The following is a 144,179-nucleotide window of genomic DNA, read 5'->3' on the forward strand; positions in this document are numbered from 1 at the left end:
TGGTGATCCACAAATGCTGAAACTCAATTCACAAATACAATTTCCAGTTTTACAAATGTAATTTTTTTTTTGTTGTACAAATTAAGTTTTATATTTGCAAATACAACATTATTTGCAAAGACCAATTTACAAGTTACAAATATGAAATTTGCATTTGTGGATATCTGAACACATTTGCAAATCAATGACTATTTGTATATCACCCTGTGTGCATTTACAAATATTGAGACAATTTTAACCCCATAGAATGAGGGCTGTATTTTACATCCTCAACGTTCTGTAGGCTGTAACCTGAGCAACATGAAACATGGAAAAAAGAGCTTGCTGGTAGAACAAAGTCAGTGTAATAAAACATAAGTTGGAAGTTTATTCTAGTGTCTTTATTTGAATGCATGTTTTTTGTTTTCATCATTAAGTTTTAATGCAAAAATAGTCCTATACATTAGACCTATATTCTTAGTTTGGGCATGATCCAAATACGTACTTGATCAGTATCAGCCTTGATCGGTATCGGCAGATCAAAATTTCAGTGATCGGCCTAAAATATCCTGATTGGTGTACCTCTAATCAAAACATTGGCTGTTCACTGAAATAGCTAAATAAATAAAATAAGGTCACTGCTGAGTCCCACAATACTGGTTGTAGGATTATTCGGTCCTTCAAGTGGGCTGAGTCAACTGCACTTGTTTAGTTGCTTGAAGTCATTTCACATCTCATCCAAAAAAGCCACTTCAGTTGTACTTGGAGTAGTAAATTGTCCTTGAAGAGTTATTGGTCACTGTAGGTCACTTGGGTTCAGACATGCGTTTCTATTTGGGTGGTGGCTAAGTATGTTTGTTTTCAGTGTGCAAGGTTCCTGGTTCAAAAACCACTGTTGTCCATTCTCCATGTAATATGGAAGTGCATCAGGAAGGGCATATGGTGCCAAATCAACATGCAGCTCTACCTCTGATCTGCTGTGGTGACAGATTGAAAAGAAGGGAGGAGCCAAAGAGACTTACTACTATTGTTCTTGAGTTGTCTACACCTGGAGAAGGTGGTTTGAAAGAGGTGACAAGAAAACATGTAACCTTCTCTAAATAAGGGGAGCGGGATTTGAGTTACTGAGTGTTATGATTGTCAGTCACTGACTGGTTATCCTCCATTTCGTTAAATCCAGTACCCGTCTTAGTGTATATAATTATATATTGTCACTAAACTGTCCATTTGTCTGAGTCACGTTTCCAGTGCCGTTCAAGAGACGATTTAAGATGGTTCAAAGATGGAGCTGTCACAATTTCGGTGGGCAGGGCATTCCATGGATCCACTACTCTGGCTAAAACTGTTGCCTGTAAGTTTAGTCTGGCAATGTTGCTTGAAAATCTTGAACCCATTAGAGCGTGTTCTGCCTGACGTCTGTAGTGAGAAGAACTGGGACACTTCAAGGTCATCAATCCCAGTGTAAGGCAGAGTTTTCAGGTCCTTAACTAGCTTCGTTGCACGTCTCTGTACTTTTACAATCCTGTACTCATCTCGCCTGTACACAGGGTGGGTAATAACTGTGCAGTACTCAACTATAAGCCTCACTAGAGATTTGTATATTTGCTTAAAGGTCGTAGATTGCATGTCGTGGAACCTCCAGTGACCAACGGATGAGTTTCATTACGTCACGGTGACATCAGAGGATAAATATTTGAGTCTCTCACTACTGTAACTTTAAAACTGTTGAAGCTTTTTCTGGATGAAGGCTGCTGCCTCCTGATCGGTTACCTCTCTGCGTTCCTCCCGTCGAAGTAGACGAAGTCTCCGGCCTGGACGCAGCGGGCGCAGGTCAGCCTGCGGCGGGAGGTGCTGCACAGCGGGCACCGCTCCACCGCCACGTACAGACCCTCCGCGTCGTCCACAGACTCCACCAGGGCGCAGCCCGCGGCGGGCAGCGACCCGTGCGGGTGATGACTGCGGTGAGGCGGCCTGCCTCCGGAATGAGAGCCGGAGGACGAGGCAGCACGATCCGGCCCGAGCGGTGGAAGTCCCGCTGGAGCCGCCATGGAGAGCGAAGCTAAGCTACTCCGCTAGGCTAACTTAACCTTATTTACGAAATCAGAGCTAGTACCAACTAGCTGCAGGTATCACCGCTTTCTATCATTACATGTTGACAGTGCCGCCGCTACTTTCTCCGTGAGGTCGCCGTCATATTTCAACAACAAAGTAAAATCGGTAACGGGTACATTGTTTTCATGAGCAGACGATGACTCCGTCACTTCCTGTTTCCCCCGCAAACGTGATGGGTTTGTTTATGTAAGACGTCATTTCGTGGGCGGAGTCTATTGCTCGACCGCCGCAGTTTCCTTATGCTGCATGAAATAATACTTTAAAAAAAATAAATAAATTGAATTTTCCCCTTTTAACTGATTATCTCCACGAATTGACTATTTTAATTAATTTATTAGTGTGTTAAAAAGTGTTCAATAATACACAAAAAGCCTACATCATACATATATAGAACTATAAATCAAATATAAAAATCATCATAAATATAAAAATGGTCAAAAGTCAAGCGCTGGACAGCTGGATGAGTGATTATCTCCACTAACTGACTATTTTAATTAATTATTCCTTTATTAGTGTGATTTAAAAAGTCATACATAAATAGAAATATAAAATTTGTTCAGAAATAAAAAGTCAAATATAAAATTATCAAATATAAAAATGGTCAAAATTCAAGCACTGGACAGCTGGAACTATTTAGTTATTTTTTTCTGAGACATTCCAGTTTGCGTAAGAATTAATAAAAATTTTTGTGGCAGTCCAGACCAACCTTAAACATTATTTATTCAGAATTAAATATTTTCCCTTTGTCTGCTTTTCACTCTCCCACCCTCTTTTCTGATATCACAAAGGGATATAGATACTGTATCCTGCTAATAAACATACCTGTAACTCTGACTGTCCTCTTTGTGGCTGTATCAAGTAACTGATTAACGACAACTAAATTAATCAACCATCTTCATAAGAAATTGTTTTAAGTAAGTTTTTAAGAAAAAAAGTGCCATTTTTATTAAAATTTTTCAGGTGTGAATATTTTTGTGTTTCCTTTCCTCCTCTGATTAATATCCTGAATATCTTTGGGTTGTAGCCAAAAAAAGACATCCGAGGACACCATCTTTGGCTTTGGAAAACACTGGTCAACATTTTTTACCATTTTCTGATATTTTATCAATCCAGCACCTAATCAATTAGTCGAGAAAGTAATCAACAGATTAAAGAAAATAATCATGAGTTGCAGGTAATGACATTGCACATTATGACTCAGCACCGAGTGCTGGTGTCAAGTTAACTTCATGTAGCCCCTCTTACTAAACACATAAATGGTTGGATAAGAGATTTTGATGTTTATTTCCTTGAACTTTTGATCAAAGTGTAACAATTTCAAAATCACAAGAAATATCTTACTATAAGGCAGAATTATTGAAATCAGACTCAGATTATACGGAACATGACGCATTTTTATATACAAGTTTTTGCCATAGTGGCAATATAGAAATATAGATTCCCAATATAGAAAAAATAATAATAATGGCAAAATTTTAAGCAGAATTCAAAAAACAAACAAATGCATTACATACCATCCACAATGCTATATTTCTAGACAAAACAAGACATTTACACCATCTATTTCCAAAACACCTTTTTTTTGTCAGCATCACTGCTTCCTGAAGCCCCGGAGGATCGGATAGATATTCTCAAATGCTTCATAGATCTCAGCTCGCTCTTTGGCTCCTGGAATTTAAGAAATTATGAATTATCAACTCAAAAAACTACATGAGGCTACAAAGTTTGTTTATTTTTTACACAATGAAATAAACCAGAGATAACAGGGGGAGCCATCCACACTGACTCACTTCATCATTAATTCAGATATGGACAAAGTCCTCAAGCACTGCTACACAACAACCAAAGCCTCAATGCCACAGTTGTAGGAGCATTTTAAGAATGATTATCATTTCAAAATGTATAGCCTATGTAGTGTATTAAGTATCATGTGCAGAATAGTTTTGCAGTGCTGCAGAATAAAAACCACAACACAGAGCACTAGGCGCTGGATTTTTGCACCAAGATGGTGAGATAGTGTGGACATTCATTTCTGCATTATGAAAGAAGGAACAGAGAAGCTTAAATTAAAAACATGCACAGAAGGAGTGAGTCTTCATTCTCTGCACAGGACATTATAGTGCAGCAGATAAGTGAAACAATCATGCAAATGGTGATAAAAACATCAAATTTGGCAGAAATACTCCTTAGACACATCTCTTTTGAAAAAACGACTGGCCACTTGACTTTTCAATCGGTGGTCAGGTAGGGGTCAATTGAAGAATTACACAGAGGTCAAAATTAAAAGATGCTCCAATCATATTGAAAAATATTCCACATTATTTGCCTGATCATAAAGATTCCAAAAAGGTATAGTTTGGACTATCTGTGACTGAATTCTATGGAGTTACGGGATTAAAAACATCAAGAATGGTGACGAAGGTCAGTTTCAGCAAAAATCTATTTAAGCATAAAAATTCAAAAAGAAAAAAATAATATAGCACCTTCAACTGCACCACAGACTAAAACAGTTAAATGTGTTCTACAACCCCTGGCAAAAATTATGGAATCACCGGCCTTGGAGGATGTTCATTCAGTTGTTTAATTTTGTAGAAAAAAAGCAGATCACAGACATGACACAAAACTAAAGTCATTTCAAATGGCAACTTTCTGGCTTTAAGAAACACTATAAGAAATCAAGAAAAAAAGATTGTGGCAGTCAGTAAAGGTTACTTTTTTAGACCAAGCAGAGGAAAAAAATATGGACTCACTCAATTCTGAGGAATAAATTATGGAATCACCCTGTAAATTTTCATCCCCAAAACTAACACCTGCATGAAATCACATCTGCTCGTTAGTCTGCATCTAAAAAGGAGTGATCACACCTTGGAGAGCTGTTGCACCAAGTGGACTGACATGAATCATGGCTCCAACGCGAGAGATGTCAATTGAAACAAAGGACAGGATTATCAAACTCTTAAAAGAGGGTAAATCATCACACAATGTTGCAAAAGATGTTGGTTGTTCACAGTCAGCTGTGTCTAAACTCTGGACCAAATACAAACAACATGGGAAGGTTGTTAAAGGCAAACATACTGGTAGATCAAGGAAGACATCAAAGCGTCAAGACAGAAAACTTAAAGCAATATGTGTCAAAATATGAAAATGCACAACAAAACAAATGAGGAACGAATGAGAGGAAACTGAAATCAACGTCTGTGACCGAACTGTACGAAACCGCCTAAAGGAAACGGGATTTACATACAGAAAAGCTAAACAAAGCCATCATTAACACTTAAACAGAAAAAAAACAAGGTTACAATGGCTAAGGAAAAGCAATCGTGGACTGTGAATGACTGGATGAAAGTCATATTCAGTGATGAATCTCGGATCTGCATTGGGCAAGGTGATGATGCTGGAACTTTTGTTGGTGCCGTTCCAATGAGATTTATAAAGATGACTGCCTGAAGAGAACATGTAAATTTCCACAGTCATTGATGATATGGGGCTGCATGTCAGGTAAAGGCACTGGGGAGATGGCTGTCATTACATCATCAATAAATGCACAAGTTTACGATGATATTTTGGACACTTTTCTGATGTTTGGGGATGATGAAATCATTTTTCAAGATGATAATGCATCTTGCCATAAAGCAAAAACTGTGAAAACATTCCTTGCAAAAAGACACATAGGGTCAATGTCATGACATAGGGTCAATGTCAACCAGCAGATTTGATTTCATGCAGGTGTTAGTTTTGGGGATGAAAATTTACAGGGTGATTCCATATTTATTCCTCAGAATTGAGTGAGTCCATATTTTTTTCCTCTGCTTGGTCTAAAAAAGTAACCTTTACTGACTGCCACAATCTTTTTTCTTGATTTCTTATAGTGTTTCTTAAAGCCAGAAAGTTGCCATTTGGAAATGACTTTAGTTTTGTGTCATGTCTGTGATCTGCTTTTTTTCTACAAAATTAAACAACTGAATGAACATCCTCCGAGGCCGGTGATTCCATAATTTTTGCCAGGGGTTGTATTAAACATTAGGTCTCTCTCTTCTAAGTCCCTGTTAGTAAATGATATCATAATTGATCAACATATTGATTTATTCTGCCTTACAGAAACCTGGTTACAGCAGGATGAATATGTTAGTTTAAATGAGTCAACACCCCCGAGTCACACTAACTGCCAGAACGCTCGTAGCACGGGCCGAGGCGGAGGTATTAGCAGCAATCTTCCACTCCAGCTTATTAATTAATCAAAAACCCCAGACAGAGCTTTAATTCATTTGAAAGCTTGACTCTTAGTCTTGTCCATCCAAATTGGAAGTCCCAAAAACCAGTTTTATTTGTTGTTATCTATCGTCCACCTGGTCGTTACTGTGAGTTTCTCTGTGAATTTTCGGACCTTTTGTCTGACTTAGTGTTTAGCTAGGATAAGATAATTATAGTGGGCGATTTAACATCCACACAGATGCTGAGAATGACAGCCTCAACACTGCATTTAATCTATTGTTAGACTCGATTGGCTTTGCTCAAAATGTAAATGAGTCCACCCACCACTTTAATCATACCTTAGATCTTGTTCTGACTTATGGTATGGAAATTGAAGACTTAACAGTATTCCCTGAAAACCCCCTTCTGTCTGATCATTTCTTAATAACATTTACTCTGATGGACTACCCAGCAGTGGGGAATAAGTTTCATTACAGTAGAAGTCTTTCAGAAAGCGCTGTAACTAGGTTTATGGATATGATTCCTTCTTTATGTTCTCTAATGCCATATACCAACACAGGGCAGAGTAGCTACCTAAACTCTGTGAGTGAGATAGATTATCTCGTCAATAGTTTTATATCCTCATTGAGGACAACTTTGGATGCTGTAGCTCCTCTGAAAAAGAGAGCCTTAAATCAGAAGTGCCTGACTCCGTGGTATAACTCACAAACTCGCAGCTTAAAGCAGATAACCCGTAAGTTGGAGAGGAAATGGCATCTCACTAATTTAGAAGATCTTCACTTAGCCTGGAAAAAGAGTCTATTGCCCTATAAAAAAGCCCTCCATAAAGCTAGGACATCTTACTACTCATCACTAATTGAAGAAAATAAGAACAACCCCAGGTTTCTTTTCAGCTCTGTAGCCAGGCTGACAAAGAGTCAGAGCTCTATTGAGCCGAGTATTCCTTTAACTTTAACTAGTAATGACTTCATGACTTTCTTTGCTAATAAAATTTGAACTATTAGAGAAAAAAATTACTCATAACCATCCCAAAGACATATCGTTGTCTTTGGCTGCTTTCAGTGATGCCGGTATTTGGTTAGACTCTCTCTGATTGTTCTGTCTGAGTTATTTTCATTAGTTACTTCCTCCAAACCATCAACATGTCTATTAGACCCCATTCCTACCAGACTGCTCAAGGAAGCCCTACCATTAATTAATGCTTCGATCTTAAATATGAACAATCTATCTTTATTAGTTGGCTATGTACCACAGGCTTTTAAGGTGGCAGTAATTAAACCATTACTTAAAAAGCCATCACTTGACCCAGCTATCTTAGCTAATTATAGGCCAATCTCCAACCTTCCTTTTCTCTCAAAAATTCTTGAAAGGGTAGTTGTAAAACAGCTAACTGATCATCTGCAGAGGAATTATCTATTTGATGAGTTTCAGTCAGGTTTCAGAATTCATCATAGTACAGAAACAGCATTAGTGAAGGTTACAAATGATCTTATGGCCTCAGACAGTGGACTCATCTCTGTACTTGTTCTGTTAGACCTCAGTGCTGCTTTTGATACTGTTGACCATAAAATTTTATTACAGAGATTAGAGCATGCCATAGGCACTGCGAAGCGGTGGTTTGAATCATATTTATCTAATAGATTACAATTTGTTCATGTAAATGGGGAATCTTCTTCACAGACTAAGGTTAATTATGGAGTTCCACAAGGTTCTGTGCTAGGACCAATTTTATTCACTTTATACATGCTTCCCTGAGGCAGTATTATTAGACAGCATTGCTTAAATTTTCATTGTTACGCAGATGATACCCAGCTTTATCTATCCATGAAGCCAGAGGGCACACACCAATTAGCTAAACTGCAGGATTGTCTTATAGACATAAAGACATGGATGACCTCTAATTTCCTGCTTTTAAACTCAGATAAAACTGAAGTTATTGTACTTGGCCCCACAAATCTTAGAAACATGGTGTCTAACCAGATCCTTACTCTGGATGGCATTACCCTGACCTCCAGTAATACTGTGAGAAATCTTGGAGTCATTTTTGATCAGGATAGGATATGTCATTCAATGCGCATATTAAACAAATATGTAGGACTGCTTTTTTGCATTTGCGCAATATCTCTAAAATTAAAAACAAATTCATGCATTTATTTCCTCTAGGCTGGACTACTGTAATTCATTATTATCAGGTTGTCCTAAAAGTTCCCTGAAAAGCCTTCAGTTAATTCAAAATGCTGCAGCTAGAGTACTGACAGGGACTAGAAGGAGAGAGCATATCTCACCCATATTGGCCTCTCTTCATTGGCTTCCTGTTAATTCTAGAATAGAATTTAAAATTATTCTTCTTACTTATAAGGTTTTGAATAATCAGGTCCCATCTTATCTTAGGGACCTCATAGTACCATATCACCCCAATAGAGCGCTTCGCTCTCAGACTGCAGGCTTACTTGTAGTTCCTAGGGTTTGTAAGAGTAGAATAGGAGGCAGAGCCTTCAGCTTTCAGGCTCCTCTCCTCTGGAACCAGCTCCCAATTCGGATCAGGGAGACAGACACCCTCTCTACTTTTAAGATTAGGCTTAAAACTTTCCTTTTTGCTAAAGCTTATAGTTAGGGCTGGATCTTGTGACCCTGAACCATCCCTTAGTTTTGCTGCTATAGACTTAGACTCCTGGGGGGTTCCCATGATGCACTGAGTGTTTCTTTCTCTTTTTGCTCTGTATGCACCACTCTGCATTTAATCATTAGTGATTGATCTCTGCTCCCCTCCACAGCATGTCTTTTTCCTGGTTCTCTCCCTCAGCCCCAACCAGTCTCAGCAGAAGACTGCCCCTCCCTTAGCCTGGTTCTTGCTGGAGGGTTTCTTCGGCTTCCGTTAAAAGGGAGTTTTTCCTTCCCACTGTCGCCAAGTGCTTGCTCACAGGGGGTCGTTTTGACCGTTGGGGTTTTTTTTCCGTAATTATTGTATGGCTTTGCCTTACAATATAAAGCGCCTTGGGGCAAACTGTTTGTTGTGATTTGGCGCTATACTAAATAAAATTGATTTGATTTGATGTGACATATGTTACCCCATAACGTGATAAGTAAGGATGATACATGGTCCAAACTAAACCTTTTTAAAACCATGTTAACTCAACTAGTAATTTGCATCACTTTTTACCAAAACTGGAGCAACTTTAACTTTTGACCCCTGTACAAAATTAAACTGACCTTTTTGCAGAACCTACCCCATCTGCCCTTCCACATTCCTTTCCTTGATACCATATCTACCAGTTACTTCCTCATCACATCTGTTACATTCCCCTACATACAGATTCAAGTCTGCTTCAAGTCACCATTCATTAGTCCTTAGATACGCACTCTACCATCTCATCTTAGTCACTCCAGAAGTCTTCTTTCTCCTTCATCTGACAACCTTCCTTTGGGACATATGCACTGATGATATTCATTCCCCTTCTATTTCTAACTTCACATCCCTGTCAGAGACTCCCTTCACCTCCAACACATTTCTCCATATCCCAATGGAAAATCAAAAATAAAATCACCTTAAGAATCTACAGGTTGAGTTGTCTCAGGTACATCCCAATAAGAATATGCAATGTTAGTCTCATATTCCCTGGGCTATCACTACTTATTAGCCACAATTTGGCTGTTTTTAGCCACAGTGGCGAAGAACCTATTTCATGGTTATACATTTCCTCTGTGTATGTAGTACGTCCTACTACCATGAACAGATTTATTACCCGTCAGGACAACTTTCCCAGAAACAAAGATGAGAAGGACGATGCGAGGTTTCACCATGCGGTAGATGAGACCTGGAAACAGCTCTGGTTCATAACTGCAGAGAGAAAACAGTCTGAGTTAGCTGCATGTATACATAGTATGAATAACTCTTAGGGCTATGTTAAGAAAAAATATACTGCATAATGAGGCTTTTCAGAATAAAGTTGAAATGTCGAGAATAAAGTCAAAATACCATTTCCAAAATAAAGTGAGAATACTCTTGGAGAATATCATTTCCTCGGTCCAGCAGGTCAGTGCCCCTGCTTCTGAAGTGTGTACATCTTTGGAGTGTGAAGGCAACTTTTGGCACAATATCTATCATTCCCTGATATGTATTTATTGTCACATTGTGTTTTTGTGTGAAGAATTTCCTTGTTATTACAATAAAATTTAAGTAAAAATTCACCAATTCAATTATGCATTGATTTGCAGAGGTGACCATATCACAAGTGCCAACGCTGGTAGTTTGAATCTAAAAAGTTTGACTTTATTGATGAAATGCAAAATTATAAGTAAATAAATGGACCCTTATTCCTACCATTATTTTTTTCCTAAATGTGGCCCTGATGCTCCTCAAAATCATCTTTTAAAATAATATAACAACATTGGATATAGTACAAGAAGCAGATTTACACTAAAATTTTGGGGTCAACTTACATGCACAAGCAAGCTTACTGTAATTGGGCCCAATCACCTCAGAGGAGTAGCGGAACAAACAAAAACACATACATTTTTCAAATTGGAGTATGATTACGATATAGTCCGTATACATGGTCTCAGGAAGTTTTACATTTGTTTGCATACCATGAACAAATTTAGGTAAGAACATTTTGATAAAGCTCAGATTTGTGTCAAATGTGCATATGCACAGTTTATGAATGAGAACCGTTGTTTTGGAGTACACATGAAAAGGGCGGGATAGTTCAGAAATGTGCTTCCTTATCAAATGAGGAAGTTTATATTTAAAGGCTACAGTTAAGCAGGCTTTGCATGTGCACTTGCAGGTACGTTACCCATTTTCAAAGCAATACAAAAGATTCAACTTTCAAAACTGCCATCTCAACCAAACATACAGTCGACCGCCATGTAAAAGTCAGTGACCGTTTACATGGACGCCAATAATCCAATTACGTACTGACCTTATTACCTCCACCAAGGAAGTTGGGAGGAGGTTATGCTTTTGCCCCTGTTTGTCTGTCTGTGAACAGTCTGTAACCCACAATTTTTCATATGTCATGATGAAATTTTTACAGAAGACTCGTATCCTAATAGGCAAAACCCAATTCAAGGTCCAAGTCAGTAAAAATCCCCTATCCTCTAACACTGAACAAATATTCAAAAATTCATAACTGTCAAAAAAGACTGAATTTCTTTCGTATATGAGAGCATTATGTAGGATGGTATCCTCTATGGACTGACAAAGCTTGATCTGGATTACCGTACAGATTTTGTGGCATTTAAATTTAACACTGAAAACCCCATTTAATGTATATTTTACATTATATCAATCAAATGTGCCACAATCACTCTCATATTTGAAAGTGAGGTGCAGACTGACACTATCACCTGACAAAGTTTGATCTGGATTGTGAATTTTGTGGATATTTGAATTTAACATCGAAAAGCCCATTTAATGTACATTTTGCATTATATCTCAATCAAAAGTGCCTCGATCACTCATTTCTGACAATGAGGTGCAAATTGGCACTCTCAGTGAATAGTCTGTTTGACCCACATCTGATCTGTATTGTGGATATTTGATTTCAACATTGAAAAGCCCTTTTGGTCTATATTTTAGCTTATGAAAAGCCACTTCTAACAGGACTTTGACCTTGAAAATTTTTTCCAAGGTGAAAATTTGTGGAATTGGTAACTGGTGTTGGCAGAGGTTTGTGCTCTACGAGTGCGGTGCTCTAGTTTGGAATAACACCACATTTGCATTATGGTGTTTATGTGAGTTATTTAAAGAATACACAGCGTAGAGCAGAGCATAGTTTAATTAATGCCTCACAGCCACATTATATTATGTCCTATGATCAGGACTGTCCCTGGTCAAATTGGAGCCCCAAGCAAAGTTTTTTTATGAGCTCCCCCCGGTATATAAACACCAACAACACGACTCCTCAAAAAAGCCTGTGTGTGACCAAATGCCATTTGACAGAATAATTACGTCCACCGAGGACATAATAAAATCATGAGCATTTATTTGTCTGTCTGAATGTCCGTCTGTCTGTTAGCAGGATTACGTCAAAACCACTGCACGCATTTTGACGAAATATTCACCACAGATAGATATCAGGGCATGGAAGGCGCCACTGAATTTGGAGGTGATCTGGATTCTGCATCAAGATTCCACTTTATATAGCTCTGGAAGGATTACTTCAAAACTACCTCATGGATTCTCACCAAGTTTGCACCACAGATATATGGAAGACTCCACTGAATTTTGGAGGTGATCTGATCCGGATTATGACTTCATTTGAGTTAAAGTAATCAGAAAATACTATTTACATGGTGATGTCTCATTCAGAATATGCTCTTAATGAGATTACTGTCCATGTAAACGAAACTACCGTTGATCCATGTAACCCTTCTACCTGCTGAACTGCTGGTGGGTTAGAACCAATCCCTCTAGTCTGATGGGGAAGAAGACATCACAGCTTGCCACCATGTTCTGGATCTTGAAGTCCAGGAAGCGAGCAGGAAAACCAAGCTTTTGCACCACACGGGCATATTTCCGTGCTGCCAGCCTCGACTGCTCCTCACTGAATGCATGCGCACAAACGTGTGTGGGGAAGACAATCATTTTGAAAAATGCAATGCTACAGAGCCACCACCAATTACGATAGCTAGTGAGACAGACCTCTTTGCTCCAGTGCAGACCATCTTTCCTGAGCTGAAGATCAGTGCTGTGGTTCGTGGCTCTCTGATCCTCATGATAACGGCAGCAAAACGCTGAAACGGAAGGAGCACAAGTTCAACACCGTCACTGTGAATAGGACAATCTGCATCATCTCTGCTGTACTATGTGGGCTTTTGCCCCAGTCCACTGCCCGTAGAAGAGTACACCAGACCCTTTACTCTCTCCTTGCAGGTGGTGAGCCCACATGGAGGTGACACCATGTTATTTATTTGGCCTGAGCCCATCCGAGCCCCATGGCTGTGACTATGGCCAGCAGGTGCTCGCCCTCCCATGTCTGGCTCCAGGAGGAGGCTCCAGGTTCTCTGTCCTTACTTGTGTCCATTATGAAGGGTGTTTCTGAATCGCCCTTTGTTTGTCTCCTCCCCTAGGACCAATTTGCCGAGAGCACCCCTAACAGGAGCTAATGCTTCAGAAAACACAGCTCTCAACATCACTGGAGCACACAAACCCTTCACCACAGTAAAGTGTCAATTCACACGACCAAAGTAGGAGCTGGGTCCACATTCTCGACATTGCATTCATCAGGCCTGTTTCTGGTAGGTGTTTGACTCCACCAGGGCTGCCCCTTGTCACAGTCCTATTTGAGATGTTCATGGACAGCATTTCAAGGTGCAGTCAGGACTGGAAGATGTCCAGTTTGGTGACCTCAGAACCACAGCTCTCCGTTTTGTGGTTTATCAGTCAGTGACCTCCAATGTGTGCTGGGTAGGTTTGAGGCAGAGTGTGAAGCAACAGAGGTGAGGATCAGCACCACCCAACCATGTTCCTTTGATGGAAAAGGGTGGATTGTCCCCTCTGCATCAGGAGAAAGTTATTGTCCAAAGTGGAGGAATTTAGCGTCAGGTTTGTCATGAGTGGGGGTAACTTGGAGAATGAGATCAATAGAAGGACTAGGGATGCATCTGATGTCCTGTGGATGCTGTAGCAGATCATCGTGGTGAAGAAAGCGCTGAGCCAGAAGGTGATCCTATGCCAGCAGTTACTGTGCAAAAGGCAGAGTAGAGCCTGGATGCCCGATTGCAAGGACAACATATTGACAGACACCCCAACTTACACCTACGGTCAACTTCTTTGGGGAGAACCTACAAACTCCACATAGAGAGGACCAGAGGGTGGGCACAACCATTCAGTATCTTACGTGTAATCTACCCTTGCACGGTTTACAGTATCAACTATAGTTGTCCTAGTCAAAATTTCAGCAGCAGTGTTGTGGATTGCCTGATGACTTTTAATGTTTCCATGTGCCAAGCCAGAAAAGAAAACATCCCAATAATCAGTTCCTGCAGACAACAAAGCCTAAATTAGTATCATATCACCACCCAGAGACAGAACTGATCTAATCATTTTAAAATTACCTAAGTGAGAAAGGGCAGTCCTAGTCACATCTAACATGTAACTCAAAGTCTGATCAAAAAATGACAACAACATTCTTAAGGGCCCCTTCACACACAGAGCAAATTTTGTCGAATTGCGCATTAAGTGCGTATGAAGCAGGAATCGTATGCAAACCGTGTAATTTCATAGCTGCTTCCAACAGCTCATACACCTGTTGCTACAACTATTTGTGCAAACCAACGGCTGAAAGAGAGTGTGCGCTGTGCGAGCCCGTCGAACCCTCTTGCGGCAGGTGTCGGCCCAAATTCCGTTTGACCACATGAACATCTAACATCGCTCGCATGTGCAATTAGGAAAATGTGTGGCCATTCATGCTCTTGGCACGACAACAGTCTGCAAACATCACTGTTGTACTAGCAGTGAAATTTGTCTAAGTGCTCCGCGACTGTGGCTTTGGTGTGTGCGCGAAAAAACTGGACAGGAGGTGTGGTTGCCCACTGAAGCAGCTGTAGAGACCTGTCATTCTGGACATCCCATGCTGGGAAACAAGTACTGTGTTTGGATAGACATGGACTAACAACTGACCACTGGTGCGTGCATGTGTCCATTGCTGTCATCAAGTGGACATGAAATAAAAACATATCACTGTGGCGATGAGCTGCAGCGCACACTGCGTGCACATGGACAGGATGCCCCCAGGTTGAATGACCATTGGATCATAACCGCAGCAGGCGATCTGACCGTCACGTCACCCACGTAAGCTCTGTTCCACATGACGCAGTGTCCTGCGGCGCACCGTCCACAAGCAAACCCTGTTGACAGGACTCGTCCAACAGATGTTGACATGAATGAGTTGAGCGAACTGCTTCTCATTCATGTCATTTCATGACTGTGCGTCAGTGACCATGGGTCATCTACAGACGAACCATATTTGTATTGTCCACTTTGATGAGAGGGATTCAATACAACGTGATGTTTTATATGGTGCGTCGTTTTATTTATTTAAAATATGTCCATGGTCCTCCTGATATGAGCAGGGTTTCCCGCACCGGTCACAGGACAGAAATGGTAGCTCACTGGTAAAGTTTCCAACGGGCAATTAGAGCTTTTGGACAGGAGCGGGTTCGAATCCCATGGTGAATTTTTATTTTTATTTTTTCACCCCATCGAGCAGCTGCTGGGAAAAGATGCTGTGTTCCCGTGTGCACTGAACTGTTGCAGCAGTATTTGTTCTTATTTTTATTACTGTTTTCTTCACAGCAGCTGCACAATGTGTAATCACATCGTGGCAGCTGGTGCACTGTGTTCCTGAAGGCATGAACCGTCACACAACTCGTGCATGCCTTGCCATCGGCACAATGTTTCCTGGTGCGCATAATTCAAACTGATTTGCACTGTTCACTGTATTCAACCAAATTGCAAAGCTTTCAGGTAACAAGTTGATTACCCCACAAATGATTTAGAGTGAATGATGTGACCCGTATGCCTTATGAATAAAATACATGGCCTTGTTGCTAAGATAACAAGCTCATTTAAAGCTGTGTGTAATGAATGCCACACCTGCTCCTAATTGCCATCATGCGTGGATAAAATTATTCCCTGTAACAAACACAGACACAATCCAGCGAACTGCTTCTCATTCAGTAATGCAACCACACATGCTCCTAACTTCCATCACCAATCCAGCATCCACAACCACCCAGCAGGTGGCAGTGTTCAGCAGGTGGCAGACAGATCTAAGAGTTGCTGTTTGTGTTGATTTGGTGCATGAAAGTTCATTTGAATTTCTGCACCTTGGGGTTGTACTCGGCATTCCTGGCTTGGAGTGCAATGAACTTTAGGTCCAGAGGACATCCCAGTTTACTGTGGAGACGATATTCCTGCATACAAATACACAAACAACTCAAAATCAGAAAAATAACTTGGCTCAACTCATTTTCACAATTTGCAATCTTTTGTACTCAGAGTTTGTGCCTGGCTTTGCATCTTGAGTCACTTTCTAAAAAAAATTATGAATGCACCATCATACACAGAAACATGATGACTAAGCAGGAGTGGTCACTTAAGATCAAATATTTAAATTGAAAAGATGGAAAAGATTTACCTTCTTTTCTTGTAGTACACATTCATATTGCCTGACCATCTATGGCTGGCCAATTGAGTCTTTCTTGAACATACAGGCATCAGGTTACTTTTACCAAAACATTATTTCACCCAATAACATGCACAAAAACACCCTGGCTGCTGGAAATGGTGTCATTACATTGTGTGTCCAAAAGAGGGCGCATGGGTGGGACCCCTCACATCACTCCTTGGTCACATTACAAGAGACTGACACAAAGTGACTAGCTGCCATTCATTTTCAATCAGAATTGGTGTTTTACAGCAACAAGAGACAACTGGTCATTATGCTGCCAACTATATGGGGCCAAAACAGATGAGAAATCTATTTTATGCAAATTATGAACAATGTGACATGACGAATGCCAATCCAAATGACGATAGCATAATGGCGGTGTGACATACGTTGGTTGATATTTATTGTTACTCACAAATTCATGTTTAAACTGTAAAGATCAAAGAATTACATTTATTTGTCATGAGGGTTTGATAAAACATTAGGAATCAGTCATTTTTTAGAATGTATACAGCAGGTAGAATAATTGGAACACGTCACCATTTTTCTCAATAAGTATATTTCTAAAGGTGCTATTGACATGAAATTTTCACCAGATGTTGGTAACAACCCAAGTAATCCATAGATGCAAAGAAATCAAAACAAATAACTACAAAAATTAAGTTATGTGTCATAAAATGTAATGACAGGGAAAGTATTGAACACGCTTAGTGAAATTTATTTAATACTTAGTACAAAAGCCTTCGATGGTAATGAAGCGTCAAGCTGTCTCCTGTATGGAGACACATGCATTGCTCAGGTGTGATTTTGGCCCATTCTTCCACAAAGTCTTCAAATCTTGAAGGTTCTGTGGACCTCTTCTATGAATTCTGATGTTAGTTCTTTCCATAGATGTTGTGTTGTATTCAAGTCAGGTGATTGGCAGGGCCATTCTAGCAAATTATTTTCATTCTCTGAAACCAACAGTTTCCCTTGGTTGTCTGTTTGGGATCACTGTCTTGCTGAAATGTCCACCCTCTTTCATCTTCATCATCCTGGTAGATGGCAGTAGATTTAATGTCTCGGTACACGTTTTCATTCATCCTTTCTTCAGTTATCAGAATTGATTTTTTTGCCAAGTAAGTTCTCACATACAAGGAATTTGATCTGATGTCATTGGTGAATAAACAACAATAAAAAGAAAATACTTCTGTAAGAAGTAATAGGTGCAAACACAACAATAAAAAGAAAAGTAAAAAATAAATACTTCTGTAAGAAGTAAAGGAGTCCAAATAGACAAAATGGGCAAAACTAGTTTACTGTCAAATAGATATAGTGGACTGGGCCTATGCAGGCATGCAGATGAACAGTACAGGGATGATCATTCTGTACTTTGTGGAGTGGGGGAGCAGGGTAAATGGGCTTTTACCCCATCATGAGATGTTCTTGTGCGACACCTTGGTAAAGATTCATTGTTTTACACACCATCAGTTGGGACTGAACCAACTGATATTAATTTGCAAGGGGCAGGATTGCTTCTAATTCCTGATAGGTTTCAGCTGGTGTGTTGGTTTCCATGTCTTTTTGCACCTCTCTTTCTTCAGGTATTCAATTACTTTTTTCCTGTGTCATTCACATTATTACACATAACTTAAATTAGGACAACTATTTTGATTTCTTTGTGTGTAATTACTTGGGTTGTTACCGGCACCGGGTGAAATTTCATGTCAATAGCACATTTAGAAATATATTTACTGAGGAAAAATTGTGACGTGTTTGGTACTTGTTTTACCCGCTGCATTAATATATACAATTTTTTAACCCTCTAATATTTGTATCAGCTCTCAAAAATTCACATTTGTCATGCTCTACTCATTGGATCTGTAAGAACATGTTGGTAATATGGGGCAGTACCAGTTACAGGTTGCAATGAAGCATTCATGACCTACTGCAGTTGTGGGGTGATTCCTGATTTCTCTGTCATAGGGGTCATTGGGGTCATGGGTGTCATGGGACAAAAGGGTGTTGCGGTCCATCCCTAGTCCCATTGTGTTTGAACCCTCTGAGCGCTCAGTTGCCACTGTAGAACCCGGAGACCTGTCTGTTTACGTCCAATACACTATCCTGAGATCATTGAGATCTTCATTCTGGGTCTCTGCTCGTTCCGTGTTTTCACCTGAAACAAACCAAATTCCAGTGTTATGAAATGTTTTTAACCATATGTCTACTCATTAGCACAAATTTGTAACTAAAAGCTTTCTGTGGACTTGTTGTTTCTGCACCTGTTTTGTCCTGAATTGCCTCAGTTGTGCTGAGGTCATCAGGTAGGAAACTGAGGTCTAGCTCATCACTAATCTCTTTGCTCAGCCCTGCTCCCGTCTTCATGGACGAGAAGGAGGGGTCTTCGAGTGAGGAGGTGGAGCTCTGGGGCGGGTGGGCAGGGCTATGCAGGCCCAGCCCCTCCTCCAAAATGAAGCTGGAGTCCTGCAGAGCAAAATACAGGGATGTCCATGATTTGCAACATTTAGTTTGGTTCCGGTTTCCATGCCAAAGTGTTTCAGGTATTTACTCATTGGCTATCTACATGGTCCATCAGAAGAGTATCACAGCTGAACAAGAAGAATCGGAGAGTGCAAACCAAGCGGCAAGTTTCAATGATCTCAGATGAAGCCCTACTGGAAGAAGAAAAAGTTGCAGTTCCTTGACTGACCGCGTGAGGCTGGCTCTAAAATAGAGCACATTCCCATAGGAGTCCATGTTAAAATGTCAAACTTTAGAGCAGAAATAAGAGGTTATAGCCTGGTACAAAAAAACAAAAAAAAAAACAAATGAAAAAACCCACCAACAACAAAAAAAAAAAAAAAACATTTTGGTCTGTATAGTTTGCTCTTCTGTGACAAGTGTACAGGGGGTGATTTTTTAAAATATCTAACTTCTTAGTTTAAGACCTTTTAAGCAATAAATTTTTGTATAATTGTGGATGCGGTAACTCTGAGCGACAGTGACTGAGCCAAGTGTCTCCGCTTCTCATAGCCTCCAACCATAGCTCAGTGTCGGCTAGATGCAGCTCCTAACTGTTGTGCAGGCTGGATCCGTTTCATTTGGAGTATTTTATTACAAACACTTGCAATAACATACCTGCTAACATTTGAATTTTACCAATATGGGATGCGAGTGCCAAGGGCGTGACGTGTAACTGGCGGGGTCCGGGGGCACACCTGGATCCACACAAATGCAGGACTAATGGGCGTCCCACACACAGTCCTGCAGGATGCAGGACATGGGGGTAATGCCAACAGCCCCGCCTAATGCGGGGCTGTCTTGTTGTGAGGTGAAACATCCCAACAGACCATCTCAGACATCTCCCCTGCAATATTCACACAGAGTTAAATTCTCATCAGATTTAATGTTGTTTGCTAATGGCATTAGCACTTTTAATAGCTGTTGGCATCCTGATCCATTTAGCCATGTTATTAATGATTACTGAGAAAATAATGGCTCATAACTTTTTAATGTCGACAGCAAAGTAACCATTGTGAGAACCACTAAGCAATCCACAAAAATATGATTTAACCATATGGGGCCGACGGCGTTGTATACGACGTTAAGACCAAGCTTTACTAAATTATAAATATACTCAACAAAATATAAACGCAACACTTTTGGTTTTGCTCCCATTTTGTATGAGATGAACTCAAAGATCTAAAACTTTTTCCACATACACAATATCACCATTTCCCTCAAATATTATTCACAAACCAGTCTAAATCTGTGATAGTGAGCACTTCTCCTTGCTGAGATAATCCATCCCACCTCACAGGTGTGCCATATCAAAATGCTGTTTAGACACCATGATTAGTGCACAGGTGTGCCTTAGACTGTCCACAATAAAAGGCCACTCTGAAAGGTGCAGTTTTGTTTTATTGGGGGGGGGATACCAGTTCAGTATCTGGTGTGACCACCATTTGCCTCATGCAGTGCAACACATCTCCTTCGCATAGAGTTGATCAGGTTGTCAATTGTGGCCTGTGGAATGTTGGTCCACTCCTCTTCAATGGCTGTGTGAAGTGCTGGATATTGGCAGGAACTGGTACACCGCTGTCGTATACGCCGTCCAGAGCATTCCAAACATGCTCATGGGTGACATGTCCGGTGAGTATGCCGGCCATGCAAGAACTAGGACATTTTCAGCTTCCAAGAATTGTGTACAGATCCTTGCAACATGGGGCCGTGCATTATCCTGCTGCAACATGAGGTGATGTTCTTGGATGTAAGGCACAACAATGGGCCTCAGGATCTCGTCACAGTATCTCTGTGCATTCAAAATGCCATCAATAAAATGCACCTGTGTTCTTCGTCCATAACAGACGCCTGCCCATACCATAACCCCACCGTCACCATGGGCCACTCGATCCACAACATTGACATCAGAAAACCGCTCACCCACACGACGCCACACACACTGTCTGCCATCTGCCCTGGACAGTGTGAACCGGGATTCATCCGTGAAGAGAACACCTCTCCAACGTGCCAAACGCCAGCGAATGTGAGCATTTGCCCACTCAAGTCGGTTACGACGACGAACTGGAGTCAGGTCGAGACCCCAATGAGGACGACGAGCATGCAGATGAGCTTCCCTGAGACGGTTTCTGACAGTTTGTGCAGAAATTCTTTGGTTATGCAAACCGATTGTTTCAGCAGCTGTCCGAGTGGCTGGTCTCAGACAATCTTGGAGGTGAACATGCTGGTTGTGGAGGTCCTGGGCTGGTGTGGTTACACGTGGTCTGCATTTGTGAGGCTGGTTGGATGTACTGCCAAATTCTCTGAAACGCCTTTGGAGACGGCTTATGGTAGAGAAATGAACATTCAATACACGAGCAACAGCTCTGGTTGACATTCCTGCTGTCAGCATGCCAATTGCACGCTCCCTCAAATCTTGCGACATCTGTGGCATTGTGCTGTGTGATAAAACTGCACCTTTCAGAGTGGCCTTTTATTGTGGGCACTCTAAGGCACACCTGTGCACTAATCATGGTGTCTAATCAGCATCTTGATATGGCACACCTGTGAGGTGGGATGGATTATCTCAGCAAAGGAGAACTGCTCACTATCACAGATTTAGACTGGTTTGTGAACAATATTGAGGGAAATGGTGATATTGTGTAAGTGGAAAAAGTTTTAGAGCTTTGAGTTCATCTCATACAAAATGGGAGCAAAACCAAAAGTGTTGCGTTTATATTTTTGTTGAGTGTAAGTTTTTAATGATATGAGATAGAAACTTACCAGCCATCGGCCATCTTTGTACTCCTCATAGAAGCTGTGTGATAACGTACGCAATGTGAGTTTCCAATTGGAATTGGTTCACCGTCACATGGTTTTCCAAAATCCAATCGTAGGGCAGATTCACCTCACGTGAAAAGCCAAAGATCGTTTTCAGGAGTGATATGTTACTAGGTGGCCCGTTTGAATAGCCCCCTAGGTGCTCCAATGAGTACATATTATTGGGCTCCAAATGCGCCCTGCACCATTAAGCACAGCGATCACTGAAAGCAGACGGAGCGCCTCTGATGACAATCTCACGTGCTCAGACAAAGAGTGTGTAACTATCAGGATTGCTCCACTAGTTTGCATGTGAATGTTACTGGATAACTCTGTTGCTTTGACCATGAAGACAAAAAACACATAGACCATTTTGTATATATTGTTCAAAATGTGCATTTGTGTTTATTGTTTGAACCTTTTGTTGTACAGTCTTTCACACAAGACCTCAAATTACCTTTATAAAGTGTCAAAACAGTTGTTTATTATAGTTTGCTGTGTGTTTTGAATAAATGTGTGTGGAAAATTATTTTCCGCTTTACTTTTTCCTTCCTTATTTTTGACTGTAAACCTTTATTACACTTATAAAACACAACAAAAGCATATATATTCTGAAAGCACAGGTTGTCCTGAAAAAAAAAAGAGACATAAAACTTGATTGTGGGATGCAGGGAGAGCTGTTAACAGCAATAATAAAACATTTATGCCAGGTGAGTGAACTGTCCAAAAAATGCCCTCGGACCCCAGAGGGTTAATAAACACCCAAACTGAGGTAACCCTGTTAGCTTAGCTGGTTCAGACTTGAAGAGAGGGAGGCATGTTCAAGCTCCTTCTGTCAAACATGGCTCCACCCACGCTCCACCCCTTTATGCATTAATAAGATCGCTGTGCAGCTGCTGCCAACATGGCAATACAGAGATATGGGTTTCATATGGACTGTTCTGGGTCTAAAACATACTGGTGACATCACACAGGCTTTGTCCAGGATATATCCAGTCTGTGGTGCAAACCTTCGGAGGGAGCCTCTTACCAATTATGGGTTAAAGGTACAGGGTGTCAATAGGCAGGGCAGGCAATTGCTTGGGGCCTCCAGCCCTCCTGGAGGCCTGAGGGCAGACAAACTTTGAGCCAATTCAGAACCAAAACTCAGCCACATGGGGTGTGCAGCCAGCACATTCTGAGTGCCGGTCCCAAGCCCGGATAAATGAGGAGGGTTGCGTCAGGAAGGACATCCGCGTAAAACAAGCCAACCCAACTATGCAGACTCAGAATCAAATTCCCATACCGGATCGGAGGAAAGTAAGAGCAGGAGCATCGGCGGTGGGTACAAGTAGTTGTACCATGGTGAGGACAGGAAGAGAAATGGTGTTGGGGTCATTTTAAAGGAAGAGTATGTTAAAAGTGTGTTGGAGGTTAAGCGAGTATCTGACAGGGTGATGAGTGTAAAGTTGGAAATTGAAGGGGTGATGATGAATATCATCAGTGCATATGCCCCACAGGTAGGTTGTGAGATGAAGGAGAAAAAAAGATTTCTGGAGTGTGTTAGATGAGGTAGTGGAGAGTGTGCCCAAGCATGAAAGAGTGGTGATAGGAGCAGACTTCAATGGGCATGTTGGTGAAGGGAACAGAGGTGATGAGGAAGTAATGGGTAGATATGGTATCAAGGATAGGAATGGGGAAGGACAGATGGTAGTTGATTTTGCAAAAAGGATGGAAATGGCTGTGGTGAATACCTACTTTAAGAAAAGGGAGGAGCACAGGGTAACATATAAGAGTGGAGGAAGGTGCACACAGGTGGACTACATTCTTTATAGGAGATGCAAGCTAAAAGAAATCACAGACTGTAAGGTGGTAGCAGGAGAGTGTCACTAGACAGCATAGGATGGTTGTTTGTAGGATGACTTTAGAGGTAAAGAAGAAGAAGAGAGTGAGAGCTCAACAAAGGATCAGATGGTGGAAGCTGAAGGAGGAAGACTGTTGTGTGAAATTTAGTGAGCAGGTGAGAGAAGCACTGGTTGGAGGGGAAGCAATTTTGGACAACTGGAAAAGTACTGCAGATGTGGTCAGGGAGACAGCTAGGGCAGTACTGGGTATGACATCTGGACAGTGGAAGGAAGACAAGGAGACTTGCGGTGGAATGAAGAGGTCCAGGAAAGCATAAGGAGAAAGAGGATGGCGAAAAAGTTTTGGGATAGTCGGAGAGATGAAGAAAGTAGACAGGAGTACAAGGAGATGCGGCGTAAGGCGAAAAGAGAAGTGGCAAAAGCAAAGGAAAAGGCATATTGCGAGCTGTACAAGAAGTTGAATAGTAAGGAAGGAGAAAAGGACTTGTACCGATTGGCCAGACAAAGGGACAGAGCTGGAAAGGATGTGCAGCAGGTTAGGGTGGTAAAAGATGCACATGGTAATGTGCTGACAAGTGAGGAGTGCATGCTGAGAAGGTGGAGGGAATATTTTGAAGAGCTGATGAATAAAGAAAATGAGCGAGAGAAAAGGCTGGATGATGTGGTGAGAGTAAATCAGGAAGTACAAGAGATTAGTAAGGAAGAAGTGAGGGCTGCTATGAAGAGGATGAAGAGTGGAAAGGCAGTTGGTCCAGATGACATTCCAGTGGAGGCATGGAAATGTCTAGGAGAGATGGCAGTAGAGTTTCTAACCAGATTGTTTAATAAAATCTTGGAAAGTGAGAGGATGCCTGAGGAGTGGAGACGAAGTGTGCTGGTTCCTATTTTCAAGAACAAGGGTGATGTGCAGAGCTGCAGTAACTACAGAGGCATAAAGCTGATCAGCCACAGCATGAAGTTATGGGAAAGAGTAGTAGAAGCTAGGCTTAGAAAACAGGTGAAGATCTGTGAGCAGCAATATGGTTTCATGCCGAGAAAGAGCACTACAGATGCAATGTTTGCTTTGAGAATACTGTTGGAAAAGTACAGATTAGGACAGAAAGAGTTACATTGTGTGTTTGTGGACTTAGAAAAAGCTTATGATAGGGTGCCAAGAGAAGAGTTGTGGCATTGTATGAGGAAGTCTGGAGTGGCAGAGAAGTATGTTAGGGTAGTGCAGGACATGTACAAGAATAGTGTGACAGCAGTGAGATGCGCAGTCGGAATGACAGACTCATTCAAGGTGGAGGTGGGTTTACACCAAGGATCAGCTCTGAGTCCTTTCTTGTTTGCAGTGGTGATTGACAGGTTGATGGATGAGATCAGACAGGAGTCCCCATGGACTATAATGTTTGCAGATGACATTGTGATCTATAGTGAGAGCAGAGAGCAAGTTGAGTCTAGTCTGGAGAAGTGGAGATATGCTTTGGAGAGAAGGGGGAATGAAAGTCAGTAGAAGCAAGACTGAGTACATGTGTGAATGAGAGGGAGCCCAGTGGAATAGTGCAGTTACAAGGAGTAGAAGTGGTGAAAGTAGATGAGTTTAAATATTTGGGGTCAACTGTTCAAAGTAATGGAGAGTGTGGTAGAGAGGTGAAGAAGAGAGTGCAGGCAGGGTGGAGTGGGTGGAGAAAGGTGGCAGGATTGATTTGTGACCGAAGAATATCAGTAAGAGTGAAGGGGAAAGTTTACAAAACAGTAGTGAGACCAGCTATGTTGTATGGTTTAGAGATGGTGGCACTAACAAAAAGACAGGAGGCAGAGCTGGAGGTGGCAGAGCTGAAGATGTTGAGATTCTCTTTGGGAGTGACAAGAATGGACAAGATTAGGAATGAACATATCAGAGGGACAGCTCAGGTGGGACGGTTTGGAGACAAAGTCAGAGAGGCGAGATTGAGATGGTTTGGACATGTGCAGAGGAGGGACCTAGGGTATATAGGGAGAAGGATGCTGAGTATGGAGCCACCAGGCAGGAGGAGAAGAGGGAGACCAAAGAGGAGGTTCATGGATGTGCTGAGAGAGGACATGCAGGTGGTTGGTGTAACAGAGGAAGATACAGAGGACAGGGTGAGATGGAAACAATTGATCTGCTGTGGCGACCCCTAACAGGAACAGCCGAAAGACAAAGAAAGAAGAACATGATATCTCAATCTCAATTTATTTATAAAGCACTTTAAAATGCACCAACAACCAAAGCGCTGTACACAACAAAAACAGGCAAGTTAAAATAATTTAATAAATAAAAAGTTACAGTTAAAAACAAAAACACACACACACACACACACACACACACAAAAAAACAGTGTCAAGCTGTGTTAAAAGCCAAAGAGAAAAAATGTGCTTTAAGAGACGATTTAAAAGCAGAGAGAGAATCAGCCTGCCTAATGTGCAAAGGAAGATCATTCCACAGTCTCGGGGCAACGACTGAAAAAGCTCGGTCACCTCTATGCTTCCTCTTTGACCTTGGGATAACCAACAGTGACAAATCAGCTGACCTGAGTGAGTGTGAAGGGGCATATAAATGGAGCAGGTTAGACAGATATAGCGGGGCAAGGCCATGAAGACATTTAAAAACAAATAAAAGAATTTTAAAATCAATTCTAAAACGAATTGGGAGCCAATGAAGTGATGCCAAAACCGGTGTAATGTGCTTGCACCTTCTAACACTAGCCAAAAGTCGAGCAGCAGCATTCTGCACCATCTGTAGGCGAGTAAGCAGAGTCTGATTCAACCCAATATAAAGTGCATTACAATAGTCCAGGCGATTAGTGATAAAAGCATGGATTAAAATCTCAAAATGATGTCGTGAAAGAAATCGTTTCACCTTGGCCAGTTGTCTAAGTTGACAGAAACTAGACTTGACTACTGACCTAATCTGAGCATCAAATTTAAGATCACTGTCCAACTTTACACCCAGGTTTATTGCTGTCTGTGTCAGATACTGACTCATGGGACCCATATCCACATTGATTTTGGAAGTGTCACTAGGTCCAAACAACAACACCTCAGTCTTTTTAATGATATGCCATCTTTCATTTCAGTCACTATGTTTGCCTTTAGCTCAGTCAGCATCCACATCCTGCACTACTACCTCCATCCCTGGTACTTCAAGCACTACTACCCTACGTGCATCCACAATCAGTGGATCAACCAGTAGTGCAATAACAAACATGCCAACTGCCATCTTCCTTGATCAGCAGGGGAGGACATCATCACAAGCATCCTACTCAGGTGTGCATTCCAATATCTTAGGATACTTAATCTTAAATTGACAGCAAACACTGTAGCCTGTAAATGTATTTGTAAGAATGTGGTGCGCATTTCTTTTTAGCGTAATTTAGACTCAGGCCACATCCATGGACACAGGATCATCTCATCGAGAAGCTGGCACCACCAGATCCATGACTACAAGAGATCTGATATCAGATGACCCTGCACAATGACCAGACATACCAAGTGACAGTGAAAAGTGTTCACTTGTAACAAGACAACCAGTTCAAGTGACATATATGGTTTTATAGTTCTAGATCTTTTTATTAGTTCTTGTATGGCTGGTTTTGCTTGCTTTGTTTTTCACTCATAAGAATCACAATTTTAAATTGCATATGTTCAATGTTTAGATTTGGAAAAAATGTGGAATTAAAAAAAAAACAAACAACTACTATTATTTCACATTTTTGTCAGTGTTGTTTTTATTCTACTTGTATGATGAAACCTGGTTAGAGGGCTCCCTTGGAAATTTTTTGCTTGGGGCCCATTGAGACCCTTGCAGCACCACTGGTTAATAGTAAACATATTGTACAATGAATATAGTGCATTTAAACACGAGTTTATTAGTAGCCTACTACTACTACCTAATAATCACCTTTTTACCTGTTTCGTTTATGTAAAGTAAAAGTATAATCAAAATGGATGGAATTCTTATATATAATTAAAATACACAAGTCTTCAACATTGATCGTTTAATTATTTTTGAGTGTGGCCATGAGACTTTTAATTTTAGGTTGTTTGTGAAGTCATTTAGGGGCTGACTGCCTGGTTTGAACATGTTCTACTGAGTGAAAGATAACTAATTAATTGTATTTTTTTTTTTTTGCAAAACAATATCAACAGGCAAAAATTTATGTAACTGATGAACAAATGTGTGTGTAATACTGAATATGTTCGCATTCCTCTGATTTCATATTCTTTTTATTACTGTTTTTATTTACTGTTACAGATCCCTACACCGCATCCTTGGACTCCTTGGGATTTGCGGACTACATAGGTGAAGAGCCACCAAGAGCATCTTGGAAGCAGCTGAGAAGGCTTCACGGTGGCTCTGGTTGAGGAGGGGGGAGGCATGGCGTAGTGCGCTACCTGGACACAAGTCGGGGGACTGATCACCCCCGGCTGGGTCGCCCGAGTGAGGGTGTATGACTAAGACCCGAAACACCCAGTGATCTCGGGAGAGTCACTGAAGATGTGTCCAGGTTGCACCACTAGGTGTATTGCAGGTCTTTTAAAGACACACCTGTGCATCCAATACACTGAGTTTTTTTTTCTTTTTTTTTTAGAAGCTATGGTTTGAAGTGAGTCTATGGCTGCAGCTGGTTAATGCTCATTTACTTTCTTAATTTACTGGTCTCTCCTGGTAACATTGTGTTTGACATCACAATGCTATGAATTGTGGGTAATTCCCTTGGCCACTGACTGCAGCAATGCCCACTTACTAAAAGTGGGCAAAAGGACTTAACATGTCTGCCTGAGAGCCCTGAGTACTTGATTTGGCAGTGGGCAGCCCTCAACCCTCACATACTTTGCAGGAAATTTGCTTTATAGTCTACGAGTCCATAAAAGCAGACATTGGGAGAGGACCACTGACAGCAGCCAACTGAAATCTGTTGAAAATTATAGAGGTCAGTGTTCATCGTGGCACGGTGACCTTCAAAACTAGGCAAAGGCCATTCATCATCAAGTTGACCTAGTCCTTCAAGAGATGTATCTTTGCTCCCAAATTGGTAAACCTGTGTTATTTCTTTAAAAAGTTATTGAGAGTACATTGTTGCAGATATTTTTGGCCTCATGACCTTCAACATTAAGACAAGGTCAATCATCACAGAATTTGGCCAAGACATTGAAAGTCACTAATCATGGAACCTGACCCAAGCTCCATGATTAGTGACCTTCAGATGAAGGTTGTACTCCCAATACTGTTCCAATGATTTCAGTCAGGTTAATAAAATTTGCAGTAAACATGCATCCGTTCAAGGTCAATCATCTGTGATTTTGGCCTTGACTTTGAAGAGATCCATGTTTGCTGCAAATTTGATGAACCTGACTGAAATCATTGGAAAGCTATAGAGAGTAGTCTTCATCACACACAGACACTAGTTTTGGCTCAGCGGCCTTCAGCATTTGGTCAAGGTCACTAATCATTGAATCTTACGTACACCTTCTAGGGACGCATCCTTGTTCCAAATTTGGTAAACTTGTCCCAAATGTATGAAAAGTTAAAGGGAGTACAGTGTTTCAGACAGATGCAGAGACAGCATTCCCGTGTCTGCAAACAGAATCTGCCTTGTTGTGTGAGATATTTATAAATTTCATAATTAAATCTTATTCGTCAAATTAAAAAACAAACAGTAAATATCCAGCAAACATATGATGGTCAAATGATGTAAAATTTTTGTCAGGAATGATATCTAAACATCATAAAAATGTTACATATTGTTGTTAAATCATGACATCTTCGTGACATTATATGACATGACATCATCTGGGTGTCACTTCGTAGATCATGCTGTGACAACCATACATTGCAAGATTGGTCCATATTGGTCTTGTATTTTTTTCCAACAATGGAAGGACAGGGCATGGGGAATGGTCATTTAAAGTAAGTCTCTTCGACCGCTCCCCTATTTTTGGGTTGGATTCGCATGTTGATTTGACAAATTTTATGGTGGATGCCCTTCCTGATAAAACTCTATAATAAGTGGAGAATGGGCAGATGAATGGGATTTGAACCAGGAACTTTCCGCAGCGGAAACAAATGCACTTAACCACCACCCCCCTATGTGGAAATGTAGTCTACAGTGCATTATTCCTGTAGGACAAATTCAACATTGTAGCAATGTTGCTGTGAGTCTACAGAATTATGTTGTGGTGACATCACTTTCTAACATCATCATTACCAAAAAGCGATGATGTGAAGGGATAGAATTTTTTGTTTGGCCTTTTAAAAATCTTACAAACTGGTCATGGGAGTTCAGAGTAAATGCTACTTGGGGCACTTCAAAAAATTATCATTTTGAAGGTAAAAGGATTCAGGCAGAAACCGCAACCAAATCAAAAACCAAACATGGTAACTGACATGTTTGGGTTTCTTAAAAAAAGTTCTGAACTACAAAAAGACAAAACTGAAGTGTCAAAGAGGAGAATTCTCTTCAAGTCTGGCACTTAGGTAAAGTTAGAAAGATATTCACAGATTCGAAGTTCACGGCTCAATAGATCTGAAGAGAAACGTTGTAGAAAGACAAACACCACTAGTTTCTAACCTCAGGAAGGTAGACAACGAGCTACAACCTTATTTTTATCCATATGAGCCATCCTCTGAGCTGAAAAAAATAACTGATCTGAACGGGCAGCCGGCAGAGAAACGGAAGCTTAGGGACCATCTACAAAGTGCATACATGGAAAAAAAAAAAAAAACACACCAGAAAATTATTGAATAAATCATTGTAATAAGGAGTGATATCTCCTGCTGACTATACTACAGAGCTCAGTTTGGAAAAATGCCATTATGAAAAACTTTGCAGAATTTTTTATGTGGTGTCACCAAATTCACTGCAAACAACAGCCGTGTCCTGTTGATTACACCAGAGCACTCAGTTTGGGAAAAAGTAATTTTAAAACATTTTGGAGAGTTTTTCATTGATTATATTTTCAATAGCATCAAAGTCATAAGGTGTAGTGACACAAAATTTACTGCACACAACAGTGGTGTCCTGCTGATTATACTACAACACTCACTTTAAGAAAAAGTCATTTTCAAAAATTTTGGAGAATTTTTTATTGTTTATATTTTCAATAGCATCAAAGTCATAAGGTGTAGTGACACACAATTATACTGCACACAACAGTTGTGTTGTGCTGATTATACTACAACACTCACTTTGGGAAAAAGTCACTTTAAAAAATTTTGGAGAATTTTTTATTAAATTTTCAATAGCATCAAAGTCATAAGGTGTAGTGACACAAAATTTACTGCACACAACAGTGGTGTTGTGCTGATTATACTACAACACTCACTTTTGGAAAAAGTCATTTTCAAAAATTTTGGAGAATTTTTTATTATTTATATTTTCAATAGCATCAAAGTCATAAGGTGTAGTGACACAAAATTTACTGCACACAACAGTGGTGTCCTGCTGATTATACTACAACACTCACTTTTGAAATATAGTAATCATTTATGACAATTAATGAACTAAAAAAAAAGAGACCCCTGCTGTTCAAACTGAGCACTGCTACTAAAAGGTGATGACACAGAAATGATGTTTCCTTTTTGGTAGGAATAAAGACTTCCTCAGCATTGAGTGAAAGCCAAAATCTCCAAGCCAAGTCTTGTAGTGTAAACAGCATGATATGGAGTATATGTGCTGATGTTTACGTCACATAAATGTGCTGTAGTATAACTAGCAGGACACTGCTGATGTGGTGGACACCTCCCCCATCTCAACACAACCTCCTTCACAAATCACTGTGAACCAAGTCTGAGAACAGCCAAGGAAACTTCATCCCATGAAAGCGGCAGGCCCACGCAAGGTGTGTCCCAGACTACTGAAGACCTACGCAACTGAACTGGGAGAACCGCTATGACATATCTTCTCCCGTGCCTGCAGTGAGGGAGAGTGCCCACCCTCAGTTAGACTTCATGCATCCTTCCAGTTCTTTAGAAGAACCAGCCCAGCCAGCTGAATGACTTCCGACCAGTGGCACTCACTCCACACCTGATGAAGTTGGAGCGGTTCTTCCTCGACTCCCTCAAACCCCAGGTGCAACACACCCATGACTGTCTGCAGTTTGCATATAGTGCAGCTGTTGGTGTGGAGGATGCCATCCTCTACCTGCTACAAGTCCACTCACACCTGGATAATGGGAAATGGCACAGTGAGGATTCTCTTCCTGGACTTCTCGAGTTCCTTCAACACCATCCAGCCCGTTGTGCTCCAGGACAAACTGAATAGGATGTGAGTGGACCCCTGCCTGGTCACTTGGATCTCCAGCTACCTCACAGACAGACAGTATGTCAGGCTGAGGGACACCATATCTGACGTTGTAATTGACAGCACCAGCACACCCCAGGGCACAGTGCTGGCCCTTCTTCTCTTCACCCTGTAGACCTTAGACTTCTGCTACAACTCTGAGCTGTGTCACATTCAGAAGTTCATATATGACAAAACCATTGTTGGATGCATCAGGGATGACAGAGAGGAGGAGTACAGGAGCCTAGTGAAGGACTTTGCTGCCTGGTGCGACAGAAACCATCTACAGCTCAAAACCTAAAAGACAAAGGAGCTGGTCATTGACTTTTGGAAGTCCAGACCAAATCCACAACCAGTTCTGATCCAGGGAGCTGAGGTGGAGGCTGTGGATTCCTAGAAATACCTCAGGCTGTGGCTGGACATCAAACTGGACTGGACAAACCACACCAACCACCTGTACAGGAAGGGACAGAGCAAGCTGGACTTTCTGAAGAGGCTGCAGCCGTTTAACAGGAAACTCCTGTGGATGTTCTACCACTCCATAGTAGCCACCGTCTTCTTTTAAACTTTGGTGTGCTCGGGGAGCGCAGCATATCCAAGAAGGACACATTCAGGCTGGACAAACTGACCAGGTGGACTGACTCTGTGGTTGGCATGAAGCTAGGCTCTCTGGTGATGTTGGCAGAGAAGAGAACACTGGACAAACTGCTGGATATTATGGAAGATGTCAGTCACTTTCTGCACACCGTCATTAGTAACCAGAGGAGCCTCTTCAGCCACAGACTGCTCCTTCTTAAGTGCAGGACCAACAGACTGAAAAACTCCTTTGTCCCTCATGCAATCAGACTGGAGAACTCCTCACTGGGGGAGGAGGAGTAACAGGAAGACCGATGATGGGAAGGAGAGAAACAGTAGGAGCCAGTAAACCAGTATTGATCCATATGTCTGGTATTTATATTTACAAACTGTTTTTTGTTTTTTTTTTTACTTTCACTTTTGATACTTTGTGTGCTTCTTACCCTGTGTGATGCTATACAGTGATGCTGGAACCTCAGATCACAAAAAGTTCCATCTAATCTAAGCAGACCTGTGCAGGAAATTTTGTGTCATTACACCTTCTAACACTGACACAACTGTAAATTTAAACAACAAATCTCTCAAATTTTAAACAATGACTTTTTCCCCAAAGTGAGTGTTGTAGTATAATCAGCAGGACACCACTGCTGTGTGCAGTAAACTTTGTGTCACTACACCTTATGCCTTTGATGCTATTGAAAATATAAACAATAAAAAATTCTCCAAAATTTTTTTTAAAATGACTTTTTCCAAAAGTGAGTTGTAGTATAATCAGCAGGACATCACTGTTGTGTACAGTAAATTTTGTGTCACTACACCTTATGACTTTGATGCTATTGAAACTATAACAATGAAAAATTCTCCAAAATTTTTGAAAATGACTTTTTCCCAAAGTGAGTGTTGTAGTATAATCAGCAGGACACCACTGTTGTGTGCAGTAAATTTTGTGTCACTACACCTTATGACCTTGATGCTATTGAAAATATAACAATGAAAAATTCTCCATAATTTTTGAAAATGACTTTTTCCAAAAGTGAGTGTTGTAGTATAATCAGCAGGACACCACTGCTGTGTGCAGTCAACTTTGTGTCACTACACCTTATGCCTTTGATGCTATTGAAAATATAAACAATAAAAAATTCTCCAAAATGTTTTAAAATGACTTTTTCCAAAAGTGAGTGTTGTAGTATAATCAGCATGACACCACTGCTGTGTGCAGTAAACTTTGTGTCACTACACCTTATGCCTTTGATGCTATTGAAAATATAAACATACAAAATTCTCCAAAATTTTTTAAAATGACTTTTTCCAAAAGTGAGTGTTGTAGTATAATCAGCAGGACACCACTGTTGTGTACAGTAAATTTTGTGTCACTACACCTTATGACTTTGATGCTATTGAAAATATAAACGATGAAAAATTCTCCAAAATTTTTGAAAATGACTTTTTCCCAAAGTGAGTTGTAGTATAATCAGCAGGACACCACTGTTGTGTGCAGTAAATTTTGTGTCACTACACCTTATGACCTTGATGCTATTGAAAATATAACAATGAAAAATTCTCCATAATTTTTGAAAATGACTTTTTCCAAAAGTGAGTGTTGTAGTATAATCAGCAGGACACCACTGCTGTGTGCAGTCAACTTTGTGTCACTACACCTTATGCCTTTGATGCTATTGAAAATATAAACAATAAAAAATTCTCCAAAATGTTTTAAAATGACTTTTTCCAAAAGTGAGTGTTGTAGTATAATCAGCATGACACCACTGCTGTGTGCAGTAAACTTTGTGTCACTACACCTTATGCCTTTGATGCTATTGAAAATATAAACATACAAAATTCTCCAAAATTTTTTAAAATGACTTTTTCCAAAAGTGAGTGTTGTAGTATAATCAGCAGGACACCACTGTTGTGTACAGTAAATTTTGTGTCACTACACCTTATGACTTTGATGCTATTGAAACTATAACAATGAAAAATTCTCCAAAATTTTTGAAAATGACTTTTTCCAAAAGTGAGTGTTGTAATATAATCAGCATGACACCACTGTTGTGTGCAGTAAATTTTGTGTCACTACACCTTATGACTTTGATGCTATTGAAAATATAAACGATGAAAAATTCTCCAAAATTTTTGAAAATGACTTTTTCCCAAAGTGAGTGTTGTAGTATAATCAGCACGACACCACTGTTGTGTGCAGTAAATTTTGTGTCACTACACCTTATGACTTTGATGCTATTGAAAATATAAACAATGAAAAATTCTCCATAATTTTTGAAAATGACTTTTTCCAAAAGTGAGTGCTGTAGTATAATCAGCAGGACACCACTGTTGTGTGCAGTAAATTTTGTGTCACTACACCTTATGACTTTGATGCTATTGAAAATATAACAATGAAAAATTCTCCAAAATTTTTGAAAATGACTTTTTCCAAAAGTGAGTGTTGTAGTATAATCAGCAGGACACCACTGCTGTGTGCAGTCAACTTTGTGTCACTACACCTTATGCCTTTGATGCTATTGAAAATATAAACAATAAAAAATTCTCCAAAATTTTTTAAAATGACTTTTTCCAAAAGTGAGTGTTGTAGTATAATCAGCAGGACACCACTGCTGTGTGCAGTAAACTTTGTGTCACTACACCTTATGCCTTTGATGCTATTGAAAATATAAACATACAAAATTCTCCAAAATTTTTGAAAATGACTTTTTCCCAAAGTGAGTGTTGCAGTATAATCAGCAGGACACCACTGTTGTGTACAGTAAATTTTGTGTCACTACACCTTATGACTTTGATGCTATTGAAACTATAACAATAAAAAAATTCTCCAAAATTTTTGAAAATGACGTTTTCCAAAAGTGAGTGTTGTAATATAATCAGCAGGACACCACTGTTGTGTGCAGTAAATTTTGTGTCACTACACCTTATGACTTTGATGCTATTGAAAATATAAACAATGAAAAATTCTCCATAATTTTTGAAAATTACTTTTTCCAAAAGTGAGTGTTGTAGTATAATCAGCAGGACACCACTGTTGTGTGCAGTAAATTTTGTGTCACTACACCTTATGCCTTTGATGCTATTGAAAATATAAACATACAAAATTCTCCAAAATTTTTGAAAATGACTTTTTCCAAAAGTGAGTGTTGTAATATAATCAGCAGGACACCACTGTTGTGTGCAGTAAATTTTGTGTCACTACACCTTATGACTTTGATGCTATTGAAAATATAATCAATGAAAAATTCTCCAAAATTTTTTAAAATTACTTTTTCCCAAACTGAGTGCTCTGGTATCATCAACAGGACACGCTTGTTGTGTGCAGTGAATTTGGTGACACCACATCTTGTGACTTTAATGCTATTAAAAATTTTAAAAATAAAAAATTCTGCAAAGTTTTTCATAATGGCATTTTTCCAAACTGAGCTCTGTAGTATAATCAGCAGGACCCCACTGATGTGTGCAGTGAATTTGGTGATATCACTCCTTATTACAATGATTTATTCAATAATTTTCTGGTGTCTTTTTTTTCCATGTATGCACTTTGTAGATGGTCCCTAAGCTTCCGTTTCTCTGCCGGCTGCCCGTTCAGATCAGTGTTATTTTTTTCAGCTCAGAGGACGGCTCATATGGATAAAAATAAGGTTGTAGCTCGTTGTCTACCTTCCTAAGGTTAGAAACTAGTGGTGTTTGTCTTTCTGCAACGTTTCTCTTCAGATCTATTGAGCCGTGAACTTCGAATCTGTGAATATCTTTCTAACTTTACCTAAGTCAAGCTGGCAGCCTGTACTTACATTTGCAAAGGAATCATCAAAATAACGCTCCAACGCAGATTCATCCATGAGCGAGGAACCATGTGACTTGAACCAAGACTTTCTAGGACTCGGTCCAAACCCCAGACCCTGATCCAAGATGATATCAGTGCGGATTGAGTACAGCTGTGCACTTTAACGCGTCATCATGGAGTGGAGACTCATTTATCCGCCCTTCGTGCGCTCAGATTTCTGCATAAACTGTGCGTAAGAACTTTGATTCACACTGAAATTTATCACCTCACGCGTGGACGAAAAGTGTCTAAATACGCACACAGCTCTGACCGTGCGAAAGCGCAGCATCTAGTGGTAGAACAGGGGAATTGCAGGAGCATGCACCCTCGTCCACTAGCCTACATTTCCTCGAATTAATAAGTAAAAAATTAGTAACTATGCTAACCTAAAAAAAAAAAAAAAAAAATCCCCCCCAAAATTGAAAGGATATATATATATATATATATATATATATATATATATATATATATATATATATATATATATATATATATATATATAAAGGTGGGTGGGGGGTGCTCCCCCCAGAAGCTGAAAGGCAAAAACAAAAAAAGAGGGCTGTAAATTAATGTAACTTAATATTCAAACTTTTCAGCTAGTTGAAAGTAGGGCTGTACAATACGGTGACTATGATTTCACACAAAGTGCAGCAACAGTGAAAATTAAACATTCTTAAACAAAACAGTAATATTACCACACTCATTTTGCACTCATCATGAGGTTAGGATACTGTACCCTCCAAAAGTATTGGAACACTTGGTATTATATGTTCAATGTGGCTGCCATTAATGAGTGAAGCTCTTTACTATCTGTGTATATATCATCAAACAATAATTTAAAATTGAGTAATTGTTGCATTGTTGAATAACTGTTGTGGCATTTTACGACAATGTTGTCCGGTTTCTGGCTTTTTCCCCTATGGAAAGATTTTTTGTATCATTTCCGGTTTGTGCCTTCATCTACCATTGAGTGAGCTTCGCGCTAGAGGTGGGCGATACTGGGAATTTTGGTATTGATCCGATACCAAGTAAATACAGGCCCAGTATCGCCGATATTGATACCGATACTTTTTCATATTTAAGCTTCATAGAGCCAAAGGATCCAAAAAACCGAGGATAGAATTTCGCCAAACATTGTATGTGACAACAAAACACTTTATTATCACAACCAACATTTCTGTTTTAAAAAAAATCATTCAACACAACTTAAAAAAAAATCTCCTGAGGTAAAGGGCTGACTCGAGGAGAGCGCTGAGTGGGCGGGCCAGGCTGAGCCTACCTGCATGGCTGTTGGCTGGCGCCGCTGCCACGTGACGGCGCAACAACAAAAGACCAGAGAGGGGGAGGGTGTGCTGCTTCTTGTTGTCTGACACAGCGCAGCGCTGCTCTTACAGACAGAGAGTAGACTTTGATGAATCTGCGTGCGCAGCAGTCAGTCCGTGCGGGAGAGAAAAAACCTTGAGTATCGCTCTTTTTACACGAGGATCGTTCAATATCAATACCAGCGTTGGTATCGATATTATCGATATTAGGATCGATCCACCTACCTCTACTTTGCGCTGCTGTGCAGCACTGAGCTTATAAAATAAAATATTTTGAAGGAAAATTAAAGCACTGTGCTAAATATTGTACAGATATAATATGTACACGTATATGTCACGGACATAAACTGGCGAAGCTCTTCAGCATCTCACCATGTCATTTTGGTCCTTTCATCTATAGTACGAAAATATTGTCCAGTTTGTGGCTTCGCTTTTTTACAACAATGTTGTCCGGTTTGTGGCTTTGTCTACCATAGGCAGATTTTTTTGTGCCATTTCCCGATTTGTGCCTTTGTCTAACATAGAGCAAGCTTCGCTTTTATTAATTGGTTCTGATTTTTATTATTTATATTACAACTGGTGGCATTTGAAAGTGCTGCATTCTGGTGATGGCATTTCACAACACTTTTTTAGAATTCGACTGGTGTGGTGGTGGTATTTGGCATTATTATGCGGTATTGATCAGATGATGGTCTTTTTTAAATGACATTTTTTAGCTCCCAATTTCCTATAGGAATACAAACTTCCTACGGGCACTGCACTAGTATGGTTAATAAGGGCGTTTCTCAAGGCAAATGACTGTGAACATGCATGAACACATGCTTTGTTTCGAACGCAGGATTTATCAGCAGCTGTTGTGTGTACAGTCAGTGTCCATCAGTTTGATAAATACAATTTTTCCCACACTTGTCCAGGGGGAGTCATAGACTCTCATCCGCTTGATGCTACGGAACCTGGAGATAAGCACCAGCAGCAATGGTCCTCAGGGCCAATATAGGACTTATTTCTTCTTCTAAGTCATTCACTAGTGTATTGGTCATCGTTCTGGGTCTTCAGACACATTGTATTTCCATTTGAAATCTTTCCTCTGCCAGGCTTGTTCTGTACTCTGTGGCTCTTTTTGACTTTCTTGATGATGCTTCTCACTTCAGCTCTTGACACTTAGAAATGCTCTGATAACTCTTTCACCTGCTAAGTAGATAGGGAACTGGTCTGCCAATATGTAGACTTATTGGGTTTGAAACCTGCTCATGCTACCTGTTTGTGTGCAAGGACACAAACATGGTTAAGGTTATTCTCAGTCCACCCAATTGTAATTGGGTAATGGCCTCGGCCGGGGAAGTAGCCTGTGTTGGACCGGTTTGTCTCATCTGCTTGACGCTATGGAATCGAGAGATACGCACCGGCATCAACAGGCCTCAGGGTCAAGACAGGATTTACGTTTAAAGGACTATTGTAGAAGATACTTTAAATTAGTCTGTGAGAGAAGTTTTAGTAAAAACTACTCACACATTGTGATTTCAGTGTTTTTACAGCAGTGTGTGTTACGCATGTTCCAGCAGGAACACACTTATGTTCGATAGAAAGTCGATGAGTATCTGTGCTGCGGCCACAAACTGAATCTTTTACCATCTGCAGCTCAACCCTGTAGTCAAGAAAATACAAAAATCGTCACAATTTACAGAATCAAAGTCCTGAAATCGGTACACAGGTGGATTAAATGTGAGGCACAAATCAAACTGAACAAGATGGTCGACTAAAGATTTAAATATATGATTAGAGGCTGAAATAATTAATAAGCATTTGAGTTTCTCAGTGCATGTTCTATTGATGACACCATCCTCTTAAAACTGGCCACTCGCCGCTCCCGATGACATTTTTTCTCTGGCAAAAACATAACCATTAATATTACTTCTTAATGAGGTTCCTCTGGAGCTCACAAAAGAGCCCTCATTTATTCTAATTTACTGTGTTCTTACCGACAACAACTCAAAGCCTGTGGTAAATTAAAATATATAGGAATTATAATGTACTTAGTTTTTCATGTGTGTTGATGATATGTGAGTTTTTGTTTATTTTTTATCAGGTATTTTTTTTTAATCTCAAACATATTTGAATGATTGACTTCATTGAAACAAATATCTGTTGAGTTGTAGTAATGTTAGTAGTAGTAGCAGTAGTACTTGTAATGGTGGTAAGGACCACATTGGAAATAAGTCTTTTGACTTTTTGTGTTATCCTTGAAATTCCATGATAAATATATTAGGCGTATGTTTTAACACGTTATTTTGTTGTATGTTTATATGGAATTTCTAAATCAATCAATCAAACATATAACAGGTGGTATTTTGTTGGATCTTAACCTCCCTCCTGTAGGGGGCGACTTCATGACGTCAAAACGACATGAACTGAGATTTGCGCACGCGCACAGAATGTAAACAATGCAGCGGCGCTGTGTGAAGTGCGTATTTATGGAAGATTGTATGATGTTTTAACTGCGATTTGTTGAGCAAAGCTCTTCGGTCCGGCAGTTATATGTTGCTGTGTTTGTGGTGACGTCAAACGTCGAAATGAAAGACGTGAATAAAATTTTGAGCCATTTTTCTCAGGAGGCTCACGGTGAGTGAGAAGTGCAATGCTAATGCTAGCCACACAACCTGTTGCTTCGTAATAAATTTATGTTACTGATACAAACAAAGCTGGTTTATTGCTTAGGTAAGTTCCTTTGGCTTCTCCTCCCCCTTTTTTTTTTTTTTTTTTGCTCGGGGTCGCCACAGTAAACTTTGTTTCTGTTAGTATGTGCTATGCGAAAACTAAAGAGTGTCTTAACCCCATAATAATAAGGATGATGCTGTTTTCACCGTACGGTGATAATATCCTGGCAGGCTATTTTCACCGTATGTTATCTCAGTATTATTAATTCAGACTACTTTCACAGTACAGTGATTTACAAGCCCACAATTTCATTTGTACTTGGTTCGCCATTCCTCTACAGTCTATAATATTACTACAGTCTAGAATATTACTCTGATCAACAAAATCTCTCAACTAGGGCTGAAACGAGTCATCGAGTAATTCGAATAATTCGATTACAAAAAATGTTCGAGACAAATTCTTAGCCTCGAGGCTTAGTTTAAAGCAGTAGTACATACGCCAGGCCTGTATGTGGCGCTGTAACGCTCCTACAAAAAACAGAAGAAGACCACAGCGCTAATCAATGTAGCAGGCGATGCTACACGTTTGCAAAGCCACACGCTGAGTAAAATAAAGCCTTTTAAGAGAAAGGGTCCAAGCGGATCGTCTCAAGTATCACCGTACGGTGAAAATAGCTTACGAGACTATTTCCACCGTACGGTGAAAATAGTCACTCCGTAATAATAATGTACATGTACTAGCGCTTTCCATAAATCAAAGCAGTGAACAACATGAACATCAAAACTGAGTGTAAAAGACAGAAATATTGTGGTGTTATGTTTCAACTTTGTTGTGACTTTGTTTTTACTTATTTGTCATATTTTATTTTCTTGAACGTGTGTGTGCGCGCGTGCGTGGATTGGGGGGTGTAAATCTGTTGTGAAGAAAGTATTGCTATAGGAAAAATGTGTTATAATGTATTATAAAAATGAGGTAGGGTAGTATAAGTTTTTACTTCTGCCTACTCCTTTTCAAACATACCAATGTGAAAATGTAAATATAGTCAACATTGCTAATGACAGAACATGTTTGAAATGAATTAATAAATAAATTAAAACTACAACAGTGCACATAAAATAAACTGATTAAAAAAAATATCATTAAAAGCCAACAGATAAAAATCATAAAAAACAGAAAGGTAATAAAGACCAACCTCTCAACCACCCTGACAACTACACATCCTCAGTAACCATAAGCAGTAAAAAATAAATATGTCTTGAGTTTGGAATTAAAGGTATTCAAGGAACGAGACCAGTTTAATTTCAGCTGGTAGGCTGTTTCACAAAGGAGCATGATACTCAAATGCTCCACTACCTGCTCTCTTCTTGTTTACCCTGGAAACGCACAACAGACCACCCTCCGGGATTGCAGTCTATGTGCAGGTGTCACAGACCGAATGACCCCCCCCCCCCTAAAAATTGGTCTCCCCTGCCTTCACTGCACACGCATCATTTGGGCCCACAGTAGCATGTCTGAGACAGACTCTCTAGTTCACCCAAAGTGATCAAATGGAATAATGGGATTACTAACCATCAGATGACAAGGTATAACCTCTTAAATCATTCTAAAGTCAGTTTTAAGCAGAAATGAGGCCATTTTAAGCAGAAACGAGGCAATAATAAGTGAGTCACTATTGACGCTTTGAAATGACAGAGGCGCAGTGAACCCAGCACCAGCAGCTCATCTGGCTGTGGCGCTGTGTGTGTCGCTTCCTCCTTCTTTTATTATGAAATAATGCTGAATTTATGTGGAAGTGATTGTTGTACAAAAGCTTCAGATATCTCTCCCTGAGATAGATGATGACTGGAGTGCAGTTTTAAGCAGAAACGAGGTGATAATCAGTGAACTGCGGCTGATGCACAGAAATGATGCATGCGCAGTAAAGGCAGGGCAGACCGATTTTTAGGGGGGACTGTTCGGTCGGTGACACCTGTATATTTGGCTGCACCAGCTCAGCCAGGTAAGACAGCACACAACCATTTAGCATCCAACAAAGTTTTTGCAAAGTTTTAAGTGTTTTAGCCCCCTCATTAAATTGAACTAAATTTGATCTAACCGTCACCTTAAGCGCTGTCCACTTGAAGATGGGGCTAATACACTGGGGACGAAACTGCTGCATACCATTGATCCACATTGTAGAAAATGGACCTAATATATATCAAGAGCTGGCTTCTATCGAGAACAGCTTACCCAAAGATACTCCTACAATGACTACTACTAATGCGATAACTAGTGTTAAAAGTACTGCCTCCTGTATAGTACTACTTGTGCATGCATTAGTAGTGCATGCATTAGTAGTACAACCTATGCAGTTTTAATATTTCTTCTACTCCTAACAGTAAAACCATTGTTACTAAAACTTCTGAAGTACTAGAGGTACAGTTATTATGACTGTTACTACTGATCTTTCTTTCGTGTGTTACTGTGATGAATGATATTACTGCTATTATAATACCTGGACCTACTATTTATGCTGGTCATACTGTTTTGTGTTCTCGAAGATATCCTGCTCTTCCTACTTTCTGGTACAGTTTTTACTCTATGGCTGACAGCAGAATGAGCAGCGGGATTACATTGTTATTAATCTTTCAGAATTGTATTTGAACCTATCTTTACCCTACCTGGAGGAGTCTCCTCACCCACTGCAATTCTACCGTGACTGGATTGGTCCAAACAAGCCCTGCATCATCCGCAATGCCTTCAACCATTGGCCGGCTCTGTCCAGGTGGACGCCAGCATACCTGAGGTAGACAAACAATCAGAGTTGTTTGCCTTTTTACTATCTGTCATTGGCGTGTGGTAACACCCACGTTATCTGACATAATGGCAGTATTTCTTAATGCTGTGTGCAAATAATATGTAGAAACTTTATACAAGTGTAAATTAGAAAGGAACTCATTATAGTCTGTACATCATCAAAAGCCCAAGCATTTACTTTTGCGGTGGGGGTGTTTTGACTTTAATGGGATGTTTGACAGTATTAGCTCAAACCTTTTACAGAACTTTAAGATAATCTGTTATGTGAGTATATTCTATGTTGGTTTAAAAAAAATTCTGGCTCTGCCTTAGGCAGCACAGTGGATTAGCACTGTTGCCTGTCAGAACTTTGCATGTTCTCCCTGTGTTTGTGTGGTTTCCCTTCAGGTGCTCCAGTCTTTCTGTTGACATGATCACAGTCAAATGTTTCATGTTTGCTTCTTTCAGAGAAAAGATGGGGTCAAAGGTCATCAGTGTAGCAGTGACCCCCAATGGCTATGCTGATGCTGTGAATGGGGATCGGTTTGTGATGCCGGAGGAGCGTCAGATGAGCTTTTCTTCAGTGCTGGATGTGATTGAGGGGAAGGTACAATGCTCAAACATCAGAGGAGATATAATTTATGAAGCAAATCTTTATAATGAGGCAGGAAATAACATAAGTCATAAGCACCCTAGTATTTATTTCTCTGTAAGTACTCCAATGTACAGAAATGAAAACCACAAATTACTGCAAAAATGGCAAATGAAATTTTAACAACACAGGTTCTGCAGTCACGGCCACAAAAGCTGATAACTCCTACTTGCACAGTCACTCAGATTTTGAGGACTACAGTGCATCCAGAAAGTATTCACAGCACTTCACTTTTGCCACATTTTGTTATGTTATAGCCTTATTCCAAAATTGATGAAATTGATGTTTCCCTCAAAATTCTACACACACAATACCCCATAATGACAATGTGAAAAAGTTTTTTTTTGAAATTTTAGCAAATGTATTAAAAATAAAAAAAACTAAGGATTCACGTGTACACAAGTATTCACAACATTTGCCATGAAACTCATAATTGAGTTCAGGTACATCCTGTTCCCACTAATCATCCTTGAGATGTTTCTACAGCTTAGTTGGAGTCCACCTGGGATAAAATGCACAGTTCATGCTTCTGGAATGAAGTTGTCACAAGAGGTCAGTGAGACAGCTGGGCAAAACCTGCTCTGTGTGTGTATTGTCAGAAGATAACTGTCTCCCTCAGTACACTGGTCCATTGTTATCCATCACCTGACATGGACAAATGAAAAATCACTGTCTAACATGTAAATATGTCATAAGGTTCACCACACCCACTCACAATGTTTGCACACAAAGATGTCTATTATACTGCATCTTTGCGCTAATGCTGGTCATCAGTCACAGGATTCTGACGTGTTCTTTTCGTGTACTTAAAAAATGTTGCACTAAGAACAGATTTGAACTGTGATGCTCAGGTTGCACAGATTAACCCTCATCAGTACACGTTGTCGTAATTGGAGTCCACCTGGGGTAAATTCAGTTGATTGGACATGCTTTGGAAAGGCACACACCTGTCTACATATAAGGTCCCAAACTTGACAGTGCATGTCGGAGCACAAACCAAGCATGAAGGCAAAGGAATTGTCTGTAGGCCTCCGAGACAGGATTGTCTCGAGGCATAAATCTGGGGAAGAATACAGAAAAATTTCTGCTGTTTGTCCATCCCAATGAGCACAGTGGCCTCCATCATCTGTACATGGAAGAAGTTCAGATCCACCAGGACTCTTCCTAGAGCTGGCCGCCTGTCTAAACTGGGCGGTTGGGGGAGAAGGGCCTTAGTCAGGGATGTGACCAAGAAACCGATATTCACTTTGTTAGAGCACCAGCATTCCTCTGTGGAGAGAGGAGAACCTTCCAGAAGGACAACTATCTCTGCAGCAATCCACCAATCAGGCCTGTATGGTAGAGTATTGACAAAAGGGTGTGAATACTTACATACATGTGAATCCTTAGTTTTTTTTTTTTATTAAATTTGCAAAGATTTCAAAAAAGCTTTATTGATGTTGTCATTATGGGGTGTTGTGAGTAGAATATTGAGGGGAAAATTAATTTAGTCCATTTTGGAATAAGGCTGTAACATAAAATGTGGAAAAAGTGAAGTGCTGTGAATATTTTCTAGATGCACTGTACTCCAAACAGATTTACCACACAGTAAATGATGCAAATGAAGTGCAGGCTATATTCAGTGACTTGGAAATGTTCATGTAACTGTCCCTTGACTTCTCAAGAAATAAACCTTGGCTGTAAAAGTGATTTGTAGTAACAGCAACGGTTATTTTTGGCCTCTGAAAATGGAGGGCGTGTGTGTTTAAAATGTCTTGATTCCTTTATGGGTAAAGTGACTTTTTTGTTTGTTTGACCCCGTGAATTAAAGCTGAAAGGCGACACTACAAACACATCTTTAGTGCTTCATTTCAACTCCGCTGTCATGGAATTGAGACAAAATATCAAATAATTATGGACTTGACTTTAGGTAATTAGATGAAGGCTACATCATCATATCACTTTCTTAAAACGTTTACATTTATTAATTTTGATATTTTCAGAGTGCTTTTAATGTCAAATGTAATATTTTTATCTGAAGAAAACAATTTCTTATTGAAACAGTATGAAAGGTCTAACAAAACAAAATTTAAGTATTGAAATGTTTGCCCAGTTTAGTCTGAATGAGGTGTCTGGCTTCAGTATGATAGGGTTGCAGAGGACTGGAACTAAACATGATTTCCATCATGAAACAGTCCAGAAATGTCCTGAGCTGTGACTGTGGCAGGTGGAGAAGCGTGGAGTGTTTTACATTCAGAAGCAGTGCTCCAACCTGCTGGACAACCTGCCAGAGCTGATGGATGATGTGGAGCCACATGTGGCCTGGATGAGTGCTGCACTTGGTGAGTTCTTCTTTGAACGTGCTCACACTGGACTCAGGCAAAAACCAACCTGAGACACACACACACACACACATTTCTTTTGTTACCTGAACATGAAGTTATCTGCTGAGAAGTTTGACTCTCTGTTGTTCATAAAGGGATTTCTATCTGTAGCATAAGTCTGGGAATAAAGTGAAACCACTGGCTGCCATGAAGGACGGAAACCACTACTAAGAGGATTTGAGAAACAACCTGTGCAAACCTCAAAGTATTGATTTGATCTATAAACTTAAAACAACAAAACGATGCTCCTTCACCTGTGGAAGTCTGAAGTTACCTGGGTTATTTTCAATAGTGCAAAGGTAATGGATGCTCCCCCAGCGAAGCATCAGCCAAATCATCTTCATCCAAAGCTGTGCTGATACCAGGTTGTGCAAATGTCTTTTAGCTCAGCAACTCTCTGGCACCATATCCCGGGGGGGGGGGGGTTGTTGTGTGCTTGCATTGTTTTCCCCAATAGTGTCCAAGTCAACACAACAAGACCAGCCCTCTGCCTCTCCATCAGTCCTAATCAGTCCCAGACTTCAGAGCTGGTTAGTTACTCCTCTCATATCCTCAGCCTTTGAAAAACAGCCTGCATTTCACTCCCTTGTTTGTGTTCCACATCTGCTGAATCAAGCACACTGGACTCTGAACAACAGTTCCAGCTCTGAGGTAGTGCTTCTTCATTTCCAGACTTTGTAGTTTGCAGCCGAATCTTAAGAATGTATCCACTCAGGTCCTCACGTACGTGGACAGTGACACAATTGTTGTAATTTTGCCTCAAATAAAACAATCTTAAAAAGATTTAAAAAATTTTAGCTAGTTTGTCAGAAGTCACATTGGAGAAGCAAACACAGATTTGATTTTTCTTTTTGGAAAATGTTGTTCTGCTCCACTGTGAAGCTTTTATGCAATAGCCAAAAGTTGCACAATACTCAGTTTCTCCAGTCACAGAAACAAGCCTATGTAGCTCCTTCAGAGCTGTCGTGTGTCTTGGCAGCTTCCCTCACTTGTTTCAATCTGCCTTCTCCAGAGAGATTAATCAGAGTGTGTCACACTGTTTGTACTGATGCAAGTCAAGCCCAAGACACTTTCAGTAACTTGGAAATGTTCATACATCCATCAATTTGTTTCAAGAAAACTGGCTAGAAAAGTGATAAATTGGATTCACAATAATCTATTATATTTAGTTTGTACAGTTACTTATTGTCTCTGAAAATGGTTAATGTGATATTGTTCAACCCCTTGAATACAGACAAGTTGCCCATAAGATCAGGGACACGACTGTAAGTTGATTTTTGTCAGTTAGACCATCTTATTTTCACCATAAGTTAACTGCTCAAAATGAACAGTCAAGGCCTTGTTGCATATTTGAGTTGCTTTTGTCGCCATCTAGTGAGCCACATTTTCATTTCAGGGCTTCTGTTACATTTCTTGCTTGAAACAGAAAATTCAGTAAAAAACAGCAACAAAAAAAAGGCATTTATAAATGTCAGAAATGCATGTTTTTTTGTCAAGCAGATCTTTGACCCCCCCCCGTATTAATATATATGTTTTACAGTTCTCAAGTTTTAGGACACGGAAGGTTTAGCCATATGGACAGATGGCTGGATGGACAAGAATTTATCTTGACAAGCACAATTTACAGTTGTGAAAAAGCTAAATGTCTACACTACAAGCACACCTGGATTCTTTCATTTCAACGCCACGTTGTGGTGTACAGGGGCAATGTCCAAATACTTACAGAGCCAGCTAACTGCCCTGGTGTTTGTAGTCCTTCACGTCTCACCCTCTGACTGTAAGTGCCTTCATCATTGCACAAATATGCCAAAGGACCTTTATTCGGTGTACTAGCAGCTTGTGTACGTGACTGTCACTGTGTTTTATGTGGACATCAGAATAACAAAAGGTAACATTAACGAAAATATTATATTTTGTTTTTGTTTTCTTCTAGGTTTGATGCCAGATGCAGTAAATTTCTGGATGGGAGAGTCGAGTGCCGTCACCTCCAGTAAGAACTGTACAGAATACAACAGTTAGCGTTTGACAAGTGTTTAATACTGTGAGTGTATTATGTGTGCCTTTTGTGCTGCAGTGCACAAAGATCACTATGAGAATCTGTACTGCGTTATTTCTGGAGAGAAGACATTCATTCTGTTACCGCCCACAGACCGACCCTTCATCCCATACGGTAACCATAGCAACCCCTCATCAGCCTTCAGTCAACCTTAGAAGACATTAACATGTTAACATACATGCTCTGCGGGGAACCACAGCTGAGTTAGCACAGTGGGTTGTTCGGTTCAATCCCTGATCAGTAGTGTCCTCGAGAGAGACTCAAACCTGAAACTGCTCAACTTTGGAACACACTGACCTCCTTTGATCCTTGTGGGATTAAGTGTTTATTAGAAGTCATAACCTTCTGTCCATTAGTTTACCTGCAACAACAAATGGACGTGAAGGTATGTGATCTGCAACCTCACCACTAGATGGCACTAAAGCCTACTGTAGATTTAACCAAATCAGACATTTGGCCCTGGTTTGTGTTCTACACCTCTGCAGTGATGTAAATGAGAACTTTTGTTTCCTGTTAGGTCTCTATCAGCCGGCTGTCTACAAACAGCAGGACAACAGCGACTTTGAGATCATTGATCAGAGGGACTCTGAGAAGGTGTGTTCACGCTCAGCGTCCAGTTAAGCTAGAACTCTTCGTTCTAACACCTTCTGGCTCCCCAGGTACCATGGATCCCTTTGGACCCTCTCAAACCAGACTTTGAGCGGTATCCGTTGTACCGGAAAGCCCGGCCACTGCGATGCACTGTGAAAGCTGGAGAGATGCTGTACCTGCCGTCACTCTGGTTCCATCATGTCCAGCAGTCCCACGGTTGCATTGCAGGTACCTGTTTTTATTTTCTTTTAATTCTACTTCAGACGTCACACTTTAGTGTGAATTGTTCATTTTCATATAAATTTTTTAAAATGCATACTGCATAAAAAAAAAAATCTGCATGTGGCAGATGTGAAAATCTTCAAATGTAACCAATTAGTTTGAGACTAATAAGCCCACATGCAGTGAAACAAATAAGTTTTTTCTATTTTTTTTAAAAGCAACTATAGCTGTTGAGTAATCTGGGACAAATCCAAAACTTGCAGCATTTAGGGTGTTTGAAACCCACAGGTTTCCATGGCGTTATGTTCCAACAGCAGTTTCTTCTTCTGCAGTGAATTTCTGGTACGACATGGAGTATGACATCAAGTATAACTACTTCCAGCTGCTGGAGGCGCTGTCCGGATTTGCAGAAGCCACGTGACATCACAAGAACTGTTGCATCAACGCACCAGTGAATGTTTAATTACAAGGTTGCTTAAAGCCAGTCAGGCTCCAGTCTGACGTCACTCAAAATTCATGGAACAGATCTTGCATCAAAGTGACAGGAGGGTGAAGCTGATGCAGATATGCTCTTCTGAGATCTCTTCAGTGGGTTCAGATTTTTTTTTTGGGGGGGGGGGGGGGGGGGGGGGGAGAATAAATAAATGTGCCATTAACAGGCAGCACATGATGCATTTAGGGAACCCCATGTATTTCTACTCTGCTTAGTATCACCATTCACTAAATCAGCCAAGTGAATTCTCTGCAACCAAAGTACTTCTCATACCATGTTGACATATCGGTGGCAGATGGTAAAGTGGATGTTTCAGTTTTCAAAGAGGATGATGGAAACTTCCAACGGTGGCTGAGAGTATACTTTTCGAGTCCACTTGACCCTGTTCCTCCTCGACTGTTCAAAGAAGTCTGGACAACTATTGGCCCTAATGTCCTTGACATTATAAATAGCAGTCTGCTGTCGTTCCTCTGTTTTGTAAGGAGGCAGTTATTGAGCCCCTTCTGAAAAAACCTAGCCTTGATTCTGCAAATGTCTGCAATTTTAGGCCAATTTCTAAACTGCCTTTTTTCTCTAAAATTTTAGATAAATGTGTTCTTATGCAGCTGCAGTTTTTCTTAGAGGCACATGGCATTTTTGATATTTTTCAGTCAGGTTATAAAGCCCTTCATAGTACAGAGTCGGCACTTTTAAAGGTTTTTAATGATTTGTTTTTAGTGACTGATTCTGGTGATTCTGCCATTTTAGTCCTTTTAGACTTGTCAGCTGCGTTTGACACAGTTGACCATACAACTCTTAAATCGCTTAGAAAACTGTGTGGGGGTTAGGGGGACTGCCCTGGAGTGGTTCAGGTCTTATCTCAGTGGGAGGAGCTGCTCTGTCAAATTGGGGGATTTCACCTCTTCCTCTGCGTCTCTAAATTATGGAGTACCGCAGGGGTCAATTCTAGCGCCTGTTCTTTTTGCCCTCTACCTCCTCCCACTGAGTCAAATCTTTAAAAATCATGGCTTACAATATCATTTTTATGCAGATGACTGCCAGATTTACCTGCCACTCAAAACTTGCTTCTGCCCCTTTGGCATCTCTTTTGAATTGTTTGAGTGACGTCAAGGCTTGGTTGGCCAACAACTTAAGTCTAAATGAGGATAAAACAGAGGTCATTTTATTTGGAAAGATTGACCTCCTCTTGGACCTGGGCCCTCTTAAACAGTACGTGAAACAGTCTGTCACCAACCTTGGCGTCATTATTGACAAAGATTTTAAATTTGACAAGCAGGTAAACGCCGTTGTCAAATCTGGATTTTATCATTTGCGTCTTTTATCCAACGTTAAATCTTTTTTATCTTTCAATGCCTTTGAACAAGTCGTGCACGCTTTTGTGTCCTCTCGTTTAGACTACTGTAATGCACTTTTTATCGGCATCAGCCAAAATGCACTCTCGCTTAGAGTTGGTCCAGAATTCTGCTGCGCGTCTCTTAACTGGGAGCAGAAGGCGAGAGCACATTACTCCAGTGCTGGCGTCTTTGCACTGGCTTCCAGTTCGTTTTAGAGTTGATTTTAAGATTGTTTTTAAAGCTTTGAATGGACTGGCTCCAACGTACATTTCAGACCTCATCCGAATTTATAAGCCTCCCCGTGTTTTGCATTCTGAGGGCCAGTTCTAGCTTGTGGTGCCTGTGACGAGACTTAAAACCAGGGGAGACAGGGCTTTTTCTGTGGTGGGCCCTCAGCTGTGGAATGATTTGCCCCTTAATATCCGAACAGCCCCCACTGTAGAGTGTTTTAAGTCTCGTCTGAAGACCCATTTTTATGCTTTGGCTTTTAGCACTGCGTGAGTGTGTGGTCCTCTGTATATATATATATATTTTTTTTTTGTGTGTACAGCACTTTGGAAACTGTGTTTGTGAAATGTGCTATATAAATAAAGGGTATGGTATGGTATAAAAGAATGTGCCGTGCCATTAAAAGTAAAGGCAAAACTGCAGCAAAAAAGGACAAACCTGATTAGACTCCTGGGTGCTGCTGTGTCCAGGTTGGTGGCTCTCTGGGATGGGAGATAGACTACAGTTATGTAGACAGAGGTTCAGTTCCAGGTGTGAACTTCAGTGTACCTTTATAAGACACTCCATCTGCAGCAGCATCATCAACATCTCAGTCCACTCACGGAGAAACTGGGACCTGCCTTGGCTGAAGGAAGGAACTTGAGGGACTACTAGTATCCCATCTAGGAGTTAGAGATGAGCACCAGTCCAGTGAGGGATTCATCTTTCTTCCTCTTATCCAGAAGCATTTGTCCAAAGTTTTGGTAAAAACAACAACAAAAAAAAAAGCAAAAAGATTTCTACCTCCATTAGAGCAAAAATAATCCCATAAGAGGTCAGTTCTTCGTGATTGCACATTGATTTTGACAGTTGGAGAGACTGGTACATGGCAGTAAAAAAAACAAAAAAAAGAACTATTTTTTATGACAGAGGCCTGTCTGCTTGTATTTCAAACCTTTGTTAGGTAAAAGGTTAACTAAGTCAGTTTTATTGTGCAGATACTTGCACATACTGGCAGTGATATATGCTTAAAAAAACAATGTAATTAAATAAAATTTAATAAAGGGTCCCAACATATGATGCTTTTCTTGGAAATAAGTGATAAGATGAAGACAAATGGGGGGGGGAAGACAGATGACAGAACAACTAGAGTCTGTATTTATAACCATTTAATGGCTCAAACCATTGAAGCATTTCACACATTTTCCAGAGTTTGCAGATAGTATTTGGACTTTTAAGACATTGAACAGATAACATACGCCCTTAAAAAAACAACAAAAAAAAAATCCCAAGACCAGTGGGGACAGCTGTTAAAATGTACAGAAAAACAAACAAATACCCTTTAATGACTAAAGGGGGGAAACTAAGACTGGAGAAAGGCTGTTATTTTTGACTGAATATTTTTAATATCTACTTTGAGTTTATATACTGAATCATCTTCAAGAACAGACGAGGCAACGTTTGCCCTTTTAACCTTAGAGATTTAAAATAAAAAAGATCTAAAGTCCTGATGAAGATATTATCGTTCTCCGGCTGACTGACGCTAGCAGATGATGGAAAGTTCAAGACATTGCAAACTCAAATTCAAAATTCCTCACGACTTAAGCATAGAGAAAGGAGACAAAGAAGGAAAAAAAAAATCTCAGCCATCAGGATACACCAAACATTTTCCTCATATACTCTGCTTTTATGTACAAATGTAAACAAGGTGTAGAAAACACAAAGTACTGGATAACTAGAAGCCATTTCTGCCTCAGGTGAGGTGTTGCCCTCTAGCCCCGCCTCCTTGGTCATGCGCATGTTTAATATGGTGGCCACACAGCGCAGATAGACCATCAGCTGCCAGTGACCTTAACATGAACCCAAGTCAAAACAACCTCATCTTTGAACACGATCGTTCCCTGTAGCCTTGTTCAAATCCAAACTGCCCAGCTGCATTATGTGACTGTGCTCTGCCACTTCAGCTTTCTGATGACCTTTCAACACAGTGCTCTTTTTAAGGTTGTGGCAGGTTATGCTAATTAAAAGGTTTAGTTGCGGTTGTAGATCAGTTGTGACATGGAACAAGGAGCTCGCAACAAAGCCTCAGGTTATCCGGGCTGCTTTTCATCATTCATTGTCATACCCCCGGAAATAAAAAGGTTCTTATAACCCCTCACTGCACCGGGGAAACTAAGTGCATGCAAAACCACAACAGGAAGACGGACAGAAGAATCTTTACATCTCTCTGCTGCGTAACACTGGATAACATTGGGTGAGCGGTAGAAACTTCATGACAGCTCACCCTCTGTCTTTTCGACTTTGTTGGTGTGACACTGCATTGCGGTAATGCTGAGTGTTATTAACAGGAACACCAAAATAAAACTTGTGCTGAATAAAAGTGGACCTTCTGCAGCCACACTGAGCAGGAACAAAATTTAATTTGCATTTCCAACTGCTTCCAGTCAGAGCACGTTGGATGGTAGCTCAGAGTGCAACTGGCAGCAGATCTGACGTTTGATTTAGACTTTTTTTTTTTTAACTCATGATGTGGTTTAAGCATGAAGTTACTGAAACCAGACGGACGAGATGAATCCTGACTGGGATTCTTCTCGAGCAGCTGCTGACTTGTGACAAATGTTTGTGTTTAATAAGGCGCGAAGGACAGATGATAGACAGGAAGTGGCATTGTGGCGTCCTGCAGACCACAACTTCAGATGGAACAGTACCGCTTCAGTCAGCACTCAAACTTTCTGCAGCAGCTGTTAGTGAGATGTGAGCAGCAGGGGGCGACAGCCTCCAGTCTAGATGCTGAAATCAACAGTTTAGATTTTCAATCAAAATTCACTAACTGAGCTGAAGAGTTACTTTGCGCGAAGGCTTAAAAATGTTTTTCTCAGAGACGTCTGACGTTGTGGCTACACAGACAATGCCCACTTAGCAATTTGACAACCACATCCTCAGCGTACATCAACCACTGCAGCAAAAGTTTAATTTCGGTTCTCCAAATGAAAATCTAAACAGTCTGAGCAAGATTGTGATGGTGAGTGAACCAAACATCTGGAGCATTTTCCAAAAGGAAAATATTTTGTTTTGGGTTTCGGCCTCTGACATGTCAAAGATGGCGTTCTCACTCTTCCGCCTCACGGCTCCTTTTGTAGATTGGCACGTTGATACTGTGGAATGCTGGCACCCAGCGGTTGTCATGGAGACCCACATTACAGCCAGGTGTGTCCCTGTGGGCGCCATGGCAACACATCCAGTATCCAGGTCCATAAGGCAGAGCCTGGCAGTACGGCTTGTGGTGCCATCTGCACAGCGACACATCACCGTGGCCGAAGCGCTTCTTGCACTGCTTGCACGGGTCGTCGCGGTAACGGGGGTCAGACACCCAGAGGGAGTCGGCCGGCCTCACACCGTAGTTCTCGATGATGAACCTGAAGTAGTGGCAGGTGCACTTGAGGGCGGCGAGGCTCTGTGTGGGCAGCAGCAGGAAGATCTTCACCAGCAGGTGGTGTGGCAGCACGGCCAGATACGACTGCGGCTCCAGAAGCTGCTGCAGCCGCTGACGCATCTCTAAGAAGTCCTGCGAGGCAGACGGGGACCTTCTGAGAGGCACCACGTCCACCCCCAAACTCACAGCGCCGCCCTCCTTCTCTCGCTGCATTCTGCCAATTTTTCTCCTCTTCTTGTCTGGGTTGGTGTCACCGCCAGAGGACTGAGCAGGTGGAGAGAGAGGCCTCGGGAGAACGGTCTCCAGGTCAGAGGTCACATGTTGAGCGTTCGCGGTGTAGCTAAGGAGGCGTGGTTCAGTGTGCAGTGAGCAGAATGGGTGTGGCTCTGTGACAGGAGGAGGCAGAGATAAAAACAGCAGCCCCGGCAGAGGTTCCTCTGTGGTTGGTGGAGACTTATAAGAGGGCGTGGCATCAGTTTGAGTCTCTGCGGGAGCCTTAGCCGCACTGCAATGGTCAGGGTCTAAGGGTAAGGAAAGGGGTGTGGCAGGCGGACGTGCGAGAGGTGTGGGTTTTTCTGTGCAGCTGACCAGGTTCCTTTCTTCAAACCTGCTTGGACTCTGTCCTTCTGCTGGTGACAATAATAATGAAGATGGTGATGAAGGCTGGGAAGGGGCAGAGCCAGGCTCCCCGGTAGCTAACAGCACGCGACCTACTGTCCTCCTCAGACTGTTACTCCTCGAAAGATCTCCCTCTGTTCTCCTCCTCAGACACTCAGACTCTAGCTTGGCCACCATATCTGAAACTTTTACAATCTCTGGCTCCTCCCCCACAGCCAGCCCAACTTCAAGCCCCTCTCTGACCTCTGGGGGTGGAGCTCTGGACAGAGTGATAGTTGTGCAGCTCCTCTGCAGGGAGAGCTGAGGCTTGATCTTGGGCTGTTGCTCATATACCCTCTGCTCCAGGAACGCCACCATCTCCACCACCGACACTGCTTTGAGAGCCTCCTGCCGTTCCACGGATGATGCTGCTTCAGCTACAGACTGCACACTGCCAGCGGACCTCCTCACCATGTCTGAACAGTTCTTGGTCAGTTTGTGGGTGTGTTGTTGTGCATCCAGGAGCTGGGCTATCTGGTCCTGCTGACCAATCTGGTTTTGGTTGTTTCCAGACTTCCTGCGTCGTTTGGCTGAACTATTTTCCTCCCAGCTTCCCTTTGCCTTCATAGCCCGTGAGAATCCAGACATAACCGGATGGTTGGCATAAGAGACCTGTGACCTGTCCCTGCTGCTGCTGGATGAAGAACATCTGCTGCTGCTGCCTCCGTCAGCACCTGGATGTCCACTCTCTGACGCAAAGATGGCAATCTTCTCCCGAACATGCCCAGGCTTGATGACTGCCCAAATGTCCAATGGACTGTCACCGTCTCCTGCTGCTGTCTGGTACAGACTGAGCGTCTCATTCTCGCAGCCTGGTGGTGGGGGGAGGAAGTGCAGGGTGGTCCTTGACGATGCCTCCAGCCAAAGTGATGCAGCTGCACTGCTGCTCACATCAGAGGTGTTGCTGCAGCGGAGGGTGTTGGTGGAGAGAACACTGAATGGCAGCCGGTTACTGGTGATGTTGGTGTGACCACTGCTGCAGGTCCTTCGCAGTGCCCCCTGCTGCCCCACAAAAATGCTGCTCCGCTGGGATGAAGGCTGAACACCAGAAGAATCCAAACGCAACTCTGAGCGCACTAGCTTAGGATACGACTTCAGATGCATGACTGGCCTGAAAGAGGAGAGGGAGAGAGAGAGAGCGTGTCAGTCAGCCTGAGCCTCTCACAGACAGGAAAAACTCCGGGTTTACTCCTGACAGACGATGACACACCGTGTCACTCTCACTCTCAGCCCAGTGAATCACCAGCACTGCAGGAGAAGAACGCCTTATAAGCAGCTGACTCAGACACAGAGGGAGGATCAGGCACCGTGAACAAGCAATCCTACTGGAAGAATGACTATGCGCACACACACGTACGTTAAAAACATCCAACAGGCTTTAATTCCCTTTTTGTTTATTAATAACTGGTATTTCATCTTCTCCAGCAGGCTGAGGAAAAGTAATCCATCTTCTGCAGTTCTAACTGTTCATTTTAGTTTTTCAGTGGAATGTTATCCTTAGAGTACAGATCGAGTGTTTCTGAGGTTTTATAAAGTTATACTTTGGTATTATTGTACCACATTTTAGTGGTTAACTTTCAAATTCAGATTTTTTGTTGTTTCTCCCACTAAATACTGCCACCTGTTATCCCGATCGCTCACCATCTCAATTATGATCTTTGTTTCTGATTATTTATGGTGCAGCTGTGGAACTTTGAAAAGCCTGGTCAGAGAGATGATGTATTTTTTATGTTTCCCTCATTTTGCTGCTGTGTGACTTAAGGCGAGTATTTGTCATGCACTGTGCAGCACCTGTGACCTCAGTCATCTGCTTAAAACCGTGAGTGGTGCCTCCTATTATCTGACACACCACTGTGCTGGTCATGTGCACAAACACGAAATGTAAGAAAGGGGCACACAGACCTGGTCAGCATCATTCACACATGAAATTCGAAATTTAATATGGATGCACATTCACAAACTGTCCAGTGGGTGCCGGTGTTCAGTATGTCTTTTTGATATGGACTGAAATATGTTTTGAAAACAAATGATGCAAACATTCTGAAATCCTGCAAAAGTGTTTTGATTTGAAGTACTGATGAAAAATTTTGGTATTCACAACATTTCAAATAAGCTGAGACAGGGGCAACAAAAGACTGGGAAAGTTGATTAATGCTCAAAGAACACCTGTTTGGGAACATTCCCCAGGTGAACAGGTTAATTGGAAACAGGTGAGTGTCATGAAAAGGAGCATCCCCAAAAGGCTCAGCCATTCACAAACAAAGATGGGGTGAGGATCACCACTTTAACAACTAAGTGAAAAAAAGTCTAACACTTTAAGAACAATGTTTCTCAACGTTCAATTGCAAGGAATTTAGGGATTCCATCATCTACAGTCCATAATGTAATCAGAAGATTCAGAGAATCTGGAGAACTTTCAACACGTAAGCGGCAAGGCCGAAAACGAACATTAAATGCCCGTGACCTTCGATCCCTCAGGCGGCACTGCATTAAAACAGACATTGTGTAAAGGATCTTACGGCATGGGATCAGGAACACTTCAGAAAACCATTGTCAGTTAACACAGTTCGTCGCTACATCTACAAGTGCAAGTTAAAACTCTACCATGCAAAGCGAAAGACATACATCAACAACGTCCAGAAATGCTGCCGCCTTCTCTGGGCCCGAACTCATTTGAAATGGACAGACACAAAGTGGAAAAGTGTGCTGTGGTCTGATGAGTCCACATTTCAAATTGTTTTTGGAAATCATGGACATTGTGTTCTCCGGACAAAAGAGGAAATAGACCATCCAGATTGTTACCAGCACAAAGCTTAAAAGCCAGCATCTGTGATGGTATGGGGGTGTGTTAGTGCCCATGGCATGGGCAACTTACACATCTGTGATGGCACCATCAATGCTGAAAGGTACATCCAGGTTTTGGAGCAACACATGCTGCCATCCAAGCAACGTCTTTTTCAGGAAATTCCGGCTTATTTCAGCAAGACAATGTCAAGCCACATTCTGCACGTGTTACAACAGCGTGGCTTCATAGTAAAAGAGTGCGGATACTAGACTGGCCTGCCTGCAGTCCAGACCTGTCGCCCATTGAAAATGTGTGCCGCATTATGAAGCGCAAAAATTCGACAATGGAGACCCGGACTGTTGAACTGAAGTCGTACAAGCAAGAACGGAAAAGAATTCCACCTACAAAGCTTCAACAATTAGTGTCCTTAGTTCCAAAAGCTTGAGTGTTGTTAGAAGGAAAGTTGATGTAACACAGTGGGAAACATACCACTGTCCCAGCTTTGTGTTGCAGGCATCCATTTCAAAATGAGCAAATATTTGCACAAAAACAAAGTTTATCACTTTGAACATTAAATATCTCGTCTCTGCGGTGTATTCAATTGAATAAAGGTTGAAGAGGATTTGTAAATCACTGTATTCTGTTTATTTACATTTTACACAACGTCCCAACTTCATTGGAATTGGGGTTGTATTATAAATCAACATTTTTATTGTATTATATACAATTATAGACTTTTGATTTCGCTGTACCTGTGATTACCCTTGGCCAAGGCCTCAGTGAACCCCATCCTGAACAGGTCCGCATAATCACGGGTAGACCGAAATCAGAAGTCTATAACTGTTTTATTATATGGTAAACAAAAAAACTGAGTTTTTCCAAACATACTAAAACTGAAAAATCAATCTCAAGTTTCAACTCTATTATTACTGTCATACTGCACCAACAGGTCCAAAATACTTCATGAGCACAATCTCTAAGGCCCCTTTCACACCGGGGCTGCCTCGAGCTTCCTGTGGTGTCATGACGACGCATGACAACATTTCTTTGGAAGAGGACACACACACGCACACAAATATGAGCCAATTTTAATATAACTGTCTATAAACTGCAAAGCTTGCCAGGAAATTTGCTCTCTTTAGAAAGCTGAAATAACAGTTCAAGGGTGTTTGAGCTTCCTCTCAAATTGTTGTTTCCCCTAACCACGGACTCTGAACTTGAACACCTTACATAGGCCAGAATTAGACTTTTGTGTGGATATAATTATTTTGCCACAAGCAACTGCTGAATTTGGAACAAAAAATTGTGTAATTTCCAACGGTACTTGAATGCAGCATTAGCAGCAGCAGCAGCTCCTGTGTGCGCTGATTATTGTATAAATATAACAATATGAGTGTAGGAATGATAATCCAGCCCTTATGTGCATGTGGCAACGGGTAGATGAATCAAAATGATATAAAGAGCTGTTCTGGAAGGAAGAATTCACACTGTGGATCAGTGATCAGCTGGTGGAATAACCGCACATGTGAGTCGATGCGCGCGTTCACACTGATTAATTTACTGCTCTGATATATTCAGTCATCTTTACACTTATATTCCCCTTTTGACAGTTTTGTTATAAATCATATTATATATATATATATATATATATATATATATATATATATATATATATTAGAACATAATACAATGATACAGCAGTGACCACAGCACACTTTTTCTCTTTTTTTTTTTTTAATTGGAGCAAGACGGAGCGTGCAGCGTGTCGTCAGACAGTGTGGATTCTGATGATGGAGATGATCCCTCTTTTGTTCTGGATGAGGAACCAAAGCAGGTGGACCCACTGACATGCGCACAGGTCTCCACAGTTTCTGTTTGCAGTTTCTCCAGGACTCAGGTGCTATGAGCGCCGTTCCAGCGCCGAGTCCTGGAACTCAGAGATGCAGACACACACTGCTCCAGCTGTGGCTCCAGGCACGTTTCATTTAAAGCGTCGAGATTGTTAGCTTCGTTTTTTAAGTTCCTCTTTCGTCCCTTTTGCGCTCTTGCTTCGCAGGCTGTTCGCTGATAAAGCTCTTTCGTCCACCTTTTCTCAACAAATTGTGACTTTTTAAAACTTTTTTCCTTCGTTCAGGAATCATCGTGTGCTGTGTGACTGGGCCATAAGGAGAACAGAAAGAATAGCCCACCTCCCCCTTCATATACATGGAGAAGCAGTCGAGTGTGTGGAAAGAGACGTTATTTGGAGTCACCAAGTCCAACCACCTGTCATGGACCTTCAACACCTCAAGCCTGGTCAAAAAAGCCCAAAGATGGTTCTTTTTGAGGAAGCTGAAACAAGCACAGCTCCCCAGAAACTCCTACCCAATTTTTATATCACTGTTGAGAGTGTCCTCACCAACTGCATCATGGTGTGGTACAAAGGCTGCACAGGTGCTGAGGAGAAGGACCTACACCATGTCATGAAGACTGCACAGCGTGTGGTAGGGTTGGACCTCCCACACCTAGACTATATCTACACAAACAGTCTTGGGAAGAAGGCCAGCAGCATCTTTTTAGACACGCTTCACCCCGGTCGCCCTCTATTTGAACCTCTGCCATCAGTCAAATGCTATAAAATAATACAATCCTTCACAAGCAGAGTGAGAAACAGCCCCCCCCCCCCCGAAAGCTGTCACATCTATCACCCCCAAAACAATAACTCTTGCACCTTATATAATCACTCAGCAATAAGGCTTACACTATTTCCTTTTTTCTTGAGCCGCTTGGGTGGGTAGGGAGAGTTCCCATGGGATAAAAAAGCTTTTCAACCTATCATCCCTGGTCTTGAGTGGCTCGACTGTCCTCTTTTCTTTACTCTTCCTTTTAGATACAGCTTAGTATACTAGCATAGTTCCACCTTAGAATTGAAAATATAGAAGATATTTCTTACTGAATTTTCATGGGAAAGACGCCAACCTAAATATCGCTGTACTTGTATAATGACAAAGTCTATTCTATAGAAAGAAAGTAGCTTTTTCTATTGATGTGGTGCATCAAAGTTAGCCACAGTCTACTGACTTAATCTTTAAGTGCTCTTTTTTTGACTGGTTACAAGACAATGGTGCTTTATTTACACTCAACAAAAATATAAACGCAACACTTTTGGTTTGCACCCATTTGTATGAGATTAACTCAACAATCTAAAACTTTTTCCACATACACAATATCACCATTTCCCTCAAATACTGTGCACAAACCAGTCTAAATCTGTGATAGTGAGCACTTCTTTGCTGAGATAATCCATCCTACCTCACAGTTGTGCCATACCAAGATGCTGATTAGACACCATGATTAGTGCACAGGTGTGCCTTAGACTGCCCACAATAAAAGGCCACTCGAAAGGTGCAGTTTGTTTTATTGGGGGGGGATACCAGTCAGTATCTGCTGTGACCACCATTTGCCTTCATGCAGTGCAACACATCTCCTTTGCATCATCCGTGAAGAGAACACCTGCCAAACGGCAGTGAATGTGAGCATTTGCCCGCTCAAATCGGTTACGACGACGAACTGGAGTCAGGTCGAGACCCAGATGAGGACGACGAGCATGCAGATGAGCTTCCCTGAGACAGTTTCTGACAGTTTGTGCAGAAATTCTTTTGTTATGCAAACCGATTGTTTCAGCAGCTGTCCGAGTGGCTGGTCTCAGACGATCTTGGAGGTGAACATGCTGGATGTGGAGGTCCTGGGCTGGTGTGGTTACACGTGGTCTGTGGTTGTGAGGCTGGTTGGATGTACCGCCAAATTCTCTGAAACGCCTTTGGAGACGGCTTATGGTAGAGGAATGAACATTCAATACACAAGCAACAGCTCTGGTTGACATTCCTGCTGTCAGCATGCCAATTGCATGCTCCTTCAAATCTTGCGACATCTGTGGCATTGTGCTGTGTGATAAAACTGCACCTTTCAGAGTGGCCTTTTATTGTGGGCAGTCTAAGGCACACCTGTGCACTAATCATGGTGTTTAATCAGCATCTTGATATGGCACACCTGTGAGGTGGGATGGATTATCTTAGCAAAGGAGAAGTGCTCACTATCACAGATTTAAACTAGTTTGTGAACAATATTTGAGAGAAATGGTGATATTGTGTATGTGGAAAAAGTTTTAGATCTTTGAGTTCATCTCATACAAAATGGGAGCAAAACCAAAAGTGTTGCGTTTATATTTTTGTTGAGTGTATTTTGAGCTATTGTCTCATCTACATTTTTGCTACACAAGCCACATGCAGTTAACAGTGGATTGAAGAGAATTAGTATTTATCCATTTATCAAGGTTTCTGTAAGTGCACACAAGTTAAAAGACAAAAAAAAAACCTAATATCTCTTTCTCTGTTTTGCACCACATATATAAGCATGTGAAAACCCACTGCAGTATGACATCATAATGAATAACTGCAGACAGCCATGCGCGCACGCATACACAGCGCAGCAGCATTACCTCAGCCCTCTGTTGGCTCAAAGTTCAGTTTGGGATCTTTCCGACAAACACACCCTGTTTGAACCCGACGGACTTTTCTTCTCAAACAGATAGATAAAGTTTGAGAAGTTTAGATAAAGTTACGTTCCAATATGGAGAAGCCAAACGTTGCATTGCAGCAGCCAATGTGTCCTTTAGCAATGCTGCTACCTCACAGCTGTTAACATGACAGCTACTGTTTGAATGAGAAGGCAACTTCTACATTAAGTAGCTTCCAAAGTCCGTTTTGATGGCAAAGTAGTCAGTTTTAAAAAAATTTGGTCAAAAACGGTGCCCTGACACTTGCACGACTTTGATCCATACACTTGCATGCACTTCGTCGTGATGAACCCACCGTGTTCCCAGCTGGATGTCACGCTTTGTTCCGCTGGACTTGCACTGGAGACTGTGTTGTGTTCCGCTGGACGTGTGCTGGACGCTGCTTATATAAAATAATTATTCTGTGGTGGATTAATCATTTTCTGTCAGAGTTGGCTGTTGAAAACACCTCTAATTGCTTCTGGAATCACACAGGACTGTCCTACCTGCTGATTTTCTCTCTTTCTCATGTGTGCACAATGAGGTGGAGAACGCATTTGGAACGGTCAAATGGTAATTATTTGTAAGGTTTATATTGTGGTGGCCAAGTGGTTAGTAGACTTTGTTTCAGTGCGGAAGGTTCCCGGTTCAAATCCCACCTCTGCCACATTTCTCCATGTAATATGGAGTTGTGTCAGGAAGGGCATCCGGTGTACTTGTGCCAATTCAACATGGAGATCCACCTCTGATTTGCTGTGGCGACCCCGAGTGCAAACAAGGGAGCTGCCGATGGAACTTACTATATTATAATAGCTTGGTAAAATAGTTGCATGTTCATTCCTTCTTGTGAGTAGCTGTAAAAGTATGTTTATGACAGATCTACCATCTCATTAATCGTTCAGATGAGCTGCGCTCTGATCCGGTGCGCTGACACACTTACTCGCACTCACACGCAGTGTTTTTTAATTGTCTGCGCAATGTTCACTTGAAGTTCACGTAAGTAATGCGTGATGGAGATTTTGAACATTTCAAAATTTTCTTTGCGCATGTGCACCAAGCTGTGCACAGTTTACAATGGGTTTGAGACAAGTTTACTCTTGTGCACGGCAGAGTGCTTGCAAGTGCATGGCTCAAAGTCGTGCAAGTGTGTGTGTGTGTGTGTGTGTGTGTGTGGGGGGGGGGGGGGGGGGGGGGCTTAAAGTGTGCTAGTCAGCAAACAGCGCCACCTTTCTGAACACAGGCACTCTTGTGGTGATGGATTATTACAGACGACATGAATCTTAAATACACTTTTTGCTGTTCCCTAGCCAGCAATGAGGATGAGGTGTTTGATGTGTCAGCAAACAAAGTTGGAGAGGATCCAGACTGAGCTTTGAGCTGATTCAGAAGTCATATGTGGGTTTCCATTTGGTGGGTCTTCTTAGTTTGGCAATGACAGAGGCTGAGTCAGAGAGGAAAAAGGCTGCTGAAGCTGCAGAATGCATGAGCTCACCTTTCCACAGCTGTGACCTTTGACCTCATCATGCTCATTCACTGTTTTACATGACAGTCGCTCTGGCTCTGATTAGCAAAGCCTCCGTGTGCGCTGTCGAAAAAGGTTGTGCAACCCAAACTGTTGCCAGTCGCTGAGACAAAGGTTTGGACAGACTGCAGCTCCTTTAAAACATTTACACCACATTTAATATGTTAAACAGCTTCTTATTTGTTCAAAATTCCATTAACAAAAAAATAAAATAAACTCACAACAAAAACTGTCACCTGGCAAACTGAGGGTCCAGAACTGAGAATATTAAATTTATAAGTTCATTAAAGTGGAATGCATTGACTGAAGCCAGAAGTACAGAACACCATTTTATCTGGAACAATTAACTTATCTTTTAAAAATGTAATTAATTTTACATTGCAGTAATCTATTCATCACTTTGCTGAAAAGTCTTTCCTGAATTTGAACATATTTTGTTTCACAACTCTTTACATCCAGTTCAGTTAAACTATAGTTAATTTTATTTATGCATCTTTTCTCTCTTAGAAAACAAACATTAAAAATCAAAGCTAGAGGTGTTGATGGAGTGAATCTTACAGTCACGTCTTTTTAATCTAAATTTGAAATTGTTCTTAAATACCCTGCAGTGTTTCAAAGAAAACATCAAAGCTGGAGGTGTTGATCAAGTGAATCTTAAGCCCCTTTCACACTGGGGGGGCTCCCAGTTGCGCCGTGCGTCATTACGCCGCTGCCGCGTGGAAGCAACTCAGTGCCGAGACGATGCAGCTCGGCACCACAACAGCGTGAGGGCGCAAAGGAGGAAGCAAGTCGGGTGCCGAAAAATTAAACCCGTTTAATTTTTTTGGCGACCTGTGCTCGACGCAGAAAGGAAGTGGTCCCAGTACAAGTTGGGGCAAAGAGGCGTTACCCGGCGTGACTCGAGGCCAATTTATGATTCCTGCTGTGTTCCGTTGTTCCCGCAGTATAAATCACGCAGGATTGTTTTTATGCTGTATACTTAATGCAGTAAAAACTACATGCTGAAGAGAAAAAAAGCAGACTGATTGCCAGAAATATCCAGTAAAAAGTCCGGACATCTCTAGTCCACTCATGGACGTTCGTTCATTCGCACACATGTGAACAATTAAAAGAAAAAAAAAGGTCTGGCTGCAGGCATTAGTTCCTTGTTCTCTGCTCAAACTCACACATCACAGAAAAAAAAAAGGACATAAGTCCTGAGACAGGACATGTCAACATCAACATCAAGCGCATTTCCACATGTGCTTGATGGTTTGCGCGCGTGCCCGCGCATCTCGCGGTCAAAGGAGGAAAGAAAAGAAACAAAAATTGTCTGCAGGCAGTTAGTTCCTTTCTCTCCTCACTCTCTCAGTTAAAAAAGGACATAAGTCCAGGACATGTCAACATCAAGTAGAACTCCAGACATCTCCACATTTGCTTAGGACGGTTCATGCATGCGCGCACATCTCGCGGTCAAGGGAGGAAAGATAAACTAACAGAACTCAGAGCGCAGCCCTGCAGCTCAGCACAACAAGTAGAAGAGAAGTCAGAGTGCACAGTCTGTCTGAAGCCAAACTGTGCACTCTGACTTCTCTGTGCAGAGAACCTGCAGGCTACGTTCTCACCTCCTCTCTGCCCCCTGCTGCGCACACCTGATGCAGAAATTCCTGCGTCGTCATGACGCCACAGGGAGCAACTGGGAGTCTAAAAATTTAAATTTTAAATTGTTCTTAAATACCCTGCAGTGTTTCAAAGAAAACCCTGTGAAACTCGTCTGGCAACAGAAACTGTTCTGTGTTTGCAGCTTCTGTGCAGGTTTCAACCCAACAACATCACAGTCTTCACGTTAATGGAGGAAACTGTGAAAATGATCAGTCATTTTAATGCACTTTATTTTTTGTTTAATTACATCATCAATGATGTCACTCTAAAAGCATTTCCCACTTTCTAACTTGCTGCATCTGTTGTGACTAAGCATCCAACACAGATTATTAATAAATAAATAAATAATAATAATGCACTATGGCTTATCCTCAACCCTCCATCTGTGGTTAGCAGCTGGAAAATCTTCAGTGACTGCAGGGAAAGGGTACAAACCAGAAGTGTTTTGGGGCACTAAAGCCCCTTTCACACCGGGGCTGCTTCCAGTTGCGTTGTGCGTCGTCATGACAACGACGCATGGAAGCAACCTAGTGCTGAGACGATGTATCTCGACGCCACAACAGCGCGAGGCGCGCAAAGGACAAAGCAAATCGGACGCCAAAAAATTAAACAGGTTTAATTTTTTCTGCGTCCTGTGCTCGATGCAGAAATGAAGTGGTTTTAGCGCAAGTCAGAGCAACAGGACGGTACTCAACGTGACAGGAAGCCACACCCTCACAAGACGTTACCCGACGCCAATTTATGATTCCTGCTGTGTTCCATTGTTTCTGAAGTATAAATCAGGCAGAACTGTTTTTATACAGTGTACACACTGCAGTAAAAACTACACGCTCAAAAAAGAGCACAGAAGAAAAAAAAGAAAAAAAAAAGCTGATTGCAGCTGCTGCTCCTTGCTCTTCTTTCACAAAAGTGTTTAAATAAAATCCATAAAAGTCCTGCTCACAGACTGATTGCCAGAGACAGGACATGTCCGCATCCAGTAAAAAGTCCGGACATCTCCAGTCCACTCACGGACATTTCGTTTACGCGCGTACATGTGACCAATTAAAAAAAAGAAAGAAAGAAAGAAAGAAAGAAAGAAAGAAGAAGAAAAAAAAAACTGTCTGGCTGCAGGCAGTTAGTTCCTTGTTCTCTCCTCAAATTCTCATCACTGTGTTAAAAAAAAAGGACAAAAAAGGACATAAGTCCTGCTCACAGACTGATTGCCAGAGACAGGACATGTCCACATCAAGTATAACTCCAGACATCTCCACATTTGGTCACGGACGGTTTGTTCGCACACATGCGCATCTCGTGGTCAAAGGAGGAAAGATAAACTATAACAGAACTCAGAGCACAGACCTGCAGCTCAGCACAAAAACAAATATAAACTAGAAGAGAAATCAGAGTGCACAGTCTGGCTGCAGCCAAACGGTGCACTCTGATTTCTCTGTGCAGAGATCCTGCAGGCTGCGTTCTCTCCTCTCTGCCCCCTGCTGCGCACACCTGACACAGATATTCCTGCGTCGTCACGACGCAACAGGAAGTGGGCACGGTGTGAAAGGGGCTTAAGACCAACAGGCCAATTATGAGCCTGGGCTAGGGTGGTCCTTATTTTGCAAATTAATACTCTGATCGCCTGGACAGGCTTCAATTGATGAGAAAACATGACGTGTAAAATTTTGTTTGTAGTAGCGCTAGGAGAAAAAGATTATACATATACATTTAGAGATGTAGGAAGGAATTTAATTTAACCAGGTTAGTCCCATTGAGATCAAGATCTCTTTTGCAAGGGAGACCTGGGCAATTACCAACTCATCTAACCTGCATGTCTTTAAATGTGGGGGGAAACTGGAGCACCTGAAGGAAACCCACGCAAACACAGGGAGAACATACAAACTCCACACAGAAAGGCCGCGTGTGAGAATAGAGCCCATGACCTTCTTGCTGTTAGGCAACAGTGCTAACCACTAGGGCTGGTTATCAATTCAAATTTCAAGAATCGATTCTTAAGATTCAGAATCAATTATTTCGATTTGATCACATTTCATTGGGTTACTGTTATTAAAACCATTTCTTGAGCCGTTACCTGATTGTCTAGTTATCCAACATGTTAATATTATTTCACAAAATTTGGTCCTCAAAATGCAGGCAATTGTGTTTCAGAGAGTTATAAATTTAAAAAAAATTTAGAGGGAAAACGGCCACAGTCTCCCCTACAAAACCTGCACCTGTAGTGCTCACTGCGCACTGCAGGAGAACCCCTACAGCGGGGGCAAGTTCTCCTAAGCTCTCCTGCAGCAGGAGAACGCGGCTATGGGAAAGGTTCTCACACAGTCCAACCCAGAGAACCTTTGTGCACTATCCCACAGAAATGGCCACTACTGTGACTTGAACGGCGGATGATTGTCTTTTCTTGCCCGCAACAACACAGTCCCAGAAGTCATGATTTACATTAAATGGCTTTGACAGAGGTTGATGAATAAACTGGTTCTAAATCAGAACCAGCGCGTCCACAATTAATGTAGAGAAATGCTAACGTCCTGTTACACACCCTCAGAAACAGCGCAATGGCCAAACATGAATCACAAACATCTAGATGTGAATACAGTAGTTATTGCTAATGTGAGTCAGGGGCATTCAGGTTTGTTGTGAAATGTGTCGAATGATTGATAACTATTGTGTTTTCATATGTTTTAGGTTTTAGCAAGAACACTGTGGGTAGCTGAATGCCTTTCCACTACAACCCCTGGCAAAAATTATGGAATCACCGGCCTCGAAGGATGTTCATTCAGTTGTTTAATTTTGTAGAAAAAAAAGAAAAAAAAAAAAAAAAAAGCAGATCACAGACATGACAAAACTAAAGTCATTTCAAATGGCAACTTTCTGGCTTTAAGAAACACTATAAGAAATCAGGAAAAAAAAATTGTGGCAGTCAGTAACAGTTACTTTTTTAGACCAAGCAGAGGGAAAAAAATATGGAATCACTCAATTCTGAGGAAAAAATTATGGAATCATGAAAAATAAAAGAACACTCCAACACATCACTAGTATTTTGTTGCACCACCTCTGGCTTTTATAAGCTTGCAGTCTCTGAGGCATGGACTTAATGAGTGACAAACAGTACTCTTCATCAATCTGGCTCCAACTTTCTCTGATTGCTGTTGCCAGATCAGCTTTGCAGGTTGGAGCCTTGTCATGGACCATTTTCTTCAACTTCCAAAGATTTTCAATTGGATTAAGATCAGGACTATTTGCAGGCCATGACATTGACCCTATGTGTCTTTTTGCAAGGAATGTTTTCACAGTTTTTGCTCTATGGCAAGATGCATTATCATCTTGAGAAATGATTTCATCATCCCCAAACAGCCTTTCAATTGATGGGATAACAAAAGTGTCCAAAATAAACGTAAACTTGTGCATTGATGATGTAATGACAGCCATCTCCCCAGTGCCTTTACCTGACATGCAGCCCCATATCATCAATGACTGTGGAAATTTACATGTTCTCTTCAGGCAGTCATCTTTATAAATCTCATTGGAACGGCACCAAACAAAAGTTCCAGCATCATCACCTTGCCCAATGCAGATTCGAGATTCATCACTGAATATGACTTTCATCCAGTCATCCACAATTGCTTTTCCTTAACCCATTGTAACCTTGTTTTTTTCTGTTTAGGTGTTAATGATGGCTTTTGTTTAGCTCTTCTGTATGTAAATCCCATTTCCTTTAGGCGGTTTCTTAAAAGTTCGGTCACAGACGTTGACTCCAGTTTCCTCCCATTCGTTCCTCATTTGTTTTGCTGTGCATTTTCGATTTTTGAGACATATTGCTTTAAGTTTTCTGTCTTGACGCTTTGATGTCTTCCTTGGTCTACCAGTATGTTTGCCTTTAACAACCTTCCCATGTTTGTATTTGGTCCAGAGTTTAGACACAGCTGACAGTGAACAACCAACATCTTTTGCAACATTGCATGATGATTTACCCTCTTAAGAGTTTGATAATCCTCTCCTTTGTTTCAATTGACATCTCTCGTGTTGGAGCCATGATTCATGTCAGTCAACTTGGTGCAACAGCTCTCCAAGGTGTGATCACTCCTTTTTAGATGCAGACTAACAAGCAGATCTGATTTGATGCACGTGTTAGTTTTGGGAATGAAAATTTACAGGGTGATTCCATAATTTATTCCTCAGAATTGAGTGAGTCCATATTTTTTTCCCCTCTGCTTGGTCTAAAAAAGTAACCGTTACTGACTGCCACAATTATTTTTCCTGATTTCTTATAGTGTTTCTTAAAGCCAGGAAGTTGCCATTTGAAATGACTTTAGTTTTGTGTCACGTCTGTGATCTGCTTTTTTTCTACAAAATTAAACAACTGAATGAACATCCTCTGAGGCCGGTGATTCCATAATTTTTGCCAGGGGTTGTAATGTGAAAGTACCATTACCAGTGCCTTTTCCTTTTTTGGCCATTGGGGAAAGGCAAAAACTGTAATGCAACAGCATGGTTTTTTAAAAGTGTTCTGAAGGCTCAATCTGGTTAGACTTCTTTTTTGAGGTAAAGGGTATATATGGTGGAGTATGTCCACAGTTAGAGACAGTGTAGCATGTCCTCATGTTGTAATAAATATTCCAGAGAAAGACAAGAGCTCAGAATTTAGAATAGGCCTGACAGAAGTTTCTGTTGGAAGTATTGTAGACATAAGGTCAAGTGGGAGGGGGAAGTGTCGGCTTTTTAAATATTTGAATGACACTGGACTCGTCAAGAGGATTTAGTACTGCTATAACTGACTGATGCAGAAGGTGGCAGCAATGTAACATTAAGGATCCTTTATGCCATTAAATGCCACAGAAGAAGAGAGGTGCACTTGATTTGTTCCACAGGAGTACGTTTTGACACAGAGCATATTTCCGCCTTTACAAAATAAATAAAAGTACTTAATTTACTCATTATCAGTCAGTCTGGGTAAATCATGGGACCCATTGTGCAGCTAAGGCTAAGATAACGTTAGCCAATTAAACTGGTGCACTAAACACCATAGAATAACAAGGGTGCTCTTAATGTTATTCAATGGCACGTTTTAAGGAGCAGGTTAACCCTGTAATCAAAATAAACGTTTTGAAAATTAATCCAAAATTTTCATGATAAAGGATGCACATCATCGTGCCATATGCAAGCCACATCCGAAAGCTGAGGCTGAACTGACAGAGAGAGATGCGAGTCACATACACACACACACACACACACATCTTGCTTTATACATGGGTGCTGGTGAGAAATTTTTGACTGAAATGTTTTTGGCAATGGATGGATTGTGCAGTCACAGCTTGGGACTCCAATAAGGGCGGTCGCATCTCCTCCACTCTCCCTAATCTCTGTTCTCTGCTTTAACCTTCAAATCCCTACTTCACCAGACTGTGGAATTCCTCAAATATATTGGATACTAGATCTATTGGACTACTACTGGATTAACCAGGGAATTGATCAGCTGGTCTCTGAACGCTATTGACAATTTTTTCTACAAGAAGGTCAGGACCGGGGGATCCTACCTGCCCAGATGAAATGCATCCTGCGGGCTGTATTCTCGACTCCTGGAGTTCCCGGCATGTGGCATGCTTAACGCCTTTCTCCGTTGAGGACGTCGAGGATTTATTCATTTTTGGTCTTATGGTAGCAGGGCTGGTACTTTTTGGCTTATGTGCTACCCTGATCTACCAGAAAATTTGGCAAGACTGCGGCATCAAGAACCACGGCCCCTCGCTTGTCCGTCATGATTTAACGAAGTTGGCAAGGCAGTGCATTATCAGACTGCGATGACTCGAACTCAGACGCAAACTGGATGACATCTTGGAGCAGATGCGTGCTTTGCAGTTGAAGTTGAAGATTTCAGAGGTCGGTGAATATTCTTAATTCATAATTGGGATTTGGTTGTTCAAGTGGAACTGTTAAGTGTTTTTCACTGCTCTAACCACAACACTATAGGCTTATCAAGCCTGAAGGTCAAATTGCCCGACTGTTTTTCCCCCATAGGAATTTCTTCGGCCTGGGGATCATTTGGCTGTTTCTTATCTCAACTCACAAAGACAATAAACTGCTTTTCACAGGACTGAAGCATGTTCCATTTCCTTCCCCCATCCCCCTCTTATCTCCCATCAACACCCCCCACTCCGGCATCTGCTCACATCATTCCTTTCCCCTTCTGCGAGGGCAGTGCAGTTTTACCTGCAGCCCCCGTTCCTCCCCCCAAGCTGACGGCAGCGCATCTCAGGGTTGCTGCGTGGCCTTTACCCACTTACCTCAATTCGGATAATGGACTTCTTCAAACTTAGTGCACATAAACAATGTCAAATGTGTATGTGCTGTCTTTAATTCTGATGTGTGCCATTATTACGGTAGACAAGTAATAATTGTGGACTAATTGCTGTCTGAGGTAACTGGAGTGTAAACAGAATTTCTCCACTGTGAGATCAACAAAGTGTATCTCAGTGAAGTGGTACATGTTTTTGAAATTTACAATTTATATTTGCATTCTAAATTTAGAAAAAATGGTGTTTGCTTGCACTATTTGCCACCATAGAGTGCTAAGTTTTGATTTTGAGTTTTGAGATCTGCACAATAAATGTTCTCAAGTGTATTATATCTGTTTTTGTTGTCTTTATTTTATTTTTATCAATTTAGCTTTGCTAAGGAACTATATAACCCATTCAGAAATACTTCCATTGTCATTTTTACACTTAAGTTTATATCACGATATATATAGTTACCGTGAAGGAATTCAATTTATAGTGCAAAATGAATTTTATGTCATATCGCCCAGCCCTAGCTTGTGGGCTTCTACAGTCAACAGAACAGAGTAATCAAAAATGAACGCAGACTAAGCTGTGTCTGAACAAGGGAAGGACTCACCTCCCGACTGTGTTGACTAGTGGGTGGAGTGAGGCGTTGTCCTGGTTTGAGTGGCAGCTCCTCCGAGCCTTCTACCTTTACATCTCAGATGTCCATTGTGATGCCTTCCAAGACAAAAGAACACCCAAAGATGGATCCTCTTCCTCTTCAGATCCACAGCTGTAAAACCCTACATACACACTGTAGTAAACACACAAAGAGACACAATAACGAGTCAACAGACTATATAAAATAAAATTCACATTTTTTGCATTGCCTCAGGGCAGTGGTTCCCAATGCAGGTCCTTGGCAACTCCTTTAGGGTTTGTTTAGCCAATCAAGCCCCAACAGACACTCAAGTGAGCTAATCAGCTGTGGGTAAAGCAGGAACAGATGACAACTGTGACGTTTAGTGGTCCCTGGGGGCTGGGGTTTGGAATCACTGCTTGAAGGCAATTCTTTGACATTCAACCCATCTTAGTCAGAGACAAGTAGACCCAATGTAATCACGAGGACCAGTGAGCAGCCATTGAGCTGGCAGGCCAGACTTGGATAAGGGCTGCAGAACCTAATATGCATGCTCTGATGTACATGTAATTTGACAAGAGATTAAATGTCAGATTCTGACAACTGACTGCAAACAGCAACGGGAGTTTGTGCCATATCAGCTGAATATGACAGTGCAAAATGACCCCCCCCCCCCCCCCCCCCCCAAAAAAAAAACAAAATTGCAGAGATCATATACACATACATAGACACACACACTGACCATATGGAAACGCTCACTTACTGCATTTTTAATACATTTACAAAAAATAATTTAACTCATTTAATTATTTTTCTCCTTTTATTTAGAACATTTGGTTTAAGTATGCAAACAAAAAATGGCCAGCACTGTGGGTTAGTGGTGAGCAAGAAGGTCCTGGGCTCACTTGAGGTTTGTCCTCAATATCATCTGAGGGAGTTTCTGCTTACCACCTATACATATTCGGTCTTGGAAGACTCCATTAACTTTTGGAGGTGATCCGGATACTGGATCAAGTTTCACTTTAAATAGGCTTTGACGAATTATGTCAAAACTACTCCATGGATTCTCACCACATTTTGGAGGTGATCCAGATCCGGATTGGCAGACATCAGACATCTCCGATTGCTCATTTTTAGTAAATTTACAAAATCATCATTAAAAAAAAAAACAAAAAAAAAACTTCACATTGTCATTATGGGGTATTTTGTGTAGAAAAACGAATGAATGCAAACAAAATCCGACTGTGTGTGTGAATGCAAAGCATCCTTGTAAAGAGCTTTGAGCTTCTGATCAGATGGAAAAAACACACACACACTATATATATATATATATATATATATATATATATATATATTATATATATATATATATATATATTATATATACACACACATACACACTCATTAACAGTGGTCTTTCCTTGATATATATATATATAACTTCAGTTTTCAATATCACTGTACTAAAAATCAACCTGAAAATAAAAAAAATACAAGGTAGAATTTAAACTTAACTACCCCTCCCCCCTTTCAAGGACATGTCTCAAAACACCTGAATGGCACTACCTGAGAAACTGGAGTAAGGTGAAGAGCACCTGAGGACGGAAAACGTCATGGCCATTGTCCAAATATTTATGAACCTGCATGTACATTACAACTGAAATTAAATTTTTCATTGAAAAAAGAAAAAAAATTCTCATCCTTCCTTTATACAACCATTCAATATACAACAACTGGCAAAAATTATGGAATCATTGGCCTCGGAGGATGTTCATTCAGTTGTTTAATTTTGTAGAAAAAAAAAAAGCAGATCACAGACAGGACACAAAACTAAAGTCATTTCAAATGGCAACTTTCTGGCTTTAAGAAACACTAAGAAATCAGGAAAAAAAAAAAACTGTGGCAGACAGTAACGGTTACTTTTTTAGACCAAGCAGAGGGAAAAAAAAAATATGGACTCAATTCTGAGAAATAAATTATGGAATCACCCTGTAAATTTTCATCCCCAAAACTAACACCTGCATCAAATCAGATCTGCTTGTTAGTCTGCATCTAAAAGGAGTGATCACACCTTGGAGAGCTGTTGCACCAAGTGGACTGACATGAATCATGCTCCAACACGAGAGCGTCAACTGAAACAAAGGAGAGGATTATCAAACTCTTAAAAGAGGGTAAATCATCACGAAGTGTTGCAAAAGATGTTGGTTGTTCACAGTCAGTTGTGTCTAAACTCTGGACCAAATACAAACATGGGAAGGTTGTTAAAGGCAAACATACTGGTAGACCAAGGAAGACATCAAAGCGTCAAGACAGAAAACTTAAAGCAATATGTCTCAAAAATCGAAAATGCACAACAAAACAAATGAGGAACGAATGGGAGGAAACTGGAGTCAACGTCTGTGACCGAACTGTAAGAAACCGCCTAAAGGAAATGGGATTTACATACAGAAAAGCTAAACAAAAGCCATCATTAACACCTAAACAGAAGAAAAACAAGGTTACAGTGGGCTAAGGAAAAGCAATCGTGGACTGTGGATGACTAGATGAAAGTCATATTCAGTGATGAATATCAAATCTGCATTGGGCAACGTGATGATGCTGGAACTTTTGTTTGGAGCCGTTCCAATGAGATTTATAAAGATGACTGCCTGAAGAGAACATGTAAATTTCCACAGTCATTGATGATATGGGGCTGCATGTAAAGTAAAGGCACTGGGGAGATGGCTGTCATTACATCATCAATAAATGCACAAGTTTACGTTGATATTTTGGACACTTTTCTTATCCCATCAATTGAAAGGATGTTTGGGGATGATTGAAATCATTTTTCAAGATGATAATGCATCTTGCCATAGAGCAAAAACTGTGAAAACATTCCTTGCAAAAAGACACATAGGGTCAATGTCATGGCCTGCAATAGTCGGATCTTAATCCAATTGAAAATCTTTGGTGGAAGTTGAAGAAAATGGTCCATGACAAGGCTCCAACCTGCAAAGCTGATCTGGCAACAGCAATCAGAGAAAGTTGGAGCCAGATTAATGAAGAGTACTGTTTGTCACTCATTAAGTCCATACCTCAGAGACTGCAAGCTGTTATAAAAGCCAGAGGTGGGGCAACAAAATACTAGTGATGTGTTGGAGCGTTCTTTTGTTTTTCATGATTCCATAATTTATTCCTCAGAATTGAGTGAGTCCGTATTTTTTCCCCCTCTGCTTGGTCTAAAAAAGTAACCGTTACTGACTGCCACAATTTTTTTTTTCCTGATTTCTTATAGTGTTTCTTAAAGTCAGAAAGTTGCCATTTGAAATGACTTTAGTTTTGTGTCATGTCTGTGATCTGCTTTTTTTCTACAAAATTAAACAACTGAATGAACATCCTCGGAGGCCGGTGATTCCATAATTTTTGCCAGGGGTTGTATAACCAACAACCCACTCACATTATAAACTATAGAGAAAAGCCAAAATTGCTCCCATGGAGAGTTCACCAACTGGAGGAAATTATAAACACACCACATGCTGTTCTGATGTTGCATTGATCATAATTTCCATTATCTTTTTGCCAGTCATGTTACTGTGGGTTAATGAGAGACTGATGATACCAAAAAATACTTAGAAGCAAGTCACACTTGATTCATTACTGGACCACAAAGCTCCTCTATGCAGTCTCCAATTCTCTCATTTAGGAACAACTTGCTCGTCTCAACATGTCTCACTAAACATGACTCCCGAAAAACTAAATTAAAGACAATCTTTGTAAGTATATGGTTCTTGGGCAGTGAACTGAGTAGTCTGTAAAAAGGCAGAAACTTGACTAACCTCCACAGCTGATTGGGAGACAATATCAGCATTTACCATTTTTACCCTTTTGGCAGTTTGTCAGCAGTATTATGTCAGACCTTTGTGACATCCCACCACTCCACAACATAAAGATGCAACAACAGCAAGCAAAAAGAGGGGAGAAGCCAAAAGAAATGGCAGTTTGTTTCTGTAGTGGAGGTCTCATACAGTGATCAAAGTGGGCCATGAAAAAAATAAAATAAAATAAAAAAAAAAAAGCCTGAAAGTTTTTGGCATCAGCCAAAGTCCCTGGCCTGGGGGGGGGGGGTTCTCCCCCAGAAAAATTTGAAATCTTCACACACATACGGTCTGTTAGAAAAGTATCGGACCTTTTTATTTTTTGCAAAAACCTGATGGATTTGAATCACGTGTGCTTGCATGAGCCAACCTTGAACCTTTGTGCGCATGCGTGATTTTTTTCACGCCTGTCGGTTGCATCATTTGCTTGTAAGCAGCCTTTGTGTGAGGATGGGTGGAGTCTCTCGTCGTTTTTTTTCTTTGCAAGGAAATGGCGGAACAACTGGAGCAGCGCGACTTCAAATTTTGCCAGAAACTGGGCCACAGCCAGGTGGAAACCATTCGGATTATTCAGACGGCTTTCGGTGACGATGCTCTGGGCATCACACAGATTAAGGAGCGGTACAACCGGTTTAAAGACGTCCGCACAATGGACAGCGCGCCGCACTCCGGTCGGCCATCAACATGCTGAAATGACCGGATCATTTCCAAAGTGAACGCTGTGGAGATGTGGGACCGTCGTGTGATTATCCGAGAAATTGCGGAAGAGGTGGACATCAGCACTTTTTCGGCACATTCCACTGTGAAAGAAGATTTTGCCATGAAAAGAGTGGCGGCGAAATTCATCGGCACGAAGCTGATGGTGCAGCAACAGCGCCTCCGTGATGAAGCCTCACAGGACATGCCCTGACATGCCCAGCTCTTGCACCATTCGGAAGATTCAGACGGCTTTCGGTGGCTTTTCAGTCGTGTGACTATCCGAGAAATTGGTGAGAATTCATGAAGTAGTTTTGCACTTAATCCTTCAAAGTGTACCTTATTCAGAAAGTCAGGGTGGGTGGCTCCATTTTGTCAAACAACTTCTGGTATGCCACTGCATCGATGATTAGCTACGTGGGAACACAGTACGCAAGAAGTGCCCAAACATGAGCAGCATTAATTGTTCAGTTGTTGGGTGCCACAACAACTGGAAGAAAAGGAAACTATTGCTTTCAGAACGATGTTTTGAACATGGAAAGGAGAGATCTGAGAGCTGTGGACGAGCATTTAACTTGTTCCCTCCTTCATTGAAAGATGAGGATCTCCGGTGCTGGCCAAAGGCGTTGAATTTAAAAAATCCACCCAAACATCCCGATGTCTGTTCTTTTTATTTTATGGAGAAAAAACCCCCCACACCACTGGATCTTTACCCAGAGAAATGGTTGGACTACAACACTCCGTTGAAGAAGCTACGGCGAATGCTTGTGAGACAAACGGGTAGGCTGTGTTTGTAGCCTTAGCTGCTATCTAATTTACTAATTTTCTGGCGTTTGATACAACCAAGCACTGCATGAAATATTAACGTTACGTAATCTTGGCATTATGGTGCTACGACTTGTCGGGTAGTATTTTAACTTGACTGCGCTTTTATACGAGCTCCGCAACCGCTGTGCGGCACAGAGCTCGTAGCTCCTCATAGCCAAACCGTCCACACCGAGTGACAACACAAAGTAGGTAAAAATAATCGAAGCCACTTTTTCATGTCATCTTCCCACTCTTATGACCAGTGGGTGAGCCAGAGTCAATCCTGTTGAGCTTTTCAAAAGGTTTTTGTTTCTACCCATGTAATATTTTCCATTGTTCTATACTGAAAACACCGCTCACCGGAAGTCCAAAGACAAAACGGAAATGCCTCTGTTGTAAAAGTGGGCGGGGCTGAACAAGGTGAATATAAAGTGAAATCTTGATCCAGAATTCAGATCACCTCGTCGACAGCCCAATGTGTGTCCATGGTGAAAATGTGGTGAGAATCCATATAGTAGTTTTGACGTAATCCTTCAAAGTCTATATAAAGTGAAACTTGATCCAGAATCTGGATCAACTCCAAAATTTAACAGAGTCTTCCATGGCTTAATATGCATCTGTGTTGAAATCTTCTTCAAAAGCTGTGCAATAGTTTTGATGTAATCCTGCTAACAGTAATACTTCAAAACCTATATAAAGTGAAACCAAATCCAGATCACCTCCAAAATTGAATGTAGTCTTTCTTGGTCTATCTGTGGTGAAAATTTCATCAAAATCCATGCAGTAGTTTTGATGTAATCTCGCTAACAGACAGACGAATAAATAAATGCTGATTTTATTACACCCACCAAGGACGGAATAAAATCAAAGACTTACCGAGAGTGTTAGCTTGTCTATATAAATGATGATTAAAAAAATGCCAGGTCAGCGTTTTGGTCCTTTTGGTCGAACCAGCCCCATTTGAATTTATTCATGATGAAATTTAAAAAGGGTCCCTGCAGCAGAACAACATTACCTCCATGTCCTTTGTCGTTTTAACATACGTGGGCTCACGATAAAATCTTTAACAGCATCGTGTTACATTATCTCAGATCAGGATGTGAAAACGTGAGGCTTAATATACACTGTGGCGTCTCATCAGAGATGTTTCCAAACAATTTTACAAACAGCGTGAAAACACTCCACAGTCTAAATCTGACGCATGCCAAGAAAACAAAAAATAACCTTTCTTCCAAGTTTATTGGTGGTTTGCAAACCAACATGGTGCATTACCACCACCTACTGTTTGGGTGTGGAGCATTAATGGATTCTGACGTATGCTCTCAAAAATAATCCGGAAGGTTCACCACGCAAGTAAAAACCTGGATTTCTGGGAATTTCAAGAAAACTTTAGTCATCTCTTATGAGTTGCACTACCAATAGGTAGGTTTGATTCTCAATCATGCTACTTATTTGGGTCCTTGAACAAGACACTGCATTGTCCTAGTCAATATAAATAGGGATCAACTTTGGCTGGTGAAGTAAAACGAGTTGGACTGGCATCCCCTACCAGGGTAACTTAAAAGCTTCATTTCAATGTCATTTTTGTGTCATACTGAGGCAAAATAAATAAGTCTCAATACTCAGTCACTGTCAAAATACTCAAGAACCTGGTTAACATATCTGACATAAGTCAAACCAATCTCCATACAAGTGAACTGAAAACAGGTGCACAGAGGAACCCTCTAAAACAGAAATAACTGGCATATTCACCTCTTCTCAAATGGATTGCTGTTGCGTGTTCTGGATGTGTTCTCGAGTCCACTATCCTAAACACAACAGCAGCATGCGGCCCAACAGCTACTATAAAGTGACAGCCAGCAGCTGCTCTCTGTGTCAGGTCCATTTACATGGCAAACACAGTGTCTGCACTTAGCCAATCAGCTGCTGCAACACTTTTCTTGTGTCTATATAAGGCAACATGTAATCAATAGTTCTGGAATGCCAATGATGAGTGAGTGCACACATTCTGGAACAACTGTAGTGTGTAGGTGTCACATTTTGAGGGCAACACAGCTACACAGACTCCTGCCATGTCCAGTGTGGCTGCATTCAGACTGTAAACAGCCGCACTGGAGCCAAACATCACAAGACCAGACTCTGTGGGAAACCAGAGGATGTGTGGTGGACTGCTGACCCATCCACAGCGTGCTACGCCTTTTCATCAAACGCCTGCTGGGATATGGTCCAGCCCCACATGATCCTCAACAGGATAAAGTGGAAAGTAAATAAGACATGGATTGCCTCATTTTCTTTCAGCTTTAGTCTTACAGCCTCAAATCTAACTTGTATTGGTACAACCTAATTATCACATATCTTATCAGCAGCAGGGGATCACACCTACTTTTATTTTAGTTTCCATTATATACCAGCTGGGCAGGGTTTAACCACATCTACAGTTGACTGGTTGGTAACTGAAAGACACAATCGATCAGCCTGTGTTATTAACAATACAGCAAATTACCCAGAATTCCTCTCCATGCTGAACCTGTAATTAAATGTTATAGAAGAAATGATCAACCATCCCTTCACATCTCTCCTGTCCTTGCTCAGGGTTTTGGACTGCATTTATATTGTGCTTTTCCATCTGAATCTCAAAGCACTCTACAAGGACGCCTTGCACTGTGAGGATTTTGTTGGCATTCAATCTTTTTCCCCATACTGCTTACAACCTTACAGCCTGATCCCAAAATGAATGAAATTCATTTTTTTTCCCTCAAAATTCTACACACAATACCCCATAATGACAATGCGAAAAAAGTGAGATTTTTGCTAATTTCTTAAAAATAAAAAACTAAGAAATCACATGTACCCCATGTACATATAAGGTCCCACAGTTGACAGTGCATGTCAGAGCACAAACCAAGCATGAAGTCAAAGGAATTGTCTGCAGACCTCCGCAACAGGATTGTCTCAGGGCACAAATCTGGGGAAGGATACAGAAATATTTCTGCTGCTTTGAAGGTCCCAATGAGCACAGAGGGATCCAACATCTGTAAATGGAAGACGTTCAGCTGCACCAACTCTTCCTAGACCTTGCACTCGTGTAATAACAATGACAATAAATCTCATCCGTCCATCCATATGACGCTGCTGTGGACCGAAATGATGCATGCACAGTGAAGGCAGGGCGGGCTGATTTTTAGGGGAGACCATTCAGTCGGCAACACTGGCACACCTCTCAGAAGAAGTACCCCCTCCAAGGAGCTCAACAGATTCTATGCCACTATCTCCCCAACTGCGCTTTGCTCAGGACAGCACCGTGTACACACACTCCATCCTTAACTCTTGATATTTCAGTGATTCTTTCAGTGTATGCACTTCAATGTGCACAGAGTGTGCAAAAGGCTGCCTCAAGCGTATCAGGGTCTGTACAGATCATGGATCGACTATGGTCCATAACACCAATAGCAAGTTCTTAGCTTGGGGAAGTTCTACCAGATACAAATCGATTCAAGGCCATGCAGAGACAGAATGAAAACAAACTGAGGTCAGAGATTATGCATGATGAAATCAGGACTATGTACCTCTGACAAAGTCACAGACCTATACAAATGCCTTATAGGGCTACATGAATACATAAAAAGACACACTGATTATTGTGGCAAATGTCAAGACTGTGATATGGCAAAGGTACGGTCACATAGTGTTACTGTTAAGTCTAAGTATTTTAGAAGGTGACCAATTTTGGAATTGTGTCTCTGTACGTCACAAAAATAGTGTTGAAATTAAAATAAATAAAATCAAGATATTCTTGTAGTATAGACTTTAAGCTTTTGCAGGAGGGCATGCGTGTGCGCAAACATGAGCTTTTGAAAAGACCGGAAGTTGCCTTTGACCGCGTGTGATGCGCATGCACACCGACATCTGTGAGATGTCTTGGAAATCACTCCAGAGGTGTTATCAGGTTACAAAAACAGCTTTTTCAGTCTTAGAAGTGTTTATTTCTCTCTAGCTTTTATATAATATATGAGAAACATGTTAGATTTACACAGAAATGGAAGCGGTTCCGGAACAGAGCGGATTCTGCCATGCTGGATTAGAGAGACCAACCAGTGACGTCACGGTGCCTCTCTACTCTCATTGGCTGTCACTGTCCTTCCCAATACCCCCCCCCCCCCCCCAAAAAAAAAGCAAATTTGCATGATTTATGCCATCGGCCATGAAGTTAACAATAGGAAACAGAATGTGACCTGTTAAAATAGGTCAAGGTTAACCATCTTTGAACTTGTCCAAGGTTTGTGTCCCAAGAATATTCTCTGTGTATTTGAGGACCCTGGCAGTAATAAGACTGGACTTATGCTAAGCACAAACAGATGGACAGATAGTCGGATGGACATACACACACACACACACATACATAGACACACACACATAATAAAATAAAGATGGCCTTCGCAATACCCAAAGGCCATATTTTGGCCCCAGGTAATAAACCATACTGTAAATTGCAGGATGGCACACACCTAGCAAGTAATATACCAGTGTCAATATTATTACTATACTACTACTGAGTATTAGCTGATAGAGATGTTACTTCTGCTCCTAGTGAGCAACATTGCACATTTTAAAAGGAAATAATTTTAGAAATTTATTGCATCCACCAAGGATGTAATAAAATCATCTCTGTTTATTTGTCTGTCTGTTAGCAAGACCACATCAAAACTACTACATGGATTTTAATGAAATTTTCACCACAGATCAGACAAAAGAAGACTCCATTAAATTTTGGAGGTGATCTGGATCCAGATCCTGGGTCAAGTTTCACTTTATATAGGCTTTGAAGGATTATGTCAAAACTACTTCACGGATTCTCACCAAATTTACACTACAGATACATATTAAGCCATGGAAGACTCCATTAAATTTTGGAGGTGATCCAGATCATGGATAAAGTTTGTCTTTATAGGCTTTTAAAGATAATGTCAAATTTTGAATTTGAGTTTTGGAGGTGATCTGGGTCCGGATTGGCAGATGTCAGAAATGATCGATTGCTCTTGTTTATAATATGTAGAAGCCTGGGGGTCTTCCTATAAAATTCATTAATTTTCTATTCACCTTATTTAGGAAGTCAGGGTGGGCGGCTCCATTTTAGTGTCCGAACATCAGCAGCATTAATTGTTCAGTTTGTGGGTGCCACAACAACTGGAAAGAGGAAACTATCGCTTTCAGAACAATGTTTTAAACATGGAAAGGAGAGATCTGAGTACTGTGGACGAGCATTTAACTTGTTCCCTCCTCCATTGAAAGAGGAGGATCTCCGGTGCTGGCTAAAGGCGCCGAGTTTGAAAAATCCACCCAAATGTCCCTATGTCTGTACTTTTCATTTTATGGAGAAAAAAACCCCATACTACAGGATCTTTACCCAGAGAAATGGTTGGACTACAACGCTCCATTGAAGAAGCCACGGCAGATGCTCATGAGACAAACGGGTAAGCTGTGTTTGCAGCGTTAGCTGCTATCTAATTTACTCATTTTCTGGCGTTTGATACAACCAAACCCTGCATGAAATAACACCATACGCATATTAATGTTACGTAATCTTGGCATTACAGTGCTACTACTTTTCGGGTAGTATTTTAACTTGATAAAGCTTTTATACGAGCTTCGCACCGCACAGCGGCGCGAAGCTCGTAGTTCCTCATAGCCAAACTGTAGTCAAAATAATCGAGGGCCACTTTTTCATGTCATCTTCCCACTCTTATGACCTGTGGGTGAGCCAGAGTTGTTCCCTTTGAGCTTTTCAAAACGGTCTTTGTTTCTACGGTTGTAATATCTATATTGAAAACACCGCTCACCGGACGTCTTAAGACAAAACGGAAATGCCTCTGTTGTAAAACTGGGCAGGGCTGAATAAGGGGAATACTCATTCCATTTAAGGGGCGCAGGGGAGACAGGTGTGACGGGGCCTTTAAAAAGAGTAAACAGTTGTTTGACATAAATGGCTTCACCCAACCACTAACCATGAGTGTAAAACAAAGTTTGTGTTATCATTCATATTATCTAAAAAATGGCCAAAAAAAAAAAAAAAAAAAAAAAAAAAATCTGCCAGGGTATGCAAACGTTTGAGCACAACTGTATAGACAAACAATTTAAAGATTCCACTTCACCCATCCTGCGTATCTATGGAAGTGGGAGGAAGCTGGACCACCTGGCGGGAACCCACGCAAACATGGAGAGAATATACCAACTCCACACAGAAAGGACCCGGCGAGAAGCGACCTAAGGACTTATTTAATTAAAAAAAAAAAAAAGTATAAAAGCTCAAAGGTTCAAACTTTATCACAGCTCTGAATATCTTTCTGCTGTTTAAAATGCCAAACAGCAGTCTTCTGATCAGCATAAGTCATTTGTGCTTGTGATGAGTCAATTTCAGAGGAGCACTCTCAGTTCAATATTTCTGCAGCATTAAGAACATTTTTGGATTGTCAGCAGTCGTACACATCTTAACTTTTGTCATTGCTGTTTTATGCAGACTATCTCCAGCAGCTTATCTTCTAAGCATGCATGAAGTTCATTTTGTGTTTAATCTGAGTGTTTCAGAGTCAGGCTGACAAAGCATTTGAGAACATTGCATGATGTTCAGTACTAATGACCAAAGATTTTGACAGCTTTAGTCGTTTTACCTAAGTGGACAAGGAAGATATTCGTCGGTACATCCTTTTCAAATACTAAAAGTAAATTAATCAGCAACTATTTTGATAACAGATTAATCATATTTAGCCATTTTTTTAAAGAAATATCCAAGTTCTCTGACTTCAACAACTTAAATATTTTTTGAATCATTCAACTAGTTTTTTTTCCCCTCCCCTCTGGCAGTCAATGGAACATCCTCAGGCTGTGAACAGTTAAATTCATTTAGTTTATATAGTGCCAAATCACAAAAAAGCTGCCTCAAGGCGCTGCACACAAGTAAGGTCTAACCTTACCAACCTCTACTGCAAGTACACAGGCGATAATGGTAAGGAAACACTCCTTCTGATGATACTGAGGAAGAAATTTTAAGCAGACCTGAACAAAATAAGACATGAAGGCACCATCTTGAGCCCTTGAAAATACTGCAACATTTTTTGGACCCAACTGATTATTTTCTCAAATCAATTATAAAAATTGTTACTTGCAGCCTTATCGTAGGAGGAAATGTAGCAACAGAGTGAAATTACTGTAGCAAACTGCAAAACATCAGTACATTTATGTTGCAAAGTTGTATTTTTTAGCGCACAAAAATGTTAAAGATTGGATGAAATGTTTCTAACCAATATTAATTTACCTATAGATAAATTTGATTTAGCATTTTGCCCACAGAAAAGTAACTGAGTGCAAGTTGATGTATCTACTTGTTACAGTAATAAAAAAACAAAACAAAAAAAAACAAATCTTGGCATTCATGAAAGCTACCCATTTGTTTCTCTATACGCTTTCAATGTAATAGTTAACCTTTTTGAATAATTAATCACTTAAAATAATCTTTATTGAAAAGATTTGGTGAATTATATCTCTGACACACACACACACACACACACACACACACACACACACACACACACACCTTAACACTGACCCCTGTCTCAGCATTCCTATTCATGCACAAACATCAGAATGACATGAAATTAAAACCTAATTTGTGTGCATTCATGCACAGATGCGCAATCTGTTGTCTAGAGCAGACTCTAGCAATTATCCGTCTACATACACATGTAGAAACAAAAACCAATACAGCTATTCTCATTTTACAGATGCTGGCCTGGGAGTGAGGACGGAATGTTAATAATAATCTTTTAAATATGCTCCTCCCGTGTCCTGGAACAACCGAGAGAGGGATCTGAATTTGGAAGAGCTGATTTCTGTGGGGGAATTTAAGTACAATTTAAAGGATGGAGAAAACAGCTCCCCTGATCAATATGATTGCTTTTAAATTTAGCCAAAATATGACAAAAGGTAAAAATAGAAAGTTTTTTAAAAACACGTTTAAAATGTTTGAAAAGGGTGTACAATGTGTGAAAGAAAGTTCTTTAAAAATGTTTACAACGGCTGTAAAATGTGCAAATGCATAGACAGTTCCTTAAAAACACATTTAAAATAAGTTTAACATGTGTAAAAGAATAAAAAGAAACACACAAAGATGTTGAAATTGTGTGTATGTGTGTCGGCGGTGGTGGGGGCACGCAGCTATTCATTTCTTCTGAGGTGGGGGGCTCACTCTTCCACAATTGGAAAACCCCTGATAGCCAATTGATACTGTGGCTTCCCTCAGTAATTGTGCGCAACACATTTATGCACACACTTTAAATGCAATTTTTTATGCAGCCCTCTTTGCAACAGATTTACAACAGTTTTTTATACTTATGTATTTTTTTTTTCCTTTTTCTTTTTGTAGACACACTAAAATGAATTTTGTGCTGTTTTCTCGACTCAAGTGTCTATTCACGGTGAGCTTTTCTTCCGTCTCGGCACTGTTCTGTGTGCCCCCTTCACAATGTGGATTGACCACAGCGCCGGGGAACTCCGATGGTTCTCCGTTTCACAGATGGAGGGTACCGCCAGACAAGGCGCAATAAATAAATAAATAAATAAATAATTCAATAAAACAGTCCTCTGATCTGCAGGCTTTGTAGTGCTTGCGCTTAGTCATGATTCACGCAAACAAAACAGCTGACGTCATTTGTGAACTTTCCCTGTGGAAATGGTGCTCTTAAGCCTTTGTGTGATGTCAGCTATTCCGCCAATAACCCTTTATTTTTGAGTGAGTTCACCAGACCAATAACATGCGAGTCTTGCACTTTGAATCATCGTGAGATGCATGCTTTATGGGATTACACAGGAAAGCAATGGAGACAAGAGAAACAACTCCACGTGGATGCAAACCAACAAATTGCAATAAATTTAACAAAATTACCTGAGAAAACAGAGTGAACACCCTAAACTTGAAAAATAAAAGTCGGCATGATATTAGAGATTGTAACAACCTACTGCTGCGCCACAATTGCATACTGTCACGGTATCAATGGGAAGGTGGAATTCACGCAAAAAATTTTAAATCCTATGAACTCGTCCATCTGTAGCATTTTCAGTGCATTATTTGGGACTTAATATATTAAGTACAATCTTGTTATATAAAGCACAACAAACCATGTCAAGCTGCACTTTAAGAACATCAGCTGTTTAATCCAGTGTCAGAGCCTGATAGCTGGGTCAAAGAGCAGTGCAGCTGAGTCATGTGACCCCCCCCCAACGAAAATAATCACTGAAATGGCTTAAATTTTCATATTTTCGATTCCTGTGCCTTCTTTCCCAGTAATAGAAAGTACAGTAGAAGCTACGGTCCGGGGTGAGCCATACTGTACATGTATGCATATGTACTGCTGTAGAAGACGTACCTCACTGAATTTTCATTGAAGTGTGCTGTATCACACGCAAACCGATTACACCCCAGACAAGCTGGTAGCCAGTTTGTTAATCAGCGGCTCGAGGCAAAGTTCAAAGTGCTGCCAAAAAGCACAGTTAAGGTCCTCTGACACTTGCACGCACTCTGCCGTGCACGAGAGTAAACTAGTCTTGAACTTGTAAACTCGACGCAGCTTTGTGCAAGTGCGCAAAGAAAATTTCGAAATGTTCAAAATCTTCATTACGCACTAATTACGTGAACATTACGCAAACAATTCAAAAACACTGCATGTGAGTGATTGCATCAGCACACTGCATCAGAGCTGAACGATTATAACAAGATGTTAAAATTTAACATAAAACATACTTTTACAGCAGCTCACAAGAAGGAAAGAACATGCAACTTTTACTAAGCCATTACAATATAAACATGACAAATAATTACCTTTCTGACTGTTCCAAATGCTTTCTTCACCTCCTCACGCGCGAGAGAAAAGCTGCACCTGGAACAGCCCTCTGTGATTCTGGAAGCAATTAGAGGTGTTTTCAACAGCCATCTCGAAGAGAAAATGATTAATCTGCTACAGAATAACTATTTTATATACGCAGCGTCCAGCGCGTGGCAGCCAATGGAACAAAGCACACAGCAGGTGGGATCGCCATGACGATGTGCGTGCAAATGCGCAGATCAAAGTCGTGCAAGTGTCAGGGCACATTTACCCGTCTGCACAGCTGCTGATCATTGAAATTGCAGGACAAATAAGATCTTGGCTCACAACAAACTGTCTTGTTTTTGTCTCCGCCGGCGCCTTCTTCATCAAGCAGCCACAAAAGACCACGAAAATGGCACACGTTTGTGGAAAGAGCACAAAATAACCCATATGACAAACTGCAAATCACTGCTAAAAGTAGACAGTCGTAAAGTGCAAAACACTGAGGAAGACACCCAAACACAAAAAGTACAGCACACTACTTCTAACAAAGTGGGAAAACTGACTTTTTCCTCAGATCTTTAACTGGCAGCTATAGTTTTAGTTTAATAACCTAGTGTTTCAAAGGTCTGCCACATCTATAATGGTACAAAATCCACTGTGACTACCTACAAGGTAATACACCTGATTGCGTTGCACAGACACTGCACCATGTTGTGATTCAACAAGATCGAGATACACAGACACACACCTAAGAAAAACTAAAGGAATACTTTGCCGTTATACTGCCATCCAGCGCCGCTATACTGTGGTGTCATCTAATCATGATGTTTCAGAGTGAGACTTGGTGAGAATCTGACTGTGCGCGAACCCAGTTTTGCAGGGAAATTTCATATAAACAACCTCAACTCTATTTTATCCTCCTTACATTCAAACAAACCATGACAAAACGCAAGCGTTACATGAAGCCCGATAATCAGAGGTCTATGCATTTTTTGTTTCATCTTGGCAGTGACCACAGCTTGCGTGGGGCGCTGCAACTGCTGGTCCATCTGGGGAGGGGGCACGCCATCACTGAGCATCAAAGCGGCCGAGACCGGTGCACAGCTGACTCGATCAACTCTGCCTGTCGCGGGATTGATCAGATCAGAGACTAATGCCGTGTTCACACCACACGCGACGCCACAAATTCGCTTCCATCACCCGTTGTGTCGCTCTGCTTGGGCGGAAACTTTCGCTGCGAAAATTCGCCTGCATCATCCAACAGGAGGAGCTTCCATTCCGCTTGACGTGGAGTCAACACAGCGGCTCTTGATCACACGGAGCGAGTTGCTGTGCTGTATTTGTTGTGGAAAGCCGACAAACGTCGCCAGCGGCGCCGTAGCCGTGTTCACAATATCCTCATGAGACGTTCCCAATTCGGGGAGTTTCATCATTTGCTGCAGGAGCTGCGTCTGGATGACGGCCGCTTTCAGCGGTACTTCTGCCTCTCCAGGACCCAGTTTGAGGACCTCCTGTCCCATTCGCGTGCGCACATACGAACAAAGAAGAAAAAAACAAAAACAAAAAAACTGGCTGCCGCTGTGGTTCCTCGCTCTCTCTCCCCTCAAACTCTGTCATCATTGTGTTATAAACCACTCACCATTTGTTTTATCATACATCTGTGTAGTTAATAAAATTATCTTCACGGACGATTCGTTCACGCACGCACATGTAAACAAAGAACAATGAGAAAAACAAAAAGCGGCTGCCCCTGCGGTTCACTCTCTCCCCTCAAACTCTGTCATCATTGTGTTATAAACCATTCACCATTTGTTTTATCATACATCTGTGTAGTTAATAAAATTATCTTCATGGACAATTTGATCGCGCGCACACGTGAAAAAAAAAAAAGAAATAGCTGCTGCTGCTGCTCACTCTCCCCTCAAACTCTGTCATAATTGCGAAATAAAGGACAAAAGGGACATATCCTGCTCACAGGCTGGCTTTCTCCTCCTCAGTCACGTTTTGTGCTTGAACATAAAACTACATTAAGCCATCTAAATTAAATATCTGTGGAAAACAACACAGTCTGTTAAACTTCAGAGTTCTCAGCTGCTTTATGTGATTTCTGCTTCTGAACGTCACTGCAGAGTTTCTCCACATCAAGTTTTTTTAAATCACACGTGTGTGTGATTTTATTCTGTTCATTCATATATTCTCATTTTAAGGAATTTTGACAAATTTATTTCATCTCATAATTTCACTATAACTGTCACCAACACGTGCACACGGTATGAACAGGACGTATCGTCAGAACAGTCCAGAGAGAAATAAAGGCAGCGCCACAGTTTTGTTTGTGTTGTTTTTCCACTGTGCTCAGTGCACCCCCCCCCCCCCCCCCCCCCCCCCCCCCCCCCCCCCCCCCCCCCCCCCCCCCCCCCCACCGCCTTGCAGCCAGCCGACTCACACACACGCGCACACACACAGCGATCGGACCCAGTCTTAATTTTAGACAGCTTTAAGCAAAGCTGCCCGCTATTTTTTTCCGGCGTCTTTTTCGAACATTGACCACTCAAATGACGGCTCGCTGCCAAAAACCTTGGTTCCTGCTCCCATCTGCTCCCGTGAATTTTTAATCCCGTACCGTCCCAATCATGTGATAAATAGCAAAGTTGACTCCCATCCCTCTGGGAATCCCAAGGGAATCCTGTGACCCGTGGGATTCCCGAAAAAATGTCAGCCTCTACTACAAACGCACACTCCATACAGTGGTCTTTCGCGCACACATTGTTACGTTTTCCGATTGTCCACTACGTGGAAAGTGGCGGGAAAAACCAAAGACACTTTGTCGCGAGGTGCGAGACAAGACGTGATGTAAATAACAAAAAGGAGCGGGCAGGTATTTTGGTTCCGAGCGATGAAAATAAACAATTTGAATGTTTTAAACCAAAAAAAAAAAAAAGCCACTCCTCCAGTCATATATATATATATATTCATGTCCGAATCGCGATTCTTATTTATTACGATTCTGGATCGATCCAAAATGTCCAAGAATCGATTTTTAAAAAGCATTTTTTTAAACATTTTCTTTCTTCATTTGCTCACTCGCTGCATGTACTGTTTGTCAGGCAACGGCTTCCATCCAGTGGTCCGGCATGCTTCAAACACTCGTGAGTTGCAGAGTTCAGTGGCTGCAGCTTAGCATGGCGGATGAAGACCTAATTCAGCCAGCACCGTCTTTGCTGAAGGCAAATGTTTGGGCGCATTTTGGATTTTATTATTTGCTGCGTAAGAAGGAGACTGACATGACTTATGCAGTGTGCAAAATCTGCAAAATGAAAGTCAAGTACTTCGGAAACACTTCAAATCCGCAAGCTCACATGCTACGCCATCACCCAGAGCTAAAAGAGGGGAGCAGTGGTATCTGCCGACTACTGACCAGCACTTCGCTAAACTGCCAGCCAACTCCGAACGAGCAAAGCAGATAAGTAAATTTACATCTAGAATCACTTGATTAACCTTGTAAAGCTGCATTTTCTTAAACATAAACATTTTAAGTTATATAACTATTTCTCAGAGCTCTTTGAATCGAAAATCGATTCTGGATCGAATCGTCACCCCAAGTATCGGAATCAAATTGAATCGTGAGTTGTACGATTCACATCCCTAATATACACACACACACACACTTGTGCTCAAAAGTTTACATACCCTGGTAGAATTTTTGCTTTTTTGGCCATTTTTAAGAGAATATGAATGACAACACAAAAACTTGTTTCACTCATGGTTAGTGGTTGGGTGAAGCCATTTATTGTCAAACAACTGTGTTTCCTCTTTTTTTAAAATCAAAGTGACAAGAGAAGTACCCAAATGACCCTGATCCAAAGTTTACATACCCCTGTTCTTAATACTGTGTATTGCCCCTTTAACATCAAATGACAGCTTGGAGCCTTTTGTGGTAGTTTTGGACGAGTCTCTCTGATGGTAAAGCTGCCACTGAGTATGTCTTGGACTTTATTTACATTAATTACAAAGAAATACAAACAGTATGGCACTTTATGGTAAATCATGGAGTAGACAGTTCTCAAAAACTGAGTGACTGTGCAAGAAGGAGAAGAGTGAGGAAAGCCACCAAGACACCCAGACAACCCAGGAGAAGTTATGGGCTTATGTGGCTGTGATTAGAGAAACTGTGCACAGTGCAAGCTTTGGTCAGTTTAGTTAAGTCACATGTTGAAATTACCCTGAGTGAAAACTGTAGTGTTTGAAGTCTTCCACCATCATCTTTGTTTCTACCTGTCTAAAATTAGAAGCATCTGCTTGCGGCAGCTACACGTGCGTGCAACTTTGATCACAGGGAAACTGTGGAGACCTGACATTTGCCGTTTGGTATACTTTCGTATTTTGGGTCAATGATAAATGCTGCCAAAATGAAACACTGATATGACTAATATTTTTGGAGAAACTATGGATATTAGCTAACAACACCGAACCATGGAAGTTACCAACTACATTCTGGGCTTGCATACCATTCCAGCAGGGGGTGGCAAACTATCTTTATATTAAAAGCATGAGTGTGTGCTTGCTTTTATTTAGTAAGTTCAATATAAGTACATAATTGTAAAATACATGGATGACAACAAAGTGAAACCACTTACTGCCATTGTGGTCCATTTAAAAATCAAAAGACAAAATAAAATAGTGTGTATATGATAACAAGAGCCTCAACAATTTATAAATACATTAAGATAGTAAATTAATATGAAAAAAATGATAATTAACAGAAAATAAAAGGGTCGAGTTCCTCTTCTAAAAATTGTTGAGGTCTAAGGTTCTAAAAACATTCTGGACTCGCATGCCATTTCAACTCATTATACAAGGTTTGCTTAATTTATTACCACCCTTGAAAAATGTCAGCTACCTATTTTATAAACACTACCCAATCTAGAGTCCATGGATCCCCACGGGCAACACGCTAGTGTGTAGAGATTGATGGAGATCTACACAGTAGAGCCCGACCGATATGGATTTTTTTGAGGCCGATGCCGATAATATTTGGATGGAAAAAAATGCCGATAATAGATAAATCGGCTGATTTGCCGATAAATCAGCCGATATCATTTATTTTTTTTTTTTTTAAATGAATAAAATGTTCTTTTTTGGACCCTTAACAAAAAAGGTATGAGCTAAAAGCTGAAGATTTGTCCTCATATTGATTAACTGTATAACAGAGAAGAATTTTCTAGGTCAAAAAATGCAATTGGAGCAATTAGGGGGCTATTCAAACGGGCCAACTAGTAAGACATCACTCCTGAAAACGATCTTTGCCATATCACGTGAGGTAAATCTGCCCTACAATTGGATTTTAGAAAATCATGTGACGGAGAACCAATTCGATTGGACACTCACATTGAGCACGTTACACATGTTCTATGATGAGTACCAAGATGACCGACGGTGGATAGAAAGTCCGCGGAGTTAACTTTTCAGCAAAAAAAAAAAAAAAAAAGTTTCTATCCCATATCATTAAAACGTTATTTACAATTTAGTAAAGCTTGGTCCCAACTGTCGTATATGACAGTGTCGGCCCCAGAGGGTTAACGGCGAACGCCAGCAATTCCCAGAACCCTTCAGAACGACCAGTGAATCTGAATGTTTTAACCTCTTAGCAGTAAACAAAAGTTTTTCATGCTAGAAATAAGGTCTACACAACATGGGTTTAATAAAAAGCGTGACCGACGCAATGAAGCACATTTGACACATTACCACATAAACTGAGTTAAACTGAAACAGGAGAAATGTGGGGTGAGTGTAATCGCAAAGTTATTACAAACAACATCCTTATAAAGTTACTTGTATGCTTTTGTCAGCCGATCAGTGCAGTGTGACGGCAAACTACGGGGGCCGGTGATGAACACATTTAGGCAAGGATGTAAGCAGCTCTCAGTTGAATGAGTCAGAGCTCCATCTACTGGACAAACGGTGCAAGCACATTTTACACTGCCGACACAAACATTATTTCAGTAACTGTTCTGTTTGAGAAATTATCGGCGTTCTATCGGCAAAAATTTGGCCAATAGTGAGTACTTTAAAAAGGGCTTATATCGGCCGATAATATCGGTCGGGCTCTACTACACAGATAGAGATCCATATTGGGAGAACAACTGTAGCTCCGTAATTGAAATACCACTTCTTTTTCTAAATAAAAAGCGACATGCCAGTCCTGAGAATTAGTGCAACAAGTGACTGTTATTCATAATATAATGAAAAATAGGAATTTTTGATGTTACCTATATTGGTAACTGGTAAGCGTTTTCAGGCATCCCAGAATCATATTTCCTGTAAAGAAGATTCTGTGAATAATCTTCTTAATTTTAATCTGCCAGTTACACCTGCCCTGATCTGCCACCCTGTGAATTGTATTATGCTGGCTAATCCTCTCTAGTAGTTCGTCATATAATGAGGGTAAATTTTAATCCACTGGGTTCAGGTAGAGGATGAGGAGTACAGCTAAGAATTCATGTATTTATTTATTTATTTTAATAGGGACTTACTGCATGTATACTGGACAAAGCATGCGTGAGTCACCCTAAGGTTTTCTAGAGAGACCCGGAAGAGTCTATATGAAGCCCATGTCTGGGCGTTACCATGTTGGCAGCATTAGTGGCGCAGACTCAGGCTTCATCATGATGAACCCATAAATGGGTAAAGAAGTAGAGTGTTGGTGACAGAACTGTCTGATGAAAGAAGCCTGAACACTCCCCCATCTTTGAGTCAGAAACAGCTAAGCTAACAGGCTACACTGGGTTCTAGTGTTTATTAAATCATATTTTGGGGGACACTGCCGGTGGTTCTCGTTGTGGTGACAATATAAGTTATGAGCCACCTATTTTCTTAGTGACTGGATATTAAATGCACTGAATGGATCAGCCTACTGAACGCAGTTAGCATACAATATTAAATAAAGCCACTAGCAGCCGTGACAGCAAACTCCAAGTTAAGGAGTCAGATCACAAAGCTGTTGCTCAAAGTAACCGCATCCCTAATTATGCACAACTTTACGTCTTAAACTAAAAGGCTAAAGAAGCAATCTGCCTCCCCCAGTTGTCACAGAGTGGGTAAAACTACCTACAGAGACCAAACCATTTTTTGTACCAGGCTGTAAACATTTATTTCTGCTCTACAATTTGACATTTTAAGATGGACTTGAATAGGAACCTGTTCATTTTTGGAGACAGACTCCGGTAGCCAACTAAGGAACGGCAACTTTCTCTTCTTACGAGTCAGCTCATCTGAGACCATCAAAGCTTACTGTTTTGTTTTACAGCAACTAGAGACAAGTGGTCTCTATGTCACCAGCTGTGTGTGGCTAAAATAGAAGACAAGTCTGCTGTATGCAAATAGTGATAGATGTGGCACAGCAACTACCAATCCAAGTGAAGGCACTGTGATGTACATTGGTTGTATTTATAATAAACTTAATGTTTAAACTGTAAAACATCAAATCTCAGTTAATTTTCTTTGTCATAAAGGTTTAATAATGAAATGTTAGGAATCACTGCTATTTTTATGTATATATACACTGGTAAATATCTGTATTGTAACTTCTTTACTCCCAAATATCTGCACTGGCAACCACAAGAGAGAGAGAGAGAGAGAAAAAAGTCCTTATCATTTGGGCTTGAGTAACAACATACACATGATCATCATAAGCATGCACCGTTTTACCAGGTACTACTTGGTGATTCTCAACTTTAAGTTGTGCTTTTCAAGAGAAATTGCCGTCTTTCCTTCCATCCGTCAAAAACCTTAGACATCCTAAAACTCAGCAACTGTAAAACTCTTAAAAAACAAAAAAAAACTAATTTTTTTATACATTAAAACTGGGAGGTCAAAGCTCTGAGTGGGGAAAAAAACACCACAAAACATGTATTTCTGAAAGTTATAAAAAAAAAAAAAAAATTTTTTTTTGAACAATAATTTTAGGTTTTAATAAGACAAATCAGTATTATCAATGTCCATGCGCTGTGACTGTGTCAAATCTTCCGGTCAAAGTTCACCAATACCAACTTTAGTAAACAAAGCATAAAAGTGGAATGTGTGATCCATTTATCTTTAGCACTTAAAGTAAAATTAGCAGCTTTAAGTAGTGCTACAGCAGCATGCCAAGTCCACATTGTTCCTTGAATGAGCTGCATGGGATGCAAAATTGGAAAAAGCAAATTTGCTCATCACAGGAGTGGAAACGACATCTCATTTCTCCTGCAACTAACAGAATTATGAGATTCCGAAGGATGTGCTGAGTGGACTAAATTAGTAAGATATAATTATTAATATTTTTGACTTTTATCTGTTACATATCCAAATAAACCCAGCCAAATATTTTGTCATGTACTGACCCAGAGATCTGACGACTTGTAACGTGTAATAGCGTGAAGTACCACACACTGCTTACCATTTTATATTTATACACGGTAAATAATACAGGTACACAAGATAGTCTCTACATTAAAATAAATAAAAAACACCTAAAAATGGGCAGTTCTCAGTCTGTATATCTTGTGTGTTTCATGGCCATTCAAGTTGTGCTCATCTTTCCATATGAGATACTTGTCTGTTTCTACATGCAGGGGGAACATCTGTTTGTTGCTGATGTCTCGTTTTCCAAAACTTCTGACACTTGTAATGGATTGTTAATTGTCAACTTCAACCATCAGCAAAGACTGATCTTTCTTAATGGGTTCCAGTTCACCTTCTTTACTTTGTATTACATATTAGCGTGCGCATAAGCTAAGGCCACAAGTTCTTTCTTCTGTTTACCACCTATTTTGTGATCCTGTTTTTGGCAATAATTCTTTCAAAACGATGACTTTCCAGCACTCAAAATCTTTAGTATTTACCTTGGTGTCTGTGCTTATAGGGAGTTTTGGGTAGTTGTGAACTTTGACCCAGCCCAGCATGCACAGTGCAGACTGAGATGCTGAAGTGGCTTATTAGGAATTAAGTGGCTACGGGTACGTACGTCCCTATCTTCTGCGGGATTGCTAAAGGTACGGACCGAGGTTCACTGAGTGGGCATATGTGACACAGGTGGGAAATACACACGTGGAACACGCGGTGAAGCTCTTAACAGACAGAATATTTTACATCCACGAATGCTTCAGCTGAACTGTGCTGTTTCTTTTTTCTCCCGTAAATGGCAACTGTCAGCCTGTAAGCTCGCCTTTGTGCTGATAATCATTTGAGTACATTTGTTTAATGAAGCTGCTGTAATTTAATTCATCAAATGTAAATGAAGAAATTCATCAAAATATCGACATAAATTGCGAAGGTGTTTTACTTCTTTCATTGTCCATCCACCTCAAGTTCAAAGCGCTGTTTTCTAAGCGAGGTGGAAAGAATTGTACGTGACACCGGACCTTTAGCCGCATATGGTACGGGTACTGACATATTTGCGCATTCTGATTGGTAGGTAAGACACCCTCCGTAGCTTTAGAACGGTCTCTGTAGATACGGGTCCGTACCCGTAGCCACTGCCTATTAGGAAATGTACAAAAGACATGAAATGCTCACATCACCTGCTAGATGGCAATAAAAGGTGCTCAAATGTGGAGCAAGGTCCCTACTGATTTTTTCGTTTGAAAAGTTAACTTTTGGCGAAAATAACATTATCTGACAGCCTAAAACCCTTATAGTTGTGTTCCTGCTCTTATGGCCAATTTAATTGTGGCGCAGGGTCTCGGAACAGAGGACCTGGTGCAGGTCCAGATTAACTTCAGTGGTCTGAAGGACACCGGTTAACAACAGGGGTTAGTTAAAAAGCACCACACGACTCTGGCCTGAATCACGATGTTTAACAGCTGCAGTGAACTCTATTCCAAACCTTCCAGGCCTTTGCCTGACTGCAACAGCCCGCAAACCTGCCAACTAATCCGAGCGGGCCAACACGCAGGACGTTAAAAAAAAAAAAAAAAACACTTCAAAATCAGCTGCGCTTGACGCTAGAGTCCATAAAATTTTGCAAAAGCAAATAAAAGGTACTATTAGCGCTGTTCTGCAAGTTTATACAACTAACAAGCACCAAACTTTGCTAGCTAGTTAGCAAGCGTCATGATACACCTGGCGAAGCTAGCGTCGAAGCGTCGTTCGTCACACGTACCTTTATGTCAACATTTCAAAGTAAAGCTTCTTTTAAAACCAAGAAAACTTTCCCCGTCGTGTGTTTCACAATAAATAAAGTTTTTTTGTTTTGTTTTGTTTTTAGCAGCAGCACTTAGTGAAGAGGCCGAAGGGTCAGACTAACCTGAGACGCAGGAAGCAGCTTCCGTCTGTCCAAAAACACTCCACGAGACGCAGACGACGAATCCTGGAGGGAACTGGTGAAAAAATACTTAATTCAAAAGGGAGCACCGCTGACAGAGACGCACACGAAAAAAGTCTCCAAGACGCAAAGTGAAGAACCGTCAACCCCGAGTACGGAGTCTTCTTCCTCCTCTTCTTGTGGTTTACGGGGATTATAACAAATCACACAGCATCATCGCCCCCATCTGGACAGGAGGGTCAAACTGACAACATCTTTCTTACATAACAGGCTCTCCGACCTGTATTTTTTTTTTAAATCTGTTAAATCTGACCGTTGTCTGACTCCTCCCAGATCCTTTGGTTGAGTTCCACTGAACTTGATATTTGCGGGTGGCAGTCAGCCTTAAAGTGGCCTTTAAAGGATTAAAACAAACAAGCAAACAAACAAACAAAAAAACACATTGACCCCAATGGTCAAAATAATGCTTTTCACTCTGATGTCCACCAAACTTGCCACACATATGCAAGTGGGTTCTGGAAGTGCCCAGGCAAAGTCAAATTTGTCAAAAGTCAATCATTGGGTCAAAGGTCAAAAATAAGCACACATAGTGCCATGTTTGGTGCTGGTAGCTTCTGGAACTCCCCAGGCAAGGGCAAATTTACCAAAGGTCAATCATTGCAGACAAGGTCACGTGTGTTTGACTATGTGTTGGCCTACACCTCCCAGATCCTTCTGCTGATCGCTACACATCTTGATATGTCAATGGTGGTTGACCCTGACATTTCCTTCAAAGAAATAATTTTGGTAAAGGTCAATGAATTTGATTTCAGTCAGATTCTGGCCAAATGTGACACACACTTAGCTGGATTACAGAACTGACCTGGCAAAGTTGACCAGCCATCAGTCATTTGTGTGAAGGTCAAGGTCACTGGGGTCAAATGTCAGAATATTGTAGCCCTTACTGTATTCACTGCTAGTGGTACTACTCCCCAATGGACTAAAACACAGAAATAAACATATTTTCTAATTGTTTCAAAGGTTATATTTTAAAAGTCAAATAAGTCACACGTCCACACGACCCTGAGGGAAGAACTTCATATGAACCTCACCAAAGGGGTCACCCTTTCCTTTTGTCGTTCTCTTTCAACATATGTGTAGTACTGACATTACATTTAGGTTCAGATAAACTTGTTTTTCAGTTTATTTCATTTTTAAACTCTGGGTCTGGTAGCCACCACAGCCACAGCTGCTCGCAACAATACGTGACTCAACAACAGCAACTACAAACAGAAGCCTTTAGTGATTTGGTTGATGATATTACTGTGCAGAATGTACTGCAATTCAACATTCAGGAGTTGATGATAAGAGACAGTCCATGTCATGGGTGAAGTTTGCACATGATTATGCAACAAAATGTTCTTACTCCAGAGTTCTGGATGAGGAGATACAGTTTTGCATAACACAAAAATAATTAAAGGAAAACTTTTTAATCAGAGTTTAGCATCAAGTCAGTTAAACTTCGGGGATATTGATGTGTTCAGTTAAGTAGCAGAGGGGTTGTTAATCAGTTACAGCTGCTTTGGTGTGAATGAAATTAACAACAGGTGCACTAGAGGAGCAACAATGAGACAACACCAAAAACAAGACTGTTTTACAGGTGGAGGCCACTGACATTTTTCCCTCTACATCTTTTCTGACTGATTTTTCACTAGTTTTACTTCTGACTAGAGTCAGTGTCACGGTGCGGTACCTGGACCCGACAGAGGCTGCACAGGTCGCCATACTCCTCCAGGATGACATCAATATGTGTCATTGCCAGAAGGTTTGCTGCATCTCCCAGCACGGTCTCAAGAACATGCGGAGATTCCATGATACAGGCAGTTACACTAGGAGAGCCATAGAAGGTCCTTAACCCATCAGCAGGACTGGCATACGCTCCTTTGTTCAAGAAGGAACAGGATGAGCACCACCAGAACCCCACAAAATGACCTCCAGCAGACCACTGGCCTGAATGTCTCAGATTAAACAATCAGAAACAGACTTCATGTGGGGGGCCTGAGGGCTCATTGTCCTGGCGTGGGCCCTGTGCTCACTGGCCAGCACCATGGAGTTTGACTGGCATTTGCAATAGAATACCAGAACTGGCAGGTCCACCACTGGTGCCCTGTGCTTTTCATAAACGAGAGCAGGTTCAACCTGAGCACATGTGACTTTTGTGAAAGAGTCCGGAGACGCCGTGGAGAACGTTATGTTGCCTGCAACATCATTCAGCATGGCCATTTTTGGTAGTGAGTCAGTGATGGTCTGGGGAGGCATATCCCTGGAAAGATGCAAAGACCTCTACAGGCTAGACAACGGCACCCTGACTACTATTAGGTACCGGGATGAAATTCTTGGACCCATTGTCAGACCCTACACTGGTGCAGTGGGTCTTGGGTTCTTCCTGGTTCACAACAATGTCCAGCCTCATGTGGCGAGACTATGCAGGCAGTTCCTGGAGGATGAAGGAATTGATACCGTTAGCTGGCTTTGCTCATCTGATCTAAATCCAATAGAACACCTCTGGGATGTTATGTTCCGGCCTTTCCGACATCGCCAGGTTACACCTCAGACAGTCCAGGAGCTAGGTGATGCCCTGGTCAATATCTGGGAGGAGATAACCCAGGACACCACCTGTCGCCTCACTGGGAGCATGCTACCATGTTGTCAGGCATATAAAGAAGCATGTGGGGGCCATACAAACTACTGAGTACTACTCTGAGTTGCTGCAACAAAATCTTGGCAAACTGGACAAACCTACCGCATCATTTTTTTCACTTTCAGGGTGTCTTTGAATTCAGCCCTCTGTAGGTTGACAGTTTTCATTTCCATCAACTGATGTAGCATCCTTTTGTTCCTAACGCATTACCCAGTCCATATCAGAAAAGATATCCAGCATGACACCCCCCCCCACCCCCCCATTGAGATCTGATGTGTATTCAAAGTGTTCCTTTAAATTATCTGAGCAGTGTATATTATTCAGCCTGCAGACAAAAAAAGCAGGACTCATTTTCACTTCTGTGTGTGTGTGTGTCTGTCAATCCATTGTCAAAAAACCTCAACAGTGGATGGATTTGATCACACATGGGTTGCATTCCACCAAAAGGTGATCCCATAACCTTTTGGAGTTTAGTGATCAAAGGTCAAGGTCACAGTACAAGGTCAAAAATTTGGCTAATGTAAGTAAGCTAGCTAGAATTTGTTCACATGCTTTTAAGCTCCTGAACCCTCGTTGACAAACCTGTCATTTCTGTCAGACATGAGTAGGTCATATGTGGGCTTTCCAAATATGCTGTTGGATTTGACCTTGACTCACCTTGAAGCTCAAAATAAAGATCTCTCAAATCTTGCAGTAGCTTAGCCGTGGAAAATAAACATACTTACTGTCAGATATGAATCAGAAGTCATATGTGGGCTTTCCAGATATGTTGTTGGATTCGATCTTGAGTGACCTTGAAGGATGAAATCAAGGTAACTGAAACTTTGATCGCTTATACGTGGCTTCACAGTCCTAACTAGAGCCATAATTACCAATGAACAAACAGGAAGTTATGTGTGGCCTTTCAAAATATACAGTTTGATTTGACCTTGAATAACTCTGAAGGTCGAAATAAATGTTGCTCAAACTTTGATCCATTATATCGTTTAAATGATGCGAGACAAACACAATCTTACTGTTGAACATAAATATGAAGCTATCTGGGCTTTCAGGGTAATACATCACATTTGAGTACATGTAGCCTTGAAGGTCAGAATTAAGGTCAAGCTTGTTTGATCAGTCACGCTCGTTTAGTTGACTGGGATCCTCTCTGGGACACCCTAAGAGTTTGTGAGATCACTGAGAAGTTACTGGACATCAAGGGCAGCTTATACACCAATACTGTGCTATATAAAGGGGAGGCAGAGACTCTGAGTTTTGCCCAGTGAGAACTGGCATTCATCAGGGGTGTGTTCTGGCTCAGACACTATTCAGTGTTTGCATGGACTGGGTGTTGGGCAAGGTTGCGCAAACCATCGACCTAGGTAGGAAAAGTTTGTTGATCTTGACTTTGCACAAGAAGTAGGAGCTTGAGGAGCTGAGTGAGGAATCAGAGTGTCTGGGTTTGTGATGGTCCTGGATCAAGATTAAGATCCAGGCTTTTAATGACTTCCTGGACTCGGCCATCAGAAGTGCATCTGTAGTGAAAGTGCTGAACTTTTAGAGACATTTACTTATCTCAGCAGTAACACATATGTCTCTGGGTCCTCGGCCTTTGAGATCGAGAGGCACCTGGGAGGAGCTTATGAAGTCATGAGGTCACTGGACAGAGATGTTTGCCCATGTTGATATCTTTACAGGAGAACAAAGGTCCGGGTCTTTAGGGTCCTGGTGCTACCTGTCTTACTGTTTGGTTGTGAGACTTGGACATTCACCACTGACCTAAGGTGACGACTGGTTGTTTTTGTACTAGGTCTCTTTGAATGTATTCTTGGGTACCACTGGAATGACTTTGTGTCAAACAAGTGGTTACTTGGAGAGACTAAGATGAGGAGTATCACCTGCGATGTCAGCATTTTACCCACGTGGCGTGTTTCCCTGGACACAATCCAGCACGCAGGTGCATGAGGACATGGCTGGATAAGGCCAAGGAGACGCCAACATTTCACCTGCCTGTGGGAAATAGATGGTTATTTTAGAGATGTGGGAATGGACCCGTTGTCTACCTGGGTGATTGCCGTCTTGAACCAAGGTGGTTCTGTGGATGCTTCCAGACAACTTGTTTGATCACATGCTGTGGCTGAATGGTACCAGATATGACCATGGTTACTACTGAACATGAACAGGAAGTCATGTGCCATAGCTACCGTTCTTTGCCATCATCAATGTTTATTTATGGCCAGTGCAGATATAAAGTCCATTTTAAACTTGATTGTTTAACTTATGAGGAACTGATTCGGAAATTATGATTTTTAAGCCTCGACTTCAACCTTCACCTCCTCAGATAGAAATGTTTCTTTTGAGCTCAACATGCTGTTTATTGTGAGCTGGTACAAAGGAGTGGCAACATGGCAGCCGATGGCTTCAATTTGCATTTATTTCTGAACCTATTGTTCCCAATAATTTCGTTCCCGTCCTTCAGTGACCTAGTAGTACACAAAGGCAGCCACTGGAGGGCAGACTTTGCACGCTATACGAGGTGATTTTCAAATTGGTTTACTGGATGATTTTTAAAGAATTACATTTTTAAGTTATTCTTAGTTTTTTTTTTTTTTTTTAAATGAGAATTCTCAAATCTGCCATATAACAAATACAAGATTTTTTCCATGTAGTTATTCCACACAGAAGTACTTGGGGACATGCTGTACTAGAATCTTGTGGAGTTTGCTGATAATTTGATTTGATATTTTAGGGAGTTTTCAAAATTAGTTTATATAACAACAAATGTATATTGTGTATGACGTAAGCATGAAATTATTTTGAAATGTTACAGTAAAACAACTTGGAAATCATCACAGAGATGCTTTAGGACATAATGAACATGAACCTATTGTGGAGTTTGCAGATAAATTTTTTCCTATTCTTTTTAAATTGAATTCTTCAAAATCTGCCCATGTAGACCTGAATGGAATATTGTAATTTTTAACTAATGACTAAGTAATGACTATTAACCAATTTTTAAAAATGCTGTAATGAAAGATCCCTTAATCGGAGTAAATGGTTGAAGATGAGTGAGTGAGCTGTAATGAAAGAACATTAATTCCAACAACAGAAAACAAGAATTTCAATTTCAATTTATTTTCATTTATATAGCTCCAAATCACAACAGAGTTGCCTCAAGGCACTTCACACAAGTAAGGTCTAACCTTACTAACCCCCGGAGCAGCAGCTGTAAGGAAAAACTCCTTTTGAGGAAGAAACCTCAAGCAGACCAGACTCAAAGGAGTGACCCTCTACTTGGGCCATGCTACAGACACAAATTACAGAACAATCCACAAAACAAATATATAGGAAATGCTGTTGGTGCACGGGACAGGAGGGTCCTGTCCTGAAAACAAAGGAAACTTTTCCTATTATTTACAACTGAGAAAATGAAGTAAATTCATTTAAATGTGTGCATACTTTGTGATAATAGCCCTACAGAGCTCACCTAATATTATCAGCAGTGTTTTTCTTACAAATCTATGACTACAATCTCGGGGAATATCTGAGTTTTTCTTGTACTTTTGTGAGTTGCTTGTTGCAAATTCACGTTTTTATTATATCAGACAAGAGCTGAGTTTTTAATCATATATTTACTAGTTTTTCCTTGGAATATTACACCTCTATGTTTCTGCTCCATTGTTTCTAAACTAACAATGACCCTAATACGCTGTTATACCTTCTTTAAATTATAAATAATTTTGTTCTGTGAACAATGACTGTACAACCCCAATTCCAGTGAAGTTGGGACTTTGTGTAAAATGTAAATAAAAACAGAATACAATGATTTTCAAATCTTCTTCAACCTATATTCAATTGAATACACCACAAAAACAAGATATTTAATGTTCAAACTGATAAACTTTTTGTGCAAATATTTGCTCATTTTGAAATAGATTCCTGCAACACGTTTCAAAAAAGTTGGGACAGTGGTATGTTTACCACCATGTTACATCACCTTTCCTTCTAACAACACTCAATAAGCATTTGGGAACTGAAGACACTAATTGTTGAAGCTTTGTAGGTGGAATTCTTTTCAATTCTTGCTTGATGTATAACTTCAGTTGTTCAACAGTCCGGGGTCTCCGTTGTCATATTTTGCGCTTCATAATACGCCAAACATTTTCAATGGGCGACAGGTCTGGACTACAGGCAGGCCAGTCTAGTACCCGCACTCTTTTACTATGAACACAAGCTGTTGTAACATGTGCAGAATGTGGCTTGGCATTGTCTTGCTGAAATAAGCAGCGACATTCCTGAAAAAGATGTTGCTTGGATGGCAGCATGTGTTGCTCCAAAACCTGGATGTACCTTTCAGCATTGTGTGTGTCCATTTCAAATGAGCTCGGGCTCAGAGAAGGTGGCGGCGTTTCTGGATGTTGTTGATGTATGGCTTTCGCTTTGCATGGTAGAGTTTTAACTTGCACTTGTAGATGTAGCGACGAACTGTGTTAACTGACAATGGTTTTCTGAAGTGTTCCTGAGCTCATGTGGTAAGATCCTTTACACAATGATGTCAGTTTTTAATGCAGTGCCACCTGAGGGATCAAAGGTCAAGGGTATTCAATGTTGGTTTTCGGCCTTGTCGCTTACGTGTAGAAAGTTCTCTAGATTCTCTGAATCTTCTGATTAAATTATGGACTGTAGATGATGTAATCCCTAAATTCCTTGCAACTGAACATTAAGAAACATTGTTCTTAAACTGTTGGACTATTTTTCACACAGTTCTTCATAAAGTGGTGATCCTCACCCCATCTTTGCTTGTGAACGGCTGAGCTTTTTGAGGATGCTCCTTTTATACCCAATCATGACACTCAGAATTAGTGTCCTCAGTTCCCAAACGCTTATTGAGTGTTGTTACAAGGAAAGTTGATGTAACACAGTGGTAAACATACCACTGTCCCAGCCTTTTTGAAATGTGTTGCAGGCATCCATTTCAAAATGAGCAAATATTTGCAAAAAAACAATAAAGTTTATCAGTTTGAACATTAAATATCTTGTCTTTGTGGTGTATTCAATTGAATATAAGTTGAAGAGGATTTACAAATCATTGTATTCTGTTTTTATTTATATTTTACACAATGCCCCAACTTCATTGGAATTGGGGTTGTAAGACAGGGAAAATAGTCAAACAAGTGTGTGTCTGTTGTCAACACATCGTGACAGTTTTAAGCAAATCTCTTGATAGTTTGTGTTTCCATATTTTTATTTCATGTGGTTTTTCATCCATTTTTATTATTGTATTTTTTTGTTACTTTCAGCCCTCACAGTTACGGAGCAGCGTGTTGCATCTGGGTCTGTTCTGCATTATAAATTTCTTCTTGGGCAATTTCTAAATGGGCTTAACTGTGTGTGTGTTAATCTACACCCTTCTGCAGCGTTTTTGGTTCAGCTCGTCTCCTAACAGTGGTTTCTGTTATTTGGGTGTCATGACGTGGAGACAAGTTGGACCAGTTTGACTTGATCTTTGTGTTTGTTAAGGAGTGTTTAACATTTACTCAGCAGAGTGTGAACATGGTGCACTTCAACTAGCAAACAGTTTACCCCATGTTATTTCAAAACCTCACCATCAATGTCCTCTGTGTTTTCATAGATGGTCACATGACCACCCATGGCCTACAGGTGAGGTCAGGTGCCAGCTACACATGAACAGACCACAGAAAACCCAGAGAGGATTTCACTTTATTTATACAAGCCACCAGAGTACAAACATTCATTAGAAAATATGACCTTCAGAGAACTGGGTGAAGATCCACTGAGGATCACATGTGATTCTATCAGGGATTTTTTTTTTTTTTTTTTTTTTTTTTTTTGCTAAATTAGATGAAGTTGTGTTGATTGACTGAAGTTGTGCAGCAGGTTGAGGTGTCCTGATCCACTGATGGTCCTCCATTCTTCTCTGCATTGTATCAGCTGGAGATCTTCTGTGGGCCTTCTGATGGATGTGCTACACCTCTGGTTTTCTCAGGGCAGCTTTGTCAGGCTGAAATTCATCAGATTGGCATCTTTGTAGACGCCTAGTGCGCAAATATGTTTGGGTTTTTCTCTGTGTTTGAACTCGCACAGGTGCGTGTTGTTGACAGCCACCTTGAAGCACTTGTCTTCACAGAGGATCTTCAGCTGCACAGTACAAGAACAACAACAACAAAAGTCTTCATTTTTATGTTTACATGCACTGATCGTCTCTTTAACTTGTCTCAGTGGAGCATGTGAGGATGATTTTTGGTGAGAATTGAATTTAAAATGATTGCATCTTGAATGACAAACCCATACTAACAAACTAGCACAGAGAGTGAAACGCCTTTGATTTTTACACCCTTTATTGAAAATAATATGAATAAATCACTAAACAGGTGTGGAGGGAACAAAAGACATTGCTGACCTCAATGTACTGTCCAGGTGTAAATGGGAATTTGTTGTAGATTTTTTCCTCATGCCCCCATTTCTCTTTGAAACAGGAATTCATGACGATCACCTTTTGGCCGCCGTCATCGAAGCGTACGTTGAAGTGGAAATATATGTCCTTGCCACTGGACAAATCCACAGCAAAGCTGAAAACAACAGAAAGATCAGATCTTTGCCGTTGGTGATAGTGCAGGAGCAACATGCACAAAACATCATTATTTATTGAGTCTATACATAATTCAATACATAATGTTGTGTTTGGTATCACTAGATAGCAGCTGACAAACTACACTGTCAGCACACATTGATTTTTAATTTTTTGCTCCATTGTTGTGTTGTATGGAGACAAAATTGCAAAACGTGTGTCAGTGTCCACATACTTACTGTCCTGACTGTTTCTATCATTTTGAAAGATGCTTATACTTACTGTTTTGGGTTGGGACTGACAGCTATATTGAGGGTGATCAGGGATTTGTCCTGCAATCCACTAGGAATTTCACGAGTGGGACCCTGTCAACAAGACAACAATGGTGAATCATTAACCACACCCTTCTTCATTTCTCATTGTTTATCTTGTGTGCGTGCACACACACACACACACACACACACACACACACACACACACACACACACACACACACACACACACACACACACACACACACACACACACACACACACACACACACACATACACACATATATATATATATAGAACACCCTGCAGTTTTGCAAGTTCTCCCACTTAGAAATCATGGAGGGGTCTGAAATTTTCATCTTAGGTGCATGTCCACTGTGAGAGACATAATCTAAAAAAAAAAAATCCGGAAATTACAATGTATGACTTTTTAAATAATTTATTTGTATGTTACTGCTGCAAATAAGTATTTGAACACCTACCAACCAGCAAGAATTCTGGCGCTCACAGACCTGTTAATTTTTCTTTAAGAAGCCCTCTTATTCTGCACTCTTTACCTGTATTAATTGCACCTGTTTGAACTTGTTACCTGTATAAAAGACACCTGTTCACACACTCAATCAATCACACTCCAACTGTTGTGTGTTGGGGGGTGTTTGGCTGGACAAGGTTGAGTTGTTTTGTGTTTATTTTCCTTCCAGGTGATTTGGGGCTGTTCTCTGAGGAAAATGTGCTGCAGAAGAGTCTCTCTCCTCTGTTACGATGATTGGCTGCACCTGTTGCATTCTCGTGCGGCTCTCTATCAGGACAATCCATGACACTTGTGATGTTCACGTGCAGATCTGGGGACTTCCAGCTGGTACCAATGTAGTGATGAAGAACTACATTTAAACCAGCAGTGAGTTGGATAAGATTGCCGGAGAATACAACCTTGTGACGACCGTGTGGGGACGCTGAGGGCCGTTTCAGAGTCTGACATTGCACCTGTGAAGGAGGACGAGGGTGAGAGGCAAACGTTGTCAGCACACGACAGAGGTGAATATTCTGAAAAGTTTATCCGTGAATGTAAATTGGTGTTTATACGCAGCTATAAGTAATTATTGGTGGAAATTGTTTGGCGTGCTCCTCACGGCAGTGGCATGCGGATTAATGATCCTCCACTAGCTGTGAGCAGCAGCCTCTTTGAACTAAGTTTTGAAACCAGACCTAAACGTGTAGCTGATAAGTTTGCCTCTAAACAATATTTCGTAGTAATAAGTGTTGAATAATCTCATCTCTGTTCCTCCTTCGCAGAGTACAGTCTGGGAAAGTCACCTGGGGGGGGGTGTTGGCGGAACTCCTGAGTCCTGAACGTTTGGACTCCGACTGTTGAGACGCTGAGAGAGCGCGCCGCCTTTTCACCTCACCAGAACTCTAATTATTTAGTATTTCATGTATAGCACAAAGGGAGAAAATAAATGTGTTTTCTTTTTGGAACTGCTTCTGATTATTTCATGCTGGGTTCAGTCAGATACTGGACCGCTCCTCAATCCGCGTCTTATCCATAACACCAACCTGTCCACCATAGCCAAGACCAAAGAGCTGTCTAAGGACACCAGGGACAAAACTGTAGACCTGCACAAGGCTGGGATGGACTACAGGACAACAGGCAAGCAGCTTGGTAGAAGACAACAGCTGTTATGATTATTTATTAGAAAGTGGAAGAAACACAAGATGACTGTGAATATCCCTCGGTCTGGGATTCCATGCAAGATCTCACTTTGTGGGGTAAGGATGATTCTGAGAAAGCTCAGAACTACACAGGAGGACCTGGTCAATGACCTGAAGAGAGCTGGGACCACAGTCACAAAGATTACATTAGAAACACATGATGCTGTCATGGTTTAAAATCCTGCAGGGCAGCAAGGTCCCCCTGCTCAAGCCAGCACATGTCCAGGCCCGTTTGAAGTTCACCAGTGACCATCTGGATGATCCAGAGGAGGCATGGGAGAAGGTCATGTGGTCAGATGAGACCAGAAGGAGCTTTTTGGAACCAGCTCCACTTACCATGTTTAGAGGATGAGAACAACCCCAAGAAAACCATCCCAACCGTGAAGCATGGGGGTGGAAACATCATACTCTGGGGGTGCTCTTTTGCAAAGGGGACAGGACGACTGCACCGTATTGAAGGGAGGATGGATGGGGTCATGTATTGTGAGATTTTGGCAAACAACCTCCTTCCCTCAGTAAAAGCATTGAAAATGGGTCATGGCTGGGTCTTCCAGCATGACAATGACCCCAAAAACACAGCCAGGGCAACTAAGGAGGGGCTCCATAAGAAGCATTTCAAGGTCCTGGAGTGGCCTGGCCAGTCTCCAGACCTGAACTCAATAGAAAAAATTTGGAGGGAGCTGAAACTCCAAACCTGAAGATTTGGAGAAGATCTGTATGGATGAGTGGACCAAAATCCCTGCTGCAGTGTGTGCAAACCTGGTGAAAAACTACGGGAAACGTTTGACCTCTGTAATTGCAAACAAAGGCTACTGTACCAAATATTAACATTGATTTTCACAGGTGTTCAAATACTTATTTGCAGCAGTAACATACAAATAAATTATTTAAAAAAAAAATCATACATTGTGATTTCTGGATTTTTTATTTTTTTTTTAGATTATGTCTCTCACAGTGGATATGCACCTAAGATGTAAATTTCAGATCCCTCCATGATTTCTAAGTGGGAGAACTTGCAAAATCGCAGGGTGTTCAAATACTTATTTTCCTCACTGTATATATATATATATATATATATATATATATATATATATATATATATATATATATATATATATATATATATATATATATATGTGTGTGTGTGTGTGTGAGTGTGTGTGAGTATAAATGCCCTTTAAAGTGACAATGGAAAATTACTCAGACAAGTCAGGGGATGAATGAATATTTCCAAGTCACTGAATAAGTCTTGGGCCTCATTTACATCAATCACTAGGAAATACAGTTTGGTACAGTGGAGGCAGTTCTTAAAAACTGAGTGACCTTGCAAAGAGACAGGTGAGGAAAGCCACCAAGACAAGCAGACAACTCTGGAAGTGCATCTGTCATACAATTTGTGGCAAATCAACATGCAGATCTATATCAGATCTGCTGTGGTGACCGTGAGTAAAAAGGGAGAGAACAAAAAAACTGTTCTGTCAGTGTTACCCTCTCACCTGGCTTTGCGGTCCAGGTCCGGGTCCGGGTCCTGGTCCAGGTTGCCAAGGGTTGTATTGAGCAGACGGATCATTTCCACCCCAGGGTGTGTATCCTACAGGCTGGGTGGGCCATTGGGGTTGGCTGGGCTGACCTCCCCAGTTGAACTGGTTTGGAATGGAATTAGGATCTATTCCCAGCCCAGAGTCAGAGTATTAGATCAGATAACACACACACACACACACACACACACACACACACACACACACACACACACACACACACACACACACACACACACACACACACACACACACACACACACACACACGGCTTCAGGACAACTCTGTGAATGTCCTTGAGTGGCCCAGCCACAGCCCAGGCCTGAATCAGATTGAACATCTCTGAAGAGATCTGAAAATGGCTGTGCACCAACGCTCGCCATCCAACCTGATGGAGCTTGAGAGGTGATGCAAAGAGGATTGAGCAAAACCGCCCAAAGATAGGTGCACCAAGCTTGTGGCATCATATTCAAGAAGACTCGAGGCTGTAATTTCTGCCAAAGGAGCATCAGCAAAGTATTGAGCAAAGGGTGTGAATACTTAGGTACATGTGACTTCTTAGTTTTTTATTTTTGATACATTTGCAAGGATTTCACAAAACCTTTTTCATGTTGTCCTTATGGGGTGTTGTGAGTGGAATTTTGAGAGGAAAAATTAATCTACTCCATTCTGGAATAAGGCTGTAATGTAACAAAATGTGGAAGAAGTGAAGCGCTGTGAATACTTTCTGGATGCACGGTAGCTATGTGATATTTCTGTGTGCAAATTTCCAAGGGATACGCATGGAGCACACGAGTCTAGTATGAAGATGGGAGGTGCATGGTGATGGACTGGCTGTCTGTTTGGTGGTTGCCTGCCAGTAGGGTGGTACTATAGGGTGGTGCATGCAGTGACATATGGCACCAGCGCATGCTGCCAGACAACCTAACCTAACAATACTATTCTCGCTATATCTTGTCTATATCTTGTCCCTCATCAGTTCGTCTATCTCACAGAAATTGACAACTAAATGATACAGGGACAAAAGGCACAACACACTAATTACACATCCTTATAAGGAAACATAATGAATAAAATGAAAGCAAAGAAAGGCCTTAAAAAAACAGTTACTGTATGCTCCGGCATACATTTGAAAGATTTTCTAACAATGTACATAACATAAGGTTTGATTAAAAACATTACCTTCATTGCCTGGACCCAGACCATAGGACTACACACAGAGAGAAAAGACAATATCCTATTAGCTGTATTCAACATTAATTGGAAAATACAAAACCTGTCATAAACATAATCTTTTTTTCCAAGTTGAATTCTTAGGACATTGTTGTGTTTGTGGTTGTGCTTTCCTGTTGTGTTGAAAATTTGAAGTAAAAGATATTAAAATACTACTAAAAGTATAATTGTTGAAACAGCATTTAAGTTTTCTTTGTTTTTTAATAGTTACTGATTTTAACACTCAGCTGATTTAATCATTTTTTTTATTTTGTTTATCGTCATCATTATTATATTTATTATTATTATTATTTTAGTTAGTTAGTTAGTTAATAATTCATTCATTTTTAATATTACAGGGGGCCTTAGCTTGTGCTGAATTGATGATGTAAAAGCATTTCATGTGTTCGATGTATCATGTTGACTTGAGAGCTTTGTCTGTTTTATTTATTTAGTTATTTGATTTTAACAATTTCTAGAGAGTGGAAATAATCTTTATCAGCCGCTGTCACATGAGGTGAAGGTGCTGATGAAATGCAGTTTCAGTGTTCACAAACACCAAGAAAGGAAGCAACAACCAAAATGAACAAAACTGAACCAAAGTTTTAAAGCCACTGTATGTATGAGAATTTAAGAAATAAATATTACGTTGCCGTTTGCCTTTAGTTCGGTTACACTTTGCATCCACATCTTCTTGTTTTGTTTCTTGACTGAATGATGAATTTTTAAAAAATAAATAAAACACTAAGAAAGGGATTAGTTGAACCAGTTGAATTAAGTTACTGTGTGAATCCAGTTAAAAGAGAAGAGCCGTGACATTTGACTTATCAGAGCCAAGATTACCAGGATTCAGGATTACCGTACATAGACAACACTCCAGGACATGGTGGATTTATCAATAATGTAATTATGTTCTTTTGCTGTATCCTCTCAAGGTTATGACAAAAATATTCAATCAACACTTCTTCATCTTACTGAATATAAATTCCCCTTATTTTAGTGTGTGGCCAAACTTTTATTTTGATCATTGATGCAATATAAATGATATGTATTGTTAAAATTGTACTAATAAATATATACTTAGAAAAACAACAACAGAATAAACTATAAACAATTCAAGTCAAACATCAGACAATATGACATCAATTTGCACCATGACGCCCACTGAAAATCCTCTTCTCCAAAAGTCTGATAGTAATGTGTCTCTTTGGTTTTAATATTTGCAAGAAGCGAAAAAGAGGTGAAGTGAATGATGAAACTGGACTTACACTCATGTTGTTCTTCTGTTGGTCTGAAAAACAAGAGTTCTGTGAAAAGCACAATAATAAAATGTCTGAAGGCGGCGCACAGCAAGTTCCAGCACGAGGACAAGGTGTGGCTTGTCCTCGTGCTGGAAAATACACACAGACTGCAAACAGACAAAAAAATGACCTCATCGGCATTAAAAGATCTGTACCAACAATAACAGTGTTAGCAGTCACATAACTCCAACTCAGAAAAAGTTGGTATGGTATGGATATTGCAATAAATAAATAAATAAATAAATAAATAAGAGAGGAGTAATTGTTACATTTACTTCTGTTTCACTGCAGACAGAATGAACCTGAAATATTTCATGTTTTGTACAAACTCAGTTTTACAACATAAAATAAATTAATCTTCTATGTTGATTTTGGCACAAAATTTACACTGGGTGATGCAACTCTACATTACATGGAGAAGGGACAGAGCTGGTCTTGAACCAGGAACCTTCTGCTTTGGAAACAAACATGCAGACTGGTTGGCCACCACACTGCCAAAATTCTTAATCAATACCACACAGATTAAATTTGTTTTTTGCTGAACCCTAAAACATCTAAAACTAGATCTTAGATTGAAAAATGTCAAACTTCCCCTTATGTTTTGCTGTTTAGTTTTTGGTTCTAGCATTCTGTTATTTAATTTAGCTTTGTGTGGACAGGCTGTACATCACCTCCTGTTATATTAAAACTGCTTGTAAATTGTGTATTTCAAAAATATGGGACACAACAACCCAAAATATTATTTTACACATAGAAGTTTTTTTTTAGCTTTAGCCAACAAGGAATTTTTCAGAACAGCAAAACCCATTTTATCCCATGTAATTCTGAAGTACAGATGTGAAGACCACCTGTTCCAGAGCTCGACTTAATGACTGCTGACTCTGAGCCCAACTCTGCCAAAAAACTAAGGGAACGATTTCACTGGTTCAAGTCTACTGTTGTTATCCAAGGGCAATAGTCCACCATCCAAATCCAAGTTTCTGAGTCCACCAACATATTACCAGAGCTACTGCCACAGTTATGCATTCATAACAGCCAAAACCTACCCATCCAAAGTCAAAACCAAGATCTGGGTATCCAGTGTCTCAGCCAAAGTCTATAGTTTTGTCCCTGTTGTCTCCTGAAAGGGTATCACTTTCAGTACAGCAGTAGCTCCATTTCCAAGGTCAGCCTCTGTCAGCTGAACTCCAGAGTGTACATCGATCACAAACACGATGAGCCATAACATTGTGACCACCTGCCTAATATTGTGTAGGTCCCACTTTTGCCATAAAAACACTACCCATCAAGGCACTGTGTGTTCTGACACCTTTTTGTCAGAAACAACACGTACTTGTTCAGTAATTTGAGCTACAGTAGCTCTTCTGTTGGATCAGACCACACGGGTTAGCCTTCACTCCCTGTGCATAATGGGCCTTGGACACCCATGACCCTGTCACTGGTCCACTAGTTTTCTTCCATTGGACTACTACAGAACAAGAAAATCCCAGAAGAGCTGCAATTTTGGAGATGCTCTGGACCAGTCATCTAGCAATCACAATATGACTCTTGTCATGGTCACTCAAATCTTTATGCATCTCCATTTTTGTTGTTTCCAACACATCAGCTTCAAGGGCAAAATGTTGCCTAATATAGCTCATCCACTGACAGGTGCTGTTGTAATGAGATCATCAGTGTTATTCACTCACCTGTCAGTTGCCACAACCTCATGGCTGATCAGTGCATATTCCAAGTCCAAGGTATGGTCCTGCGCCGAATGACAGTGATCAAGAAGTTGTCTGTCTGGTGGACATCCAACAGCCAACCTTCACTGGCCAACAATAAGAACACACGTGTCCCGATGGTGTTTCAGGTCCCAACACTCAATGTTTGACAGTGAGTCCCAGTGAGCTAGACAGTTCAAAGATTAACAACAAAGAGCTTTTAAAAAGCAACCCCAAAATGCTTCAAAGACAGGGAATGGATCCCAGCTTGAGTTATGTTATCAGTTGTTCGCTCTTCAAACCAGCCAAAATTCCAGCTGTAGCAACATTCATAAACTGAGGTTACACCAGAAATTCTTGGCTTAATCCAGTGTAGAGTAAGTTTCAGTACTGAAGCCTGAAAGGAATAAATGCATTGAAGGTTTACTCTACATCACAGAAAGAGAAGACTACTCTGAGATGTGAAATGATCCAAAACTGAAACTGAATTTGTTTGTTGCATTCTGCAACCTATTTTTACAAACATGAAGAGTTCAAAGATTCCCAAGACCACTGCTCTTGACTGAAGGATCGGTGAAAGTGAAAAACTGACCAAACTTAATTATGAACCTTTGTCATGGATTACGGGTAGCCCAATGTTCCAACTTTTTCTTTGGTTTTATTACAACAGAAGAAATGTTGAGCTGTCAGCATTTATTATCCTGATGGGAATCTTTGAGGCTTTGCAGATGTGATAGATCATTAGGTTTCAGAGATACATAGAGCTGGCTGGCATTTGCATAACACTGACAAGAAGTATTGTGGCTCAGAGAAGTGCTACAAAAGGATGTCAAAAGGAAAAGGAATGGGACAAGGATAGAGCCTTATGGGACTCCACAGTAGAGACATACTGACAATGCAGAGAATTTCACAAATTTGTACCTGTTGTGACTCAGTTGAAGGCAGTGGTTCTGTTAATCTCTTGTTTCTGGAAGGTGTGGGCCGATGTGTCAAAAACACAAAATGTGTGTTTACAGTGTATGTTTGAAATGTGTGTGTGTGTTTAGTGTTGCCTCACTGTGCCAGTCTAGACCTGTTCCAGACCGCCCCCATCCCTGCACAAATAACCATGTGAATTCTCCTGTGTGTAACTATTTGTTTTTTGTGTCAGAAATCTTGCCAATCCAGTTTTTATACAACCCCAATTCCAGTGAAGTTGGGACGTTGTGTAAAATGTAAATAAAAACAGAATGCAATGATTTGCAAATTCTATTCAACCTACAGTATATTCAGTTGAATACACCATGAAGACAAGATATTTAATGTTCAAACTGATAGACTTGTTTGTTTTTGTGCAAATATTTGCTCATTTTGAAATGGATGCCTGCAACACATTTCAAAAAAAGTTGGGACGGGACAACAAAAGACTTGGAAAGTTGATGAATGCTCAAAGATCACCTAATTGGAAACAGATGAATGTCATGATTAGGTATAAAAGGAGCATCCACAAAAGGCTCAGCCGTTCACAAGCAAAGATGGGGTGAGGATCATCACTTTGTGAACAACTATGTGAAAAATAGTTCAACAGCTTAAGAACAATTTTTCTCAATGTTCAATTGCAAGGAATTTAGGGATTCCATCATCTACAGTCCATAATATAATCAGAAGATTCAGAAAATCCGGAGAGCTTTCTACACGTAAGCGGCAAGGCTGAAAACTAACACTGAATACCCATAACCTTCGATCCCTCAGGCGGCACTGCATTAAAAACCGACATCATTGTGTAAAGGATCTTACCGCGTGGGCTCAGGAACACTTCAGAAAACCATTGTCAGTTAACACAGTTCGTCGCTATATCTACAAGTGCAAGTTAAAACTCGACCATGCAAAACGAAAGCCATACATCAACAACATCCAGAAACGCCGCCGCCTTCTCTGGGCCTGAGCTCATTTGAAATGGACAGACACAAAGTGGAAAAAGGGTGCTGTGGTCTGATGAGTCCACATTTCATATTGTTTTTGGAAATCATGGACGTCGTGTTCTCCGGACAAAAGACGAAAAAGACCATCCAGATTGTTACCAGCGCAAAGTTCAAAAGCCAGCATCTGTGATGGTATGGGGGTGTGTTAGTGCCCATTGTTTTGGAGCAACACATGCTGCCATCCAAGCAACGTCTTTTTCAGGGACGTCCCTGCTTATTTCAGCAAGACAATGCCAAGCCACATTCTGCACGTGTTACAACAGCGTGGCTTCATAGTAAAAGAGTGCGGGTACTAGACTGGCCTGCCTGCAGTCCAGACCTGTCGCCCATTGAAAATGTGTGGCACATTATGAAGCACAAAATACGACAACGGAGACCCCGGACTGTTGAACAAGTGAAATCGTACATCAAGCAAGAAAGGGAAAGAATTCCACCTACAAAGTTGCAACAATTAGTGTCCTCAGTTCCCAAACGCTTATTGAGTGTTGTTAGAAGGAAAGGTGATGTAACACAGTGGTAAACATACCATTATCCCAGCTTTTTTGAAACGTGTTGCAGGCATCCATTTCTAAATGTGCAAATATTTGCACAAAAACAATAAAGTTTATCAGTTTTAACATTAAATATCTTGTCTTTGTGGTGTATTCAATTGAATATAGGTTGAAGAGGATTTGCAAATCATTGTATTCTGTTTTTATTTACATTTTACACAATGTCCCAACTTCTTTGGAATTGGGGTTGTATTACACTTCAATTTAATGATTCATTTTGTTTTTAGTTTGGTTGTGTTTGATGTTGAGAGTGCAGTTCTTTTTAGTATTTAGCTAAAGGTAAAAACAAAGTCAAAGTCTTAGCCTCTGATGCATTTTGAACAATATGAAAAATAAAGAGGAGCATCATCATACAGCTTCACTACAGTGACCGAGGTCGCAGGGTTATTTTTTTGTATAATGTATTGAAAATAGAGAGGTACTCATAGGGTCAGAAGTCATCAGGTTACATGTCCATGGCCTCATCTGAGACCAGTGATGAAAATAAAGGAAAGGATTTTGTTATTGTTGATAGATGGCAATTTTTCAAGGTTTTGGAAAATGTAGAATGCAATGAGTGACTAGTTGGATAAATGAATGAGTCTATCACTTCTTTTATTAACACAATAATTAAAAAACAATGAATGTTATCATTTTTTATGTCGGCACAGCAAAAGGACATATAATGATAAAAGCAAACTGATTAAAATCTGAACTTATTCATATAATATCCCATAGAACTATGTATACAATATTTTGATAATATTACGTCATGGTTGTGAGACTTGGACGCTATAACAGTGACATTAGATGATGGCTGGAGACATCCAGTCATTTTAAATGGGTACCAACTCTTGCTGGGGGAGCAAAGTGTGTGTGTGTGTGTGGGGGGGGTAAAGCTCATAGACTCTCATCCACTCTGCATTCAGGTATTTGGGAATAAGCAATGGGTTGATGGACTAGGACTTCTGCAAAGGGGCATTTCTTTTAAAGATAAAAATCTGGCATTTCTGTAGTGAAAATATCTATGAATATAGTATAGTACAGGATTTAAATATTTGGTTGCAGGGAAAGAAATTACTTTTCGAAAGGGACCTTAATTCAGTCATTGTACAATAACAAATATGGAAAGAAACAAATGTCATAGAAAAGCAGATAATAAACCTTGGCTGAGAGCTGCACAGTCTAAGTGCTAGTGTAGTTTTGGCGTCTGTGGGGAGTCGTTCTAAAATGCACACAAAGCCAGAATTCCCTCAACAATGTCTAATATTCAGCATATAGTGATCTGTTCAGATGAATTATCTGGATCTGATGGAAAGGAATTCAGGTTTCCACTGGTCCTGTTCCAACAGGTCGAGTCAGTTATATTTCTGTTAACCCTAACCGGCACACCTGTGGTCCAAGTGAACCCCAGGGCTGTATTTTTGATATTTTTTATTAACTGTTATACCTCATTCAGCTGAATTTAATGTAATTGTCACCTATACACATCTTCAATGTCACAGTTTGGTTAAATAATGTGGGCTCCATCATGATTTTTCTCTTGGGGTCCACTTGGACCCTAATTTGATATAATGGTATCTGGTTTGACTCATAGAAAAATTCTGAGCTTAGCATCAATTTTTCATAACTACTGAAGTGTCAGGGTAATTTAAATTAGGGAGTAACCCTGTTGTGTCTGATGATTTGCAGACGTTACTGCTGGATTTTACAGTCGCAAATTGAGTTTTAAAATGGCTATTTGCGACCGTAATCAAGCATCAACATCCGCAAATCATCAAACACAAGGGGTTTAGTCCCATTCTAATCCATTCCATCGTTTGCACAGTTTATTTTTCCAGCGCCGTCATTCCAGCGCCATTATTGACATCTGCATAGCAAAGCGTTCAGGGCGCAGAATAATACATCAAATGTAAAACCGTCTAATGTTTTACCACCGTCAAATAGATATTTTATGGGCAGAAATCTCACATGATTAACCAATCAGATTTGTGGAACAAATTGGATTAGAATTCAGGTTATTTGCATCAGAACAACTGCAGGGAGCGGGGTAAGTACTGAATTTTGGTATTTAAGTCAAAAAAGAGAAAACATTATCAAAAGACTTTCAAAATTAAATATGGTTTATTAGCAGCCGTGCACATACAGTAGTATTCAGAATAATAGTAGTGCTATGTGACTAAAAAGATTAATCCAGGTTTTGAGTATATTTCTTATTGTTACATGGGAAACAATGTACCAGTAGATTCAGTAGATTCTCACAAATCCAACAAGACCAAGCATTCATGATATGCACACTCTTAAGGCTATGAAATTGGGCTATTAGTAAAAAAAAAAAAGTAGAAAAGGGGGTGTTCACAATAATAGCAGTGTGGCATTCAGTCAGTGAGTTCATCAATTTTGTGGAACAAACAGGTGTGAATCAGGTGTCCCCTATGTAAGGAAGAAGCCAGCACCTGTTGAACATGCTTTTCTCTTTGAAAGCCTGAGGAAAATGGGATGTTCAAGACATTGTTCAGAAGAACAGTGTAGTTTGATTAAAAAGTTGATTGGGGAGGGGAAAACGTATACGCAGGTGCAAAACATTATAGGCTGTTCATCTACAATGATCTCCAATGCTTTAAAATGGACAAAAAAAAACCCAGAGAGGTGTGGAAAAAAACAGAAAACAACCATCAAAATGGATAGAAGAATAACCAGAATGGCAAAGGCTCACCCATTGATCAGCTCCAGGATGATCAAAGACAGTCTGGAGTTACCTGTAAGTGCTGTGACAGTTAGAAGACGCCTGTGTGAAGCTAATTTATTTGCCAGAATCCCCCGCAAAGTCCCTCTGTTAAATAAAAGACGTGCAGAAGAGGTTACAATTTGCCAAAGAACACATCAACTGGCCTAAAGAGAAATGGAGGAATATTTTGTGGACTGATGAGAGTAAAATTGTTCTTTTTGGGTCCAAGGGCCGCAGACAGTTTGTGAGACGACCCCCAAACGCTGAATTCAAGCCACAGTTCACAGTGAAGACAGTGAAGCATGGTGGTGCAAGCATCATGATATGAGCATGTTTCTCCTACTATGGTGTTGGGCCTATATATCACATACCAGGTATCATGGATCAGTTTGAATATGTCAAAATACTTGAAGAGGTCATGTTGCCTTATGCTGAAGAGGACATGTCCTTGAAATGGGTGTTTCAACAAGACAATGACCCCAAGCACACTAGTAAACGAGCAAAATCTTGGTTCCAAACCAACAAAATTAATGCCTCGCAGATGTGAAGAAATCACGAAAAACTGTGGTTATACAACTAAATACTAGTTTAGTGATTCACAGGATTGCTAAAAAAGCAGTTTGAACATAATAGTTTTGAGTTTGTAGCATCAACAGCAGATGCTACTATTATTGTGAACACCCCCTTTTTTACTTTTTTTTTTTTTACTAATAGCCCAATTTCATAGCCTTAAGAGTGTGCATATCATGAATGCTTGATCTTGTTGGATTTGTGAGAATCTACTGAATCTACTGGTACCTTGTTTCCCATGTAACAATAAGAAATATACTCAAAACCTGGATTAATCTTTTTAGTCACATAGCACTACTATTATTCTGAACTCTACTGTAACTGGTACTCATGGTCCTCGTGCATGCTAAATATAAATGATGCACAGCAGAAAGCAGAGAGGGTAGCACTTTTCAGGAGGAAAGCAATGATGACAGATTGTAGTTAAAGTGCTTCCCTCTGTGTTTTCTGCTGCACATCATTTATTTTTACTACACATGTGCGTCATGTGCACCAGTTATGTGTACACCTGTTTATTAGCCAGATACTCAAAAGTCTTTAAAAAACAGATGCAAAATGGTTGCATCAGTTATATTACAGATTCCCACAAGAACGGCATAATTTAAGACAAAAACATGTGAATAGTATTAAAAACAAGAAGTTCTGGTGGGGGTCCACATGGTCCCCAGTAGGTACAGATTAGTAAATTTCACAACGTGTACTGATAACGGTTAATCTGTGCAACCTCAGCCTCGCAGTTCAAATCTGTACTTAGTCCAACATCTTAAAGTACATCAAAAGAACATCCTGTGACTGATGACCAGCATTAGTGCAAAGACACAGTATAATAGACATCTTTGTATGCAAACGTTGTGAGTGGGTGTGGTGAACTTTATGACATATTTACATGTTAGACAGTGATTTTTCATTTGTCCATGTCAGGTGATGGATAACAATGGACCAGTGTACTGAGAGAGACAGTTATTTTCTCACAGTACACACACAGAGCAGGTTTTTCCCAGCTGTCTCATTGACCTCTTGTGACAACTTCATTCCAGAAGCATGAACTGTGCATTTTACCCCAGGTGGACTCCAACTAAGCTGTAGAAACATCTCAAGTATGATCAGTGGAAACAGGACGCACCTGAGCTCAATGTTGAGCTTCATGGCAAAGGTGGTGAATAGTTATGTACACGTGATTTCTTAGTATTTTATCTTTAATAAATTGCAAAAAAAAAACATTTTTCACATTGTAATTGTGGGGTAGTGTGTGTAGAATTTTGAGAGAAAAAAATATTTTAATCCATTTTGCAATAAGGCTTTAACATAACAAAATGTGGAAAAAGTGAAGCGCTGTGAATACTTTCTGGACGCACGATATGTGAACAGATACCATATGTACTCCTGGGAAGCCACACTCACAGAGTGGCTAGTAACTGAGACTGAATCCTGTTAAGAATAATTCTTGCAAGCACCTTTCCTGGCACAGAGAGAAGTGTAATATCCCTGCGATCACCGTTTCCAGAGTTGGACAACAAGTCCTTTGTTTGAGTCCGTAGGGGTGATATTCGTCTCCTACAATGAAATGTTCCAGAAGTACAGCATCTCTTCCTGCTTTGAGGAGCTCACCTGAAATGCAGCAGATCCCTGGAGCTTTCCCTGCCCTCAGTTATTTCATGGCCTGTGTGATTCAACATTAGGGGTTCACGTCAGGATCAAGCCATATTTGTCATGACTACGGTTGGGCAAGGTGCAGGTTTGGAGGAATGACATGCTTTGATTCCTCTGTAAGCAGGCCAAGGGTCACTAAACCACAAATGGTGTGACTCTCATACCCCTATTCCACAGAGAGCTGTTCCTTCCCGTTTCATCCCGAACAGCAAATCAGGGAGCATTTTGAAGCATCACAGTAACTTCTTGATTCATCTTTTGTCAATCTTGAACAAACTTCATATACGCAGTAGCAGTGGTGGGCACAGTTCTGATAATCCGATAACCGAAAATTATCGGATTATCTTTTTAGATAACTTTAAAAACCATTATTGAACTAATTATCTTGTGATAAATTTTTTAATAATAATAATAATTTTTCAACCGATAACGTGGTAAATAAAGCTGAACAGCTACAAACATTTATAAAATTTCAAATCAGTTGAGCACCTACCTGTTAAATGTGGGCCAAAACACGCACAGTGTAAACCCAGCTTAAGTACTGAACGTCTGGCACCAGTAGATCATGGCAGTGTTCTATTTATTTTTGACACCGGTTATATCAGACGGTTATCCAATTACAACTTGGCTTTTTTTTTTTTTTTTGAAAATGCCTGTTTTTACAAATTAAAAACAATGGAAATTTTACAAAAGTAACATTTATCTGTAAACACCAACACACGACACACGTCATATTAACGTGTTGGTTTACATAATGAATGACTCAACCAAATCAGTGTTAGCAGAAGCACATTTTACCCAGAATCCTTTGCGATCTGTCTGTGTTTGTTACAAAACTTCAGAATTAGTGCATTAGTCAACATTAAAAGATATGTTATATTTTAACTTTGTACAAATGACAGAATTGACATTAATGGAGTTATTCTATCAGTATTCATTTTATTTATACACCAAACCATAACTCAGCATTGCTTTATTTTCCAAGAACTCTGCCTGATGGCAGCGTTATGACTGAGTAGAGAGTTGAGCTTTGTGGCTCCTCTCAGCTTGCTTCTGTGCTGGAAGCCATGTAGTGAACAGGAACGTCCAGCAGGGGGCAAGATGTTAAAAGACAGAAGTGCGGGCTCAATGTTTGGGTTTGTTGTCACTTTTGATGCTACCAGAAGCGATTGTGGTGTTAAAACTCAAAATCAGCTTGTTAGTAGTTGCAAGTGTACCAGAGACAATACTGGAATTTATTGGTTATCGGTTATCTGTAACTTCCGATACATTTTTAGGTGGTTTATCATTTTATCTTTATCAACGATAACTTTTCAGTTATCTGATTATCTGTTATCGAAGTTAATTTTTTGGTTGTCTGTGCCCACCACTGCGCAGTAGTTACGGCCATCATCGGCATCAGTTTTGAAATTGGGGTGAAATTTTTGAGCTGTTCAGAATTTCATCCTGATTCACCAAGTCAGCGTCATTACGCAGTTTTGTCTGGGTGTTCATAGTCTTAACAGCTTCTGTCATGTTCAAACAACTTTAAACAGGGTAGTCCACGTGAGTACAGCTTGAAACCTGTTTGACTGTGATCCATCGGGGTAAAAATTGAAGCGCTGTTGCAGTTTAGGGGGAGAACGCAGCCGGGCGTAGCTTTATTTTTGTTTTTGAGTGAGTTGCCAGGTATGTGCTTCGTAAGCCAGCCTGATAGGAAGCAGTTTCATCCCTTTGTTGCACTTTTTATGGATTGTGGGGGATCGTAATAGAACAGTGCCCTGTGGAACAGAGGTGTAACGAATGCCTCCTTGTCTGTTCATCATGACTATCCCTCGACAGTGAGGAAGATTGTCTCTTGATCAATTTACGGCTGGGATATCTACATCCAGGTGTTGATCTAGAGATGCCTGTGCGTGGGTTTGTGGAACATGGGAATGTCATTGCACCATGACAAACACACAAACCTTGACAGATTCTTAGCCTGGTCTGATGGCTGGGAAATCACAGACGATCAGGGTCTGAGGACCTGCTGCAGCCTTCATCTGCCTTCACAGCCGTTGAAGTCTTCTTCTTGCACCAGAGCCCTGTTAGCCACCTCGTGTTCAGGGTTATTGTTGGGCCTTCATGGCTACCATAGCGGCCACAGGGCACGCATGGGCCCCACCGTATTTTGCCCCAACAGGCAATCCCCTACTTGATCCATTATCCAGGTGTCACGATGTGGACAAAGGGTTGCATGTTGACACCCTTGTCTATTCTCAGGCACCGTCGCAACCCGTTGTCTCATCTCCTCCTTCAAACTGGAATATTCATCAAGATGTACATTACAACTCCTCTGCACGATATTCAGAGTTACCTGAAGACGTATGAAACACTTCCTCCTATGGACACTGGTGAGTTTGATAAGAACTTTGACTATGCATTCAGATCGCTAATTGTGTCCATGTCTGAAAGTCCTGCAGCCAGACTGTACGGAACTCTGCTGAAAGGGTCTGACCTTGAACTCTGCCCAGATCTGATCATGGCCACTAAGGAGATGGCGCTTTGCAAGACTTTAGCTGAATCCTCAAGAGAGCCACAGCAAGTGTGTGGTCACTGTCACTGGTCATGTTTCTGGAGTTCTGTTCTGGTTCATTCACAGCGTGAGTCCTTATATTCTGTCTTATTGTCCACTCGTTCTCTACTAGTGATTCTCATCTGTGTTCTGTGGTGATGTTGTCCTACATTCTTATATCTCCACCATACTCTGACTCTCTCTAGTATCCTCTGTGTATTGTCCCTTTACTGTTCTGTTATTACATTATGTAATAATGGTTCATCATTCTATGTCTCCATCAGTCGCTGGATTGTAAAAGTGTTTTCTTCATATTTCCAGTTGTTCTTGTAACATTAATTTTTTCTGCTCTCATCTTACACACAAAAAACAAATGTCCTAAATGGCATTAAAAGTGTTTCTATGGCTCATAATCATAGAGGTGGATCCACTTTGGTGCCATATACAGTGCATCTAGAAAGTTTTCAAAGCACTTCACTTTTTCACGTCTTGTTATGTTACACCCTTATTCCAAAATGGAACATCTGTACTGTTTTTGAATTGTTTTTTAAATTGATGATTCTCTGGTGTATAGATTGTTGCTGTCATTATACTGATTGTGACAGCTATGATGTAAAAGCTGTTACCGTGTGAACAACAGCTGTAATAATTGTGCTGTTTATTTATTTTTTTTATTATTTGGTGTCCTGTTTTGGTATGTCTGAGTGATAACTGTTTTCATTTTAGTTGCTGTAAATTAATAATTTCATTATTAGATATTTTCAAAAAGGTTGGGGATGAGTTTATTTTCCCATCTAGTGAATTACCAGCAGGGGGCAGCAGATAATCGTGGAAGAATTAAAACACATGTTCGGTACATACAGCAGGGGGCGCTGTTGATCTTCTAAAAGATAAAGAGACAGAACTTCCTTTTATGTTTCTTATGATTAAAATTCTACACTGTGGTTTGATTAAAGCTTTTACTAAACAAGAGCAGTTGTGTGAAAGTGTGTTTAGTTTTAATCATTTCGATCTGTGCTCTCGGATAACCTTTATTTCTGTACTGAAATAATCTTCTTACACAAACAGTTGATTGATTTCTTTTAAGAAAATAAGACTTTTATAACTCAGTGAAGTGGGGTGGGTAATTTGTTCCAAAATATTCACATAGGTCAAATATTAACAGGGTCAGTGATGAAACTGTGTGGATGAATTCCCATGCTCATAATCAACTAAAACTAAACTTAAAAAAAAAAAAAGAGGGGAAATTCCATCCATTTTGCTGCAAAGCATAAAATAACACTTTGTCAGAACTCCAGAGAGCGATTATACTTCTCCCAATGTGTGCATCCATCTGGTTTCCCCTCCTTTTCTGTCTAACCATCGACGTCTCTCGCTGTAATTACGCACCTGTTTCCATTTTGTCATTGTTAGTCACAGTATACGAGTTCCTAATTTTCTGACTGTAGCTCACACTCCTCCAATCTAGGGTCACAGAAGGGGCTGGAGCCGATACCAGCAGTCATAGGGTGTGAGACGGGGTACACATGGCCACATACACATGGATAAACATACATACATGCACGCACACCTATGCTCAATTTAGAGGCATCAGTTCACCAATCCTGCATGTCTCTGGAAGTGGAATTAAACTGGAGCACCCGGAGGGAACCCACATAAACACGGGAAAACATGCAAACTCTACACAGAAAGGCCCAGGTGGGAAGCGATCCCACAACCTCCTTGGTGTGAGACAACAGTGCTAACCACTAAGACACCGTGCCACTTTGCATTAGAGGTGGACGGATCAATCCTAATATCGATAATATCAATTAGAGCCTGACCGATATATCGGCCGGCTGATATTATCGGCCGATATAAGCCCTTTTCAAAGTACTCACTATCGGGCAAAATTTTGCAGATAGAACGCCGATAATTTTTCATAAACAAAAATAATACTGAAATAATGTTTGTGTCGGCAATGTAAAATGTCCTTGCACCATTTGTCCAGTAGATGGAGCTCTGACTCCATTCAGCTGAGAGCTGCTTACACCCCTGTTTAAATGTGTTCATCACTGGTCCCCGTAGTTCGCCGTCACACTGCACTGATCGGCTGACAAAAACATACAAGTAAGTTTATAAGGATGTTGTTTGTAATAACTTTGCGATTACATTCACCCCACATTTCTCTCGTTTCAGTTCAACTCAGTTTGATTAACTCAGTTTATGTAGTAATGTGTCAAATGTGCTTCACTGCGTCGGTCATGCTTTTTATTAAGCCCACGTTGTGTAGACCTTATTTCTAGCATGAAAAACTTTTGTTTACTGCTAAGAGGTTGAAACATTCAGATTCACTGGTCGTCTGGAAGGGTTCTGGGAATTACTGCCGTTCGCCATTATCCTCTGGGGCCGACGCCGTCGTATACGATGGCTGGGACCAAGCTTTACTAAATTGTAAATAACTTGTAAATTGTATTTCAGCTTTTAGCTCATACCTTTTTTGTTAAGGGTCCAAAAAAAAAAAAACCAACCCATTTTATTCATTAAAAAAAAAAAACAAACAAGCAAAAAAAAAAAAAAAAAAAACGGCTGATTTATCGGCTACTGGCAAATAAGCCGATTTATCGAATATTGGCATTTTTTGCATCCAAATATCGTTATCGCCATCGGCCTCAAAAAATCTATATCGGTCAGGCTCTAATATGATATGATACCAACGCTGGTATTGATATTGAAAGATCCTTGTGTAAAAAGATCGATACTCAAGCTTTTTTTCTCTCCCGCACGCACTGACTGTTACGCACACAGACTCATTAAAGTCTGCTCTATGTCTGTAAGAGGAGCGCTGCGGTGTGTCACACAACACGGAGCAGCGCACCCTTGTATTGTGGTTTGTCAGCCTTCGACCTCAGGAGATTTTGTTTTAAGTTGTGTTGAGTGATATTTTTTTAAACAAAAATATTGATTGTGATAAAGTATTTTGTTGTCACGTACAATGTTTGGCGAAATACTATCCTAGGTCTTTTGGATCCTTTGGATCTATGAAGTTTAAATATGAAAAACTATCGGTATCGATATCGGCGACACTGGGCCTGTATTTACTTGGTATTGGATCAATACCAAAATTCCCGTAACGCCCACCTCTACTTTGCGTCATATTTTCAGTCATAAGCCAGAATACTGATCTCGTATTATTTGCAAAATTAAAAAGTAGGAAATGCAACAAAAGTTAAATCTTCTAGGAAAAGAAATCTCATTTTGTTGCACTAAGTCTATATTGCAAATTTCTCTGGTGAGACTGGGCGTATTTCTGCAGGGGCGTGGTCATCTTCACGTAAAGTATAGGCCTCCTGTTGCCCTTCCTCTGCCCCCACAGAGCTGCCAATACTACACGTGTGTCTTACAGTTTTATCATGATTAAGATTGATAAGGTATAATCACTCACTATATTTATGTATGTGCACACAACAGAAGAAATTCTGCAAACAACCTGATAAAATTGTTCTGTGTCATAAACAACATATCTGCATCTTTTTATGTGGACAATTATGTGCATGACAAGGGGGGAAAAGTCAAGTAGTTGACCATCTGTCAGGTGAGCAAAAAGCTGCCGTGATCACAGAATTTGTGTTCAAACATGCCCGGCGAAGAGGTCCAGCTGATTCTTAACAGAAATATGCAGAGTGAGAGATTTCTGCAGATACTGAGGTTGTTCTGCATCTGCCAAAACAAAGACCAGCTGAGCCGTGAGATAAGAGTGCAATCAACAGGTGGCAGATAAAGAAAAGTGAATGCCAATGTGGAGGTTCTCCTTTCACAGACCGCTTCACTTTTGAAAACATCTTTCCATCATTTGCCAGATATCACAGAGCTGTTATCGTCACGTCAAATCTGGAATGTGAAGCCGCCAGGCTCAAACTGAAGAACTGAGTTTTTGGAACCAAAGCAGCTCTTTCTGATAGAAAATATTTTCCTTTTCTAACCCTCACAGCCAGCTACATTTAATTTCTTCAAAATAGTGAGTAAAAATCACAGTCACAACAAAATAAGGCAAAGTGCGCAATGTCATTGAATCTGCTAGCTGCTAATTAGCAAAGCTAATTTTTTTCATTAGCGGATTTTAAGTAACTTTTAAAACCATTACCAGACCAATTAGCTGGCATTGAATTTAGTTCTACTAACCTTAGGTCCTCAAACAATCTCACTGGGCTCATTTTAGTGATAAATATTCCAGTTTCAGAGAACAGTATTTATCACTAAAGCCGCATTCACAGCGGGTGTGACGTGACGCCACAAATTCGCGTCTGTTGCATGGCGACAGGCATGCCACCATTGCCCGGTGTGTTGCTCTGCTTTCGCTGCGAAAATTCGCCCCAGTGCGTCATCAAGTAGGAGGAGCTTCCATTCTGCTCGCCGGCTCCGGTTGTCAGTCAAGTTAACATGACGGACCTTGATCACACGGAGCGAGTTACTGTGCTCTTAATTGTTGTGGAAAGCTGACAAACATCGCCAGTGGCGCGGTCCCTGGGTTCACAACATCCTCATGAGACATTCCCATTTCGGGGAGTATCATTATTTGCTGCAGGAGCTGCATCTGGATGACGGCCGCTTTCAGCGGTACTTCCGCCTCTCCAGGACCCAGTTTGAGGACCTCCTGTCCCGTTCACACAAGCACATGTAAACAATAAAAAAAAACTGTCCGCTGCTGCGGTGCTGCTGCTCGCTCTCTGTCATAATTGTGTTTTTAAACCAGTCACCATTTGTTTTATTATACGTCTGTGTAGTTAATAAATAAAATAATGTTCATGGACGATTTGCTCGTGCACGCATGTGAAAAAAAAACTCTCCACTGCCTACTGCAGGGCTGCTGCTCACTCTTCCCCCAAAAACTCTGTCATAATTGTGTTTCTAAACTAGTCACCATTTGTTTTATTATACATCTGTGTAATTAATAAGTAAAATAATCTTCACGGATGATTCGCTCGCGCATGCACGTGAAAAAAAACTGTCCGCTGCCGCTGCTGAGGGGCTGCTGCTCGCTCTTCCCCCAAAACTCTGTCATAATTGTGAAATAAAGGACCAAAGGGACGTAAGTCCTGCTTACAGGCTGGCTACCAGAGACAGGACATGTTCACATCCAACTCAGTCAAACTCCAGATATCTCCACGTCATCGCAGCGCGACAAGATGAAAAAGTTCAGATTTTTCAACTTGGGGAGGAGGGCAAACGCAACGCGACGCGACACAATATCGTGCCACAAACATGCCAGTCGCTCACAATCACTTCATTTGGGTAGCTTCATTCGCATCCATCGCGTCGTGTTGCGTGGCTTGGCGCCACAACGCGTCCTTCCATAGGGATTACATGGCAACCTGTCGCCGCTGTCGCTCGCCTCATGCCCGGTGTGAACGCGGCTTAACATTTACACTTTGCGGCAGTTAGTTTTTGTCTAAGTTGTCCTCTCCTGTAGCAGTTAGGGAGCATGCTACAGTGCTGCCATGTTAGCCTGTCCCACCATTGTGAGATTCAGCAAAGTTTAATAATCCTAATGCAGCAGTCTCATTTCTAGAGACTAGAGAAGACCCCAATGCAGAGAACCACAATGAAAATAGGTAAAAAGCTGGTTTATGTGGGACCATCCAAAGTATGCACCCATGTCATGTGGTCTTTGTCTTGTTGAAGACTTAAAGAGACTGTACTTACAGCTGATGTCTGTAAAAACATGCAGCTTGCTTAACTTGTTGCAGATAGATAATGTGTCACAGTCTGTTTTTGCAGGAGTTGTGTAATACTGCAGTTGTCAACATCTGCACACTTCCGCATTCAGTTTGAAGGTCATTTTTTCTCCCCGTTTCCTGCAGCCTGTGAGAAGTAGAACTCAGAAAGTTAAATAAACTTATTTTTTTCAGTCTGGAGCTTCCGGTGATTAATGCACCGCTGATGAGAAGAACAGAAATGTGAAGGACTGATGCTGTAGTTCCATCCATCCATCCATCTTCTACCACTTAGTCCAATTAAGGGTCGCGGGGGGCTGGAGCCTATCCCAGCAGTCATAGGGCGTGAGGCGGGGTACACCCAGGACAGGACGCCAGTCTGTCGCAGGGCCACAAATAGACAAACAAACACAGACACACCCACACGCACACCTAAGGACAATTTTAAAGATTCCAATCCACCTAACCCGCATGTCTTTAGATGTGGGAGGAAACCGGAGCACCTGGAGGAAACCCACACAAACACGGGGAGAACATGCAAACTCCACACAGAAAGGCCACGGGAATTGAACCCATGACCTTCTTGCTGTGAGGCAACAGTGCTAACCACTAAGCCACCGTAGTTCCACTGAATAGGAAATACTGAGAGCATTCAGATGTGTTAAATACTGGTGTAACACAGTGAGAATGTCTGTTTCCAAACAAAGATGGAAAAAACAATTCTACTTTTAGTGTTATTTAGTTTTAGTGGCAGCAAATTGTGCAGCAGTTGATTTTTAATCAGTGATTTAAAAAAAATGACACTTTTAATAACCTGTGAATATTTTTCTGTAATTCCTCCAAACACTGTCTGCTTCAAGGTTCTTCAAGAAGGTTTCTTTTTGGACATTATAACATGATTATGGACATTAAGTGACTGTTTGGAGTTTTACAGAACAAACAGCTCATTTAATATCAATAAAAAGCTACGGTGCATCCAGAAAGTATTCACAGCGCTGGACTTTTTCTACATTTTTTTTCTATGTTACAGCCTTATTCCAAAATGGATTAAACTATTTTTTTTTATATACACAATACTCCATAATGACAAGGAGAAAAAGTAGTTTGTTTGTTTTTTTAGATTTTTGCAAATTTATTAAAAATAAAAAACTAAGAAATCACGTGTACGTTAGTATTCACAGCCTTTGCCATGAAGCTCAAAATTGAGCACAGGTGTATCCTGTTTCCACTGATCATCCTTGAGATGTTTCTACAGCTTGACTGGAATCCACCTGGGGTAAATTCAGTTGATTGGACATGATTTGGAAAGACACACACCTGTCTACATATAAGATCCCACAGTTGACAGTGCATGTCAGAGCACAAACCAAGCATGGAGTCAAAAGAATTGTCTGTAGACCTCCGAGACAGGATTGTCTCGAGGCACAAATCTGGGGAAGAGTACAGAAACATTTCTGCTGCTTTGAAGGTCCCAATGAGCACAGTGGCCTCCATCATCCTTAAATGGAAGAAGTTTGGATCCACTAGGACTCCTGCTAGAGCTAGCTGCCCGTCTAAACTGAGCGATCGGGGAAGAAGGGCCTTAGTCAGGGAGGTGACCAAGAACCCGATGGTCACTCTGTCAAAGCTCCAGCATTCCTCTGTGGAGATAAGAGGACCTTCTAGAAGGACAACCATCTCTGCAGCAATCCACCAATCAGGCCTGTATGATAGAGTGGCCAGACGGAAGCCACTCCTTAGTGAAGGTGTGGCCAGATGGGCTCCATAGCAGCCCACCTGGAGTTTTCCCAAAAGGCACCTGAAGGACTCTCAGACCATGAGAAACAACATTCTTTGGTCTGATGAGACAAAGACTGAAATCATTGGTGTGAATGTTAGGCATCATGTTTGGAGGAAACCAGGTACCATCCCTACAGTCAAGCATGGTGGTGGCAGCATCATGCTGTGAGGATGTTTTTCATCAGCAGGAACTGGGAGACTAGTCAGGATTGAGGGAAAGATGAATACAACAATGTACAGAGACATCCTGTATGAAAACCTGCTCCAGAGTGCTCTTGAACTCAGACTGGGGTGATGGTTCATCTTTCAGCAGGACAGTGATCCTAAGCACACAGCCAAGATATCAAAGGAGTGACTTCAGGACAACTCTGTGAATGTCTCTGAGCGGCCCAGCCAGAGCCCAAACGTGAATCAGATTGAACACCTCTGGAGAGATCTGAAAATGTCTGTGCACCGACGCTCAAGCTCCACCCAACCTGATGGAGCTTGAGAGGTGCTGCAAAGAGGAATGGACAAAACTGCACAAAGATAGGTGCACCAAGCTTGTGGCATCATATTCAAGAAGACTTGAGGCTGTAATTGCTGTCAAAGGTGCATAAACAAAGTATTGACCAAAAGGTGTGAATACTTATGTACACGTGATTTCTTAGTTTTTTATTTTTAACAAATTTGCAAAAAAAAAAAAAAACAAAAAAAAAAAACAAATTTTCATGTTATCATTATGGGGTGTTGTGAGTAGAATTTTGAGGAAAAAAAAAAATTATTTCATCCATTATGAAATAAGGCTCTACAAAATGTGGAGATAGTGAAGTGCTGTGAATACCCAAAGATTGCAGGGTTGAAGGTTTCAGTCACTGTGCCAGAGTAAAACTCGGCATTTAAAAACCACAAGCACACTCTTTGTGGTGGAGCAGATGTTTCCAGTTGGTGGTGGCCTGAATGAGTCATAGTGCACAATGATGCTGCTGTCACACTAATGACCTGCTGTTTGCAAACCATGTCAGCTCCCTTCAGCAGTGAAAAATCAGCTTCTTGTGTCTGTGCTGGAAATGTCCTGCTGATGATCAGCGTGTGCCACTGTAGGTTTATTTATATGTCAACATCCCGTGTTTTACAGTATTACATGTTATATTGCATTTAAAGACACAAAACAGTCTAAACAAATTCAGGTAAAAGTTAAAACAAAGAGAAGATAAAAATGGAAAATTGAAATATGCAGGTCAAATGGGGAATGTTCTGAAAGAAAATGGGCATTACCTTAAGTGGCATATTTGCAAAAATAATATTTTTTAGCATGAATATTAAAAAAATCCTTTTTGTTTTTCTGAAAAGGGAAATATATATATTTATTTGTTCATTCATTTATTTATTAGAATTAAATTTGCTGAAGTCATGCAGCTGTTGCCAGGGGGTGGTGGTCAAGTACTTAGTGTGCTTGGTTTCAGTGCAGAAGGTTCCCGGTTCAAACCTCACCCCTGCCTCATTTCTCCATGTAATGTGGAGATGCATCAGGAAGGGCATCGGTGTAAAATGTTTCCAGTTAATTTGCAACTCCACCTCAGATCTGCTGTGGTGACGCAGCCAAAGGGACTTACTTTTTTCGTAGCCATTGGCATAAACACAGTTTTTAAAGTTTGATACAAGCATCTTGGACTCTTTCCCTGAACTGCTCGTGTTAGAGGTGGGCGGATAGATCCTAATATTGATAATATCGATACCAATGCTGGTATTGATATTGAACAATCCTCGTGTAAAATGATTGATACTCAAGCTTTTTTTCTCTCCCGCACGCACGCACTGACTGCTGTGCACGCAGATTCATCAAAGTCTACTCTTTGTCTGTAAGAGCAGCGCTGCGCTGTGTCACACAACATGGAGCAGCACACCCTCCTCCCCTCTGGTCTTTTGTTGTTGTTAGCAAAGGCAGGTTAACTCTCATATTGTTTGCTAATGTTCAGTCTCTGGATAATAAATTGGATGACCTGCAAGCATGCTTAACCAAACAATGCTATGCATGGAACAGTTCCATATTGGGTTTCTGTGAAACATACAGTAGCTTGGTGAGAATACACTGGACCAGCCCAGAACACCGACAGGCTACACCATGTTCAGGGCCGACCGCCATGTGATGAAGAGCTGCCCTACCCATCTACATTTATGTGACAAAATCTGGTGCAAATGGCTTGAAAACCTAAATATAGACCTTTGACCCATCATGACCTTGACCCCCAGTGAATTTGGTTTGAGCATTTGGTAAATTTGATCATGCCTGAGTAATTCAATATAAATTAGCTACATTTTGTATTTTTAATAATTTTTACTTTTTTAAACCTACATTAGCACTCAATATCAGTGGGACTCATTTCGAACATCAACATCAGCTGCCAAAAGTGTTTGTTTTTGCTCTGCTTGTTTTCTATGATGCTTTTTCAAAAACTCACATTAACATATATTTTCAATCCATAAAACAGTTCATTACATTTAAGACATTCTTCAGTCCTCTGTGGTCACACAGCCAAATATTCACACACTAAATCTGAACCTCATGAAAGCTTTATTTATTTGTATTTTTTTTTTTAAGTAAAGGACTTTACTAAATCTGCAGCGGCCCTGACGTTTGAGGTCACATGCTCAGAATGCGTTTAGCAGATTTAAAGTACAAAGTAAAACCGTCATTATTACCCTGCACGTCTGTGAAGTGGTGATAGCGGGGTATTGTTTTCACTAGTGTGCGTCTGAGTGTCTGTGGACAAGATAACTCAAAGACAGCTGGATAGATTTCCTACAAACTTGGCAGGAATATTATTTGGATCGATCTCTAGAGGTGATTAGAATTTGGAGACGTTTGGTCAAAGGTCAAAGTCAAAGAAAACATGGTCTGAAAAACGTTTCTTTTTGTATTGCTCAACAACCAAGAAGCCCAAATGAATGATCTAAAGTATATATTGATCAGAAAAATATTTGTGATTGGTATAAATGAGTTCATAATGAAGTCACCCAAAAGTCACATGATGATGTCATAGTCAAAAACACCAGACTGACAGATCCATATTTACTTGTATGTTTATTTTGTGGTGTGAATCCGCCCCTGATGCATTACATTTGCAACTGTCGTTGTGTTGTGTATTTGTACACTGGTTTGTTTCTTTATGTTTTTGTTTGACTTACAGTTGATTATGTGAGAATTGATTTTAATTTTTGTAGAGGGGTGGGGCCTGGGCAGGGAATAACTGTGACAAAAACATGATATGGTTCCACATCAAGAGCTGGAACAATGTCACCATTTTAATGAATGCTGACAGATACAGCCATCAGGAACAAAGTTCAGTGATTGAAACTGATGAGCAATGAGGATCGAAGATCAGCGATAAGGGATTTTGCTGATCTTTGATCCCCATTGCTAATTTGATCAGTCTTGGATCTGTCATTTGATCCTAACTCTAAACTTTGATATCAAAGTTTAGAGTTAGGATCAAAGTTTAGAGTTAGGATCAAATGACAGATCCAAGACTCATCCAAGAATGAACTCAGAATCAAAGTTCAGTCATCAGAATAAAATATCAGCAATCTGATCAAAGGTCAGCAATCAATATATATCAATATATTTCACACTTTGTTCATGCAGAAGTTCTTCCATTTTAGACAACTTCAATAAGAAAACCTGCTCAAGCAGGCGGTGGTGAAACTGAGCTCAGTACTACTTGAAAGTGACTTCAGAGAGACCTGCGCTGTTTCTAAGTGGCTCTGATCTAATAACCATAATGAACACCCATGTGACATCATAGAGACGATGATGTGTTCGACTCCAGCATCTGCTGTCGCCTTGGTGAACCACTTATATTAATGTTTATTAATATTAATTAGTGTTGTTTTATTGCTGCCGTGCCCTTAAAAAGATCATCCAAATGAAGAGTTAATGTTTGTGAGTCTGAGGTCACGCTGAGTGGATTCTGTGTGCACATCTGTGCCCGTGGTGACAATTATGGATATGTGGGAGGGACACGTTTAATAAAGGAGGCAGGAGTAACGGGGTGCAGACACGCACGCACACACACACACACACACACACACACACACACACACACACACACACACACACACACACACACACACACACACACACACACACACACACACACACACACACACACACACCGTTTAATTAAACCTTGTTCACCTGAGGCTGGAGGGAGATTATTCAGTCGTAATTCAGTCTTTATTTGCTCTGGGGGTGCGTTTGATGTTTTCACGTTCTGTGCCATTATTACCTTCAGACTGCAGTATATGTGTATGTGTGTGTGACAGAGAGAGAGAGAGAGAGAGAGAGAGAGAGAGAGAGAGAGAGAGAGAGAGAGAGAGAGAGAGAGCCCCCTTAATTCATTCAATCATTTTCTATACCCGCTAGCTCCATTTAAGTGTGACGGGGGCTGGATCCTATCCCAGCAGTCATAGGGTGTGAGGCGGGGTACACCCTGGACAGAACACACAGTCTGCACAGACGCACACATTGACACCCAAACACACACCTAACCTGCATGAGGAAGCCGAAGGGAACCCATGTGAACACAGAATAATATACACACAATATGCAGAAGGGGCCAAGATGGGATGCAATTCCACAACCTTCTTACTGTGAGGCAACAGTGCTAACCACTGAGCCACCGTATCATGTATCATGTAATAAACAATGTACTTTGAAATGGCACACTTTATACAGACGCTGAAATACCTGGGTTCTCTCCAGGTGCTCCGCCTTTCTCCCACATCCAAAGACATGTGGGTTAGGTGAATTGGAGACTTTAAATTGTTCGTAGGTGTGTATGCGGGTGTGAATGTGTTTGTTTGTCTATATGTACCCTATATATACCCTGGTGTCCTGTCCAGGATGTACCCCTATGACTGTTGGGATAGGCTCCAGCCCCTCGTGACTGAAGCAGTTAAAGATGAGTGTGTGTGTGTGTGTAGGTTGTAAACATGTTTATTTTTGCTGTAACGTTAGACATTTTAATATGGGAGTCTATGGGGACACTCAAAAAACTGGCTCATTGGACTGGATTTCCTTCTAATAAATATATGTAGTCCCAACTAAATTAAATTAAATTATCTTGCCTTCATGTGTTTTTTTTTTAAGTTGGGGCTACATACTGTATATTTATTAGATGGAAATCCTGGTCAGAATTGAACTGAGTTCATGAAATTTTTTTGAGTAGTGACTCGCTTTTGAAGCCAGCCTGAAGGGACCAGTCATAGAACTGCAAGATTTGACACTTCCGCAGTGGTTTCATGTTTCTGTACAGAGGTTGAGGCTTGCTAAGAATACTTAAATATTTTTTGCCAGATGACAAGAAAACCAAATTTACAGACCACCCAGAAGACATGGAGAAGCGAGAAGCTTTCAGGACTGCGTGGTCAGAAAATGTCGCACATTCGAGGAGTGACTGAGAAGTTTTGAGCCTGACCCAGTAAACGTAGGCGTGGGTCTCCATCTTTTGCATTCTGAGAAACCGACGTTTCTCAACATTGCACCCAGAGAGTCAAAACGTCACATCTTCTCTTTCTCAGAATGCAAAAGAGAACCATGCCGCTTGTACATTTTCAGCAAATATTCATATATTACCATTTTTGTTTGAAAAGAGATCTTTATAAAATACCATTGCCCCAGTTTTCAGGGGTTAAACTGACACAGTGGTACATTTTCAATATTCGTCTGTGATTACGTTACAAATTCCAGCTGTTTTCTGTCTGCTCTTCCACAGGTGTGAGGCTTTACCTCATATTTCTCCATTTAAAATCATACCAATAACTAACACAGACACCGTTGTGTCATGGTTGGTGTTATATAGCGTTTTCAGTTTGGCCCTCCATCAGTCATTTTTATAAATAATTCTCTGAACCAGATGCTGCCGGCACATTCGCAGCTCCATCTGTCAGACAGGCCAGACTTTATGCAAATGCATATTTTGAAATCAAATATTTTCTGACATTTTAATATGTTTTTGCTGAATATGAAAAGTCCACATTCTCTTTGACAGCGATACCGAACCTGCAGAGTGTCTCCGTTACACACTTGCTTACCATCTATGAAGCTTCTGCTTTGACACTCCAGAGTGATTCACACGCTGAGTGAAATCACTGCCTCAGGGCACACACACACACACACACACACACACACACACACACACACACACACACACACACACACACACACACACACACACACACACACACACACACACACACACACACACACACACACACACACACGCATGCACACACACACAGTCCCGTGTATACTGCAGTGGCTTCTTGCAGAGAGAGATTCAGGATGCTGCTGATGACCTCTCTTTGACCTCTGAGATCATCGCCCCCAAGGCTACATATTTGTGTATGTGTGTGTGTGTATGGGGGCGGGGGGTTTGAATTACAAGCTTGTACACAAGCAGAGAGACACACAGAGCAAATGATTCCGGACTTCATTGGCAAAAAGATAAAAGGCTGATTTATTGCAGGTTTTTATTTCAAAATCCTTTTAAGCTCTTTGTTGTTGATTCTTTATGACTATGAGTGTAACAACATGTCACAAAGAGATGAAAGGCTGCTTGCCAATATTAAATAAGTTAGATTAATGAAAGCTCAAAGGTTTTTGACTTTTAATAGAGAAAAAAACAGTAATAATTCCAGACACAGCTCCCCCACACTGTGTCTTATCAACTGGAGGACCGAGAACTGTGTGAACAGCTACAATAGCATCCAAGGATAGTAGAGCCAATATATAGGCTCAGGTTCAATTCCAGGTGTGTATTTCAGGCTGTGTGTCTGTGTCTTTGTCTGCATTTTGTCAGTCCAGCCAGCTGTAAATGGGGACCAGCACTGGCTGGAGAATTAAGCTATAACAGATGGGTTGGACGTCCAGAGGGACTCATAAACTGTCCTCCTCTTCCAGGCAGGGTAAGATGGGACTCGGGGCCGATATAGAACTTGTTTCTTCTATTCAAGAAGTTAATGCATAATAAGCATTATCGAACAGTGAATTAAGTGTTAACTGTGTTCAATATCCCTATAAATTATAAAATAATGAACAAAATGATACGTTAAGTTAAATTGAACACCCGTAATAAAGGATGGGTAAACAAACTCTTAAAGTCTTAATTCACTGTTAGTTCATGCATAATAGATTAGATTAGATTGGAGATTAGATTAGGTTGGATAGAACTTTACTGATCCCTTGGGAAGACTCCCTCAGGGAAATTGAGGTTCCAGCAGCATTATATAGCAGCACACAGGGTAAGAAGCACACAGAGTATCAAAAGTGAAAGTAAAAAAGAAAAACAGTTTGCAAATGTAAATACCAGACAAACTGGTTTACTGGCTACTACTGTTCCTCTCCTTCCCGTCCTCTGTCTTCCTGTTACTCCTCCTCCCATTGAGTGAGGAGTTGTACAGTCTGATGGCCTGGAGAACAAAGGAGTTTTCAGTCTGTTGGTCCTGCACTTGGGAAGGAGCAGCAGATAATAAGCATTATCTAACAGTGAATTAAGGGTTACCTGTGTTCAATAGCTTTATAAATCATTAAATAATGAACAAATTGATAACTTAGTTAACATGAACACCGTCAATAAAGGATAAGTAAACAAACTGAAGTCTTACTTCACTGTTACTTAATGTTTATTACTGCATTAATTAATGCACCCTTATTGTAAAAGCATCACCCATTAACGTAACAGTATGTATGCAATATGCAGCGGTTTTTTTTATAAGACAAGCTTGTTTTATATTCACCCGTCCTCCATAGTAACACTTTGCATGTGTCTTCTCCTCTTTTCTATTTTTGTTTGTGTAAAATTCAGCAGCACGTTAATTAAAAAACCTCATTGCCAGCATGAAGATAGACAACTGCAGCGTGCAAGCACAGCAGATTAGTCTCACTCAGTGGTCCACCCAAAACGTCTGAATGACATCATCAGCTTAACAGTACGTGTGTGTGTGTGTGTGTGTGTGTATGTTAGAATGACCTTCGAGCAGCAAGGTTCATTACAGTGTGCAAAAGAAAATACTTTTCATATTTCAGTATTATGAAGGTGCAACTGGGACAAGAGCTGATGAGGTGAAGACAGACAGACAGACAGACAGACAGACAGACAGACAGCAGGAACATTTTCAAGTGAGATTCTGTTTAAAAAATTTTAAAGAGTCTGCTGTGGTGACAAATAAAAAGGTGGTGCAGAGAGAAAGCGTGTCACATAAAAATGTTACTGCTGCTGTAAAACCTGCCTGAAGCAAGAGACGCAGACAGCGTATGTGTGAGACCTCAGATCACACAAACAATTCTGGAAACACCAACTCTTGTTCTTTTTCCACTAAACGAACATAGAACTCAAGAAAAGAAAAAAAATAAATAGAAAAACCTATCAAAATACACTTGTCTGTTCTGACAGTATATCTTCACTGAAAATGTTTTATACTCACACACACACGCACGTGCACACACACGCATGCACACATGCACAATTTTATAGCAGCTCTTTGCTGCAAATAAACCTGTAGACATTTTATTAGAGGTCAAACTGAAACATCACTACTTTACTGTGTGTGTGCACGTGTGCCGTGCATGCACCTGTGTGTGTATTACACCAGAAATAGTTGCAAAAAAGCAGAGGTGTCAAGTAACGAAGTACAAATACTTCGTTACTGTACTTAAGTACACTTTTTAGGTATCTATACTTTACTCCATTACTTATTTTTCTGCCTACTTCTGACTTCTACTTATTACATTTTCACACAAGTATCTGTACTTTCTATTCCTTACATTTTTAAAACAAACAGCCTCGTTACTCTTGGCTTCAGCGCCGGTGGATGTGTGCTGAGGCGTCAGCGCACATCCACCGGAAGCTCGAGGTGCCAGCGCACATCCATCCACCGGCGCGGCTTTACCGAGGTGCCAGCGCGGAGTTATCTGACCATGGGTCCGAAGAAGGCACTGACGGCGGAGGAGGGAGACGATATCAAGAAGTCCCTGGACTTTTTGTCTGAGGAAATCTCTGTTGTTAAAATGCAGCAGAAATCCATTATGGAGCTGGTGGAAGAAGTGAAGGCTCTCCGGATCCAGAATGCCGAGAAAGACCGGCATCTGGTGTACCTGGAGAACCGTGTTGCGGAGTTGGAACAGTACACAAGGATGAACGACGTTTTTATTACAGGAATTCATATTAAACCTCGATCCTACGCACGGGCGGTGTCAGAAGACAGCGGAGGGGAGGCCAGTGAGCAGGAGGCCAGCTCAGTGGAACAACAGGTGGCTGACTTCCTGCAGTCTAAAGGTATTCAAATGGACTGTAATAACATTGAAGCGTGCCACCCCCTGCCCAGGAGAGAGGATGGAGACAAGCGAGCTGTTATAATGAGGTTTGTCAACAGAAAACATAAAATGGCATTGTTAAAACAGGGACAGAAACTCAAAGGAACAAACGTATTCATCAATGAACATCTGACCAAAAGAAACGCAGACATCGTCAGGAAAGCTCGTCTCTTAAAAAAGCAGGGAAAAATTCAACAGACATGGACATCCAAATGCAAAACATTCATCAAACTGAACGGAACACCAGAACAAGCGAAGGTTATGTAATCAGGAACATCGAGGAACTGGACAAATACGACCAATAAGGTACGAGGACACAAACACATCACAACACCATGACACAGACCAGAGGAACCTATTCATCTACTACATCATCTACATCTGGAGACAAGAAGGATATAACTCACAGGATTGCTGATCATGGAAAACTAGAACTGAGAACATTTAAATACACAGACCACAATGTACTGGACTTGGAGCACGATATAGACCCGGTCAATAATTTCTTCTCAAATATTAATGACAGTTGTTGCTATTATACAGATGAACAGTTTAATCGGATCATTAAAACGGATAACAAATTATCAATAATCCATTTCAACAGCAGAAGTCTGTATGCAAACTTTAACAACATTAAAGAATATTTAAGTCAATTTAAAAAAATATTTAACATAATTGCTATATTAGAAACATGGATCAATGAAGATAAAGGAATGGATTTTGAACCAATCGAAGCAGTGGTTCACAGATTGAAGCAATGCTTCGACCTATTGTTTCGTTTATTCTTTCTTTTGCTTAATTTTCCCCCGCTAAAGAGCATACTTCTGTGAGTATTATTTACCTTTTCTATGTTAAACCGACCTGTTATGGTCTTCTGAAACAGTTGATAGATGTATTTTATAACTTAAAAACGGGAGCGACGCTAACGCGTTAGCATGTCTATGGCATTTTCAATGTTAAAAGTTAGCATGAAGCAGTTCCAGCTGTCTTCACGTTCGGGTGCATTTGTTTTCAAATTGTAATATTTCTTAAATTTATTTTTGTTTATATATTAATAATCTAATGATAATTATTATATACAATTTCAGAGAAAGAGACAAAAAGAACCTGAATAGAAACACAACAGAAAATAAAATATAAAAGCAACTAACAATGAACATACATACATACAGAAATAAATAAGTGTTTCCTGTGAACACCTAGTGACTCTTACACCTCCATTTCATCCCTGTTTTATTTAAGTTTAATGACAGTTTGTTTCGGTCAAACCGTATTGTCAATGTGTTAATTTTTTCAGTGATTTACTCCAGAACTTTCTGCCAAACTAGAAAACTGCTGCATCCTAGTAAGAGCAGAATACTACTGGAATGAATCTGAATAAGGAAAGTTTTTTTTTTTCTCACTAAATGGATGCTGCACTCACTGCAGTTTATTGTCTGGAATAGTCCCAGATTGCATTTCAGAGCTTCTAGAATCGAAACATTTTTGTGCAGGTGGTGTTGGGGGTAATTTTGGGTTTTGGGCCACATGTAGAATGAATCAGTTTTTAAATGAAGCTTTCAATTCATATAGTGGCATCTACCTTTTTTTTTTTTTTTTTTTTTTTTTTTTAAGGTTACTTTATACTTTTATACTTTAAGTAGGTTTTGGAGCACATACTTTTTCACTTTTACTTGAGTAAAGAGGTCAAGTTGATACTTCAACTTTTACCAGAGTGTTTTTAAACTGCAGTATCTATACTTCTACTTAAGTAACAAATGTGTGTACTTTTGACACCACTGCAAAAAAAGTACCAGGAGGAGAAAGTAAGGGCATGGAAAGCATTTTGTGGATGACATTACCATATTGTTTGATTTAGATTGTTTTTGATCAATTGTGATGTTTTCAGCTGTGCAGAAACTGATATTGGTTTTTATCAAGCTCTACCACAAATAACTTTAGAATTTCTGGGAAATATTTCAATATTGCTGCTAATGGTGACCTGATGAGCTTTTCTTACAACTGTACAACTGTTTATTTGTTACTGGTGACATCCACAGTGATGTGCTAACTAACTAACGAACAGAGATTTCAACGCCATTTGCCTCCATAATATTATTTAAAGACATTACAATAATGTTTTACAACTGGAATACACTTCAAGTGGCACAGCTACATCACATTGTACACACATAGCAGTCACAAGCAATGGTCACACACCAGACACAATGGTCGCACATTAGAAGCAGCTGCCTTGTATCAGACACAATGGACACGTATCAGATGCAACGGCTGCACATCAGATGCAATGTAGAGAAGCTTGAATCTTTGACTGGACTGGGTTGCTTGACGCGAGGCCGTTTCGCTACAAAAAACAGAAGCTTCATCAGCTAAAATTCTTGCTCTGGTAGTCTGACTTCTGTCTTGACTCTTGTAGAGAAGAACAAACAGAA

The 144,179-nt window shown here is 40.7% G+C and overlaps 5 protein-coding genes across 6 annotated transcripts in view; 1 reads left to right on the forward strand and 4 right to left on the reverse strand.

Moving 5' to 3' along the window:
* atg14 (autophagy related 14) overlaps positions 1-2,268 on the reverse strand; it is a 24,413-nt gene extending 22,145 nt beyond the window's left edge. The window contains exon 1 of the mRNA XM_034159439.1: positions 1,750-2,268. Coding sequence (XP_034015330.1) covers positions 1,750-2,027 — 278 coding nt within the window. The 5' untranslated portion in view covers positions 2,028-2,268. The remainder of the gene's footprint in view (positions 1-1,749) is intronic.
* A 1,097-nt stretch (positions 2,269-3,365) lies between these two features.
* Positions 3,366-18,896, reverse strand: tbpl2 (TATA box binding protein like 2). Its single transcript, XM_034195585.1, has 7 exons — positions 18,743-18,896; positions 18,410-18,636; positions 16,138-16,224; positions 12,950-13,041; positions 12,684-12,851; positions 10,047-10,141; positions 3,366-3,759 (listed from the first exon to the last, which is right to left on the reverse strand). Exons 2-7 carry the CDS (start codon positions 18,506-18,508, stop codon positions 3,683-3,685), a joined length of 618 nt encoding a protein of 205 aa, XP_034051476.1. The 5' UTR covers positions 18,509-18,636; positions 18,743-18,896; the 3' UTR covers positions 3,366-3,682.
* Positions 18,897-40,072: 21,176 nt separating this feature from the next.
* On the forward strand, positions 40,073-49,447 carry jmjd7 (jumonji domain containing 7). Its single transcript, XM_034159584.1, has 9 exons — positions 40,073-40,251; positions 42,919-43,072; positions 43,531-43,669; positions 45,921-46,035; positions 48,011-48,067; positions 48,152-48,247; positions 48,651-48,727; positions 48,793-48,952; positions 49,279-49,447. The coding sequence occupies exons 1-9, from the start codon at positions 40,203-40,205 to the stop codon at positions 49,365-49,367; spliced, it is 936 nt and encodes a 311-aa protein (XP_034015475.1). The 5' UTR covers positions 40,073-40,202; the 3' UTR covers positions 49,368-49,447.
* Positions 49,448-52,134: 2,687 nt separating this feature from the next.
* Positions 52,135-72,614, reverse strand: fbxo34 (F-box protein 34). Of its 2 annotated transcripts, XM_034195610.1 has the most exons (3): positions 72,438-72,614; positions 55,733-56,181; positions 52,135-55,702 (listed from the first exon to the last, which is right to left on the reverse strand). In XM_034195610.1, the coding sequence occupies exons 2-3, from the start codon at positions 56,172-56,174 to the stop codon at positions 54,090-54,092; spliced, it is 2,055 nt and encodes a 684-aa protein (XP_034051501.1). In that variant the 5' UTR covers positions 56,175-56,181; positions 72,438-72,614; the 3' UTR covers positions 52,135-54,089. The 2 variants fall into 2 exon arrangements, with proteins under 2 accessions (XP_034051501.1, XP_034051500.1); XM_034195609.1 differs by having other exon boundaries at positions 52,135-56,181.
* Positions 72,615-106,324: 33,710 nt separating this feature from the next.
* Positions 106,325-113,336, reverse strand: lgals3b (lectin, galactoside binding soluble 3b). The gene is made up of 6 exons (XM_034159767.1): positions 113,210-113,336; positions 111,912-111,939; positions 110,688-110,857; positions 107,491-107,573; positions 107,041-107,209; positions 106,325-106,778 (listed from the first exon to the last, which is right to left on the reverse strand). The coding sequence occupies exons 1-6, from the start codon at positions 113,213-113,215 to the stop codon at positions 106,623-106,625; spliced, it is 612 nt and encodes a 203-aa protein (XP_034015658.1). The 5' UTR covers positions 113,216-113,336; the 3' UTR covers positions 106,325-106,622.
* Between the last annotated feature and the right edge of the window lie 30,843 nt (positions 113,337-144,179).

Source organism: Thalassophryne amazonica, chromosome 19 (assembly GCF_902500255.1).
Source record: "Thalassophryne amazonica chromosome 19, fThaAma1.1, whole genome shotgun sequence".
Taxonomy (NCBI): domain Eukaryota; kingdom Metazoa; phylum Chordata; class Actinopteri; order Batrachoidiformes; family Batrachoididae; genus Thalassophryne; species Thalassophryne amazonica.

Excerpts from the sequence above, each read along its gene's own strand:
- tbpl2 (XM_034195585.1), bottom strand. The coding sequence starts at position 18,508 with ATGGGACTAGGGATGGACCGCAACACCCTTTTGTCCCATGACACCCAT. Across the intron at positions 16,225-18,409 it reads GGAATCACCCCACAACTGCA|GAATATCGTCTCCACAGTAA; the intron begins GTAGGTCATGAA and ends ATTTGTATGCAG. Across the intron at positions 3,760-10,046 it reads TGGGAAAGTTGTCCTGACGG|GAGCCAAAGAGCGAGCTGAG; the intron begins GTAATAAATCTG and ends CTTAAATTCCAG.
- jmjd7 (XM_034159584.1), top strand. The coding sequence starts at position 40,203 with ATGAAAGACGTGAATAAAATTTTGAGCCATTTTTCTCAGGAGGCTCAC. Across the intron at positions 43,670-45,920 it reads TGGATGTGATTGAGGGGAAG|GTGGAGAAGCGTGGAGTGTT; the intron begins GTACAATGCTCA and ends TGACTGTGGCAG. Across the intron at positions 46,036-48,010 it reads CTGGATGAGTGCTGCACTTG|GTTTGATGCCAGATGCAGTA; the intron begins GTGAGTTCTTCT and ends GTTTTCTTCTAG.
- fbxo34 (XM_034195609.1), bottom strand. The coding sequence starts at position 56,174 with ATGCATCTGAAGTCGTATCCTAAGCTAGTGCGCTCAGAGTTGCGTTTG.
- lgals3b (XM_034159767.1), bottom strand. Across the intron at positions 107,210-107,490 it reads GTCAGTCCCAACCCAAAACA|CTTTGCTGTGGATTTGTCCA; the intron begins GTAAGTATAAGC and ends TGTTGTTTTCAG. Across the intron at positions 106,779-107,040 it reads CACCTGGACAGTACATTGAG|CTGAAGATCCTCTGTGAAGA; the intron begins GTCAGCAATGTC and ends TGTACTGTGCAG.